Here is a 109,565-nt window from a genome sequence, read left to right on the forward strand (position 1 = left end):
TCTTTACACTCATGGATCAGTACCCTGTTGTATGGATAGTTTAACTCATTTAAGCAGGATCACCTGGAGCATGTGATATCAAATAAGAAAAAGCTAACAACTGGAGGTTGTCTCTACATCACTGTGAGCCAGGCTGCATCCTTGTAAGCGAGATGTGTTCGCACAGCCCAGTTCTTTCCAGCGGTGTAGCTACCAGATCGCTGTGGCATTTTCAATCCATTAGGAACATCAATGATTTCACCTCCAGGGGTAGCTCCGTTACTGTAATAGCCCTGCTGTTAGTTTGTGCTCTGAACTTTTTCTCCCAGCCTCCACCTGCTTTCCCAAGCTGGTTTGCACTAAACCTCCTTCACTCTCTCTACAGGTAGGACCCGGATGTTACCTTTACCTAGCAGCCACCACGTATGTTGTGGAAGTCAGCCTCGCTGCTGAGCAAAACGATCGTTTTGTTCTATTCCTGCTTTCCTCCTATTTGCTATTTTTCATCTGGCCCCAGGCAGCAGTCTTTGGTCTGCTCACTGTTTGAAAGGGCACACTTGAGACAGAGACAATGAGGTGTGCTCAGGGAGATTGAAGGCAATGTCCAAGTGGGATCACAGCAGAGCTATCAAAGGCTTAAAACTAAATCTATGAGATGGCACTGAAACAGAGCAAAGGACAGAAGTTAGCCATTCAACAGAGTTCAGCCATACCTGGAGGGATGCAGGAGGATTTTGGTATTAAATGCTAATAAACATGTGCATTTGCATTGAGTTGATGGTTGATTCACAGGATTGACTCACACTAGTCTGATTAACACACCACAGAGAAAGATACGGATCAGCCCACCCCATTCCTTTTGCCTACCAGCCTTCTCTTATTAAAAAGTTAATCCTGCCAGAACCACCATCAAATAGTCTGTTCAGCATTTTTATAATTTCCTTTGTTATGGAAGCCATCATTACCACATGAACTGATATATACCTGAGGTTTATTCTTATTCCCAGAGCTGACTAATGTCATGTGAGGCAAATGCAAGGCCCTATTTTCAAGCCCTGTTCTGCCTCTGAGCTATTGGCAGTAACACTGTCCATGCCTCATCAGTAACACTGAAGAGCTTGCACTCTATCAAGACCTTTTCTGTATAACACACATCTGTTGAGACTGGCCCTTTGTGCTGATGCAAGCAATGGCTTTGAGATTTTCATTGATATAACATGCCATTGTAGAACTGGTTCTGATAGGGAAAGACCTCATGGCTGCTTGTGCTTATAACAGACTTGAAAATGAAACAAATCCTTATCTCAATATGTGGCATGTTTATGTAGCTTCCTTTACATGCTCAACTTTTCTAGCACATTAATCTGGAATGCAGTAACAAGTTGATTAGCAGACTGGTCAACTTTGCACAGCAGCTAGCATGTCAGCTGCTCTCCTTACAATCTCTCTTTCTCCTTCTTTCCATTTTAAGCCGAAATGTCCGATCACTGTGTTTTAAAATGGCAACCCATTTTGAACTGACAGGCAGCTTCCAGCAACAGTGGGATCATCTTGTAGGCTACCCTCCCATGTTCATGTAAGTTAGTCCTACACTCTGGGATCCCACAAAACACACCCTGTTACAGATGTGAATTTAAAGACAACTAAGTCTTCTGCAGTAAAATTATGAAGGACATGTAATATTCTTACTGTAAAAACAAATTTGCTTGAATCTCCAGTTTGTTGGAAGTGCCAGCAATTGTGACATATTTCTCTGTTAGTACCAGTTCTGAAGAAGTGTTGTATATCCAAGAAAATCTCAGAGCTCCCATTTTCCATCAGTGCAAATGCAGAAATCAACAGTAGCCTTTCTGCTAGACATGAGTCTAGCTAGAGTAAAAGTAAAAGCTGCTCTGTGCTATTTGCAAGGTGCCGAAGTCACTTGCTGCGCAGCCATATCTTACAGCTTTTATGTCACGGTAAACTTTCAAAGTGTCTGAGATATGACTAGAAATGTTATCTACAGAAGGGTGCTCTGCCATCTCCCTCATACCCAAACACATTGCTTTCCCTTTCTAGCTGTATGTGATATCAGGAAGTGACATCCTACAAGGGACAAAGCAGGTATTCTCTTATTCATTACTCTTTGCAGGTGCAAATTGTGGTTATGAATTTCAGTGTTATGATTGCTCAAAGAAGCAGCTAAGTGATCATTGTTCTCATCACTCATCACTCCCCACCACATTCGCCATAAATATTTGAACAAGTGAATATTTGAGTGCCGCTGCTCAACTTCTGCCAGAAGAATCTGAAAAAGTTCTGAGCAAGGGAGCCTCGGTTGAGGCACTGAATTATAATTTGACCTCCTGCACAAGATAAATCTTGTCTAGCTCTGTGAGGAGTGTGTGAACATCATTTGAAACTGCAGTCATGTATGCGGGTGCTCTGTCACAGTCAGCTGTCAGGTGGCCACTACCAGAAGGAGTGCCTATGGAAGGTTTCTTTGAATGTATTTCTAAAGTACAATGAGGAAAGATTGGGAAAAATGTGGGTACAGTTCTGTGGCATAAAATTTCTTACAAAATATTTCTATTCTATATTTTCACAATTATTCCAAATCTTTTGACAAAGCTCTCCTGGAAAAGCCTGCAGATCTCTTCTTGATAGAGTAATAGAAAGTCAAAATTATGCTTTATAGAATCCTGATTATACTGAATATGCTATTCCTGTAGGCATTGCATAGCCTAGAAAGTGAATTATTATAAGTAAAGTTATGCTAAGTGTCTTGGCTTTATCTGAATTAGGTAGCCCAGAGGCATGGCTAGATACATGAAAGAAAAAGGTTAAATCTATCTTGATAGTGTCTGGAAGTACTTATTTTTGCTCTTGTTCTGGGGGAAAAAAAATAAATTAGGAAACTTCTATTTTCTTCTACAGGAAAACAAATCTCTCCTACAAATATTAGATCCTAAAACACACACACAGAAGGAGGCTTGGATGAGAAATGGCTCCCATCATGTTGAACACTGCTCCATAGCTTTGAAAGAAGCCTAGTGGTTCATCAAGGAGGTGTAATTTGCTTGCCACATTTCCATAGACACTTCCTATGCTGAAAGAACCAATATATTAATAAATTTGTATAATCTAAGCAATCTCCTCCATAGATAATAAATAATTTATGAAGACAGTGACAATATCAGTTAACTGGCCAATAACCACAGGACAGATGAGGTTGGAAGGGACCTCTGGGGGTTGTCCGGTCCAACTCCCCTTCTCAAGCAGGGCCACCTGCAGCCAGCTAGCGTGGACCATGTCCAAACAGCTTCTAGTCTCCAGCAATGGAGACTCTACAGTCTCCATTGGGCAGCCTGCGCCAGTGCTCAGTCACCTTCACAGTGAAAAAGGTTTCCTGATGTTCAAAGGGAACCTCTTGTGTTTCAGTTTTTGCCCTTTGCCCCTGGTCCTACCACAGGGCATCACTGAAAAGAGCCTGGCTTTGTCCTCTTTAGACCTTCCCTTCAGGTATTTATATATAATGATGAGATTATCAATGTATGATAAAATGAGATCAGATTATCAATTATGAGATTATGAATATAATATTTAGTTCAGTAACAATACTTATCTCCAGAGTTTTCCAGACTGGCAAAAGTCTAGGAGAATGGTCCATCAAAAGGATGAAAACGTAATTGTAAATTCTTATTACTGTGGAAGCTAAATAAATGATTGACTGTTACTACTCTCATTTTGCAGGATCTCCCAAATTGCATAGTTAATTTGGAGACATGTTTTTCAAAGGGCTACACAAGCTGCCAGTTCCCCACAACTTGGGAGAACCCTAATCAGGGAGGCAGAAGGGGCTGCCTAGCTGAAAGGTGAGAATCAGACAACAGTTCAGAATGAAGCAGGTGATAGCAGTGCTGGGAGTTGATTGTTTTTTTAATAAGAATAAGCAAACTTAGACTGATGAGGGCAGTGTTGTTGGACAAGCTTTATCTGCTGATGGACCCTGGCTAATACCAGTAGCACACTCTAAGGGAAAACATGCTGGATCCAACAGCTGAACCCACTCACAAAAGATCTGCATCTCATGGAAAAATTATGATAGTAGGACTGGTGCAAGTTGTGACAGGATGTGAAGTCTGACAGGTCCCTAAAAGCATGCCTATTCCAGGTGGAGCTGGATGTGGGTAGTACAGATAAGAGTGTTACTGGCCAAAGGCAAAGAGGAGAACGACACCAAAAGGCTTGTAATCAAAAGATAGACAGCACTTGTCAGCTGCTTCAAGATACGATCATTATTGTCTCCAGCTGTACCTCCAAGATACGAAAAGTCCAAGGCAGATACATTAGTGGAATCAACATCATGGTAGTCAGGTCGAACACAAGCCACCACTCATGGTATTGTCATACTGCACTCTCTTTCGCTGTTTGATCCTTATTTTAGTGGATAAGATAGTTCATTTTATAAAGCAGGCTTTTCATGCTAACATTACTTGCATATTTCCAATTCCTCATCCTTCCACACTTGTGTACTATTCAAGATAAATCCCAAGTTTGGGCAACAGAATAGATGGGGCAATTTATTGTGGTGAGGTTACCTACACGTGTACAAAGTGGGGACATCTAGAGGCCAAAGCAGTGTCTGGAAGTACAACCAGTACAAATACATCCGCTGGTTGTGGAGTATTAGAGCATTTTTCAAAAGCAGCTTAGATAATAAGTACATTGCATGACCTCTAGTGGTATTAAGCCCAAGGCACTGTCAAAGTCGCTCATACCGGTCTGATATGACTGGGGAAATGCCAAGGTTAAAGAGGAAACACCACACACATGCTAGTTCTATGCTGGCTGTACCCTACCTTACTGCCAGCATTACTGCAGCCCAAATTTTGTCCCACTGCCAGGATAAGATTGACAAAAGTTTTTAATTCAGTAGAAATACCGAAGAGGAGAGCAAATGTGTTGCAGTGATGATTTCATTGATAATTGATCACACATGGTCATTAATCTTTCCTGCTATCTTGGTTTAATTCATCATAAAAGTGGTAAAAGTGGGTAAAAATGAGAAAACTCATGTGCTGAGATAAAGACAGTTTAAAAGGTAAAGCAAAAGCCCTGCACACATGCAAGGCATAACAAGAAATTCATTCACTGATCCTCACGGGCAGGCAGGTGTTTAGTTGTCCCCAGGAAACCAGGGGACTTCATCACATGTGCTACTTAGGAAGACAAACACCATCATTCCAAATGTCCCCCCTTCCTTCTTCTTCTTCCAGTTATATGTGTTGAGCATCCTGTCATGGTATACCCCTTGGGTCAGTTGGGGTCAGCTGTCCCAGTTGTGCCTCCTCTCAAATCCTTGTGCACCCTCAGCCTACTCGCTGGTGGAGTGAGGAGCAGAAAGGGACTTGACTCTGTGTAAGAGGTGCTCAGCAGTAATGGAATCATCCCTGTGTCCTCAACACTGTTTTCAGTGAAAATCCAAAATATAGCCCTATGCCACAAAGGAAATGAACACTACCCCAGCCAAAAAAAGCACACCTGCTATTGTCTTCATGCAGACAAATAAAAAACCCAGCAACACCAGTGCAAGAAGTGACATAGTGAGAACTGGGACATAAAATCGTTGGTCTCCTCCGAAGTGACTTAGAAAGTCAAAGAGGAGTTAACATTTTCTTTTAGTATCAGCAAAAGAATAATATTCTCTTTCCCTGGGTTTGTGAGTCCTATTTTCTTGAAGAGGTGAAGCTGTCATTGATGACAATCCTCTTAGAGGGTCCAAGGTCTCAACAGCAGGAGAAGGAGGCTAGGAATGACCTGCTGCCTGGGATACTAACTCTGATAGCAGGGAGATGTAGGACCAGGGCTTCCAGAAAGAAGTTACTGGCAGAGATGATGTGGAAATGGCAACAGGACAACAGAAAGCATTGAGCATGACTTTATGATTAGGAAACCAATCTTTCCCACAGGACTGGTAGGAGATGACCAGTGTTCTCACGGGGAGTTGCTGGTGCAGGCTCTTGGCAGGACAGCCAGCAGGTTGCAGGACATCCTGAGACAGACAAGTTTCACATCAGTGGAAAGTATTTCAGTTCCCTGCCACAACTGAGCAATATGCATAGACATTTTGATCAAGTGCAATTGCTTTTTATTATTTTTTAATTTTTTTTACATCTATTTGTATTATTTTTATGTAATTGCTCATTATGTAAAATATACTCATATTTTTGTTTTATCTGTTTGGTTTGGTTTCGCTCACAGTCTGGGGTTTGGGACCTTTCTTTAGTGCACTTCTTTTACATTCATGACACCTGGAAGTATTTTTGATGTTTCCTAATTATTTGATTGTCATTTTATCTTCTTTGTTCTTTAGTCCTTTGGTATATAAATAGCTGTGAAATAGAGAGAGGAATTTCAAAGCCAATTATTTTAAAGTGAAATAATTTTAAACAAGCAATATAAAAAATTGACCAAAATCCAGTTTAATCCATGAAATTAACATTGTGTTTGCCTTATCTTACAAATGTATTTAAATTGTTTTTGTATGCCTGAATAAGATTTGTAATGGATTTCTTTCAGGATATGATCCAGGGTCATTTACTCAGTATATTTATCTAGATAAGTACCTCACCTTCATAATTAACATGAATATAATTTAGCCAGTTGCTTGAAGCTGATTTGCTGTAGCAGGCACCGCTTTAATGTGTGTGAGGTGATTTGGTTTAGTTGCTTTCCAGATATAAGCCCTTTCTGGCATGGAGTATGGTTTCATTTATGCAAAGTACCTATAACATGAAGAGAACTGCTGGAAATAATGATAAACAGCTCTGCATGAAAAAGTGTGATTTACCTAAAACAGCTTTGGAAGGTCAGTTTTAAACATCTGAAGTTTTGATGTCTGTCTATTGTGTTCACCACTCTTTGTTGGCTTTATAGTTAACAAAGAAAAACAGTTGAGATAGGTTGGGCTAGCTACTATCCAAAAGTGCTTATCTGAGATGAATTGCCATCCCAAAGCTTTTTTTCCACTGCCTACAAAGAGATTGCTCTAGGTGACAAACTCAGAGTTACGTATCTAACTAGCAGACCTCCTATGCTAGGGTGAAGGAAACTTACCCTCAGATCTAGTTTGTTTGATAGCAGTAAACCCTAGTGACTGCTGTGAACTCAAAAAAACAAACAAAAAAAAAAAAGGTCTTTTTTGGCAGTTTTTGTGCACTGAAGACGTGCAGCCACTTACAAAAGTAGAGGAGAGAGAGATTTTTCCTTTTCTGATTAATAGACAATTAATAGACTGTTCTGCTGGGGGCACAGATTCTGCTGAATAGGTCTGAAGAGAGTAAAGCAAGAGTCCCAAAGTGAGCCATCATTATGCATTTTCGGTCCTTTTTATTTATTTGGCTTTGTCCTTATGCCTCTCTCACTGAAAAAATTTTAGAGAGGTTACTGCCGTTTTAATAACTCCTGACTTCCTGGAAAGAGAGGGAGTGAAATGTGTCAAAACAGCACAGAGTTGAATAAGAAGAGACTTCATTTGCCTTAACTCAAAGACATTTCCCGTTTTTACATTGCTCACCAGCCAGCACTGCTCCAGATTCTCATGACATGGCTGCGATTCCCTTCTTTTGACATATAAGTCAAGATTGATTTGCCTAAACTGTATGTAGGCTGTATGGACTGTATTTACCCCTGCACATGATCATGGAGTTCCTTTGGGATTTCACCTTACAGTATTAAAATCTGTATTTCTATCTGTCTGGGCTCAGAGGAAGGTTTTTCCATACGTCAGATTTGTCTAGTTCATACTTCTTTCTGGTGAATTGGTCTGTTTTGCAAGACAATATGTCTTTCATTCCACCCCAGTTCCTCTCTGTCTGACCATTTTAATTGACTTCTAACCTGAACATTTTTGCTCCTTCAGTGCAAATTGCATTATTTGAAAATCAGTCTTAGTGCAAGTATTCCTAACATGCAAGCAAGCTTTTGAGTTTAAACTCTCAAAAATAATAATTACTTCTTTATTATTTTCTTTCCATCTGCTGTCTCTGCAGAATCCCTTGCTATTTTATGTTATCAACAGTTTAACTAATTGATTCCTCAGAGTCTTACAGTGACAGCAGTATTTCCAAAACCAGTGTCTAGAATGTTTATTGCACATTCTGCTGAAAGACAGAAAGGGAAGAAAAGGCAAAACAAATGGAATCCTGTGTTTGTTCCCTTTAACAGCAAGAGGGTTTTACAGTTAACACTGAATATTTAAGTGAGTAGTTTAGACAGGATTCACTGTCTCATTAAGATGCTGATGAAGTTTGATAAAAATCTTGACCTGTGTGGGGATTGTTCTGTTACAATGTAATTGCCTGAAGATAATGTAGGCAAAATTCCATCACTGCTGCAGCCCTTGATTCCAACAAGGACCAGGTAGGTGCTGTCTCCTACATTTTTGTTGGAGATCCCGTTTTTCTCACTTTTTGCCAGTCTCCCTGGGAGCACCAGGAAGCTATTGTTCTCACCCACAAGGACAATGTGCATGGCAGGCTGGCACTATAGATAAAGCCACCCCACAAAATCAATGTTAAGAGCTTGAAATTGGAAGAGGACTGCCACAATGTAAAATAAGACTTCAGATGATAGACAAATTCTGATGAATTGTGCAATAGCAAATTAACATGTTGCTCCCTCCAACTACCTGTTTGTGATGGCCTGCTGCAGCTGAATGAAGAGGACAGTGTCTACCCCAGGCCTCAGCAGTTCCTCTCCCATGCCACAGCAGCAGCTCAAACAAATGGTTAGACACTAAACAAGGTAAAATAACAAACAAAACCTGTATCCTTCTACAGTCAAAAAGTTATCTAGGCTCTAAAACTGGTAAAGTAATGAGAGCAAACAAACTTTACTCAGCGAGTTTTTGTCTTTCCTTTTCCTTTTTCTGTGGCAGAGCAAAACTTTCTAAGAGTCCACCTTCAGAACAGTGCTCCACTGAGCACCCCAAGTGCTAGAGACCTGGATGTACTGGAAGCAAACACTGGCAGATTATCCTGTCAACTTTAAAGAGGATACAAAGGGAACTGGAGTGACTCTTTAGAAGAAAACAAGTCCTGAAAACTTCGAAAAGAAAGTAAGGGCTGCTGGGCTATGAGGCAGGAAGCCATTAAAGCTCATCTCAATTTTAATTACATGCCTAACTCTTTGCTCTTGCTTAAAGACCACTGAAATCTGTAGGGTTTAGCACGTGCATATATGCCTTGCTGAATCAGCACTGTGGCTTATTATCTGAATTGCTGCACTATTAAACATAAACTGCAAAAGATACACTCCTTAAACTTCATTGTCATTACATTGCATTTTCATTTAACATTAAACTGAAGAACCTGTCTGCCCCAGCTACAGGCTCAGGTGGAACACCAGCTTTTCTGGCAAGCTGGATGTTGGGCAATGCCTTGTTTGTGGCAGCTGTCTTCATATCATCAAATAGGATCTGGGATACAGACTCTTGTGTAAGATCTATGAACCTGTAATTGCTAAACAAGAATGTGCTTTATAGACAAAAACTTAATTGTGCTCCATTTGAGTAAGTGCACTCACTACACTAGTAGCCCTTAAGCAGACTGCGATCCTCTCAGGCACAGAATTTCTTCCACAGAGTTGGTTTGCGGCAAATTTCAGAATTAATCTGGAGTTTATATCATACATTATGCTGCCTATTATGCTAATAGTAGGATATATACTTTAATTATACAGGATAAAATATTTTATAACCTACTTTCAAATGATTCTTTCATTCATTTGGCCAAAAATATTTAATTTATGTCTTTTTAAAATTATTGAACTATTTAGATGTTCAGGAAAGAAAAAACCCTTTTGAAATGACTTTACAGTTCTGTGTAGTGTCTTTTAAGAATAATTTTAAATAGTGTGCTCTCAGTCTGTGTCTCATGTATTGCATAGAACTCTGCTCATCTTTGCCCCAAGCACCAGCAACAGAGAAAGGGATGTGTACTTGGTGTAATTTCTCACAGAGAAGTTGATTTATAGTGGGAATATGTGGAAGGTCATGTCTGAACAAAGCAAATGTGAACTATTCAGTTTTACTGTTTGTGCTTTTCCTTGTCATACCATGTAAATTCACGGTAACTTGGGACACAGGCACACTTATCCATTGTTCCCACTTAAATAATCCCAGCATTAAAGCTCTAGATCACAGTTGGACTCTATGCTGGGAAGAGCTACCAAAAAAAGCATTCCCTTGCTGACCAACAGTAGTGTGGTTCATCAAAGTTAGTGGTGATCAGGGCTAAGTTCTATATGCAAGGAGATGCTGGAAAGCCCTATATTGCTTGAAAAACAGGAGGACATTAGTCCAAAATCACCAACAGCAATGCAAAATAGATTCTAATACATTTTATCACAAAATTAGCCATATTATTTGTCCTACCTGGTCTCAATCTACAGCCTAGCTTATGTTGGTGTTCAGTCTGGCAAAACTCTTCAGCACTAGAGAATCTGCTAGAGACATCAAAAAAAGGTAAGCATGATCCCAGAGTGTGTAATGAGGGCTGTGTGAAAATGTTGTTCAATATATTTGTCATCTGCCTCTGCAAAAAAGTGTCTGTATGAGACTCAAATATGCAGATGTCTAATTGCAATGGTTGTTTTTTACATTCATAAGTTCCCCAATACATTTTACCTTGTCTGTACATTTATGCTGTGCCACTGCATAGGTGGCTGGAGATTTAAATAAGCAGCTGGAGACAAGTGATGCTTTCTGTAACAGTTCTGTCTTATCTGTGTATCAGAACATAGCCTCAGAGAGTGAACCCAGCAGCAAAGTATCCCTCTCTTCCTTTCTGTTGAATACTATGTAGGGAAGTATGCCCCAAGAAGCTATGAATGCCCCATCCTCAGTAGTGCTCAAGGCCAGGCTGGAGGAGGCTTTGAGCAGCCTGGTCTAGTGGAACTTGTTCCTGCCTGTGGTAGAGTTGTTGGAACTAGATAATCTCTGAGGTCCTTTCAACGCAAAACACTCTATGATCTGTGATCAGTCTATGAATGGCCACTGTCCAGTGTAATTTGTATCATCTGTAATTCACAATTTTGCATGATTATAGGTGAATCTAATCTTAACTAGGAAAACTTTTCAAAGCTTTATACCAGTTCTAGATAAGTTGCCAGGATCTCAAGTTCGGGATTTATAACCATTCCTGATACAAAACATTAAATGAGCTTTTAGAAAAGATTTACATTCTTTTGTCCTTTTGATTTTCATGTCTTAGAAGTGACATTTTCAAGACCTTCTCTGTAAAAAAAAAGGATTAAAAAACTGCTTTAAACAAGACACCCTTCAGGTTTTGTCACAAATATGCAATTTCAAGAGCTTTAAGAGACGTGCACAGAAAACAATGGATCTCATTAAGAAGAAGGTTGTGAAAGTCTGGTTTTGTGTGTTTTGGCAAGCATTCAACAGCAGAGCAAACCTGATTCTGCTCTGGTTTAGAAGTGCAGATGCACACACTGTGAGCTCTTGCTTCCTTACACTGGCACTTGAGCAGACTTCCAGGTACTGATGTTTACTGAGAACATCTCCCTCCCTATACCTTCGGGGGGATGCACAAGTGTGTCAAACAAGAGAAGGAGGAAAGGGATTTAGGACCTTCTTCCCTGAGGGGAAGGAGGTACTACAAAGCTGTGTGGGGATAAGAGCCAGCTCATACAGTGACACAGCTCATGCACATGCTCTGCCCAAATACCTGAGAGAGACTTTTCTCCTGCCGGAACAGAATCACTGCCCTCCTGGGAAGGACAACAGAAGTCTGAGCATACGCCCTTGTGAGCTGCATATGACCAGAAGGTATGGATACAGCAAGTCTCTTTCACCAAATCCTTTAGAATATAACCTTTACAATGAAAATGTTTTATTTTTCAGTTACCTAGAAACTATTGTCTGGGGATCACAAAGCTCTGTATTAGACCATAATTAGGTATGTTTCACAACATCCCCACAAGGTAAATCACTAATTACAGCAGTTTGTTGAAATTAAAGTAAGTGGTTCGTAGTGACTACCAAGCTTGTATTATTACACTTCAGGCTATGATTGTATCAAACCTCAGAAGCTGAGAGGGCTGGGTCTGGCTGTCAGAAAAATAGAGAATGAAAGAGTGAACTAGGCATTTGCAATTTTTTAAGAAGTCATGTGCTTACACATCTCAAGTCATGTTAATTTGGTCTGGAATAAACATCCTGGTGCTTTGGTGTCAGGAGAAACCCTGGAGCTTGAGAGGCTGTATTGTGACAGACAGATAGATCCTACAGTCTGTCCTAATCAGCTGTAGCCACATAAAAATCCTGTACTTTTATTGGACTGATTGTTTTGCAAGACAAGTATATTGGTCATGGCAGCATGGAAAAATACCAACTCAGAAATTTACATTTGCTTTGCATCTGAAATGTACAAATGTACAGAAATGTACAAATTATTTTATTTTCTTGCATTGAAATATGTTTATGATGCACTACTGACCAATTATGAGGTATTTTCATTGTAGAGCTGGCTGCATCTCAGCAGGGGAAGAAGTCCTTTTACACACATGGACTATGAAGTCTTCTGTTACTACAGATAATCCATTAATGTGAGGTAACAATGTTCTGATAGTTTTATGGTTTGCATAGATTAAATAACACATATGTTAGCTTTTGACAATAATGTATAAATCTTTTTTTTATTCCTTCTACCAACAAATAGTATATATTTTTAATGGGTGTGCAGAAAAAGAGCCTGGTTGCCAAAAGACTACATATATTAGATTAGCAACATTGCTAATCTAATATAATACTTAATTGTATAGATTACATAGTGGTCTGGAAGGACTGTTAGACTTAAATAACATGAGCTAGAAGAGGTGAGAGTGTGTCAGGCTCCCTGTAGTTGTAAACTGTCTCCAACTGGCCTAACTGAACACTCCATGGAAAGAGCTGGTGCACAGAGGACTCAGTAAAAGACTAGGATCCAGCCAGCCAATGCCCAAGAAATCCAGATGAGTGGCTCACAGGTTAAATCGACCTGGTAGCTGAGATGTAAAACTGTACTTTGTGTTGTCAGTGATAGCGCTGGCAGAGCTCTTGACTTGAACTATAGTATCAAAATCTCAGAGCAAAACCTGCCCAGGCGTGAAGTTTCACAGTGCAGCTGATGCCGTGAAGGGTGTCAGCCACCCCCTTACTTAGCAACCATTTCTGGCCAATTGGTCTTGCTTCCTCCTTTCTGCTGTCCCCAGGGCAAATCTTCCAGCCTGCTCAACCAGCAAGGCACTTCTCTACTTCTTTTCTGGGGCTTCCTCTCTCTTCTTCCTCTTCTGCTTCTACAGCAAGAGTGTCATCCTTAATCTTATGCAAGAGGCCTCCAAAGTCTTGCAAGTGGCTATGTGCGGAGACAGTGTTCTCACAGGAGAATGGATATTTGGTACATGAACTCTGAATAACTCTGAAAGATACATCAAGGCCATGAGAGGCCCGAGGAAGCTTAAGCAAGCAAGATAAGAAGAAGCTGGAATTCACTGAGTTATGAGAAACTGTGGGCTGTTGGCAAGCGTTCGAGGTCAAGTTCTCACACCTGTGCTTAACCAATTATATGTTAGTCACTAAGGGTCTTCAAGACAAGTATCCAATCATGATATGCCGAATTGCTGTAGGTGTGTGTAAGCAATAATATATAGGGAGTTAATGCTTTGCAATAGATGGCTTTTTGTCTGATCATATTGATCTCTGAGTCCATTCCGCAGCAGCTATGTACTGGGTGTAGGTGGCTATGTGCTGGGGGCTGCAGGTGTGGCCTCTGAGGAGAGGCCAGGGGTTGCCACACTGGACACAGCCACTTCCAGATAGCTCCAACAGACCCACCACAGGGCACAGCTGAGCCCCTCAGTGACACCAGTGGCACTCTCTACCAAAAGATGCTTAAGAAAGGGCAAAACCAGTACATAGCAGCGTGAGAGAGAGGAGTGGGGGATGAAAGTGAGGAACAACAGTGTGAACACCAAGGTGAGAGAAGAAATGGAGGGTGAAGGTTTTGGAGCAGAGGTTTCCCTGCAGCCATGGAGAGGACAACAGTGGAGCATATATCCACACTGCAGCCCATACAGAACCCTATGATGGAGCAGGTGGATATTTTCTGATGGAACAGCAGCCTCTGGAGAGCTCACACTGGAGTGCTTCTTGAAGGACTGCAGCCTATGGAAGGACCCATGCTGCAGCGAAGCATGAGGAGGAAGGAGCAGCAAAGAGGAGCAGGGACAGATTAATGCAATCCACATTCCCCAACTTCTCTGCACTGCTTGAGGTATGCTGGTGAGAGGTAGAGGAGTCGAAAATGCAGGGGTGAAGTTGACCCAGGGAAAGTATTGTTTTCATTTAGGCTTTGTTTCTCACCACCAAACTATTTTTAATTGGCAAACAATTTTCCCTAAGGCAGGTCTGTTTTGCCTGTGTCAGTAAATGGTAAATGATGTCCCTGTCTTTATTTCAACCCACAAGCTGTTTCATCATTTTTCCCCTGGTCCTGTTGAGGGGGCCAGTGACTGAGTAGATGGGTGGGCAGCTGGCCAAAGTCAACCCACTACTGGGTAACAGAGGCTCAGAGGCAGTGCTGAAGTCTTTTCCCTCTACCCCAGGAATTAAATCTGCAAAATCTTAGGGAAAATGTCTTTAAATGGCTGGACAGTCTGATAAAAACTGTGATTTTTTAAAAATGTATTTATTTAATTAATTAATTTAATGTGGAGAAAGAGTAACCCCAAACAACAACCCACGACCCACAAAGAAGGCCCAGCTGCTCGCAAAGAAAGGTGTAGAGCTGTAGGACACTGCGGGTTCTCATGCTGCCACTTGCTGCTGGTGCTCTGAGACACTCACAAGAAGCCAGGGAAGCTGAATCTTTTGGTGCAGGCCCCTTGGAAGCATGAACAAGGCAGCTATAACACATCCAGAGGGTGAGGCACCTGCCTACAGGATGGGTTGCTCTGGCAGAAGATGACTTGATGGGGTGGTTGGTTTGTATTTACATACTGCACCTGACATTTTGCTTCTGGTCGGAACTAGATGATCTTTAAGATCCCAAACCGTTCTACAGCTCTGTGACATCCACAGGGGAACCCGCGCACGGCCTCAGCTGGGACACGGGCTCTCACAAGGCGCAGCTGTTTCACCCCGTTAGGGCTGGTGGTTCATAAGCGGTTACCGACCCCTCCGACCCTGTGCCGGGGCAGGTCGGGGCCGCTCCCGCGGTACAGGATCACCCTCACCGCTGCGGGAGAGGGAGAAAGCAGTCCCTGAAGCCCCCTTTTCCGGCGGGCCCCTCAGCGCTGCGCTGCCCTCCCGCTGTCAGACACGGAGGGGGTGGAAGTGTTGCGGTCGCTACGGGAGACGGCGAGAAACCGGAAGCGAGCGGGGCGGGGCGGTGAGGAGCAGCGCTGGCGCGGGCTGCCCCGCTCCCAGCCCTTCCCCGCAGGCCGGCAGGGTGGCGGCGGTGCCGGTGCCGGTGCCGTCATGGGTTGCTGCTTCTCCCGCCGCCGCAAGCCGGGCCAGGATGGGCAGCAGCAGAAGCAGCAGCAAGAGGCGCCGGGGGGAGCCGGCCAAGACGAGGCGGCTGGAGAGGAAAAAGCGCCGCAGTACAGCTGGGACCAGCGAGCCAAGGTAGCGCCCCGGCTGTTGTCCCTGCGCTGGGCGGGGGTATTGGCTGCCGGGTTGTGGGGCAGCGCCTGGCTCCGTTCTGCCGGCTGGGATAGGGGAGGTGTGGGGCTGTAGCCGTGGCAGGGCCCCAGCGCCGGGCGGTGACCGCTGGACATAGGGCAGGAAAGGGGGGGCGGCGGTTAGCTAGTTCCCCTCCCTTGGTACCACTATTACGGCTCTGTCCGCGCAGTTAAGTGCGTTTGTTAAGCAATTGAGAAGTATTTAGCCTAAGGATTTTACCTCCGGTTGCGCAAGCGGAGAGGGCGGTGTGCTGGGTCCTGTGGCTCGCCTGTGCGCGCAGCGGTGCTGAGCTGACCGCGGCTGTGTCGGTGACTGCCGCCCCGGGGTGGGACACACACCATGGCGGTGTCCGTCAGCTGGAGCTGGGGCAGGCGCTGCGGGTGGTGGGCCTGTGTCTGTCGGGCAGGAGCGGACTTTGCCGGCCTGAGGTGAAGTCCCCGCTCCTGGTGCTTCAGTGGAGGTATAGAACTTGTGCCTTGGTTGTCAGTAATGTTTATTCTTCCCGCTTGGGTGGTTGGGATCTTTTTGTTTAGATTGTGGTTTTTTGAGCATTTTGGGGTGTGTGTTTGTTTTTGAAAGCGATTGGAACTAGAATTACCCTACCAGTCCCTGAAGTGACAGAAGAAGACAGATCCACCCCTGTGCTGTTTCCTGACCTGTTGAAGGCAGCAGGAAGATTCAAGTGCTGGATTTAATGTATCTTTTACCACCCCCATTTCAAGTTTCACTTCTTCATATGATGTTATAGCACTGCTCCCCTCCTCTCCACTTGCCTTTGGGGTGGCAGGAAGGGGAAAACAGCTGTAAACTCAATTGATGCGGTTTTAACAAACAAAATCCTCAAACCTTTAGGCCACGTTTTGCAAGTATAGAAAAGAAAATGCGTTAACTTATTTGAATGCTTAGCTTGTTTTTTTAAACATGGCTTTAGGGTGTCCCTGAAGTCTTCCAAGTAGATTAAGACAAACTGAGATTGAGAGAGCTCGAGAGCATGGCACGTGACCCTGGGGAATTGGTTCCTTGAGGATAAAGATGGCTGATCTGTGTTGGGCTTGTTGCTTTGACTTGCTAGTGGATATTTGTAGTGCAGCGCTGTTTAGAGAAGAGGAGCATGGCAACCTGTTACTTCTATGGAGGCTTCTCCCAAGGAGAGGGCTGTATTGAAACCCTGTCTTAGAGCAGAAGAAGAAATCTTAGTTCTGTGCAGAAATAATTTACTAAATGAGCATTTGAATTATTTATTTATTTATTTATTTTTAGAGCAAATTTGTCAGCTAAAGCTTCACAGATACGAGACTTGCAACCCAATCTGCTTAAATGGTGCTAACTTCTGAAACTAGGAGGAGGAAAGTCAGGACGTAGGACCACTTGATTTAGAGAACAGACAGCCTTGTTGCTAAGGAGATGTCCATTGCTGATGTGCTAGAAGTAGGTTCAAGCTAATGGACAAGGCTATTGAAGCACCAATAATCCATTTCTGTGGAGAAGCGGGAAAGCAAAGCAGGTAATATATTGCATGTACAACAACTCCCTCCTTTTCTGTAAAAGACTCTTAGAAACCGGAAGAATCTGTGAGCCTTGGCTGTGCTACTGAACTGGGGAAGCTGACAAATTAGCTGTTTGATTTTAGTACTATACAGCTTAGGAATGGCTGTTTTAAGCACATTTTCTTTTGTTCTTTTCAGCCTTATCTTGCACTGGGCTTTGGGGGGCTTATGCTTAGTACATTAAACCAGGAAAGCATTCTGATACACTTGGTCTTGGGTAAAGGAATGCTGAGCCCTTAGTGTGCTGAACATGTTGATCCCAGTTTGTATTAAGTGATACTATGTTAATGTGGTAACTTTAAGTATTGCCTCTGATACTTTTAATAATGTCTTGATACACCATTAGGGTTGGGAGTGGGTTTCTCATTTTAGTCACTCCTACCCAGTGATGCAGTTCTGGTTACATAGTGCAGTCCTTCAAACATGTCTGGCAACTGCCTGCTGTTCTTCTAAGCTATCCTCTGTACATTCTTACCAGTGGGTAAGTCTTCCTACTCAGACATTCCAGCTGTCTTCCTGTAAACTAGTGACCTGCTGACACTCTCACTGTAGTGAGACTGCTAGCTGACAGCTGTGCTGTAAAAAGCTCTGATCCTGAGTAGTTCCTCCAGTTCTGCTGGAGGAAGAAACTATTTCTTCTGCTTCTGAAGTAGCTTTGCTACTGTAGTCTATTTTAATTATGTTCAAATGACAAAAGTTTATTAGTATTGGTACTGTTTGCTAGTGTAGACCTAGCCAGAGTAACATGACGATATCCTAGTCATATTATCTATAATGTAATATATAGTCATATGTATGTATATATGACTATGTATCCATATATAGTCAGTCTCCAGAGAATGTTGCAACTTAGTGCTTAGGGGCACCAAACCCATGCGAGTATTACAAGAGATTGTCCAGAAGGACCTTGACACATAACTGCTGTATAATAGTCCCAAAAATGGACCATGTGGTAGAAAACTTTAAATACAAAATGTTATAAAGTGCTGATAGTTGAATTGAAATAAAGGCAAGTATATGAATTTGAATGGCCTTTTCAGATTACTACACGTCCTCATTTAAGTGAGGACAGAAGCCTCTGTTTTTAAAGTATACAAAAATTAGTCAAGTTTAGGTTGCAGTGCAAGTCTGTTGACATCTCTGTAATGCTTGCTGACCCCTGGGTTCCGAGAACTGAGTAAAGATTACTTGTGGTGCAGTAGAAGAATCAAAGGATCAGATGATCTCAAATAGAAGGGAAAAGGATGAATATTCAGTTTCTCTGGGATTCTTAGTCCAGGAGACTATGTACAGCACAGTTATTAGAGTTTGTTATTACTGCATTGCATTATGGGGACTTGTTACGTGTTGATGCCATTAGGCTGTTATGAGAGTCTTCTTCAGTCCAAGGGTGAGAGAGGAACTTGGTGGTGCTCAGCCTTCAGCTAGGTTTCCACCTGGAATGTAAGATTTTATTTCTGCTCCTGGACTCCCTTTTCTTTTCCTACCTGACTACCTTCTGTGTGACAAATGTTTACATGTGTGAGCAGAGTGATGACTACAGCACTAACTGAATATGGGTACATAGAGATGGGAACTGGGGGTTCATGTCTTGTTATGGCAGATATACCCACATGCTATGACCTTTTCTGTGTGAGAAGGAACACAGAAAGCTTCATGGTCTTTTTTGCTGTTGTCTCATGTTCAAAGAAATGGGATTAGGTTTGCAATGGCATTTAAAGCTTAGAGGGACTTTCCTTCCCAGATGATCCTTCCTTTCAGAAGGAACAAGTATGGTTTTGTTTTTTGTCATTGACTTGCAACTTGACTGCTTTGGTTGATAGGAAACACACAGCTATCATTGCTGCTTGTGATGGCTGTATTTAAGCAGTTTTAAAACCTCAGAGGTTCAACTTTCTATATAGACCATGGTCTTTTGTTATTAACCTTATGTTTGAGGACTGTGCTAAAATGGTCTGAGCTGATGTGGGCATTGTGAACTACCTAGATCTCATTTAGGTAGCTGCTTTATATCTTGTTATGGAATATAAATCAAATAACTTTTCTTTTTTCCCCTGTAACTAAACAAATATTTTGTCCTTAAATTCAAAGCATCTCCTTTATGCTTCACAGTGCACCAGAACCCCTGCTGTGTTTCTCAAAATGTAGACTATCAACTGAGAAAAGGTCAGCAGGTTCATATTAAACAATATTTCCCAGGAAGTCAGATATAGTCATGTGGTAGCTTCCTTTCTTCTTCCTCTTCTATTTGCTGTATTTGGCAATGGTTTGCTGCTCAGAAAAGTATGAGTATGACCAGTTTACACAATTACAGGTACTCTGGAAGAGAGGGATGATTACAAAGAGTAGAATGAAATGTGCATTCAGACTGTTGTATTGGCCACGTTTGAAGTCAGGTTGTGCAGGAGATGCTCCAAGATTAAAATCTGTATGCTAGTGACTGCAGCTTGCACATGCTGTCCCTCATTCCACCTTTTCTTGTTGCATAAGAATCTAGAAATCTGCCAGAGATGAGTAACTTCAACAGTCTCCAGAGAATGTTGCAACTCAGTGCTTAAGGGCACCAAACCCATGCGAGTATTGCAAGACATCATCCAGAGGAACCTTGACATGCTTGAGAGGTGGGCCAATCTAGGCCTCATGAAGTTCAACCAAGCCAAGTGCAAGGTCCTACACCTGGGTTGGGGTAATCCCAGGCACAGCTACAGATTGGATGGAGTAGAGATTCAGAGAAACCCTGCAGAGAAGGACTTGGGGGTGTTGGTCAATGAGAAACTTAATGTGAGCTGGCTTCAGTGTGTATTCGCAGCCCAGAAAGCCAACCGTATTCTGGGCTGCATCAAAGGAGCGTGACCAGCAGGTCAAAGGAGGTGATCTTGCCCCTCTACTCTGCTCTCATGAGACCTCACTTGGAGTATTTTGTGCAGTTCTGGTGTCCTCAACATAAAAAGGACATGGAGCTGTTGGAACAAGTCCAGAGGAAGCCACGAGGATGATCAGGGGACTGGAGCACCTTTCATATGAAGATAGGCTAAGAAAGTTGTGGCTGTTCAGCCTGGAGAAGAGAAGGCTGCGTAGAGACCTCATAGCAGTCTTCCAGTATCTGGAGGGGGCCTATAGGGATGCTGGGGAAGGACTCTTCATTAGGGACTGTAGGGACAGGAGAGGGGGTAATAGGTTAAAACAGGGGAAGTTTAGATTGGATATAAGGAATAAATTCTTTACTGTTAAAATGGTGAGGCCCTGGAATGAGTTGCCAAAGGAACTTGTGAATGCTCCATCCCTGGCAGTGTTCAAGGCCAGGCTGGACAGAGCCTTGGGCAACATGGTCTGTTTTGAGGCATCCCTGTCCACGTGTGTTCCTTTATGTTGGGGGAGGCAGGTTTACTTACTTCCTTCAAAACAGAGTGCAGGAACAGTTACTTAACAGTTACTTCTCTTCAGAAGGAGAAGTTCAGAGGTACCAGAACTTACAGATTTTTTTTTTTTTAAATTTGGCACTTAAGCATGTCCTTCTAAACTGCTCTGCTCTAAAACACCTCTGAAGCAGCAGTAGCTTGTCCTACACAGTGGCCTTTATAGAGATTTGTGAAACTTCCCTTCCACCTTGCAATTTTATTTAGGCCTAGGTGAAAAACACTGGTTAGTCAGCTAACCACAGCTTACAAGCAGTTTCAGATGAGAGTGCTTGAGAGAGTTGTAGTTGAGTTTGATGGTAAGAAAAATAAATCAGCTTGTTGTCAGAATCAGGAGCTCAATTTTATTGCCCTGACATGAGCTGCATCCTGCCCTGACACGACTCTTATATCTCAGTTTGTTCACCATGCTAAGGAGTTTACTGACTACAGGGAGATGATCGCTTCCCTAGTCCTGCTGGCTATGGTATTTCCAGTGCAAGCCAGGATGTCATCTGCCTTTTTGGTTCACGCTCACCATCTCTGAAGTCTGCACTGTCATCAGCAGGTTAATATTAAATCACTGTGTCCACCTTCCTTCCTCTGACAGTCAGCGCTAACTGTTTCTTAAGCTCTGTCTTTGCAGCGCAGCAAAAAAGCAGGCTAGAAAGACCAACACCAGCAGAAGAAAGTAACCTCTGCCGCCTCATATAACCACAGTCAGGGCTTTGTAGATCTCTCTGTCTGTTCATCTGGGCAACTAATACTATAAAATCATACGCATGTTGCAGGTCAGCAAAAATCTACTGTTTGATAACTTATCTATTTATCCTTTGCATTTGGATAAAGCTTCAAAGAACCTTCTCCAAATCTACCCATCCCACCCACACAATTGCTTTACTCTCCCACCCCTCAATACATTCCTATGTTTTTTCCTCAGGCTGGTATAAGTACAAATGATGACAGTGTTTATAGAGGCAACTTGCAATGCTTTCAGCTGAATTTAAAGAGTTTTTAGAGTAGATATGGGTCATGCAGTAATAAATATGGGCATAGTTCAAGAGTTGAAACCTGGTAACAGAAGTGCTATGTGCAGGTTCAAGAATTACTCCATAGAGGGACCTAAACTAATCTGATATGATGACGAAAAAGTAATCCCTGCTTGGACAATATTCCTTCCCCTCAACAGAGGTATTCAAGTCTCATCTTGGTTATCAGCAATGACACTGGTGATAAATTTGTTATGAAGGGCTGAAGGACATATTGTAAGGAGCAGGGATTTTAAAGAGCAAAAAGGGAGAGAAGTGAAGACAAACAAAAATTTGTCATTGCTGCTTTGAACTCTAGGAAGCTCTGCTGCAGCAAGGGCAAGGTGTATTAAGTAGCTTTCCTTCCTGTAAACACTTGTCTTGCAAGAAGGTCAGAGACCAGACATGAAGGCTGTAGATAACGTACATCTATTCAACCACCATTGTGCAGTTTACTGGCACTAAGACTAGGGAGCTCCCATTTGGAAGATGACTCTGAAGTACTAGACATTCAGTTTTCAAGTGGCAACTGTACTTAGAATGGCTGACGATCCCAACAGCTTCTTGAACTCTTTCTGGTATGGCTTCATATCTTAACAAGACTTTCACTGGGTCTGTCAGAAAAAGAGTTTCAGTCAGCAATGATATGCCACCACAAATCTGAGAAGTTACTGCTGTACTTAATGGATTATGGTTCTCCCCTAGTCATCTCAGTCTAGTTAGCTGAGCAAACAAGAATTTGCAGAGTCTTTCTAAACCGCTTACAGAAAGGTCTTCTCTTTTAAATACTGTTCTCAAAAAAGTAATTCCCTGTCTGTTTAATCACAATAGACGGTGTGGTTCAGGTCTGGACTTATATACAGCTGATGACATCCAAGAGTCAGATGCTGACCCAGTGACATTAAAAGCTGCAGCTACAGGATAGACACACAGACTTAAGAGGCTTTATGTGCTATTTTTGTCAGTAGGGGAATTAACAGAAAGAAAACAAGCAAGAAAAGTGCATTCCTAGGCTTAGACACTTCTGCATGTTCATACTTCATAGAATCATAAAACAGTTTGGGTTGGAAAAGACCTTTAAGCTCATCTAATTCCTAACCCCCTGCTATAAGCAGGAGCACCTTCCACTAGACCAGGTTGCTCAAAGCCATGTCCAATCTGGCCTTGAACACTGCCAGGGATGGGACAAAACTAATAGAAATATCTTATATATGGAACAAATGTAAAACATTTCATGAGACTTAAGACCTTAGAGGGTTTGAATCCTTCTACGTGGCTATTCTGCTACATGTCTATCCTACTATGTGTAGTATGTGGCTGTCTCCATGATGCGTACCTTATCATTTGAGCTTCCTAATTTTGCTTGAAATTCTTCCAACTGACTTTTCTGGATGTGTTCTAGTGGTATTAAATATGGTTGAGGGGAGATTTCCAGGAAGCCATCTTCATTGTCTCAATTTGCATTTTATTTGGAAGATTCATCAGCTGCAAACTTACTTTCCTGTCCAGAGATCTGATATGTTGTATATAAAGGAGTTGGTGGAGCTAGTATCTTAGCTTCCCGTAGCTGTTCTGGACTAAAGCTACACAGGCTGAGCTGGTTTAGTGGATGTCTGGCACTAGCCCATCCTGGTTTATGCCTTTTTTTTTGTCTCGAAATCTCATGCAAATGTTTGAAATACTGGGGAGGAGGAGTTTTTTACAAATTTGGCTATACAGAAACTTTTGTAATACATTAACACTGACTATCGTGCAGCAAAATTTAGGGCCCTCAGGCAGAAAATCAGAAGCAGGTTTGTGAATTGGTTTTGTATTAAAACTAGTTCAGGTACTTGTATACTTCTAAATGCTATTTTAATAAGCTTTCACAAGAGGGCAGAGTAGAATTTGCTCTGGGAATTGTAGTTGTCTTGAGATTTAGGTCTATCTAGAAATGAGCTAGCTCAGATTCCTTTGGTGTTAACTACAGCATGGGTTGTATTATTCATGCTGTCCACCTGTATTGCAGACCATCCTTGGCATCATGCGGCTCTTCAGTCCCTGCTCCTCAATAGAGAAAGCCACAGCCTTTCTCAAGTGTCTCTCCTTGGCAGTGGGATGCTGGGTCATGGAGGAGCAAATGTCAGTAAACGTGCCCCTGCACCACCACTGCCAATATTTGCCTGTTGGTTGTAGCTAAAACAATCACGCAGCTGTTGTTAGCCCAGGAATCTTGTAGCTGTTAGCATAAGATAATGCTGTGGCACAGATAAGTGAGGTCTTTGTAGTTTGCAAACATAATAAAGAAGATACTGCTTAAAAGCAGCAGGGTTTCCTTGCAACATCTTGAGATGTGGTAAAATATGACTGAGAAAGCTACTTGAAAAGGGAATACTGTGTATCTGTATGAATCTGCAAGTTTGTTGGCCATTTCATTTATTACCGTTATTATTTTAATACCTATATTGAAACAGTTTAGAGGCCACAGAGGAAAATAGCTGCCCCTGCCTCCTTTCTGTATTAGAGGACAAACTGAGTTAGTTGAGTTTCTTCCTGGAGCATCTCAGAAGTATAGTTTAAATTCTTCATTGTGCATTCCAGTAGTTTAGATAAAAAACTCTGCTTTTAATCTTTCATTGCTCTTCAAAGAGTTTTCTGGCAGGTTATCCTGTACAATTCAGTGCTACCTCAGTTAATACAAGTGAATTCACATTTAGCATTATAATAGTCTCTGTGTGGGGAAGCTTTCATGTTTTGTCTTTTTCTTCTTCCTTCTTCAGATTGACCCCAAAGATTACACATTTTCTGGACTTAAAGATGAAACTGTGGGCCGGCTGCCTGGCAAAGTAGCAGGGCAACAATTCATCATTCAGGACTGTGAGAACTGTAAGATCTACATATTTGACAATTCTGCTACAATCACTATTGATGACTGTATAAACTGCCAAATCTTTTTAGGACCAATAAAGGGCAGTGTGTTTTTCCGTGACTGCAAAGATTGTAAATGTATAGTGGCCTGTCAACAGTTTCGCACTCGGGACTGCAAAAAGCTGGAGGTATTTTTGTGCTGCGCCACCCAGCCCATTATCGAGTCCTCTACTGGTATGAAATTTGGATGTTTCCAGTACTATTATCCTGAGCTTGCTTTACAATTCAAAGATGCTGGACTGAGTATCTTCAACAACACATGGAGCAACATCCATGACTTTACCCCTGTGTCAGGAGAAAATAACTGGGGCCTTTTGCCTGAGAATGCTGTAGTCCAAGATTATGTTCCTCTGCCCAGCTCTGAGGAGCTGAAAGCTGTCAGAATTTCTACCGATGCTACAAGGAGCATAATACCAGTAACTCGAGGGCAGAGACAGAAAAACAGTGATGAATCGTGTTTGGCTGTGTTTTTCGCTGGTGACTACACAACTGCAAATGCCAGGAAGTTAATTGATGAGGTGAGCAACATTTGTCTTCATTCAGCTGTTTGAATTTCTAACTGAACTTGCCTCTAGACAGCCTCTGGTGCTCCCTGAAGGGAGAACATGGAGACCCTGCTTGTCTACTAACCATACAACTGCACTGTTTAAAATCTTAAAGCAAGGTAACAGACTGGATCTGATCTGTTGTTTTACATCGGACATTCTGGGACTAGCACGTCTATCCTGTAATAGTTCCAGTGTGCTTTTCTGTTACGGCGCACACCAAAGCTGTGTTCTGAAGAAAATGCTTAGTTGATGAACTTGGCCAAGTGTAGAGAGTGATAGGCAATGCCTGTGAAAGGCAAAGAGCCAATTAACTTGTTAGCTTGCTGCCCTGCAAGTCACAGCTAACAAAACAGCCTGGCCTGAAAGTTAAACCAGTACTAACAGGGACTTTAAAAAACCCCAACATGTTAAATTGTATTCCCCCTGCCACCCAGTACTGGAATTTTTCTCTGGAAGAGGCAGTGAGTGTTTGTCACAGCTGATCAGCTGTCTTCCATTACTTAAATTGCTGGTGCTGTCTCTTCCTTTTTTTTTTAACTTTGAGGCAGCAGCTCCAAGCTTGGCAAGATTTGGGGCTTTCCTGGGGCTAGAACCTGGGAGTGGCTGGCTGCTTTTAGCACCCTGGAGTGCCAGGGATGACAGAGCAGAACCAGTAACTATGAGCTACAGCTTCCGACAGAAGAGGTATCTGCAAAAGCTGCTGATCTCAGTGCTGTACGATCAACAAAACAACCGATGGAGTCCTTTCCCTTGTGTTTTAACCTCAGGGAAAGAAAGCTGTGGGGTGTTTCCATGCTCCTCCTTCACCCCACTGCTCATTTTTTTTTATGAAACTGAGCTACTAACAGCTACTTGAGTGAAGGGAGATAATGATACTTATGGGTATCTGGAGAAGGAGTAGCTGTAGTAAAGAGGATAATAGATGTGTTTTGTTAGTAGTTCTTTAGAAATTAGAGTTAAGACAACACTAAAAGCCTAGTTAGTGAAATTCTGTGGAAATCTTGCAGCCTGTAGGTTAATAGATGCTGTGGAAGTACAAATACAGTCGCCCCTTCTCCACATGCTTTTAGTTTTGCATCAGATTTGAAGTAAAAAAACTGTATGTGTTCCAAAGTTTGTAACTATTTTTCCAAAATGGAAAACTGTAGCAGTGGATAGATGAGAGTTTGAGCTAATGCTTGACTGAACTATCACAGACTAATGAGAACTAACTGCTTGACTCCAGATGCTGAATGCTTTTAACTTCCATTAGTTTCAATTTATAAGAGATTGTGAGGCAAAAAACACAACCCTGGGCCATCATATAAACCAAAACCATTTGCATTTACTCCTCTAGGTGCACTAGGCCAGAGGAGAAAATCTGGATTAATGGAATGAAAATAAACAGAAATCTAGAAAAAGCAATGGCTTTTGAAAAAAAAAATGAAAATGGGACCCTTTGCTCTGTGGCTTGATGTGTGTGTGTGAAAAATGGGTCTATTCCAGTGTAATCTGGATATTTGAGCTGAATTCTCTGCCTTAAAAGTATTTTTAACATGAATTCTTTCTCTGTTAACAGATGATTGGTAAAGGCTTTCAGCTGGTACAGACTAAAGAAGTTTCCATGAAGGCAGAGGATGCTCACAGAGTTTTCCAGCAGGTTGCATCAGAATTCATTCCACTCCTTGAAAAAGGTGAGAGTATGTTGTTTGCTTTCCCTTGATACAGGTATCTAGCTGTCACTAGAGAGTTCTGGAGAAGAAAGAGGAATGAAGGACAAATTTGTGTTTCAAGGGCATAATGTAAAGCCAATTGAGATGAGTTTTGGAAGCCTCAGTGAGGTCCTAAACTAGCCAAAACCCCTGAAGGCATCAGAAATGAGCTATTCCACGTGTAATTTGTGGCTCTGCCCCCCATCTAGTGGTGCAACCGTATAGCTCAGGAGCAGTGGCACAAGCAGATCTGTCAGGAGTGGTCAAAGTTCACCCTTTTAGACTATTTCTAACTTCTCACCATTGCTGCTCGATACCCAGATGTTCAGTTTTTCCGTATACATGTTCAAGCAAATAGGTATAGATATGTATAAAGCAGGCAAGTGTTAAATTCCTGGTTTAACTGGTGCACTGTCAGAGTATTTCAGAAGCATTTTTATTGATCTGACTGTAATTGTTTTTTGTCTCTTCCTGCAGAAGTACTGACATCTTGCCATCTGTTATACACTAAAGCTCAATATACGCTCCCAAACTTAGTAGCAACGTTCAGGTTTTTTCATAGTAACATAAGAGGCCGACAATGCTCGTTGCAAGAACAGGCCAAAAGTTACTGTACTTATCAGATGGCAGTCTAGTTTAAAGGCTATTTTGCACCCATGTGAGAAGAAATAACATGTTCAAAATGAAACCAGAGAAAGGGGATCTGCAAATAGTGGGTGAGAACAAGTCTAAAAATCAGGCAGTTTGCTATCTTGGGACTGAGGCAAAAATGCCTGAATGACTCAGTCCAACTCCAGATGTCAGTGAAATGGCTCACTACTTGAGCAGTATAATCTGACTCACTTCCATGATGCCCTGCACTCCTTAGTGGTTTTGTGCCATTGCTGCTGTTCAAGAAGTAAAACTGGAATTCTGCCAGAATCTCTGCAGAATGAGCATGGAATTGCAGATATTTTGTTCTCAGATGGCACTGTACTTTGAAGCTATGGTTAAGTGTTTTTAATTCTTTATTTTGCATTATGGCTGCTCAAGCAAAAACCATAAAATACCTCTTGCAGGCTTTACAATTCCCTGTGTGTTGAAAAATCTACTGTTTCAATGCCAAACTTAAAAGTAGTATTGATTCTAGATGAAACTATCTTCTAGGTCCAGTGGTTGCTTTGGAGTTTAATGGAGACGGTGCTGTGGAAGGATGTCAAAGCATTGTAAATGATGTTTTCAGTGGGACCAAGGTAAGCTGCTGTATTGCTTTATTAGCAAAAAATGTCACAGAATGTCTGGGGGAATTAATGGAAAAGCTATAGTGCTGTTATACTGCATGGTCTTTTTAGGTTTCTGAATAGTAAAACCTGGATATCCTATTTTCTGTTGGGTTTTCTGTTTTGGTTTTTTTTTTTTGTACTCCAAACTCAAGTTGATTGTCAGAGACAAGAAAAATTGCTCTTGAAAGAGAGTACTAAATCCCCATCATATCAATTGGAGAATAGAAGATTTCCACTTCAAACTGTTATTTCACATAATAGTGAAAACAAGTTCTATAAATATAGTAGGGAAAAGCTCTGCTCCAAGTCTTATGCTGAAGTCTACTTTGTGATGTTCTAGTCTATTAAATCCTGACAAAGATAATATGATGTGATTTCATCCTTTTTCAAGATTTACTTTTGCAGTGCAGGATATTGCAGAATGCTTTCCTTCAAAGACACCACACCTCCTCTTTGCTTGCTGTCCCCAGTTCTCTGAATGGCAATAGTTTTGAGAAAGTTTCTGGAAATTATTAGAGCACTCCTGGTAACAAGAAAGTGACAAACCCTATGCTTTCAAGCAGCTGCTCGAAGAAGACTAGAATGTCTGAGACATAATGTCCATACAGCAACTTCCTGTCTTTTGGTTCCTTTGAAAGAGTTACTAGGAACTAGACAGCCCAGTTTCTGGAAAAGGAACTATCTTATAATAAGTAATCTCAAATGCAGCTGATGTTTTTGCTTTTTTCGTGGTTGCTATTGCACGAGCAAAAACCTGATGTGTAGCAGGCCTTGATTTGGCTGTCAGTCTGGAGAATCCTAGAACTACATTCCAGGCAATTCTTCTGACCCAAAAGATATCACTACAGATTTTACCATAAGAATGGCCTCTCAAACAAGAGCTTACAGTGCTGGTTTGTTTGGTTTTTTTTTTTTTATGTCATGTTTTCTTTTTCCATACAGAACAAAGCTGATACTGGGTAGGTAACTCACTGGTTCTTCTTGACCTTTTTCTCTACTCAAAGACTGAAGTGATATTGATTACTAGAATAAATAAAGTTTCATATTTTCCTCATTGGAAATGACTGGTGTCTGTTCATAAGAACACTATGTCCTGATCTGAAAACCAGAAACCTCAGCATGTGTGCTTCATGCTGTGAAGTAAGCATTGTTCTTGGAGGTGATTGGTAGTGTTTGGGTTTGGTTTCAAGTATGAAATTACTTACTGCATCTGAATTTAAAACTTCTGTTTACAGCCTGGTTATGTAGTAAAATCTGCCTCACTTATAAAATACTTGCTGCATTGAATTAAGAAGCAGAACTTCAGTCTTCCTGAGAAATATATATCTTTCTTTAGATAAAATGTAACTCCAAAGCTTCTGATAAAACCTAGGTTTGTGCATGGATCCCTAGATAATGGGATATTATGAGTATACATTTCTTAAAAAATGCATTTCTTCCTTGGGGCACAATCTAGAAACAATTTAGGGATTAACAAACTTCAGACTTATTGCTACCAGAAGGCTCAGGAATGCTCTGTAAAATGGTTTCACTTCATTCTTGGCTGCCCTTATCATGTTTGAGAGTTGTTGTAGCACTCAGAATTATAGGAGTTGTTGTAGCACTCAGAATTATAGGTATCCTTGATCAAGAAACAACAACAAAAGCTCTTAGGAAGACATGTATCCTGTAAGACTTTGCAGGAGCTTAATCTGTTTTTAAGCAGGTGGCTGCATTTGCATTGAAAACCACTGTTAAAAATTATTGATTCATCTGTTAATAACCTTAATTTCACCAGGTTTTTGTTCCTCAAATAAATCTAACTTTAGGTACTCTAGTAAGGGTAGAAAAGTTCTTCAGCAATAGTACCACCACAGTTTTTTGAGCTGTTTGGTAGAAACAACATGTTGCAAGGAGAACTCTATGCTCTGCACTGAAGTAGACTTCCTATTTGTGTGGATTGGGAGTGTCTGCACTCTTTACCTCTGACATTCTTTCTGGTCTGACTTTTTTTGGCATGCTTTCTCATATTGTTCCTCCATCTCATCAATTATTCATAAAATACTCTGCAAAATGTAAATCACAATATCCTGGTATTGAGGGGTGCTGAAACAAGGTATTTAACTGTTATGACTATGGTACTGATTGCTGTCACACCAAACAACTGACAAATAATGAGTAGGTATTTTCAAGTCCCTTCAAATAGAAGTCTGCCATGCATTCAAGCACCAGTCTAGGAAACTACTTGCTTTGTGGTGGTATCTTTTTTTTTTGTTTGTTTGTTTGTTTCATTTATAAATTTACTGGGCAACAGGATAGTCATCTTAAAACACAATTTCAGTACAAACAAGTTCCAGTAATTGTCATCATTTACAGTCACATGGTGTTCTGAGCTAAAGCAGAAAAGTGATGACTGTTGTAGCAGAGTCATCTGGAATGACCCATTCCTGCAGTCCCAGATCACTTTGGAATAGCTCACTTGGCTGTGCCAACACTAGTGTGCTCAGAGAGTGATGATTTTCTCTTGAGGTATAGAAAATATAAGATATTAAGAGCTCCAGTTTTTGATTGAGGCTGTCACACAGATTGAGGAACAGCCACAACACTGTCTGTTACACTGAACTATTTGGGCATTGCCTAAGGCATTTGTAGTTGATACACTGAAAGCTTTCAAAGATGACTGTCATGGAGCTTGGACTTTCACATGTGTTGATCAATTTTGCGATAAGCAAATGTAACTGAAGTTATAAAAAAACAAGTAATCATCTGATAAAGAAGCAGCCGAGTTTTTGAGGGGAACAGAGTGCAAGGAAGGCTCTTACAGACTCTTTTTGTTAAAGGAAAGCTTAATGATAGTCTAAAGTTTTTATGTTTGTTTCCCCCTGCTCTCTCCAAGACAGAGTTTGACTTTACCTGGCAAAATACATTTAAATGGGCACTCTCTGAAGCTGTGGCCCCTGAATAGTCAAGCCCAAATTTTCTAATTCTCATCATTGGAAGGCTAGGGTTACAGCAGCTAGCATGCAAGTAGGAACAGGTGACGGTAACAGAGTGCATGGGGGCTGAGAGAATTCTAACACTATTCTATCACACAGTGGAACCCAGCCTCTCGAGAAATGCAAATAAAAAAATAACAATTACTGGCTCCAAATGAGCAAAGAGTACTTGAATGTGTTTATTAATGATGTGTAATTATTTCCTTGTTTAATAAAACAGGTTTTTGTATCAGAGAGCAAGGCATCAGCATCTCAAGATGTAGACAATTTCTACAACTTTGCTGACATGCAGATGGGAATGTGAAGTTTAACATGAAGGTGTTTGTTCACGTACGGTTTGTCTCAGCACTTGGATGTCACTTATCTTGAATGTTGCAGTAGTATCTGAGAAGTTTTGTCATTTGGTTTTGTATTTCTTATATATCCTTTTATAAAGCTATTGGTGGTTTTCATACCGCATTACCTGTACTGGAGTAAATGGCATAGCTTCCAATGTGTGTTGTGTTTGAAACTTACATTTCAACTCCAGAGACAATGGAGGTTTTCTACTAACTTTTTACAGTGATTTCTAAACTTCTGTTGACACTTGAATACTTCTTATCAACATCTAATGGTAATACACATTTGAAAAGTGCAGTGCTCATACAAATTTGATACAGTAGTAATTGTTACCTTTATTGCAGACGTGTTGTTTAGAAAGTGCATTTATGTGAAACTCACTGCTCAAAACTCCCACATGCAAATTTGTCTTCACTGGGGGCCAGAGAGGAAGCTGTAGTCATTGACTTTTTCTGAATGCCTAGTCTGAAATGAATTCTTCTTGTAGCATGCTTTCAGAAGCAGTGCGTGACTTATAAAATGTACATCTGGCTTATTCTGCTTCAGCATCTTTTTTGAGTAGTTTGCAGCAGTATTTATGCCGAGAGCTATCCTAACAGTGTTGTGATAAGTGAGCACTTGGCAGGCTCTTCTGCTTTGAGGTGAATTCTGAACATGAGTGCTCTACTGAAGATGCTCCAAGGTCCACTCAGGGTCTCTGGCTACACAACTTCCTCTGGTAATCCTAAGCTGTGTATGGAATATACACAAGGTTCCTTGGGACTTGGAGCATTAAGTTTCTGGTGCTGTTGTTTGCTGGAAGGGCTATATAGCAACCAGGAGTCAGAGAAGGGCTCTGATGGCATTAAAAGAACTCTTTCTTTCTAGACCCCCAGGGGAAGGGTGTTACACTCAGCAGTAGTACTGAAAATTTGGCTGCAAAGTACTACATACTGCTGTAGGGTTTATTTTGTGTTGATTCTTAAAACAGACCCGAGAAGTGCTAATAGCGTTCTGGGAAATACATTTGTTCTGTAAGGATGCTTATTGCTGTGTAGTACATATTAGAATGCAAATCTATATGAATATTAAATACATGATTGATTTATTTTTGTACATTACATCCTTACTGACTTTTCTATATGTACTTAAAACTTATGTCAAAGTTTACAAGCCCTCTGTAATACTTGAACAGTTTGCATGTGCAGACATACAAAACCAAATTTCTTAATTAAACCAGTAGCTTGCCAGTTTATGTAGCCATTACAATCCATTGAATGGACTGGAGCTGTGTTGAGGTGCTAAAGCAATAATTTCCTTCTTGTGGTCATCTGTCACAAGGGGAGATGTTGTGCATCTTAACTGAAAATGAGTTTTGACTCATCAGTTTGTGCTCAAGCTCCAGAAGTGCGTGGCTAAAAACACATCTCTCTACTTTTTCAGAATTAGCACATGAAAGAATGTGTTCTCCTGAAATCTGTGATTGTCATGCCCAGAAAATGTTCTGAGCTGTTGTTTTATTGCTATTAGGCAAATGCTTGCCATTAGTTTAAGCTATGTATCAAGAGTATGTCCTTGGGACCTCTTGTTCATGTTATCATAGATAAAATAAGGAAGACTGTCTCCTGAAGTTGACAAACCATTGGTGTACTGAAGATAAGAAATATGCTCACTTCTGGGAGATGCTTTTATTTGACAAAGCAAAATGAAATCAAACAGCCACCAGAATTTGACTGGTAGCAGAAATTACCACTTACTTGCCCTTAGCCAGCCAGGATTTAATTTTCTTTATATATGTGTGAGGAGAGGCTGTGAAAAGACCTAAAAGTCTTAGATCAGTCTCTAAAGTACTAGCACAACTCAACAAACACTTGCTGGAATTAATCTAGACACATACAGTAAATGTTGGGGTTTTTTTGTTTGGTTTTTTTTTTTTGTATGGACAGAACATTGTGTCATGTACTTCAGAACTATCATTGTGTAAGTTGTCTAAGAAGTGCTTATTGGACCATCTTGGTCTCTAAATTTGTACCTGTAATACTTCTAAATTTATATGCTGACACATGGTTATATGTATGTTCATAGTTTTATTTTTTATATCATCAACCTGCTCTGGAAACAAAATGCCGAATTGATCTTTGTGACTACTTTTGCTGGGGGACAGGATGATTAGTTAAAAATTAATCTAGGCTAGAATCAGTGGAAAAACTTCTTAAATGCTAGGAAAGAGCAGGGTATTGCTTTTTTTAACTTTTTTTACCTTCATAGCCTGCTTACCAATCTGAAGAGTTTTTAATAAAAAAAAACTAAATAATGAAGGACTTTCTTAATTCAGTTATTTATCTTTTGATTTCAGTTTCTTGCTAACAGGTGTTAAGAACACTTCTAGCTTAAGCATCAGGTATTTTATGCATTACAGAATGGTACGTGCTCCATGTAGTCTTTGTATGTTTGTTATATAGCTTTTTATGTAATTTGTATTGCACTGTGAATGTGATTCATAATAAACATTGTACATCTAAACTCTGGATTCTGGAAGACTTTTTAAAGTTATAAAGTATTGCAAACCACAAGTACATTATATTGAGTATAAAAACTGAAATCTGTGTTTAAGTGGGGACTTTAAATAGATACAGCTAATTGAAAATAAGCTTTAACTCTGCAGTCAGCCATCCTCCAAAAAAGGTGAATTCTTGACAGCAGGGATTTTCCCCCAAAGTCACTGAGGATGTGATTAACTTTGCACTGAAGTTTTTCCTAATACATGGAAGAAGGGATTCAGATAGCAAGCTGTAGAGAGTCAAGTAGAGAGATTCCTGGATGGAGACTGTTCAAGTGCTTCTCCCTGATCTGTGTGTGCATGGAGTGTTTCTTTTTGGTTTGTTTTTTAACTTGTAAAAGTCTTGTGCTTTTAACTGTGCTTACCTCTTCAGGTATTGCATGCATGCGAGTGATGTGCTCACAGCAAAAACAGATTGTGGTGGTTATACTGGTAGAACTATTAATTTAGAATGCAGTTTCTTTGTAAATTCCATTTAGCATCTGAAAACAGGTAAAAAGTCCTGAAAACAGGTAAGCACTAAATATGTTCCCAAACTCAGCTTTAAACTGGTCAGGAATGAGAATCTTTTGTCTAGAGGTGGTCTAGGGCAATTTTATTGTAGAACCATTAAGTGGTTTCGACTATAAGGGGCTTAAGATCATCCAGTTCTACCTCCTCTGTCAGGGGGAGGGACACCTTCCACTAGACCAGGTTGCTCAAAGCCCCATCTGGCCTGGCCTTGAACACTGCCAGGAGTGGGCAGCTGTGGGTTCTCTGGGCAACCTGTGCTAGTGCCTCACCACCCTACAGTAAAGAACCTTTTCCTTATAACCAATCTAAACTTCCCCTGTTTTAATCTGTTACTCCTTGTCCTATCACTACAGTTGCTGATGAAGAGTCCCTCCCCAACATCCCTATTGGCCCCCTTCACATACTGGAAGGCTGCTATGAGGTCTCCAGGCAGCCTTCTCTTCTCCAGGCTGAACAGCCCCAACTTTCTCAGCCTGTCTTCATATGGGACATGCTCCAGTCCCCTGATCATCCTCGTGGCCCTTCTCTGGACTTGTTCCAACAGTTCCATGTCCTTTTTATGTTGAGGACACCAGAACTGCACACAATACTCCAAGTGAGGTTTCATGAGAGCAGAGTAGAGGGGCAGGATCACCTCCTTTGACCTGCTGGTCATGCTTCTTTTGATGCAGCCCCAGGATATTATTGCTTTCTGGGCTGCAAGCACACACTGATGGCTCATGTTAAGCTTCTTGGCAACCAGAACCCCCAAGTCCTTCTCTGCAGAAGTTTATGTCATGAACTTGCATGAAGTGTAAATGTTTGCTAAGGGCATGAAGTACTGTGTCAATATAATTATTTTTTTAATATCTTGAGTTAAATTGTGAAGCTTTAAAGAATCAAAGCTTTTGGTTTAAACTTAACTGTTATTGTCCAATTTTACAGTTTAAAGATAATCTTATACCCCAGCTGGATTTGAGTTGCCTAATAATCGGGGTTTTTTACGTAGCATGTAAGTAACAGCAAAGCTGCCTGAAGTATTTTCACAATTTTTACCAATCACATCCTCAAATACTAAGATGCAGAAGCTTTATATCTGTGTCCCATTTGCTAGGAAGACACCCACTTTCTTGTATCGTACCTCATATTCATGCATAAAATGCATGGATTTAAAAGTAAGCCACATGCCAGGCTGCACTTACATAATTGGGACAGATATTTTTTTTCATTCCAAAAAGCAGCCGGAAACTTTTTATTACAACATATGTGCTTCCATCATTCTGACTAATTGGGGCAAAAAAAGAGTTTTACTGACTTAAGTGTGAGCAAGAACTCTGTTGCGCAATATTTTCTCTTAAATGTTGGCTTTTGAATGTTTAGGTTTTATTCATACAGCAGTCAGCTTTCTGTACATATTGAAATGAGCATTGCTGATAATACAGTCTAGAAGGTATCGATTCCCCAGGCTTTTTGTCTAAAGATTTTATAAAAGCTGCTGTGAAATAACTCTTTCAAGACCTAGCAGCAGCCCTGGTGCCTACATGAGTAGCTCCTAAACAGTAGGATTTTTGCTAGCAATTTCCTTGTTGATTGCTCGGGACCTTTGTGCCATTTCTTTTTTTAAGTAATGTGTAAGCCTTCTGAATTCATAAGGACGACAAAGGTCTTTGGAGGTTTGCAGGAACAGCTCTTCCAAGGCATGTTTAAACCTGACCTAAAACATGTACATCCTAGTCCACCAGTACTAAAAGCTGAGAGTGATGCTCATAAGTAGTGTCTCTAGCAGGGATGGATCTGAGTGGGATAATGCAAGCAGACTGTAGTGCTTCATTAAGTTGTGTGTTATAGGACTGCTTTCTTGCTGCAGTGTACACTGGAAGGAAGCTCTGCAGTGGTCCATCCCATTCCCTGGACCGGTGAAGCTTGCAGTATAAATTATAGCAATTTGCTGAGGATAGCAGTTTCTGGAAAATAACAACAACTTGCTGTATTATCAACCTGGAAAGCTTTTCTTAAAACTATCTAGTCTGAACTCTGTCTCTCAACACAACCACCTATGTGTTGGAAAACCTTACAAGCATCCAACTTGGTAAAAGCAGGATATACTGGAGGTGTTACTGTGTGGTTCGGAGTCACAGTGTCTCAACAGGCCAGATGTTAATGTCTTGGTGTCCAGTTTGATAGAAGAATGCTTCTTACAGCTTTTATCTCTCCAGAATGCCTGATGGCCATAAGGCTGTTGCTGTTAATATTTGTGGTCATGCAGTCTTCCTGGTGCATATGTAGTCATCGCTGGTTCTGACTAAGAGAGAAGAAAAGGAGGGGGAAGTGAGAGGAGCTTTTGAAAAAGCTCTGAAGTTTTCTGAGTATGCAAAGAAAAATGTGCAACTGCTCATTCCTTTACTTTTTCTGCAGCTAGTGATAATCCCCAGCTATGTGCAATGTCATGTTTAGAGTATCTGAGCACCATCCCAGAATGTGTTAAGCAATGTGACCAGCATCTGTCAAGTACGAGTCATCCTCTTTCCAGTTAGACAAAGCTTTAAACTTGCCAGTGTTGTCAGGGGTCGAAGAGGTCTTCCAAAGATGTGAATTTTCCTCGCATCCTTCTGTTAAATCCGCTATAAAAAGTTTGCGCTTAAAAGGATCAGGTAAAGTTGATAGGCAGGAAATGATGGTGAAGTTAAGAGGCTCTTGGACAGTGTTTCAGTGAGTTTCTGACATTCCCAAACTGCAAAGGCTAAAAGCAATGTGCTACTACAGGTTCTAACCACATGGTGAGGCTAAATTTAAGGCTAGGCACCCCTGCAGTACTGGGAGCTCAAAGGACCCTGTGTCTGCATGCCAATAATGTGTATCTTTTTATTTTAACAACTTCATTTTATCACAAGTATTGTGGTGATGAAGTCCCAGCTCATACAGTCACATGAGAATCTCCACTTTCATTTTAGGTGCCTTTTGTCCTGGTCATAGTGAAGAAAACTTACAAGCATTTTTTCACTATGAAGAAAAATTTCTGGCTGTTTGAGCCATTGAACTTGGGTGTCTCAAAATTAAAAAAACTGAAACTTTTGGAGGGGTGGGGAAGGGAGGAGCAGCCATTGACTTGTCATCTCTGAGCAGTGGAGAAGCAGCCTTACTTCCCCCTACTCACATGGATGCTGGGTGCTGTAGGTAGGATCTTCCCCCACACTGCAGGCGTGTCACCACAGAAGCAGCTAACTCTCCAGTTCTTTTAGGCAAGGTACAAAATTTGTTCCCTCGCTAATACAGGCATAAGATGCATTCTTTGATTCTTTTTTTTGTTAGGTACTTACCTGCATGAGTCTAAGGTACGGAGTCATAGTACCAATAGGGTTTGAAAGCTGCTGGCAGTGCTCTCCATTCTGTGTTACTACCTTAGAAGGAGAAAGATAAATCAAAGATCTCTCTAAGCACAAAACTTTGAACTTGTCAGATCCTGGGAAGTGAAGCTGGCACATTTTGCTCTATAGAAAGTAAATGCTTCACGATTGTGGAAGTACTGTTTTTTTGTCTGAATGTGCTGATCTTTCTATGAGGGGAGACCTTACCTCCCTCTCTCCCCCTTTCTCCCCCTCCCCCCCTCTTTCCTGAAGTTCCTCCATGAAAACTGCTTCAGGGGCTTCTTTTTTTTTTTTTTTTTGTAAGGGTTCTGGAGATTAAATGGAAGGGCTGTGCCTTGACCTGAGGACATCTTTTGATAGCTGCTCCAACAGGTGCTAAAGGATTGGATTCAAGTGTTAAAAGACCATCTTTTGAAGCTCTGAGCACTCTTTGCTTCTGTTTTGAATAGTACCGGAAACAGTTTTAATCATGAGAGAGTTTAAAGACAGCTAGCCATCCTTAGATGAGATTCTGCTTTGCATTTTTTTCCCCAGATGAATTAAGGTTACTCTGCAGTGATAATCAGCTCTCTCGTTTGCAGGTGGGGAGTTGTGCTTTATGGTAATACTTCAGTAGTTTTGCTCATTGTGGAAGGAAAAGAAGCTGTTGTGTCTCTGGCTGGTAGCTGCCAGTGCTTCTTCTGTGTTCAAGGACAGCGTATCAAGATTTCACCCATGGTTCCTGATCTACCGTTGAAGTGAGTTTTATGCAGTTCTGCAAGTTTCAAAAAGAGTCGGTGTATCAAGCGTTGGGATCTGTGTATTTTAAGAGAGTCATGGAAGCCTCTATGTGTGGTCTGGGTATGCTGCAAAGACTTGGAGGTAAGCAGTACGAGTTAATTCTCCCAGGCCTTTCCAATTCTTATTTCTTCTCCAGGATACCATGGCATGTTTGTTGTCTTTTTCTTCCTCAGCATCTGATCAAAGATAGCAGATTTAGTAAAAAAAATGCTTTTGTCCTGAAATTCACTGCAATACTTCTAGGTATTTCAATTAGAGATGCTTCTTCTGGGGCTCCAGTCCATGTTAAACTCTGTGTGACTCTGCTTCTCAGATGTTAAACATTACTTCATTGTAACTTTCTCAATGCACTAATATACTATGGGTAGCCTTTGCACAGCTGAATAATGACCTGGTTCAACTTGAGTATGGCATACATGTATGCATTATTTTATCTTCACCGTATCTCTTACAGTTTCCTGAGCATTCCTCCCTTGGAAAGACTTCATGTTTGCACTGTATTTTATCAACGTGTTAACATCTGCCTTTGTAAATTCTTTATATTCTCTAGGTGCGTAAGAGCATCTGTAGTTCATCCTTTCCCCAAAAAAATATAGAAACTGTGTTGCATATGTCTTCTAAAAGCACAACAGTGTACTATCTGCTTCCTATTTATTCATCTTGGTCCGTATTCCTTCCTATAGAAATGTATCTGAATGTAAATACACTTATGTGTAAGTTCTTATCAAGTGGTAAATAGTTTACTAGGAGTTACAGAGGATGAGATTAAAAAAAAATAAATAAACAATTTGCACATTAAAGCATTTGTTGAAATTAGAAGCCCTACAGTCTTTCTGCTGCGAGTTTTTCCTTGTCACCTATCTTTTAACGTTGAGCCCATCATGTACAGCTGTGGATTAGAAATAGGGATTTGGATGTCATCTTGTCATCTTCTCCTGACATATAACAGACAGTGCATGAGGAGGGGAGGAGTGGTGTGTGATTCCAGGCATGGGAAATGAAGACAGCTGTGCAACACCTTTTGTGGGCTGGGCTGCATCTGCTCCTGATAAAGTCATTCACGTATAAAGTAATCTGGTAGGAAACTTCTGATTGGAATGTTTCCTTCACTGATGGGAATGTACATTCGTCATTGGCCTTCAGAATGACAGATACTTTAAATGCTATAAATCTCCACTAAGCAGATTTCATGGACATACAAGAATAGAAAATACAAGTGAAGGCATTGGTACTTGAAAATAGTTTCTGTTTAAATCAATCAGGCTTCAAATTCCTTTTATTATTAGGAAACAGATCTTTTTCTATTGCACACAGACCTGGTTTTATCACTCTGAAGTCTCTTAATTCTGGATTTCATATCTCTTGTCTCATGGCTGTATTGCCTGCCCTGCTGCCTGGACCATCCAGTTTAATAGACAGGATTCCACAAATGGTGATGACTGGGGGAGTGCTCTTGGTGTTCTACTTCAGACTGTGGTTTTCAGAAGCTGCTCAGAGTGGTTTCCTGGCAAGTATAGATTAATGAACAGAAGGGTGATCACTGGTGCATGAAGGAAGTCATACATGTTGGCATCGCTGTTTGGTTGCAGTCTAACTGTATTTGTAGAAAGCTACACTACATGTTAGCCACAGAAATATTAACCAGATAGTCAACAGAAAAAAAGATTATTGGGTTGTTCAGGGTTGGTTTTGTTTTGCAGCAGCAGCAAAAAAAGGACTTCTGTGGAAGTCTTTGGATTAGCCAACTGTGATCTACTATCAGAAGCCTGCATGGTTTCAGTGAAAGCTGACTTGTATAGGTACTTGCAGAAGTGATCCTGTTTGGGGCTACTGAACAGATGTGCCACACATCCTGCTTGGGAATCTGAGTAAGAGCTATTGGAGGTTTGCAGAGTACATGAGGGAAGATTCTTATTGTGGATGCCTATTGGACCAGGAGGAAGTCGATGCAGGGGGGGTGTGGCTTTCTACAGCAGGTGGGAGGATGGTGAGCTAGGTGGAACACTTAGCTTGAACGTTTTGTGTTTCTCGTGATCCATTTCAGCTCATCCTTTGGCTAGCATCTGGGAACACCATAGAAGTGCAGCTCAGGCATGCCAAACCATCCCTTCCACACTTGCTGCTTGTCTCTTCATTCATAGAATGGTTTGGGTTGGAAAGGACCTTAAAGATCATCCGGTTCCAACCCCCTGTCATGGGCAGGTACACCTTCCACTAGACCAGGTTGCTCAAAGCCCAGTGCAGCCTGGCCTTGAACACTGCCAGGGATGGGGCAGCCACAGCTTCTGTGGGCAACCTGTGCCAGCGTCTCACCACCCTCACCGAATATCTAATGTTAATCTCCCTTCTGTCAGTTTAAAGCCATTCTCCCTTGTCCTGTCACTACATGCCCTTGTAAAAAGTCCCTCTCCAGATTTCTTGTAAGTCCTCTACAAGAATAATTTTTCTTTGTGCTCCTTGTTACTACATTTTTGTTTTTTCTCTGTGCCTGGCCTAGGCAGGAGGGCTGTATCCCATACTTGAGACCCCAGGTTTGATTTCCTTCTCTGCTGAGTTTCCGTAGTCTTTCCATGCCTCAGTTACTATGTGCACAGACCACAGGGCTGCAGCAGCTGAAGGGTGTTCTGCAGATACATCTCTTTGAGGCAGTCCTTCTGGTAAGGAAGGCAAAAGGGTTTTGCAGCGTGTTTGACGCAAGTGATACTTGGTAACAGCAGTTTGGGAACTATGTGTGGGTGTGGGGCCTAATAATGGAGGAGGTTTGCCAATTTTTTGCTGTTGCTTCCTTTATTCTAGCTGATGCCGCCTACTGTGCTCTCTATCAAATATTGTTTCGATGGGGAACTCTGTCATGGGCCAAACAATTAGCACTGATCACTGGTTAAAAGCTGCCCCAAGGCATACTTTGCGATCACCATTTTACAAGTCTTGCCACTCATATAGACTGTTCTCAATCTGGTGCAGGACCGGGCTGGGATGGGTGCGTGATGCCCTCAGAAGCTGTTGGAAGGCAGGTGAGATGTGCCGGGGTGCCTGGCCACCTCAGCCCCGCCAGCAGTCACCCTGCCCAAAGCTGAGTCTCGGCAGCGGCTGGCTCTGGGGCCACGGGCCAGGCACTGCCGCTTGCTGATCACCTGCGCTGGACGTCCCAAAGGGAGAAGCACCGCCTGAGTGCGGCGGGAGCCGAATCCCGCTCTCACCGGGCACGCCTTAATCCCCTCAGCCCTGCCGCCTGCCCGAGGAGCCGCTGCTGAGGTCTGCCGCACGAACCTTCCCCTCAGGCCCCTTCCCGCCCGCTCGCCGGGGCGGGGGCCGGCTCAGCCGGCGCAGCTGGCAGGAAGGCCCGGCAAGGGAGGGAAGGGAAGGGGAAGAGGCGGGGCCTGCAGCCCAGCAGTGTCAATAATACAATAGGGCTCTTGTGAAGCTGCTGCCGGAGGAGGAGCGGGTTCTGACTGCAGGCAGGCGGGCGAGCGAGTGAGCCGAGCAGCCGGCACGCAGGGCGGGAGCCGCCGCCGGCCACGGGCCCGGGCGGGTGGAGGCGATGCGCGCCGGCGCGGGACGGCGGCACCACCACCAGCACCACCACCAGCAGCAGGAGCAGCAGCGGCAGCCGCCGCGGGAGCACCAGCCCTGACGGCCGCGGCCGCCCACGCCGGCGAGCAGACGAGGAGCAGGAGCAGGCGGCGGCGGCGCGCCGGGCCGTGCCGCGCCGGCGGCGGGAGGTGAGCGCGGCCCGGGCTGCCCGCATGGAGGCGGGGCGGGGGGCGGGCGCCGGGCCGCCGGGGCCGCCGCGCCGGGCCTGTACGCGGGGGAGGCGCCGGGCCTGCGGCGGGCGGGAGGCGGTGGCGGCGTTTGGCGCCAAGGCCGGGCAGGAGAAGGGGGAGGAGGAAGCAGCGGCGACCGGGGGAGGCGGCAGGTCCTGCGGGTACGTGGGGCCGGGAGCGGTGGTGAGGGCCGTGCCGGGCGGGCTGCTCGCCCGTCCATCTGTCCGGCGTGGGCGCTGCGGCCCCGGCCGCGTCCGGAGGGAAAAGTTGTGGCTGTTCCGCCGGGCCGCCGCTCCGGCCCCGCGCTTGGCGGGGCCGTGCCCGCAACGGACGGCAGCGGCTGGGCGCCCCCGGCGGAGCGCCCTTTTGTTCGCCGCAGCCCGGAGAGGCGGCGACCCGGCGGTCCCCGAGCCGGCGTGGCCCTGCGGAGCGGAGCGGGGCTGGGCGTGGCGGGCAGGCGGGCCGACACAGGCGGGCGGTTGTCCGCTGCCGAGCAGCGCTCCGCCGGTATGTCGAGGAACTTGCTAGAACTGAGTTTGACAATGAAGAGGTAGCGCTGCCCGGCCCGCCGCTGCCAAGGTAAGTTTTGTGATGAGCTGCAAGCGCGGGTAGCGCCCAGGAGCATCGTGCACTTAGGGATAGGAACGGGAAGGGCCCCGGTTTCGGCTCTCCTAATACCACCTTCTGCCTCCCTCGCACGGTGTTTGCTGGGATGTTGCCTGTCTTTCTGCAAAGGACTCACAGCGACCAGTACGGTTAGCAGCAGGGGATGTAGGAAAAGTGGCACTTGAAAGTAATTCTGTAGTGATCGATGGGAAGAATGGGGAACAGGCACCTCAAAATACGTCTTGACAGGAAGAATAAATGCTGCTTTTTCCTGATTTATTTAACTACACTTTATAAAGTGCACTTATAGTTATTTGAAGAGTTCAGCTTTCATTCACAAATTGTTATAATGAGCAGCTATGTACTTTAAAATATCACTAAATTAGTGCAGTGCTTTAAAGAAGACAGGGCTGCTGAAGACAGCATCCAGTTGTGATTAGAAATCCCGTGATTAAAATACACTAGGAATAACTTGGAATCTATTGCGCTTCTCTGTTACTGTGAAAGAGCCTTTGCACTAAAACTGAAAGATCAAGAGGGTTGTATTTTGTCTTGGTGCACGTGGAATGTTTCATCTGCAGCCAACTCTTTACGTCATGTTGGTGCTTGTTGTGGGCTGTTCTGTAGAGCATCTCGAGCACACCTGCTTATCTCTGCAAAGCAAGGCCGTATCTTGGCCATGGCTAGAGCTAACCTAGAAGTGTGAGAGCTGGGTGGGTTTAGAGAGGAAAGGGCCCAGCTCTGGAGGAAGGCATGCTAGTGTAACTTTCAAGCCTGCCACAGAGTTCCTTAGCAGGGCATCAGAAGCTTTTACTTGCATATACTAAAGGGAAAAAATGCAATTTTAGTTAAGAAAGTGTGTTTTCAAATTAAAAGCAAGTTAATGCTCTTAGATTCCAAAATTATGTTGGGTTTTGTTCTTGGTTTTTGGTTTAGCTGTTTGAGTTTTTTTTTTAGCTGAACTTCTAACCTCTTTTGAGACTGGATATGACATGCCCTCTTCCTGGTGCCAAAGAGGAGCAGAAAAAAAAGCTCTCTTCTCCAAAAGTTGGGCTTGAGATGCAGTAGAAGTCATCAAAATAACAAAAGCTGTTTCTATTGCCTGTCCTTCATTTACTGTTTCCTCTTTCTAGGTTAATTTTGCAGAACAGGCCTCTCTCTGCGAGCAGTAAAATTTCCCGAGTTGGGTCGGTCAGTGCAACTGTGGGTTTGGGGTTTTTTTTTTATTTGCGTTATGTAGCAAAGATTTACTAGAGAGCTGATGCAGGAGCATCCGCAGTGGCATTTATTGGCAAGGATGTGTGTTAATTTGGGATCTCATTAAAATCCTGAAAATCCACTGTGAATGTAAAAGGCTCGGCTAGAGGATCTCAGTGTGTTAGAATGAACCCAGCTTTTACCTTCTCCACAGTTCTGTGGGCTTCCTCCCTGTGGCAGAAAATCAGGAAGTTTCCATGTGGAATTCATTGGGATACCTGAGGTTGTTGTAGACTTCTGGTTTTAAAAATACACATAGTTTCTGTAGAGCTGGGTGGCTTACTTAGGACAATTTCCAAAGGCTGCTCATTTACTTGTCCAGCTCTATGTGTACACCTCAGCAGGCACGCATGCATGTGGTTGCTGTAGTAGCTACCACGTGCTGAGTGCTATAGAGCATTTATCCCAAAGAGCTTGCTGTGGCTCACCTGTGGGATGTCTTGACTGGTGGCCTGAACTCTTGCCTGGCATGATATGATGGCAGGTGCCCAAAGCCATGGCAGAAATGGCTGGATTTGTTAGACCTGCTCGTGAGAAGTGAAGTTAAACCCAGTACAAGCTGCCTCGAGTTTGAGTTTGAAATTGATACCCCTGTGTTGCTCCCTGGGGGCTCTTTAGGTAGCTTATTTCAATCTTTGAAATTGTTTTCTGGCCGTTATGCCCCACAGGGTAAGGAGCATGGTTTGGTGTCTGTATATTTTTGTTTATCTCATCACAACATATCCAAACTAGGAGCATAGACCCATGTTTTTGTAGTGCACCTTTTGTGATCCATAGATTAAAATGTTATATAAACCTCTATTTCTGTGGTGCACTTTTCTCCTTTAGTCCCTAGAAGTCTCCTTTAGAATTGGTTTCAGGTTTTGAGGGCTCTTATCTGAATAGGTTTGATAGTGGAATGTTATGTACGCTTCAGAATATACAGAGCAATTTAGTAACAAAGAATTTGAAAGTTAATATTTTATTAAGTGCGGGGATCATTCTCCTGATATATTTTATAACCAAACCCTTTCTGTTCTGTCTAGGTCAGTGGTATCATTCCTTCTTGCATTATAACCAGAAATGGACTTGGCCAAAACTTGCAGTTTGATCATGCCAGCTTAATTTCTCACCACTCCCACAACTTTTGTGGGAGCTGCAGCTAAAGGCTCCCGGGAGCTTCTGAATTTCTGGAGAGGGGAACCCTTTCTCTGGAATCATGTGGTATTTCTCTGAAGATTTGAAAGTGGTTGTGACACTTGAGGCTTCATGTAATTTGAGACATAAGCGCAATTTTTACATACTTTACTTAAAATGGAAACTAACAAGTTAATAATAGCTCTTATCGGGGGATATTTATGTAATGGAAGCCAACAGATGCTATTTGCATCTTGAAGAGCTGATGTATAAAATGTTATGTCAGGGACCTGACAGGTTTTGTGCTGGCGGAGGCTGGGTCAGGTGGGAGTGGGAGATACTGGAGATCTGTAGTGCTTGATGGCACCTCTGAGAAGTGAGATAACTATATGAAATTCTGCATTTTAGCACACAGTTGATTTTAGCTTAATGCTGCTATTTAAAATAAAAAAAAAAGAGTGAGAGGTGATTTATATTTATCCATGTTAAATGATCAATTACACCGTCACTTTAAAATTACTTTTCTTTAAACTATCTTGTAGCTACAACTGCACATCTGATGTTCAGACCCCCTAAAAAGTGTGTTTATAGATACTTATTTTACTGATGCTTCAACTTCAGCTGTAAGATGGTATTTGGCAGAGAAGTATTAGAAGTGTGATGTGACAGCCTGGGTGTTGCCTTCTGTGGAGAGATGTGTGTGTAATTACTAACCACCTCCCTGTTTCCCTAGGCTGTTCTCTCTTTCGTATTTATTTACTTCCCAGTCACCCTTTTCTAGATGGCATCTGAACTTTTCGAGCATTTAAGATCTTGTTTCAGTGGGTGGGAGACAAGGAATTTTGGGATTAGAGCACTCTGGGACGTGTGATTTTAGGCCTAATGAAATCTCCTGCGTTTGCAGAGCTGTAATACAAGCTTTACTGGGATTTAAAGAGATGGAAGAGACCCTGAGCTGTGAGCGTGGCTGCGGAGGCCCCGCTGGCACTTGTTAAGTCACCCTGTTCAGAGGAGCAGGAGAAGGTGGGAGTATAAGCTTGTGACTGCAGCTATTTGTTGTAACTTTCTCCTGGATTAAACACTGGGATGCTTGCTTTAGCTTGTTAAAACTTTGCTCGAAAACTTTGGAGTGCTTTCCTTCTTTAACATACACCTGCTACCGCATTAGATTACAGAGCTGTGTTTCTTGCTTATTGAATTGAATGCTGAACATAACATATTGTGTCGTTAATACCTCCTTGTGTTTTAATTAGAGCTGTAGGGAGATGTTAAAAAACAGGTTTATACACATGCCTGACTGGTTGCTAAATTGAATATGCTTGTCATACGGTCTTGAGGGAATTATGTACTATTTTGCTAATCTGCTGTCCAGGGCTCTTCCCATCCGCTCCTTCTTTATCTTTTTTTTTCCCTTGTTATTCTGAAAAAAACCCAAAAAACCTCGAATGTTTTCTGACAGTGTCTCATAGCTGCTAAAAGCTCCTGACTATGTGGTTGGCTTTGCTGCGGCTCTTGTTCATGTGCTAGAGAGCAGTTTTGCACCTGTGCAAGTGGTTTGATGCACAGCAAGTCCAACAGCTTCCAAGGGTGAGTGCTGTGCAGCGGTAGAGTAGATGCTGGGATGCCAAAGGGAGGGGTGGCACCCTGCTTACCAGGCTGTGCAAAGCAAAACAACTGACCAGGAGCATATATTACACATAGTTAATTCTGTGTGACTGTGTTACAAAGTGTTTTCCAAGCTGTGTTTTAAATTTACAGGTAGTTCTTGTTTTGGAACATTCTGTTGGGTAGATAAGTTGGAGGAAAACTTCTGGACAGGATGTGTCTGCATGCTAAATAGCTTTTAACTGTGATAAATTGTTTATCTTGTAATACTGGATGACTGCAATTCTTTAAATGTGCAAATGACATCTTCTGCTACAAATGTTAGACTGAAGTCTTCTCCTAAAGTTATTTTGGTTGTTAGATGCAGTTTGGTTGTTAGGTTAATACACTACTAGGTTCATAACATTGGTGTTCACAGGCACTTGAAAAATCATAAGCAAACTGAGCTTTCATTCATACTACTTTAAAAAAGTGAGTATTGGTTTAACAGACTGGATGATTTTTAACTAACACTTGCTTTAAAGCGTGTAAGATTGAGGAAGTTACTGGTTTTATCCACAAATATTTAAATCTTCCCTGTGTATCAATTATAGGAGAATAAAATGGCAGTTGTTTTCCTTCTGCTGCTAGGTGGAAAATACAACATCTTGAACTGCTGGATACAAAAACATAAGGAAAAATGTGTGTCCTGTCAAGGGAAGGAAAGAGTGTCCCTAGTGGGATTACTTGCAGTTTTTAATTCTCTTTAATTCTCTTTGTTGTTCTACTTTTAACTGCTTGTATTTCTTTAATATTCCTCCAGTGTTAATTTGCAAGATTTGATATCAAAGTGGCTGTAGAGAACTCACTGTTGGAAATAGTGCCATATCTCACCCAGGTTTTGACTTTAATGAAAGAAGAAAAAACAACAAACAGCAAAAAATCCCTGAAACACTGCATGGAGCTGAAATATAGCGCACGTGAGTGTGTTAGGGATCCACATGAGAAAATGGTAGGCTCAGCAATTATCTGGTGAGGAGCTGCCTCAGTATAAGAGGTAGCAGAAATATCTCTCCCTCTTTTATTAGTACTTGCAAGGGAAGAGGAGTAACAAACTCATGCTTCTATTCCTGCTTTCATGCAAATAGATTCTTTTTCCAGCAGGTAACTGACTGAATTAGTGGTAACGGGTGATTACTCTGCAGTGCAAAGTAAACCTTGTTAAATGCTGTTTGATAGGAAGGAGAAGAAATGCTCATTTCAAGCACAGAAAATAATTTATTGTTTGTTTTTGGGTTTTTGTTGTTTTTTTTTTTTTTCAAGAACTGCTAACGGGTGGTCTGGCAAGGGAAAGGTTACCAGTCAGTCATCAGTGTTGCTGGGCTTTGCTAGCATTAACCTTGTTGGATGGAGTTTTAGCAACTCTTCGGCTTAATTCCAGAGCAGTTGCATTCTTTTGGAAAAATCAAACTGACTGTCATTTAAGCAACTGAAAGGCAGATACTTAAACCTGATAATGAAGTTGCAGTCTTCCTTATGTTAGCAACATAATCATTCCCAGTGTAGCATAAAATGAGCAAGCTTAAGAAGTAAGTGAAGCATTTTGTCTGACAAATTTGAACTTGCAGTTCTGCAACAGAATGTGCTAAGAGTGAGGGAGGAGCTACAAGCTTGGTCTTAATACAAGGTGCTTGTTAATGAGCTGCACTATTGGAATTTTGCTGTTGGCATACATAGGAAGTAAAGTTCATTCTTGCTTAATGGAATTGATTCTTATATGGAATTATTTTTTTTTTTGCAAAATAGTTTGTCTGTGTTACAGAAAGTGATCTTCTGCCCTGCCCTTCCTATGGTTTGTGCTTCTTCACTTTTGATGCCCAAGAGAAAAGGTGAAAAAAACTCTTGAGATGAAATAATTCCATATTTCTGTATGAACAAAACCAATGCAGGATGGTTTTGTGTGCTCTTTGGAACTGGTATCTATCAGTTTAGGTAGCTTTGTTTTGGGTTTTGTTACGTTGGTTGTTTTTTTTTTAATTTTTCTTTTTTAAAGCTGTCATACTATAGCTTCCCAGTGAAGTTTTGTGAAAATTTTGAAGTTTTTCTTTATTCGGGTATTTTTCAGGTGTTTAAATCTGTTGAAGCTGGTAGTACACATATTTTTGATCAAAATGAATTTTTTTACAGCTTAGCATACAAAGGGTTTACTTGCCCTGACAATTGGACATTTTGCCAGTGACTAGTAGGTTACATCCATGTATGCTCCTGCAATTTTGATGAAGATCTGACTTTGTGCAATCTGATCTATGTGCCTGTACAGAGGTGATATAGCTGTGGTACAACTGTTATCAAATATAAAGTCTCTGGTCTGAGCTCAGTGAAAGAGGAGGAGGTTAAAAATGACTTAATGTGTTGGTACTTAGTGTATTCTGTCTTTCCTCTATTACTTAACACTGAATATATATGTTTCTTTGCTAGGCATGTGGTGTTTTTGTTTTTCTTCCTCTATCAATGCCATAAAACTTAAGAAGGTGGGACATAAGTTATTAGAAAGCTTGTGCTCCTGACAATCGGCTCAGTATCAGTCAGAGCCCCATGACTCCCATTACGTGGATTAACCTGGCTTAAGTGCTTTCTTAGATCATTTGTTTGGCGTCTTCTGTGTACTTGTTCTAGATTTTTGGAAGCCTCTACATGTAACAGCAAACAGGGATAGGCATTAATTTACATTGCTGAAGTCGAATAGCTTTTGCAGGTGCCATTTCATTCTCTAAGATTATTGAAAAGTTTATTAAGATTATTCTGCTTGTTCACTTGTGTATGCTTGACTCCCCCATTTCAAACAGTCCACTTCTGAGGTACTGAGTGTGTTAAGAGCTGGAAAAAACATCTAAACTAAATTAAAAAAGGGGAAGAAAAAAAAACCCCCAAGTGCACACAACAGCTTGAATGTGATTTATAGTTCCTACTTATCTCTCCCAGCCATATCTTTGATGCCTTTGTAGTCTGCGTTTGGCTGTCCCCTCTTCTTTTTTCCTTGACTTCCCAGCTTTTTCCTTGTTATTGGAGAAAACTGTTTCTAGCGAGTGGGTCTCGGTCGTCTTGGGACCAAATAAATCAGCTAGGTCAAGCTCAAATTGTCTCCTGTACCAGACTCTGGCCACTATGGACTTCCAGATTATTTGCAGTTGGCCTGAAAAAATTTTAGCAGACCTTTGGGTTTGGTTTGATTGGTTTGGGGTTTTTGTTGCTGTTTTGTTCGTTGGGTGGTTGTTTTTAAATAAGATTTGTGTAGGTTTGCTAGGCCTGATAAAGAGATACTTTTCCCTTGTCAGGGTTTTTATGTGAGGTGTTACTTTCTGTGACTGGTACATATGTGTGGGTTTACATATGTATAAAAGCATCATCCACTGAAAAATCAAGTGGGTTTTTTTGATATTTGTATAAAATAAAGTATTCATGATATAACACTTCTCAGTGAATGGTTGTATCTATGTGATGAGTATTTTGCTTATGTATTTAACAAAAACTTCTGTCTTCTTTATGCCTGTACATATATAAGTTTTGCTTGGTTAAGCAATTTGAATCAGTGTGATTTAAAGTAAACACAATTGCTGATGTGTTTTATACTGATAATAAGTATGTTTCACAAACAAGTATACTTTTAGGTATCAAGAAGGAACTGCTGGATAAACAAGACAGTGGTAAAGCATTGGTTTAGTGGGGTAACCTCCGAAACACTAAAAGTAACCTGGATGCAGGTATCAAATCCTTTCTAATAATCTCTGATAGTTTTTTTTTCTGTCAGTGTGCTTTTCTTTTTTTACTTTCCTCCTTGAAATAATTTTAGGGAGTCTATATTAAGCTCATTCTATTGGGGAAACTAGTGTTTCTAGCAACTCTAAGGTGTTGCACTAGTGTAGCTGTGTTACAATCATCAGGCTGGTCGTACATATTTAATTCTGAATAAAAGGCATTAGTTCAGCCCTTGCACAAGGCGTATAGAAACTGAGCCTGCTTCGCTCCCATAACAGACTTTGGCCATAATGAAGCATCTTTAGATTTGTGACTTTAAGAGGTTTAATGCCACATTAAGGTATGCTGTACTACCTCTGTCTGTTCGTAGCCTCTTACGGGCTCTTAGAGATAAAATCATTAAGAATTGTGGGCTTAACTGCATGATGGCAATTCCCAAAGGAGAAAATTCTCAGCTCCTATGTTTACTTTCTCTGTTGAGCTTGCCAGGTCTGACAGGATTATAGCACGTTTATAGGTTTTGTGCTCCAGGTGAGCAGAAGCAATGCAAAACTCTCGAGGAGCAAACCTGTTAAAGCAAGTTGTCTTTTCTTTCTTTTTATTCATCCTCCCTCTGGAGGATTGTAATGGGGTTTGGCAAGTTCACAGGGGGCATTTGTGTTGTTTGCATGCCTGAAGTGCAGATATACCACTGTGCTGTGAGGGGCCTCAGAACTGGTGGAAACCTGTTTATGCAACCCATCCATACCAGTGCAAGTGGCAGTCTCTCTATGTCTAGTTTAGCCCCTTGCTAAGCAGTGTCAAAAGCTTGGCTTCTGCAAACATGATAACTTTATATAGCAGAAATCTTACCTTCCTAAACTACAAGAAATCATAAAGGTCTGTGTATTTATAGACAATTTTATTAAAGGTCACATATTTATTTTTGACAGTCAACTCTTCTGGCAGTGGGTGCTTTTAAATGAGTAGTTATCTTGCATTGCAACTCCATCTTGCAAACTCCCACCCTTCCCCAACATATTTGCATCAGGAATCTTTGAGAAGAAATAAACTCAAGTTTTGTTGCTTGGAAGTTCTGCTCACAGATTTATTAGGTAAATGCTTTGCTAATTCCTGGCTTTGTTTTGGCACTGTCCTTAATTCCTGTTGATTCCACCAAGGCCAAAATTTCCTTGCTCGTTTCTCAGAGCTTATGTGTTTTGTCTGACTGAGCAGGAATGGCTTTGGGAAAGGATTAGTAGTTGATACAGGTTTCTCTTTCATGGCAGTAAAAAAACACCAATTCTTTCTGACCATTTAGGATCATCTTCAAGGAAGGAGTCTTTTTTGGTTACTGCTGTGGAATTTGCAGCCACAAAGGATGAAGTTGATGAAGTCTTGTTTACTGTGTTTTCGTGTCTGCTGCTTCATTAATTGTCATTTGATTGTGCTCCAAGTCTTGTGTTTTTGTGGTCTGAGTGCAAAACTTGGGTACTTTATTTATTTATGGAGTTTCTTTGCAGGGGGAAGTGACAATCTGAGTGCTAGTGTGCTATTACTATAATCAGCTGTCTGACTGAGAAAGAACAGGGGGCCTTTCCTTGTGAAATTTCACAAATACCAATGTACCGAGTTTGATGAAGGATGTCAAAAGTACTCTAAATGATCATGATGAGCAAGTGAAGTTAACACTTATTTTTGTCCTGCCTTTCCTTTAGTTTGTCTGGAAACTGACTATCATTCAGTTGAATACTGACTAAATGTTTTGATAGGACGTGAGCTGTTTGAGGGCGACTTTTCTGTGGCCACTGAGACTGCCTTCAAGGCCAGGAATGCACAGTGTATTCACTATTTACTCAAATTCCTAGTAGCCACAGCAGTTAGAGGAACTTGAAAATGCCTGTTCTGTAGTTTGTATGAACCCCTCTGTTGTATGTTGGTGAGCACTATAACTTAATGTAGCCAGAAGAGGAGGCACAGTCTTTTCTTGACTGCTGTCAACTAACTGTGATCTAGCTTTCCTCCTGGAATCCAGATGTAAATTATTCTGAATCTTTTCTTTAAACTCACTGATGTCAACCAGTTGTGGGTGGGTTTGATTTTGGTGGGTTTTTTTTCCCCCTTACTTACATTGACCACAATAGGAACAGAGGCTCAGCAGGCTCATTTGGGTTATAAAAGCTGGTGGTGACTTCAGGCATGAGCTCCTGACCAGCAGCTTGTGGCCATCCTGCATGTAAGTGGTCAGAGCTCAATGGCACAACATGGCACAAAAGTTCCCCAGGCTGGGCTTCCATCAGAGCAGTGGGGAATGACTGCGGATACTTGCATGCTCCATTTAGCAACAGCAGAGTCCTGCGAGGGAAAGGGGCCTGGGGTCTGGTAGCTGGGCTTGGAAGGTAGGAGGCATTGAGGCTGAATCTCAGTGGACAGAGGAGGACTGAGAAGGCAAGGTGCGGAATGTGGGATGGCCTTTGCAGATGTGGCAATCATTGAAGCCTTATGCAACCCTGAATTGGATGTCTGAAGAGTGCATGTGAGGAGAGGAAAGGTCTAAGCACTGATCTGATTCCTGAAGGTATCTGTTTACAGAGCTGCAAGTCAGCAGTTTAATCTGCAAGAGGAGAGATCTCTGGCATCATTTCCTCTTGTGTGTGAGCTGACTGTCCTGAATATGCTAGTCCCACCCTAAAGACCTTTTCATTTGCTGCATGGGGAGTTTAAACATTACGAGGTTTGTTGTTTCTTGTTGTTTCAGAGATGTAACTTGAAGGCATTGAAATGCACAGTTTGATATTACTTCAGACTGAGGTCTGAATCTGGCCCTTCATCTTTTATGTTGTCAGTGTGTGGAGGATCCAGCAAGAAACAGTGATGTTGCTTTTAACATTTGTGACTCGTGTGTGTGGTGGGGTCATGGGACTTGCTGCAGGGTGTATGAGAATGGCAAGGCTGTGCCATCAGAAACATAACATGTTACCATACTTCAGAGGTTCTCACACTTGGTGAATAGTTTTATTTTTTAAGATCTCCACTAAAGATATCCATAACTGCACAAATATAGTTGCATTAAGTTATGGAAATTATCTGTGGGAAAAGATGCTTGTAGGTCATCTAGATCATTGCTTCTGAAAACGTTCCCTTAGACCTCCCTTCAGCGCACAACATGAAGTAGCTATCACTCAGCTCTAGAAAATGCACATAAGCGCATCTGTTTAGGACAGGATGTACAAGTCGAATGAAGTGGGTTGGCAGTTAAGATCTGGCTGGCCAAAATGTTACTGTCTAACAGTGAGACGTGTTTCCTTTGGTCAAGAACTGGCTTTATTTTTGTGGTTCCAGATCCTCCTAAATAGTCTGGTTTTGCTGGTCAGTGGCTCAAAACCCTGTTCTCTAGCTTCTGATGGTAGGTAGCACCAAACTACATTTGTTACTTCTGGATTCAAGAAGCATCCTGCCAGTCCCTGATACTTACATCCCAGTTCAGGTGTTCTACTGCAGGCTTCTGCCTTATGCGTTTGTGGTCACTTTCTGCTGCAGTTCTCTGCATTGCAATGTGACTTGCCATGGGAATACCCACTCCTCAGAGAGATGCATCCTGCAGCAGGCTTAAGTAATGCATCTCACCATTTCGACCTGAAAAAGAGGAGCACACACCTGACCTAGTGTGTGGACTGCAGCATTACTCATTCTATATCAAAGTATTATAGAATGGTTTGGATTGGAAGGGTCCTTAAAGATGAACTAGTTCCAGCCTCCTGCCGCAGGCAGGTACAACTTCCACTAGACCAGGTTGCTGAAAGTCCTTTTGAACCTGTCCGTGAACACTGCCAGGGGTGGGCAGCCACAGCTTCTCTGGGCAACCTGTTCCCGTGCTTCAGCATCCTCATAGTGAAGAATTTCCTCCTTCTTAATCTAAATCTACCTTCTTTCAGTTTGAAACCATTACCCTCTATATCCCTCAGTCTCTGATGCAGGGAAGAGAGACATAAGGGTGGAACAGCTACTTGGAATTGCTTTGCTCTCACCAGTGTGCAGCGATATGCACATGTGCTGTACAGTAGCTGATGCACAGTACTTGCTGCTCCACAGTAGCACGTTTGCATGGCTAGGTGCAGTCCTGGGTGTGGAAAGGCCAAAACAAACCACTTTGTGCAGTCCTTCTCTTTATACTTGGGTCCCATTTGTTGTTGTCTTGCCCTTGGGCTGGTTTGAGAAATGCTGAGCTGGAGCATGTTGTCTTGGCAGTGTAACTACCAGGACTCTTGTCCAATCTTTGTTTAAACGTCAAAAGCTGCAGCCTCCAATCTGTCCCCTGGGGATATGGACCAGCAGTTCTGACTGTCAGCATGTTTCCTTGATGTTAAGCCTAAAGTTTTGGGTTTCAGTGTGGTGGTTTTTTGTTTTGTTGTTTTGGTTGTTTTCTCCCCCCCCCTCCCCCCCCCCCTTTCTTCTCCTTAAATTTATCCCATTACCTCTGATCTTTTACAGACCCATCCCTAGCATGTTTCACTAATGTTAATATTCTACTGGACACATGAAGACTATAAACAACTTTGTGTGCACCTTAGGTTAGGTGGTTTAAGTTAAATCCTGTGTGTATGTGGGTCTCGGTAGTTTTTCCCTATAAGGGCAGTTGTTTCAACCCCTGACTTTTTTTTTTGCACACATATGTTAATTATATTGTGTAACAAGTAATTTCAAGGGAGTAATAAGTTTTGAGTATTCTGCAGAGTGGCTGGCACTACACATGCACTGAATAACTGCTGCGTTGGGTCACCACCCGGGTGCCTAGGGGCCCAGGACTTCAGAGCATTTCATAAAACAGCTTGGTGTTACTTGTTAGTTGCCGTACGAAACCTATCCTTCTAGACATCCTGCTGCACTGTTTGTCTTAAATGGGGTAAGCTGCTGTGGGAAGTTGTTTTCCCAGCAAATTTTGACTGGTTGCTGGAATTACTAAGTCACTCGCTATTATTAAGAAGAGGCTTGTTGCTGTGTAAAGGTGTAATGAAATACTTTTGTGACAGTGGAAGGAAGTGAACGTGCTAGAGAGTTGTAGGCTTTTCTAGCTGCTTTCTGCATCTCTAACCTGCTTTAGAATGAGATGGGCTGTCTTCAGAATCTTACAATAAGTTTGTGTATTTGTACTGAATTATAAGCAAAAATCCAACCCTGTTGGCTATGAATACTTAGTAAGGATTTTAGAAGACTATTCTTAAAGCTTAGTGACTTTTGCTTTTTTACTGCCTCTAGGATAAGTATTGCCTGGAAGTCTCTTCAGTCAAATAAGATGGCTTCTGTTTTGGTATTTGTATACTTGTTCCTGTTAGGATTTTTCTAGTACTATAAGGGGAAAGAATACCATTACCTTCTTGCTTCATACTATGATTTATTTATAATCTCAAACTACTGGCCTTATCTCGCATGCTGTCTTGGTAGTATTAAAATCTTCATGTGGATTTTGTGAGAGATCTGTGTATACTGTCAGTCCATGGGGAGCTGGATACATGTGTTATATAGCTGAGACAGTCTGTAAGAAAATTAGGTGATAAATAACGATAATTTTCTAATACTTTTCTCACATAAACTGTTGTTACATCTGTGGGATTATTTATCGTGATGTAGACATGAAGCATCACAAGGCCAGCTTTCTATAATTTAGTCATGAAAGTTCATTTGTGATGTAAGAATTGCACAGGAGATGATGCAAGTTATCAGACAATGAATGTTATCAGGATTAAGCTAAGGAAAAATGGATTAGGTGAAATGCTCACAGAAATGTTTGCAGTTGCGTAGAAAATGGAAGGGAAGTTGCTAAGCCACTGTCCATCATATTTGAAAAATCATGGCAGTCAGGTGAAGTTCCCAATGACTGGAAAAAGGGTAATATAACTCCTAATTTCAAGAAGGGGAAAATGGAAAACCCAGGGAACTACAGACCAGTCAGTCTCACCTCTGCCTGGCAAAATCTGGGAGCAGATTCTCTTGGAAGGCATGCTGAGGCACACAAAAAACAGCAAGGTGCCTGGTGACAGCCAACATGGCTGCATGGAGGGGAAGTCCTGCCTGACCAATTTGGTGGCCTTCTATGATTGGGCTACGGAACTGATGGACAGGGGTAGAGCAGTCATGTACCTGGGCTTGTGCAAAGCATTTGACACTGTCCCACATGATATCCTTGTCTCTGAATTGAAGAGACATCAATTTGATGGATAGCCCACTTGGTGGATAAAGAACTGGCTGGATGGCCACATGCAAAGAGTTGTGGTCAATGCCTCAGTGTCCAGCTGGAGACCAGTAATGAGTGGTGTCCCCCAGGGATCGGTGTTGGGACCAGTCTTGTTCAACATCTTTGCTGGTGACATGGACAGTGGGATTGAGTGCGCCCTCAGCAAGTTTGCCGATGACACCAAGCTGTGTGGTTCTGTTGATACGCTGGAAGGAAGTAATGCCATCCAGAGGGACCTTGACATGCTTGAAAGGTGGGCCAGTGCCAACCTCCTGAAGTTCATCATAGCAAAGTGCAAGTTCCTATACCTGGGTCGGAACAATCCCAGGCACAACTACAGGTTGGGCAGAGAAGAGACAGAGCAGCCCTGCAGAGAAGGACTTGGGGGTGCTGGTCCATGAGAAACTTAGCATGAGCCAGCAGTATGTGCTCACATAACAAAACCAACCGTATCCTGGGCCGCATCAAAAGGAGCGTGACCAGCAGGTCGAAGGAAATGATCCTGCCCCTCTACTCTGCTCTCGTGAGACCTCACTTGGAGTATTGTGTGCAGTTCTGGTGTCCTCAACATAAAAAGACATGGAGCTGTTGGAACAAGTCCAGAGGAGGGCCACGAGGATGATCAAGGGACTGGAGCACCTCCCATATGAAGACAGGCTGAGAAAGTTGGGGCTGTTCAGCCTGGAGAAGAGAAGGCTGTGTGGAGACCTCATAGAAGCCTTCCAGTATCTGAAGGGGGCCTACAGAGATGCTGGAGAGGGACTCTTCTTTATGGACTGTAGCAACAGGACAAAGGGGAATGGGTTAGGGAAAATTCAGGTTAGATATAAGGAAGAGGTTGTTTACTGTGAGGATAGTGAGGCACTGGAACAGGTTGCCCAGGGAAGTTGTGAATGCTCCATCCCTGGCAGTGTTCAAGGCCAGGCTGGATGGAGCCTTGGGTGACATGGTTTAGTGTGAGGTGTCCCTGCCCATGGCAGGGGGGTAGAACTAGATGATCTTAAGGTCCTTTCCAACCCTACCTATTCTATGATTCTATGGTAGTTGCTAGTTAGTTTAAAACAAAACAGGCGAATGTGGTGATGTTTAAGTGGTCTTTGCTAGCTCCAGTGTTAATTAATATTTGCCATTGATGATGTAGGTAAAGGAAAGAAGACTGCTTATTAAATACCCAGATGAAACTGAGTGGAGCTGTATGTCTATTTGAGAAGATGCTTTGAATGTATGGTTGTTTGACATATGGAGAAGGAGTCGAGAAGGGGTTGAAGAGGGCTGAGCAGGGGGCTGAGGGGTAGTTCTGTGATGGGAGAGTCTGGCTCTACACTAACAGGCTGGGAGCGATGGGCCCAATAGCAGTGATTGTTTATGGCCAGGACATGAGGTAGCCATTGTGTTGCAAAAGCAGCCACACTGGAGTTTGCACATAGTATTATTATATGTGACTCACAAGACGGTAAATAATGGTTTTCTGTAATAAGGAAATAGTGTTTTACGTCTAGGGAAGGGTTTACCTGGGGGACTTCATCCAGATTTGGTCATCACAACCTTGCAGTGGTTTTGTGCACCAGCATGAGAAAGGCGGTGGAGAGCAGCAACTAGAAGAATCAGAAATATTGATAACATGGCCTATGAGCAGAGGTTGAAAAATGGAGTTTTATGTAATCTGGAGAAAAGACTAGGGCATACTAACTGTTGAGTATATTGCTCAAGTGTGAAGTTAACTGTGTAAAGAGGAAAGGGATGATCTCTTCAGGGCCCAGTGCAAAGAGAGACTTGGTAAAGGGTTTGAGCTCCGTCAGGGGAGATGTGTGCTGTAAGTGCTGGGACATGCTTTCTGGCAGCGGAAGGGGCATGCCTGGAGAGGCTGTGGAGCCTCTGCTATGTACAGTCTGAGCTCTTGGTCCCATCTTGGTGCCCTTTTCCAGCACCCAGACATCTTTTCTCCTGCACCCATTTCTTACTGAAAATGGCAGTGCAGCATGCAGGATGGTTAAGGAGAGAAGCATGAAGCGCTGCTTCAACCAGCACGGTTGTTGTTTTGGAGGCTTGGCTGTTGGCAAGTACTATGGTAAATTACAGAGGGAATGATAGTATAACAGTAGTGATAACTGCAAAAATAGATCTTTGTTCCAAATGGCTTTCTGTTGTTAAAAGTTGTATTTTAAGAAATAAATCTTCCTGATGCTTTTTTTTCCCCTGGTGATGCTTAGTTTCCAGGCAGTATTTATGAAAAGCTACTGTGCATTTCCAGGGTCTTTTTTTTTCCCTTTTTTTCTTTTTTTTCCCCTGTGTCTGCATTGTCCTTTAGTTTCCCTAAATATTTTTTCTCTTTTCTGTTTCTCTGCACCAGTTTCTAGTGCTGCCTTGATGCTTTTTCAAATGCACACCAGGAGTAGAAATTTGGGGTCTGTTGGCACAGTGCGTGCAGAGAGGAGGGCAAGTGTCTCCTGTGCATTCCTTACCCTGCTCCTGAACTTGCTCTTGATGGAGAGGTCTGGGGTGTTGGCACCCTTCTAGGCTGCAGAGCACTCTTCTGTTTGCTCTTTTCACCTGCTAGGGAAGAGTCCCCTCCTTGTTAACTTGGGGTGATTTAGTTTAGTGTTTCAGAATCAATATGTTAAGTCTGGTTTTCAAAAAAATAAAAGGAAAAAAAGGGGGAATGGTAATTTGTGATGTCAGCTTTATCTTTCATGCTATCTTGTATATTTATATATGGTTGTGAAATAAATCAAGTTGGGACTGAAGATTGTGACTGTGTAGTATAAGGGTTAGAGAAAGAAAAGATTTTTAGTTGAACCTTTTGGTATTTCAGAGTTCATCTTGGCATTTAACTGAGCAAACAAATGTGTTTTTAATGAAGAGTTCAAAAATATATTAGTTTTGTGGTTCAGCAGGGAGGCAAAAGCTGTGGTTTTGTTCACACTTAAAAGTTGTAGGCTGTGTTGCATTTTAATGATGTCATTTGGGCTGCCAGGACCAGGGCTTTGCTTGTGTTTTATGGATAACTTACATTAAAGGGCTTCAGTCGGGACTCTAAAGAATTAGCCCTTAATGAAGCATCTCATAAGCAGAATTTGTTCGAAGTCATGCTTGAAATTTTGATCCAGCCACTTACTCATACTTTACTTTGTATCTTCTGTTGCTCTCCCCCAGTGCATTTTGTGGGTGAGGTTCTCAGCATTTCTTAGCTAGAGGGTAGAAGCTGCATTAGTACCAGGGTTTTGTGGCAGAGCAGCAGTGGGCTTTTAACACAAGCCCCTCCGGTCACCACCTCTCACTGTGTTGCGTGTCAGCTCAGCAAACCATGTTTCTGCTGCACACGAGCCGAGTCCTTCTGGATAGAGACTGGAGGCTCCCATCTATGCCAAGTGCATTTTGTCTCCTGCTCACGGACCCTGTGATTGCTTCAAGCCATGTGTGTGGTGGTGGCAGCAGTGGCATGTATCTGCTTATCTCCAGTTAAAAATTCGACCCACATAGTGTGATTCATGTTTTGGCAGCCTTGGCTGTGGTACTGCTTTGATCTACAGATCTTCTAGCATTGCTCAAAATTAATTGCTTAATGTGGGGTATAGCCAGAGACTGTCAAGGAGATGGAAAGAGGAAACTGGGTTGATATATAAAAAAAATGCTCAAAGATAAAAAAGCTAAAGACAAAGAACTTTGCCAAAACCTTACAATTTTGTAAGGTCAGCATACAGGATCTATAATATATTGTGTATTTCCCTCCCCCTGCAATTGTAAGGAAATGTTTTCCTTTGATGCCACAGCCGAAGTTGAGCAACAATAGTTGTACTAAGTAATAGAATCTGTGCCACTCCTCAGTGGATGGGTGGTGGTATCCTTTTCTTGTGCTGCAGATGGGTGGAGAAGCAGAAATGTTACAGCATGGTGCTGACACTTGGGCCAGAAACTGCCTCATTTCAGTTATAAAGACATTGCCATCCCCTCCTCCCCCTTTCATTCTTCTTCTGGCAGGGTTTGCAGTTATCAGTTCCTTGGTTTTTACTTGAATTTCTGCTCTCTAATACTTTGTTCCCCAGCTCATAGCAGTCCTGTTTTTGTTAGCTTTTTACTCTAAGGCATGGGGTGGACTGCCTGCCAGGACAGACCCTGGTCTAACTGCTGACATCTCTGAGGAGTGCTGCAGCTAAGCTGTTGGGTGTAACAACTTTAATGCTTTTGCCATGTCCATTACAATAGGACACAAACCATACATGTGCATGATGCTGCAGGAGGGGAATGTGGGCAGTTGGTGGAGAGAAAAATTCCTTCTATTCCCATATTTGCTATTGCTCAAGGCTGAGAACTAGATTAAAAAGGGCAAGTAAGCAGAATCCCTGCCAGGGAAGCTGAGCTATCCAGGATTGTCAAGGAGAGGTTTGAAGGAATGTCTTGAGGAATTAAAGCAGGAGCCACAGGGAGCTCTCTCTCTATACTTATTTTTTGTGTGTCATCCCCCCCCCCCATGAATTTATAAGCATGCTCAGTTCATAGAAGGCCCTCTAGAAGGAAGAAAACATGGGTGTATTTGGAGACAGCAGCTCCTTAAGTCAGCTGAATAAGCATGCTGCAGCATCTACTTGAACTTTTTGTGTTATTCCCCAAACAGGATAGAGAAAATGCTAATTAAAGTTCTGTTTTGTTGGTAAAGTTGGTTCCCATTCATGTTAAGAGGAAGGCAAAACCGACTTTAAGATTATTGCTATGAATTTACTTGTAGTATGTGTATATATAGTTGATGTATTTCATTTTTTCACATATTAAGTGAGAATTACAGGATTTAAGGCATTAGATTACGGGTATATCATTTGCTTGAAAAAATTGCAGTAAAAATACACCCTTCACTTACTTGCCAAAAATTAAGCTGTAGCTCAAACATGAAATGCCTGATGTCACTCCTGCTACCTAAATAGCACTCCTTTCATTTTTTTAGGAGCTTGTGATGTCATCAGCTGAAGCGAAAACATCTACCTCATGACCTGGCATGTAAGTGAAGGAGGAACTGATACTTAAAAAAACCCTAAATACATGCATGTTGGTGTTTACAATGTGTAAATTGAACCTGTATACCTTCAACATTCAGATACTGCCTTTTAAATGAAAGCTTTGTGGATTTTAAAGGAGAATAAAGTCTTTTAAAGGAAAGGAAGTCATAAAAGAAGCTGTTAACAATGAGGTTCCAGCCTGCAGAGCTCCTTGTAATAATTTCAGTTAAAATCTATCTTTATGTATCCCATCATGCTTGGAAGGCTGGTAGGCATAGACAGAATAATTTTATCTTACCACAATATTTACATGTGCTGCTTCTACTCCTTTTCATTCTGTGCTGCTTTTCTGGATATAAATTTTGATAGTTGTGATGAATACATCCTGTGCATAGTGATACCCTTTCTAAAATTAAAAACCGGTTGTGCCCAAGGTTTAGATGCTTTTACGTGCTCAGATGCTTCACAGTAAACTTCTTGCAGCTTTGTGGCACTTCTATATTCTTTGTTTTTTCCCTTAAGTAAGCAAAAATATTTCAATCCTCTGCAGAGGCATTTTCAGAGACTTTTTTGTCCCACCGCTTTCTGCTTTTCTTTTCTATGGCTTAAAGGATTAAAGTGCAGTCATGGCTTTGAGGGGCTGATGTCAGCAGTGAGCCGGGTATTCCTAATTAGTGCTAACACCTGTACCTCATTATGAAGCCTCGTTCAAGCTGTCCAGTGAACCGAGGTAGCCGGTCTCTGTTGCACGTCTCTAATGTGATTATAAAGCCCTCTCCTGATGCAAGTTTTATTACTTATTCAACTTTGGGATTGATGTGGAAAGTGAAGCTAAGCTGAGCCATTTGGCTGGCTACCAAAGATCATAAGGAATGGCAAAGAGAAGAGATGCAGTCATCTCAGTTTCAAGACTTGTAGTTCAAAGCTTGCTTCTGCTTTGACTGGTTGAATTAAAAAAAAAAAAAAAAGAAAAAGGGGGGGAGGGGGAAGTGTTTTTTTCTAATTTTCAGTGTCAGATACTACTCTGAATTTAGAGACCAGATCTACAGATTCCAGCTGAGCTCTGAACATCTGAGTGCAGTTGCTATTGTGCATAACCTATTGGTTTTCTGCAAATAGAGCTTTGGCCTTGACTACTCTTGCACCATCACTTTGTCTTCGAGGGGTCAGTGTTTAGAGATCCCTTTCTACACCAAACCAGCATTGGCCTCTCCTCCCACCTAATTCAGTGCTGTTAGCAGGGCTGTAATACAATGTATTGTGCCATTGCAGTTGGAAAGTATGACCTCAGACAGATTTGACTAATAAAATTAAAGGCTCAGGTGAAACGGATCACTCTCATGTTTGGGCTTTACAGGCAAAAGTTTAAGCATGGTTACTTTTTTTAGGTAGTTTTAAGTAGATTTTTAAAAGAAAATCTCACAGAATTCAGGCACACACTAACACAGTGCTGGGTGCAGCTTTGGGGTTATTTCCCTGTGAGGGAGGAGAGAAACTTCAGATGTGTGTCTTGGAAAGGTTTTGGGTAATAAACCTGTAAGAATTCACATGAGAACGTTGTTCTAGTTATCCTGATTTGGAAAAATGGACAAAAATGGCAGTTTAGTGAAGTCTTAAACTTTAGGCATGGAAAGTCTAGTTATTAAAGGGATTGAAGCCTTGCAGAGTAGAAGAGAACCCAAAAGAAAAGCCTGAATGGGTAGTGCCCTAAGGTGCATGTAGGCTGTATTTGCACAGCATGTTTATTAATTTCTCTTTAAGAAAAGAAAAAAAGGCAGCAACTCCAACACACTGAGAGCGAGCTAATCTTATATTTAATCATTATGACCAAAATAGCTCTCTACAGTGAACAGCGATTAACAAATTCTTCAGGGCAACAGCATGTCAACTGTTGGAACCCCTGGTGGTTGTGCTCATCATAATCAGAATCTTGTCTGATAAACACACTTGTTTCAGCATTTACCATGTTCTTATGGACCATCTGTCTGACCTGTAGTCTGGAGAGGTCAGGTTGGGAACTGGTAGATTAAGAAAACAAAATCTATGCACAGAGGTGAATTGTTATGGGCAAGTCTGGTTTTGGATGAGCTCCTTTACTGAATTAGGCCAATTACTGTCTCTGATAATGGTCAATAGAGGACACCTAGGGAAAGAAAGCATTAGAAGGCTCATATAGATGCTGTTTTTTGTAAAATTTTGACTTTGGGATTTCCAGCAGATTGACATGACATACTGTGTTTAATAGCCCTTGTCCTCCATTTGCCTAATTCTCTTCAATCTGTTTACTTTTAAACCTCTGCAGCATCCCATAGCATTGAGTTTCTCCAAGTAATTTTGTACTAAATGACTTTTTTCTTTTAGCGACTCTCTTTCAAAGTTTGTTCCATAACTGTGTATCCCTTGTTTTCTGCACCATGAGCAGCAGTGAGTGTCTCCATCCTGTTTGCTGTTTCTTACCATTTAGGGCAGATCTCTCCTATTCTGCATCTTCCTTCCTCAGCTGGGAAGTCTCAGATTAATTTCTTGCCCTAAGGCTGTTGCATGCTTCTCTTGCAGCTGTAGTTGGAGGTTCATGTTCTGCAAATACTTTTTCTCCAGTGGTGCCCCTCCAGAAGGTACTTCCTTGACCTTAGCCCAAATGAGTGATCTACTTCTGTTGCTCATCCGTAAAGCTTTCTCTATGTGGCTCAGCAGCTGCAGCAAGTGAAATCAGATGGGCTTGTATCAATGCTTGTTGCTGCTGCTCTTGCACCTCTCTTGTATAGGTGCACAGCTCTCTGTGCTGTTAGTTTCTGCTACAGCTCATCTTGGAATACCCAAGGACCCAGTTTTTAAAGGCATTCTATGAATGTGTTTGTTTTCACCACCTTAAGGCCTTTCAGAAGTATCCCACAGGTACTGTGGCATGGCTGTGCGTGTGTTAACTGGGAGCCATAATTGGTGTTGGAGTAGGCAGCTCAGTGTCCCTGGCAAGGATGTCCAAAGGAGTGGGTGGACTATGCCTGGGCTGCTCCTGGGTCACAGCTTCAGTGTGAACAACTGGTCACTTTTTCTGTTGAAGAGCTGAGGTGGATGAGAAGTCTCAGGTGGCTTTATTCTGCCCAAGCACAGGTTAAGACATGCATTCTCTCAGTTACAGACCCCTGATAACAAATACAGCTCCAGCCTGCCCTGTGCCCTGCAGCTGCGCAGGGTAAGAGCCTGCAGAGAAGGAGACTTCTTTACAGGTTCATAAAACCTCACTGACCAACTGGAGTTGCGTATACAAAACATATTGACTGTGCAGGTTTTGCATTGTGTTGTGGAGTTTTAAGAATGACTCTGCTGTAAAGGTGATTTTGTTTTGTTCAATTTTATAATTGCACTTTTAATTGTAACCTCTCCCTCATTCTCAGCAGAGACTTTATTACTGCTCTTGATAGCATGTGATTCAATTGCAGCATGTTGTGGGCTCTCACCTATGAATAAAGATGTGGTAAAACACCTCCCTGCTTTCATGGTTTGTAGGCATTTCCATTCTTTCCAGTGCAGAGGTGGAGAGTGGATGAAGTGACCTGCTTTGGAGTCAGATTCATTATCTCACGCCCCTGCAGCTTTGGAAGGTCAATTGTGATAGTTCCTTATCCTCATAGGATGGAAAGTGTAGTATTTTCCTGTACTTTCTCACTCCACCTATTCAAGTACAAATACAAGCTGCAGTTTGTGATCCACCCTATGGGTTGGCACCTTTTTTCCTGTGCCAAAAAAAGCCACCTCCATCCACTTGCTTGGCTTTAGCACAGTTCAAGTAAAGACATGCTTTCCACAGGAGAAGGGTGGGGGTCTAGTCTTACTCATTTTAATCTTGTTTATTTAGTCAAGGGGGTGGGAAAGGAGGGAAGAATTTGGGGTAGTGTTAATGGTCAGTTCTGATCTGTGTGTCCCCTCATCAAAAAAACAGAAAAGTACTTCAGCTTGGCTCTTTGGTAGGAAATTGAACTTTATGTGGTCTTTAGGATGCATCATTTGACTGCTTTCTCAAACAAGATGTGGCAATTTAGAAACCTTGGGCAAATACAATCATTCTTTAGTTCCCCTTTCCAGGGCGGTGTCAACCCCAGTAAGCAAGTTTGCTGTCTATTTTGTCATTGCTGCATTTTGTGTTACGATCGGGGTGGGGGGGTGGGGTGGGGGGTGGAAGAGTAATTCTTTTTGCCTCTGTTCTGTACATAAAAATGGACAAACACTGGTTGGTCACAGTATCTTTTTCATAATGTCTTCTCCCACTTCAGTTGGGTGATTTGGAGAAACCTGGAATCTTACTTTTTTATAAATCTACTTTAAATCTGTTGGACTAAAAGAGTCCTAAACATTGTTGGTGTGTTGTAGTATTACAGATTGTAGCACATAACATGAAATTAATTGATCTTCCATTAAAATTAATTTAAATTCATTAGTTATTAAGGCAGGTTTTGTCTCTCTAGAAAGTTTTTAAAACTAAAAAGTGCTTTAACAAGTCTAGTAAATCTTTGTTCATGTTGTGATGTTTTGACAAAGATAATTAAATGCTGCAGTCTCATATGTGTCGTGTGAAATGTGGGAAAATGTAGTAGCATGTTAGTATTCAACCAATGATTTGAAATATTCCAAGTATTATTTTGAGTTCTGGCTGTGAGAGTACTTCCCCTTTAATTGTTCCTGTCCAGTGATCCCCTCGGTGCCCTTTTTCTTACTTGAGGAAAACTTCAGCATCCAGATTGTTTATTTTCAACTTGTAAATGAAAACCATTTCTTGTCTGATAAGGAAAGAAATCATCAATTTCATGTTTCCTATAGGAAAATGTTTGTGTTCTTACTTTCTGTTATCCTTTGAGTAGAATGTAAAGATGCAGCTTGCTGGTTTTTGCAATCCTTCAGGCTTTGTTAGTGATACAAAACTTTGCAGTGAAGTTGTTAGCCTCTTCAAAGAATCAAGAAAATAAATGAGTCAAAACAGGTAATGTATTTAATGCACTCTACCGTTGTTGATTCTTTTATTGTTTGAGACTTAGGAGAAAACAAAGAGAACGGTGAAAGCTACTTACTTTATTTGCAAGTACCAAAAAAAACCCGATTATTTTAAGCAAGTATCTGGTAGGAGATGAGAACTTCTGCCTATGCTATTAGTAGAAAATTTGGGGTTTGGAATCCCAGTAGTGCATCCATTTCTAGATCTTTCCTTCTCTGATAATATTTCCTGCCTGTGTTCCTAGCTGTGATTCTAGTTTCTTACCTGTGTTTTGTCATAAAAGCATGCATTAATACAGCTGGAGAGCAGAGGAACAGATACAAGTGGAACACTGCTGGCAGCATCAGGCAGATAAAGCAAAGTGACATCTTCACTTGAACTAGTGTAATACTGGTTATTGCCTAATTTTCAATTAACCAGTGACTCTTTTGTTGGTTTCTTTCATTCTCCCCTCCGGCTGTGGAGCAATTTCATCACAGTACAACAGCAGGACAATACTTGGTGACTTAGTGCATCACAGGGATTTTTATTCTGTTTGTCTCCACGTGTGCATTAGCAGGAAGGGCAGTGAGCGGTGAGGTTGTGGGATAAGCATTTGGGAGACCTGTATGCAGCTGCCTGCTTTGCCAGAGGCTCCCTGCGTGATGTATGGCTGCTCTGTGCTGCAGCTCTGAAATGTCAGAGCTTTCAGAGCTTGCTTAACATGAGCCTATCGTGAGGGTGGATATGGTAAAGACTGCAAAACACTTAGAGCCAAGGTAATGTGAATCATACCAGTTCTTAAAATAGAAAGCCCAGCTAACCGCTCTCTGAGGCTTTTCTGCTCAGTGATACTGGAGAGGCGTGTGCATGCTGCTCCTGTTTCTCGCCAGCGCTTGACGCGCCCATGACTGCAATCTCCTTGCAGATACAGTGCATGAGGCTGCCTTTGGGTGTTGAATCCCCTCAGGGAGCCCCTGGGCAGCCATCTGCTTGTTTACCTGGCTTAGCACTGGGTGCAGTAACCTGCACCAGTCAAAAACTGTCTGGTACTGGTCAGTTTTTAGTAGCAGTATGTCCACACCAGTCTTACAGGACAGACCATCTTTGCTTAGTAAGTACATATGGGCTTGTGGGGTTTTCTTTTTTCTTTTGCCCTTTTATTATTAGATGCTGCCTCAGTGTTAATGTCAGGTACGAGTTTTCTTCTGAGGGAGCCCTGTAAAACAGACAACAAACGATTAGTAACTGCATCTTCCCTGCTGAGGGCTCTTGGGAGCAGATTAAGTCCTCCACGTGTGTGTACCCGAGATCGGCACTTTTCTGCGGCATATGGTGCATGCGTGTAGTTAAAGGTCTGTATGTGAGCTAGCCCCTGCCTCCTGGGGGATTCCTTCAGGGATGAATTAGCTGCCCTGGAGTTTCCAGCAGCCTGACAGGAGGTGGTTTGTTAGTGTGAGGCTGGCCTGAGGAAGCAGGAACTGTGATGGCTTCCCTCTGGCAGCATGGCACTCCTCCCTCCCTTGTGGGCCTGCCCTGCCTGCCTGCCACCTGGGCCTCAGGCACTGACCTGCTGTGTGGCAGCTGAGATGGTGCCTGCTGGGAACTTGTTCCTTGTTTCTTTGCATTGGGAGCTTTGTCACTCCCTTGGCCATGAGGTGGGCCCAGCTGGGTCAGGCAGAAAGAAAGGACACCAGCAGGGTGTTGGTATCCTGCTGAGGACGGTGGGTCCCTTTTCCTGAGGGCTGTGCCCTCATTTTAGCTTTTTTCCGAGTGGGAGCAATGCTGGGAGGTGTTTCAGGAGCTGGGAGAGGTGGGTGAGGAGTGTTCACTGGGCTGCAGCCAGGCAGACACATCTCTGGTGCGGCGATCATAGAAATGCCAGGCAGTGCCCGACTGGTTGTGGTGTCAGGGGAGGAAGTGCCGCCTTCTGATTGTTTATTTTAGAAGCAGGCTTTCATTTAAACTCAGTGCGGTATTTTGAGGGAAATAATTTTGTGTGTGTGTCTTAATCTCTACTGCTCTTTTAGGAAAATAGTAGCTCTGTTAATAAACAGCTGGTATGAAAACAGCGTTGTGTTCAGGAGCAGAAAGTAATTATGAGGACTGAAGCAGAGAGGAGCAGAACCACATACGCATCAGTGTATTTGCTCGCATTAATGGCAGTCTGATGTTGTTTGTTTTTTTTTTAAATTGATTTTGCGCAGGTCTGTACCATCTTCAGGATGCAGTGTTTAATGGGAAGAAATACTTCCATGTCAGCCTGGCCCACCTGGCTGCTCTGTGCACAGGCCAACACATGCAGCTTGCTTCAAAGACAAAAATAAAGCTGCTCTGTCACTGCCAGGTGTCAGGGAAGCAAAGGGAGGAGAATATCATTTAATCTTTCAGGCCTCTTGGGGAGTTGCTCTCGAGGTAGTGGTGGTGCTGTGTGTGGTGCTGTGTGTGTTGCTGGTGACTTGGTCTTCTGAGAATGACTTTGATTTTTACCAGCCTTCTTGGTGTGAGGTGATTTAGCTGAAGGCCTCTGGTGGAAAACTGCCCCCACTTGCCCTCACGGTGTGTCTTCGCATGGATGTGGCACTGGGAATTAAAAGCTGCTCTTCTGTTTTCAAGGTAGGAAAGGCAGTTGTATTCTGGGTGTGCTGTATTTTATTGTATCTTCAAAGCATGTTATAAACGTGAAATAGCATCACTTACCCTCTTTTTTATACTCACAAAGCAAAATGAAGGGCATTAAGTGCTTTGCAGTAGACCAAACGATGAATCTTCTTTGTAGAAGGGCATGTGAAATGATGTCAGGGTTCCCTTTTGGCCTGTAATCCACCAGTGAATGGGAAAAGGGGTGGGGGGGAATTATACTTGGGATTTCTTCATCATGGTTTTATGATCTATCAATGACTTCAGAATTTAACTATTTCAGGTGATAAATTGTGCTGGAAGATGATACTTTGGGTTCCTCTTGCTAGGTTTTAAATGCACAGTATCCTTGTGGCAGGTGCTAAATTGCCTTATGTAAAAAGGTAGTGTAGAAGGAAAAGAGAGCTGGAGACTAAGTAGTTGCTATTGCACTTCATACGGGCCCATGCTGTTATCCAGATTCCTGTAACGTGTACTTCCTTGCCTACTAACATTATTTTTTTAATTAATGACAAAGGAATTGACTGTTACTGGTAGTGCTGTTTCTAAAAACAATCACATTCCTCCTTTGATTATTGTGTTAACCAAGGCTTAGTATGAAATAGTAGCAAGAAAAGTTTTATTTTGTGGTAGGCCAAGTGCAGTCTTCAGAGAATAAATCAAGCTTTCCTTTTGGGGTGAGAGGAGAGTAGGATAGATGTGGTCACTTTATTAGGGTTCGTTAGTAGGGGGGGGTATTACTAATCTTAAAATTTTAATTCTCTTTAGAATGAAATAAAGAAACAATGTATTTTTTTCCCCTGAACTTTTCCTGTGAATTGTTTAAGCTTTCAAAACCTTTCAGTGTGGCACCTACTGCCAACTCAAGTTCCGAGTAGGTGTTTTTTTCCAGTTTATATAGTTCTTTTGTGAGATTGGATAGGATATTAAAAAATAATAATAATAAACCCAAACATGACTGATCTCTCTTCCTCTAGTTATTTGAAAGGTTGTATTAACTCTACTCATATTTCATAATTTCTCTGGCAGTTGACTATGAAATTTGACCTATTTAAATGGTCTTACTGTACTACATTTCCTGGAGACCTTTCAAGATAATTTGCTTCCTAATCTAAATTTAACAGTTACATAAACCACATTTTGGAGACTTGGAAATTTCTGCCTACTGCCTCTGCCATTTTTTTGTATTTTTTTGTATTTTTTAATTTTTTTTTTAATGTAGACAAGCCATATTGGAAAGCTGTAAGTACAGATTTTTTAATCAGAGATTTGCATGTAGCTTGTCAGTTGGTTTGCATACATAGATGCTGTTTTTCTTTTTAATAAGATAAAGAAAGTAGGTTATTTCTTTGTCACACTTGAAAGTTTCCTTAGTGCAGCGGCCAACTCCATTTCTGTCAGTCTATTTTAAAACATGAAGAAATAAAATCTCACAGGTCTAGGTTATATTTGCCTTACAGCTTCTTGAATTTCTTTGTTGCCTTTTCCTTCTGTATAGGTCTTAACAGGTACTGAGCAGTGTATGGATATATTTAACCTTTCTCTGCAACAAACTGAAGCCAGGACTGCTACTCCTTGGAGATACTGTTTTGTTCTGAAAGCTGGGCTGGATTTAAGGATTCATTTTGTACGCTTGTCACTGGTGTCTTGCCTAATATGCTGCGTGAATTCAGACTGTGAGATACCTCATCCTTCTTTGTGCTAACTCTGTTACATTCTTCAGCATATAGTGCATCAGTATCAGAACAAGAGGATAAGCTTAATGGCTTATTTGGTAAATTTAGTTGTTTACTCCGACACAAACTAAAAAGGAAAAATATGTGTTGCTGTTGTTTTTGCAGGTATTTGAGTTTTTATTTTGAATAAGTCTATGAAATTTTGTTAACTGCTGTTTACATATGCTGCTTGACTGATTTTTTTTTGAGTAATGCATGCTAACTGGCCCTTCAGAAAGGGGAAGTGCCATAAGTCAGTGCAACTCAAGTTTTCCCTAGGGAGAGGAGAATGGTGGTAGAGGCAAGTGTTCTTGTTCGCTTCAGCAGTGACTGCATTGTAAAGCAAAAAGGAGCAAACATAATTTAGAAATCGTTAATTACAAAACGTAACCCTTGGGATTCTGTGATCTCCCCCAGATTTTTGGTACAGAGTGTTTCATTTTTTTGTCAGATTCTTGCATGTGCTGGCTGATCTGTTGATTACTGTTAAATTGGGATCCATGTTCTGTTTCAGCCAGGTGAGTGCAAGGCAAGATAGTGTTTTCCTGGCTTTCAACGAAAGTGCAGTGATATGTTGGATCCAGTACCGATTTTGGCTCCAGGGCAAAATTCCCAGTATGGGCATCAGCCTTCCTTAAGCCAGGGAGATGGTGGCAGCATAATGTTGCTGCTTGTGGCTGAGGAGAGTGTGTTTCCTGGAGTTATTCTTAGTTGAACACCTGAACAGTTCAGGGCATTTTGACCTGCGTTTGGGTATTTAGGTGACAGCAGGGAATGAGGCTGATTTTTCCTCTTTAAGTTGTGGGTTTTATCTTTAGTAGCTGTGAACACATCAGGGGTATGGCCATGGCTTTTGACAAGTCAGAAACGGGACAGGTGTGGAATATGGTTCAAGTTTAAGAACTGCTTTGGTAATTGATATTAAAAATGACAGCAGAAAATGTTCCACTGCAGTAATTGCCTGGAGGATTGAATATCTTTTTGCTTGTGACATGGTGATTTTGTAATGTCACTTCTGCATTTTAATTTTCATTTAAAAGGTCCCTCAAGGTGAGCATCTTTAGAACTTGGATATGTTGTCATACAAATGAGAGATCAGCTGTTAGTCCCTCTGTGGATTTAAGAAGTGGAGAGGTGGGGGGAGAAGCTTAGATCAAGTCATGTTATGTTCTTAATGATTGTTTTTAAGTTAATCTGTGCCTGACTATAATGCTTGAGCACATTTCAAATCCTCAGCCACAGCACCTCTGCTTAAGTTTTAAGGTAGTGGAATCATTACTCAGTGCCTGGGAAATGAGGCTTTTCTTGGGGCTTTTTTGGGGGGTTGGAGCCACTTACAGTTTTTGCTCTGCAGCGTTTCTTTGTTAAGTTGCTTTATGCTCCTTATTTATCTTAGCTTGTACATTGGAACTACTGTAGAGTTTAAATGCTAAAACTAATTTCTCAAAATTCAGATAAAAAGTTCAACATGCACATTTGCAAAATATCTGTATGAAGAAAGCTGAAATGGAAGGTGGCTGATGATTTTAGTTGTTTGTGGTCCAGCATTTCCATCAGACTGCTAATGATAGTTCATCTTATCTTTTTTTTTTTTCCTTTATAAACAGCATCTATTTGAGGCTGGTTTTTAAATTTATACTTTAACAATTCTGTGGAAAAAATATTTTTAATCTGTTCTAAAAGTTCACTAAATATTTCATTTTGTGTGTAAAACTAAGACTGTTTTTGACTCTCTTGGTTTGCCATTCCTACTCTGAAGTAGGAAAAGGGCAATTGTAATCTCGTTAGTTTATTTATTACCTTTCTATTAAACTTGATGCATATGTTGAAAAAACATTGATTGTGCTCCTTTATTCTAGACTTCATTTCACCATAGTTTGCATGGGTGAAGTTAGAAAAGGGGCAGAGCTAGGACATCTGAGGGATTCTACCTACTTGTGTGGGATTTTTGGTTCTGCTTGTTTGGGCTTTTGGTATGTGTGGATTGCCCTTTCTTTCTACATTTAACCCTTTCAGGGATACTTGTATGTGTGTGTTTATTTTATTTTTGTTTAAGCTCTTCACAGTGTGTTGCAAGTGATAACACTAAATGTGATGGAAGACATAGGAACTTTGGCACAGGGTTGCCTGCAGCCTTGCTCTGGATAGTATCATCATCTGAAGCTGAGGGACAAAACTGGAAGGTGCTGGACTTCTTTGCGGGGAATTGGGCTGAAGCTGGGAGAGGCTGATATAAGTTTCCATGCTGTGGAGTCTGGCTTTGCATCTCCTGTCTTTCTGAACAGAGCAGCTGCTGATTCTCCTGCATTCTGCAAAGGCAGCTGAAGGAGTGAGGTGGCATTTTTACCACAAAATGGGTGTTACTTTGGGACCCTTCAGTGATGGCTGGGGAAGTGGTATCATTGTTAGTGAGCCTTTTTGATGAGCAGTCACTGTGCTTTGGGGTGGAAGTAAGCTGGAACTTGTGTGCCAATCATAGTGTATGCAAAGGTATGGCAAAGGAGTCTCCTACCTACTAAAACCAGAAGTGAAGTCACCTGCAGAGGTGGTCCTGTTGAATGATGCTGAGTCTGTTGTTACTCCTGCATCATGTGGGGGTATATGGCTAGTGTTGGTAGCTTTAAATAATCTCTCTTAGTGCATGCAGCACACACCTGTGATTTGTTGTAGTTCTGTAGCTCTTATTGACTGTTGTGGTTAATACTGCTGAAAAAAATCGGGCAGGACTCCAGCGTTACTACTATTTGGGGCTTTTACCCTGAGTGCCTGCTTTCACTGTTTCTGTCTATGACAGAGGTGTAAATCTCTTGCCTCAGCTCCTGCAAATCCAATTCTGCAATACAGCTTTTTAATTTTGTTTAATTGGTTTGGTTTGGGTTTGTTTTTCCTCCTAGAAAGTTGTTTGCAGAGGTGTGCTTTCTGTTCCAAAGTTTTTGTTACACTTGCCATTTCTGTGTAAGTTGTCTTTGAAGTAGCCCTCACCTCTCAGCTTCTCCTAGTTGCCCAGGCAAAAATCCAGGCTTCTTCCGTGTTTTTTCCTGCAGTTGTCTGTCTCAGCCTCGTGTTTGACCCTACTTTAGTTGAATGCACATGTTGTGTGCTCTGCAGATAGCTGTCTTTAGTACAGAGTGAAAAGGTTTTATTGCTGCATGTTTATATAGACTGTAAGAGATGAGAATCGCCTGCCATAAGCTTTCAGCACCTTTTAACAACTGCTCAAAAATTCATCCGAACATAAAACCAAAGCAAGCAGCAAGCACTTGAATTTCTTGCTAAGAAATGGAAGTGAGGAATACTGCTTGGCACACATAGATGTGTCTTTTCATCGACTCCCAAGGTCTTGTAACATGCCCGATGGTCTGTAAGCCAGGGCACTTCGAACTGAAAGACTGCCAACAGAGGTGTTGCACAGGCAGAATCTGCTGCATTTTAGGGAGTCTTGTATGCTCCAGGGGGCTGGGTTTGGCTGCTTTAGCACAAGCTCTCAAATAGGCAATGCCATTTTATTTGCTCTTGATTGAAGTCGGTGCCTTTAAACTTCATGACTTGGCAAGATGACAGTGTCCTTCTAGCCCTCACCTCACTAACCAGAAGATAACTCCAAGTCTGCTGCCCCCAAAACATGCACAAAGACAAGCTTTTCTGGCTCAAGCACCTTTTACCTGTCAAACAGCTTTTGCTAAGAGATTCATGGAAGTTTCTTCATCTGGCTGGTGCTTGCAGAAGCCACCTGACCCTGCTAGCTAGAAGTTAAGACCTGTGTTGTTTTGTGTGCTTTGGTTTTGATGCTTCTCTTCTGTTGGACGCTGGGCTTTGTATGCAGGATGGCTGCCTTGCCTCCCCCAGGCTGTTTTGAGCTGGGAGAAGGTGAATTAATGTGAAATAAATTGTTATGCAAAGGCAGTTTATAGCTTAAGTGATATAAATGACACCTTTTGATGTCCTGCCCTGTTGATCACTGTGTCCATCTGTCCTCCACCTAGGTTGAATACCTGACTCAGAAGTTCTGTATCTGACTGCTTGCAAACTGCACATGTTGCTTCCTTTTTTGACTCCCAGGAGTGTGGGGCAATGTCTTTATATAACAGATAGCTCAAAAGGATTGTTTTAAACTTTTAGTGATTGATTACTGCGTTTAGATTCAATAAACTCCCTTAAATAGGAGTGAAAATTTCCACCAAATTAAACACACCTGCTGCAGACAACTCAATTGCAAATCAAAGTCTTGGAACAGGCTTCTCTTACCTGGAAATTTTGTTTAACCCGTGTTCTTTGGATAATCTCAAGACCTATTGTACAGTAACTACCATGGAGGGTTTATCAAATGGGGGCACTTAGCTGTGTTGCTGTTTTTAAATGCATGTGGTTTTGTTTAAGAAATGAAGCTGCTTATGTTTCAGGTGTGGGCAAGCCTGCATTCTAATAGTGCAGGCATTTCAGGTTCAGCTGTCTGTAACCTACTTGTGCCTAGCTTCTGCTTTGTTCTTTTTGCAGAATCATTTTTTACTTCTTTAATGATTTCCTCATTCAGTCCATTACAAAGATCAGAGCAATTTCCATTTACTGTTATTAACTGTAAACTGTTACTGGCTCTTATTTAAGAAATGTAGCATTGGATGTTATAGAACAGCAAAGTCTGGTAAGAATGCTTATGGATTTCTATTGGCACTTGTTTAGAGCCTGTAACTGATCACTGTTTTGACCTTTATTAAGTAGAGGCCCAGAGTTTTTTTCTTACATGTACTCTGTATGTGTTACATGTTGAAAAATCAGTTTCAAAAAGCTTAATACCTTTTTTAATGGGACCATGGAAAGGATACCCTCCACCACTTCTCAAACTTCTGAAAACCGCATTTCATGTGAACTAAGTGGTAGCCAGATGATTTAAACGGCATCAGTCACTATCTTCTGTGATTGTCCTTATTTAAAATGTGCCTTTTGTTTTTCATGGATGCCTTTGTTTTTTTGCTGGCTTGTGTTTGTGTTGGGTTATTTTTAAGGTGAGCTGTATTTCTAAATCGTTGCCTTGCTGTGTGCATCCACCTTATTTCCTGGCCTCCACCCATCTCTCAGCTAGCGACTGCCACCATGGCAACTCTTCCTCTGGCTGAACAGATGGGACATTGAGTCTTCTCCAGGAGCGGAGCACTGCTCACACCCTGCTGGGAATCATGCGGGTTGCAATTCTTGCTGCAGAATTCAGAGCAAGCTCTGGCCAGCAGAGGCGTGCTGGTTTTGAGGGTGCTTGGTTTCACAAATCATACTGTGGTTGAAGAATTGCTTGTAGAAATAAAACATAGTGCCTTACTATATCTGTGCCTGAAAGCTCTTCAGAGGAGCTTTGTCTTTAGTGAGAGGAGCTTGGCCTCAGCCAGCACCTGGTGATTTTTCTAGTAGAATGGTTGCCATCAACTTTTCTTTTCTCTTTAGGATGCGTCAGGATGAAACGCCACAGGCATCTAAGCACCAGTGACAGTTCAGACAATGAGAGTAAGTAATACCTACTAGTTTTTCTTTGGTCTGTCACCCCCTTGTGGTTTCCTTCCGTGGTTTGAGGGCAAACTGTTTCACCCCTTAAAATTAGGAAAAAAAAAGCTTCTTGATTTCTTTTTTGCATTCTGTGGTTTTTGATGTTCTGATTGCTGTTCCAGGAGGAAAATGAGGTGAATGATCCTGTAAACCTAGGGGAAGTTTTGAGTCTACTTAGAATGTGAAGAGAAACTTGCGTGTCTTTACTTTTCAATGTTGGCGAAATGAAATCTGTTGTTCAAGAGAAAAATTTATTGTCTGGGGTCCTATTTTATAATTACTGTTTTTTAAAAGGAGTTCTGTTGTCTCTTGTTATGCAGGAGCCTCAACTTTAAAATGACTGGGGGTGGCAAGCTATTTGAGCATTGGTACATTAGAGTATATTTAAGACACAGACTTACAATAAGTATATTGATAGTTATCTTCCATTACGCTGGTCCTTGATCTATTCCACTTCGGTCTGTTGTACAACTTAGGATAGTTAAATTTTAAATGTTCCGTGGCACACATTAGCCTGAGGTTGCTGAGGAAGGTGGGGACACCTTCCACTAGAGCAGGTTGCCTTCCCCACCCCCAACCTCTCCCCCTGCCTTTTGTTTTCCAGGACTTGCAAACTCTGTCCTCAGTTTTACTCCTTCTTCCACTTTGTTAGAAAGAAAGCAAAGGAAAGTGGTCTGCCTTGCCTGTTTCTGTTTACTCCTGCTTGCATCAGGCAGATCAGTATGTACCCATAAACTGTGTGCTATGGCTTTACAAAGGAGTGGAACAGGAGGAGCTGTAATTAAGCCTACAGACTGCCTAAGAGTTTTTTTGCCCACGTCTTGTCAAAAATTTGTGATAATTCAGGAGATTGGAGCGCCTTGTGTCTTACTGAAAAATTAAATGAATTGAAATGAGCTATAATGGTCCTTTATTTTTTTTCCTTTTTCTTTTTAACAGGTCCTTCCACTTCCTTTTCATCTTGTTCTAAATACAGGAGCAAGTCAAAAACACCAGCAAATGAACAAAAGAAACCTGCTGAGGTAAGAACCAGTGTTAAAGATTGGTTGCTGGTAATTTTTTGTCATGTAGTTTTAATGTTTCTAAGCCTTGAAATTGTGAGCTTTGAACTAGTGCCAGTGAGTCCTTTTGTCACCTGTCAAATTCTTTCTGAAACTCTGTTTTCCCCACTGTGTATTATGGAAGCTCTGGAGTTTGATGTCCCAGAATGACTTTGGGCATTTGCCGACAGTATCATGTAATTCTTTCTTCCCCTGAAATGTAGTCTTATTTTTAAATTGGAAAAACTGGGATGGTTTTAGGACTTGAGAGCATGCCATAGAAAAGTGGTTTGTGTGTATGGGAAGGATACTTTCTTTCTGCTTTAGGATAAAGCAGTGGGCCACTTAAGTGGGCAGGATATGTATAAGGAGTGCTTACTCATCTTCTGTTACTTCCTCACTTTTGGCTTTTTACCTTCAACAAAGCTTTCCTTTTTTTTTTTTTTTTCATTCTGCTGTCCCCACAATTAGGACCTCTACACCTACTGCCATTGTCACTAGATCTGTATCCACCAATTGAATAAACTGGCCTATATGCACAGTCCAGTGCTCAAATCCATCCTGTCAGCCATTCCACCAGTAGCCCTTGTGCGGGAGGATTTGTAGGCTGCCTTCTCCAGATTTGATGCTTGCTTTCTTAAGGGATGAAGTCAGATAACTGCTGCAAATGGGAGAAATGTTTTTCTTTCCCTTGCTGTCGTATTCCCTCCAGCTGAGTCCTTCAGCATTTTAGTATGAACTGAACTACAAAACCCACTTTGCACCTCAACAACTTGAAGCTAAGATTTATTTTCCAGAAGTAATTTTCTGTACTATACCAGTAGCTTTTTACCTGCTTGGATACTACTGTGAGAGATTGCACGAACTAGAATGGATTGTGCTCATACAGCAGAGCTGTTTGGCAGACATACTTCATGCTTCTCTTTTAAATGCTGCTAACCAGATGAATTTGGTTTGGTTAAGAGCAAGGTAAATGTTGCAGGACATGTTTTTTCTTTAGAAGCTTAATTTTTATCACAAGTTAATTGAATAAAACTCGCAGATTCTTTTCTAGAAGAGAATCTTTTAGGAAGGTTTCCATAAAAGGAAAATTTGCCATAACTAGCTACATAGTGTCTTATTTACAGCCATCAAGAAGGTTAAGAAGAGTTTACTATACTTTTAACCTCTAAAATGTTGGTCTGAGGGTAATGGTTCTGTGAAAATTTTAATCTTAAAACAGCTCATGGCTACTGAGGTCTTGTAGTTATTGCTGATGTCTGCCTTGGCAATAGATTTGTCACTAGCTGAGCTAGTAACTAGTCGCTAGTAACTAGGACAAATGGGAACTGAAACACACATACCCTGCCAGGCTTGTTGTGTCAAATACACCTCAGTACCTAATCCCTTACCAGTCCCTTGTTTCTTTGCAGCCATCCAGCTTTACTTTTGTGTCTCTTCTTGGTGATTGTCCTGTTAAAGTTTTCTTTGCATTTGTTCCATGCTGTCATTATGGTGTGTGTGTACATTATAAGTAATTACGAAGATTTAGTCCATGTGTATAGCATACAAGTATTCTGTTTGTGTAACTTCTAGGAATTAAAATGAGCAGTATTTTCAGTTCCTCCTCTTGAGATATTCTTTACCGCTTTCTACCAATTTCAACACAGAACCTTGAACCCTTTACTGCTTGAAAATATGAAACTTTGAACAACAAAATCTGGAATATACAGTTTGAATTAAAAAGTGTATTTTGTAACACAATCTTTCCAGTAATACTGACATCTTTTTATCTTCTGTCATTTAAGATCCCACTCCTGGGAATAAAAGAAGGAAAAAAAAAAAAGGAGAGAAATCTGAACCCTTAGAATATGTTCTCTTTTGAAGGAGTGTCTCAAGTATAGCATTTAAAAGAATGCTGTATTTCTGGGGTGGGGGAAGGAAACCAAGTCCCCTGGGAAAAGGGAATGAAAGGGAAAGTGGCAGTAATAATCTCTACTGTTTGTGCATAAACTCTTGACTGTCCTTCCAGTTTTCCTTTCCTTTTGCTTCCTTCTGCTGGAAGCAAGCACTTCTTGCAAATCCTTGAAAAGCACACGCTGGGAGAGTGTATTACATGAAGTGCTGTTGTCTGCAAAGCCTTGAAATTGATTATTTATGCACCAAGTGGTGACAAGGGTGTAAAGCAAAGACTGAAAAGAGACCCCACCACCCACCCTTCCAGAAATCATGTTGTAATCCCACAAGTTTTTTGTAGCAATAGCTGTCTAATAACTATCAGATAGAAATTTAAAATTTCAGGCTGACAGGATCCCTTTAGCAAGGGCTCTCTTTAACAAGTTGGCATTCCTCTGGTTTTGTTCACCTCTGCTTGCCAGGCAGCAGGCTGTTTCTTGAGTTAGTGATGCAGAAAATCTAGAAGGTCAAAGCTATAAATAGCTGTTTGGGAATATTTTTGCTCATGGTCTTCATATATTGATTTTTCTTTCATGCCAGTAAGCCTGGCTTTCTCAATTAGATTGCATGTGAATACATAGGATTTTTTTCCACTTCTTTGACTGTCTTCAGCCCAGCCCAAGTACCTGGGTTCTCTTTCCAAATAGAAGCTTGGTTTGGGCCCTGTGACCAACAAGCAAGTTAGTGTATCTGTAGTTTGCTTCACAGGACTTGCCTGTTCATGCCATGGTCCTCTGTGGTCACCTCTAAAAAAAGATGAATAGCTGCAGTTGAGGAGAGCTCTGCCTTGAACTGCCTCCCAGTTGATTCAGTGTTGAGGTTGGTGCAGGATGGCCTCAGTGGAGCCATGGAGAGATTGTCTGGTGTTTCTTCAGGGCAGAAGGGCTCAGTGTCAGAATGCACACATCAGAGTTCATTCCCAGAGCCTGACCCCCAGGGGTTTGCATCAGTGCAAAAGGGATGTTACTGGGTCAGGCCTGGGTCTGCTTACTCCATGTTTCTCCTTGGAGGAGAAGGTGAGAACAAGGCAAGCCTGTGACAACACTTTTTCAGACCCCAGTGTTTTCTCTATGTAATTTCAAGAGTAGGACTGTGACTTTTTCTCTATGCTCCCCTTCTGGATTATTACAATCTATCACAAACTACTGAAATGGTGACTTAAAAGTTCTGCTGTCTGATTGGCTTTAGCATTTACTTTGAATAAATAAATTCTGTTAAGGCTACAGGTACTTCAGTAGTGTAAGTCATAGCAGTTTTTCAGACTTTTATGATGGTGTTGGCTATATGCCATTTGTGGTGTTGGGCCTCAGGGATTTAAACATAGGAGGGGTTTGCAGGCCGGAGCAGTAGGCTGTGTGGGAGTAACAGGGTAGCAGGCATTTGGGTGTCTGGCTCAGCATGAAGCCTGTACTTTGCAGCTTCCTGTCTCTGTGGAAGCTGCAGAAAAAAATGATGGCATTTTTGCAGGGAAAACCTATTAGTTACACTGTCTGTAATGAATGTGGCCATTTATTTTCCCTTAGGCTACTGGGGTCACAAAAGAGCCTAAGAGATGTTTATGACACTTGCCACTCAAGCTTCTACATGCATAAAAATATATGTATATATATTTTAGCCCCTTCTCTTTTTGAAACTGTAAAGGAGTTAAGTTAGCATTGTGCTTTTTTTTTAACCTTCCCATAAAAGATGGCAGTATTTTACCTTTTTTTACGAATAGGCTTTTGAATCTCTCAGCAATAGTAGTTTTTAATCCCTCATTGCTGATAGCGACAGCTGTGTTATCATGTGAAATATGGCTTGTCTTCTACAAGTAAATGGTCTGCTTTCATTACTTGGGTATGTGAAACTTTCTTTAGTGGCATTTAACTGCCACATAAATCGTAGGTCTTGATCCTGAAGAGCACCCTGTAAGACTAGAGGCTTGGCAGAAAATGGATTCTTCTTGCAGTTTGAAAGTGGTTGGTTTTGTTCTATGTATGAATAGACAATGTGGTTAAATTATATTGCTCTGCATGCACCATGCATAATAGAAGAGGGGGCTGTTACCTTTATGCTCATGCTACCTCAGAAAATTCTGAATTAACTTGGACATCTGCGCAGGCTTCTCAAGACCTCTGGCAAACATGACTTATGCATTTCAATGAGTGGCTTTTTAGCCTGCTTAGGATTTAAAAAAAATAAAAATATACATATTTACAATACTTCTGCGTATGTCAGAGGTGCAACCTCACTGGTTATTTTTATGCTTTCAGATATTCTCAGGCTATTTGGTCTCTTTAGCAAGAGGTGACCCGAATACATAAGTGCATGGAAGAGCTTGCTTATGAAAAGGCTGGCCTATTTTACCTTTGGAAGTGCATGAGCAGGTGTAAGAGTAAAGCGTGAATGGTCTGGAAACCGCAGAGCTAGAGCTTCAGTCATGCCTGTCCTTGTGGTGGAAGAACTGTGGAGAAAAGCTGGGAGGGGGTGGGGGGTGGTGAATGAGGCCAAAAGTTAGGAAATCTGTAGCAATTAAAAGGATATGCTTTTCCATGCATCATGTAATTAGACTGTGGAGCTCATCTGCTACAGGAAGTTGTTGAGACTGAGAATTAAACAAGATTAAAAAAGAAATGGGGCAGATGATAATGAGCACAGATTTTTCTAAATATCTGTATAAATTAATACCACTTAAAACAAATTGATTATTCGGATTAATCCCAAAATCTGAAGCTTATGTCTGATGAGCAACCAGAAGGAAACTTGACGTGTTCTTGCACATTCTTCTGGCTCATGAGATACTGTCAGAGACATGATGTTAGGTAGGGTTGATTTAGTATCCAATTTCCTGGCTTTTCCTATACATGCTTGTAAAACAGCCTGGGAAGATTCATGGCTACTTAACAGACAAGTACAGCATTTCGTTTGTTTGCGTCCTGGATAATCCATAAAAATGGTTTTAGGGAGTAGGGGTTCCACATTAGGATTTACTGCAGTGTGTGTCCAAAGTGTGTGGCTGTTTTGAGAACTACAGATTTTATGCTACTCCTGTCTGTCTCAGCTTTTTTTAACATTGACTTTTTCAGTTCAGTCAGTATACATGCCTGGAACTGTACCTTCACTTCCATGTTAATATTATGTTGTTTGTTTTGCCTACTACCAAAAAACTACTAACCGAACAAGAAAGATCTTGTTTCAGATCTTCAGGCTCCTCTGTGGTAAGCTATCTTTATTCAGAAACTTCATGCCCAGATTGCAATGTATTAATGAGAAAAATTCTGCTTCTCCATGATGATTCTATCAAATTTTGTCCTTAAAACTTCCTCCTCTATAAATGGGCAGTCTTTTGCACATGCTCTGAAACATCTATACAAATCTTAAACTATGTTCAGATACTATGTGTCTGTTTACATTTGTAATGGTTCATATTACAATTTGGCTTTTGTTTCATTATTTATGAGGTAATTTTAGGTGTAAATTGTTTTATAAGTATAATAAATTCTGTTGAGGGTGTTGTACTTGAGAGCTACAATAGGAAAGGAAGCTGTAATACTTATGGGAATAAAAAAGTTACTAGATCCTTTCAAAGTTGAGTAAAAAAAGCTTATTTGACCCCAAAGATGATGAAAAAATGTGTAATTTACCACTGTTTGGCACCTGGCATTTCCAAATTGGCCTTTGCAATAGGTTGTAAAGGAGACCAGAAATAAAAAAAAAAATAACTAGCTGTTTCAGCTATCTCTGGTTAGAGAGGATGTTCCATGTGGTTTTCCATAAAAGATTCCTGAGGGTATGCTCTTGTCGGGGGTGCAGGATGAGACATAGTAGTTCTCTCTTGCCTTTTAAAAATCTTGGTTCTGTTTCTGGAGCAGTCTTCTGACTGCCTAAGCAGTGGGCACAAGGAACAGAAGCTAGGTGCCGCTGTCATGCTTGGGGCTTTGTTGGGTACAGGGAAAGCCTTAGGGCTGAAGAAATTAGATGCAATCCAGCAGAAACCCCACTTGGATTGTAACAACAGAGCAGTTAACCCATAATGTACTTAACACTGAGGTGCTGTTCCCATTCATGGACCTGTGACAAGCAGCTTACCCTTGGGGGTTTGTAAGTACCCAAAAGCTCAGCGTGTCAAAAGAAGAAACACCAGTTTTATTCTTTTTTATTATTATTTTCCCCCCATTTATTTTCCCTTATACATGCATTTGGGCAAGATAAGGTGAGCAATGGCATCACTCGGCTTCAGTGGTAACTTGCAGAGGGGTCTTGGAAAAGGTATTTAACTTGTTTGTTTGTTTGTTCTTTGGTTTTTCACTTCAGTTTTAGGTTTGCAATGGTCATGAACAATGGTGCCTGACAGTCTGTGCAGATCTGATGTTTGAATTGTTCAGTGAAGATGGGGCACATAGAAGGCTATTGTAGTGTGGAGATCCACCCTGTCTGTGGTGCTAATATTTTCCTGTAATCCTCTATAGCATTACTTGTATCCTACTATGTCTTTAGTGGATAAGGATACTTCACACAGAATAGTGTTCTTTGTTTCACAGGTTTAATTTATTCACAGAGTGAGCACAGGAAGGTCCTGTGAGGAAGATTGCATTCTGAATAGTCATAGAGTGCTTCCAGAAGGAGTTTGGATTGAAGTTATAGACAGCTTTTGGTGAAGCATTTATAAATTGATTCCAAGAAGTTAATTTTCCTTGGACATAATATTCTAACATAATTTCCAAATAGGACTCAGAAGTCTGAAAAACAAATAGAACATATGAACCATATCTTTTCTTCCACAGCTCCATTATATCTCTGTTGCTTGGTGTGTTACTGCTGTGGGGGAGCAAAGCATCCTTATTTCTTGAGAATTTTTGTAGAATTTAGGTTTTAAAGGCTTTAGAGACAGCAGTACGTCTCTGCAGAGGTGACTAAGACATTCTCATTGCCTCAGCAAATCGAGGCAGACTTCTACTGCAGAGCAAAAAGCTGATCTTCACCAAAGAACAAGATCTCCTCTTCTAGATTTAAGCCCCAGCTATAAAGCATTAATTAATTGCTGGGAGTTTATCCACAAAATGATGATGATGATGTAAGTAAACACTTTTTTCACTAACATCATTCACTCAAAGCACTGCACCATTTTCAGCTGAAACTTAAAATTCCTGGCAGCAAAATGAAATTGCAAGGTCAGACTGAACAGCCTTGCATGGTAAGCAGGGCTAAACTTCATCTCTTCTTCCATGCTTTCAGTTGCTAAAAGTACGTTTTAAAACCCCCCAGTCAGACTGTAATCTCTGTGAGCACTTGGCAGTGGTGGGGAGTACCTCATCTCTGTGTGTACATACAGACCCGGCTCTGCTGGCTTCAGGTGGTTGTCGCTCACCTCTGCAAAACCCTTCTCTGTTGTGGTAAAGATGTGCAGCACTGGCTGAGCCTACTCTTGGGGAGTGATATGTATGTCTGTATAGGAGTGCTTTACTAGCCTAGACCTGGCATACTCATTTTTCAGGTTTTTTCAATATGGATTATATTGAAATGAAGGGTTGTGTTTTATGTGTGGTAAGAAATAGAACTGCTGTTGGGTGACTGAAAGATGGCAGCCACACTTTGCGGGCTAACTGTGGAAGTGATGGTGGTCCTTGCCAAGAGAAGCGCGTGTGCTGTGGACTAGCTGTTGCTTAATGGGTAGAGTTAGTAAAAGAACTTCAGTGTTTTTCAAATAAGTGTCCAAAAAGGAACAGCCACAAGGAAAAGCTGGCTGCCTAAATCCTGAAGGTGTGTGTCTGCTCTTCATTAAGTTGGCTTAGTTCATAGCCTTAAGGCTGACTGCTGAAATAAGATATACTTAATTTGTCAGAAAACTCTCTTTGAGTCTCCTGGGTGTTTTGGTTTACTTCCACAAGAAAGGAAATACAGAGTGAGTGTTCTCATACATTGTCCTCAGAGTATTTTACTGTTGGAAGACCCAGCTTGGCCACACGTGAAGCAGTGAACAATGATGAGAGCTAGATGTTGTAATGATTCTAAGCGTTTGCAGGAAATACTCAATTGCACTCATCACAAGTATGAATAGGCAATTCTTAGGAAGTCTTGGTCAAGTTTTGGTGTGCCTTAAGGTTTCATCAGTTGTGTTTAATCTTCGACCTTCAGTGGTCAAAATTTTAGAAAATTGAAGCAGAGAACTTAATATTGTGGTGTGGTGATGGTGTGGTCAGTACTGTACAAGAGTCAAAAAAGCAACAAAAAAGTCCATGTTCCAGCAGATTTGTACTCTAAAAATAGAGGTGACACAGTTCACATACATAATGGATGATCAGAAGATGAATTTGCTGCTAAGCAATGTAGTTAGAATACTGATGCCTTTAATAGCATTTTTCATCTAGTATTTAAAAAAGTGGGCTTGATATGAAGCAGTCTACTTCTGTATTCTGTTAGTAGCTTAAAAGGTAGTTTATAAAGCACTTACCTCAGATGAGGTCTGAGAAATACCTTTTCTGATAATTAAACTAGTCATTGCACTTCTCATTTATTGGATTATTTTTTCCATCTGGAGTTCTTTTGGAATTGTCCCATGTTAGTGTTTCTCATAATCCTGGTTCTGTACCTGTAACACAGAAAATGAAAATGCCTTTTAAAAGGCATAAATAATTTTATATTTTATTTTTGGTATGTGCATCTACTGCTTGGAACAAATGGATACTCGCAGCCTCATTGCTTTCTCTTCTGTCATTCAGATTTTAATACAGCCCTGTTAGGTACCTGAGAATCTGGGGTTTTACACAGAAGACAACAGTTAATAGTCTGGACTGAACCAAAGCAGATTGCACATCGGGATCAAATAAGAGGGCTTTGTAGTCTGTGGTTTTGAATTCCATTGGTCAGTTTGCTCTCCCAGCAGTCCATGTGAGATGTGCTTGTAGGACATTATGAAGTAACACCGATGTTCTAAGTCATTGGCAGCCTATTTCAATACCTGTTTTTTAGCATAGAGCATTTTTTAATAATGTTTTCTTGATGATTTCCAAGAACAGCTGAGAATTTTTGCAGTATGCATAACCGGTCTGGTGCTGTCAAATTGAAAAGGGTACACAAAGATACTTGGCTCTCAGATATTTTATTACTCTTCTAACTATAAAACTGAATTAATAAGAAGAGAGTTCAACCTGCCACAGCTTATTGCAGGGATATTTTCTGTCTTGTTTTATTGCCCTTGGAGGATTTGATTTCTCATTATGATAATACTGCTAATTAGTCGTGATGTCTCTCTAATACTAAGCCACAGTCACTGTTTTGCTGGTGCAGTGTAGCAGTAGAGGAAAAAAAAGAAAAAAAACCCACAAAGGATGCATATGCCCTTTATTTAAATTGTATGCACCTGTATTTGACAGACACTGCCATTAAGTAAACTTTGAGATGACTGATAATAGTGTTTGTATGCTTGTAAAAACTTAATCCTCTTGAGCCAAGAGTTGAATGTTATGGCTGAGGTTTGTCACTGATGGGTTTGCTTTGTTTCGTGGTAGCGTGTTTCATCATCTAGGTTTGCAAAGGATGCTGAGGTTGTGTTGCTGTGCCTGCACTGCTGGGGTTCAGGCACAGAGCAGCAAAGGTCTTGTGTTTTAGCAAAAGCAACTGTTCATCTTTGATCACGGAATTCCTGACCAGTAAATCTTCAAGTGGTTTTAAGAAATGAACAAGTGCCTATGCATCAATTTTGCCATGGCAACCGTTCATAGCCCATGATGAATATGACAGTTTAGAGTAGCTAAACTGGGTGAAAGAGAAGGATATGCTACCTTGTATCTAAGTTGGGGTAAAGCCTACAGACTGGCAAGTAAAGTAAGCTGTTTGAAAGTGATATGGTGAGGAATATTAAATCAGAAGCAGGCCTCCTGTCCCCTCTCCCTGGTCACCTCTAACAGCCTTCTTCCATCTGATTAGCCTTTAGGCAGCAGTGTGGTTTTGAATTAGCATAAACTTCTTGACATACTGCACGTGATGCACTGAACTGCTAATTTAGGTAATTTCAACCTTGTTTGTGTCTTGGTACTCTTTTAAAAAATTGTCAAGGTATATACATTGTTTCAGTGTAGATTAAGAAAAATACCTACTGCTTCTTTTAGTGCAGTGCTCTTTCTCAAGCCACTCCTTTCCCTGGTGTTTCTTGCAGGTGTTCCGCAAGGATCTCATTAGTGCCATGAAACTACCAGATTCTCACCATGTTAACCCTGATGAATACTATATCTTTGCGGACACGTGGAAGCAAGAATGGGAGAAAGGGGTTCAAGTTCCAGCCAGTCCAGAAACTATTCCACAGCCTTCTCTCAGGTAATGACAATCAGACGCAGATCATGTACACAAAACAGCAACTTAGAGAAGATGCTCTCTCAAAAATAGGTTGCCTAAATGCAGTCAGCTTTTCTGTGTTGTTATATTTAAACCTCCAATGCAGCATCCTTCAGGCATGTTCTTAAACCAAGCAAGTACCAATTTGGAAAACATTTCTGTGGCACTTCAGATCTGGTTCTGTCTGTACACTGTTATAGCATCTACATTGTGAATTTAAAAAGGGGATTTTTCTTTTCCTCCTGTGTAACACAGTGTTATGGATTAAAAAGTTTCTCATTTGAGTGTGGCAAGTTTAATAAATTAAAAATAAACCCAAATCTTACATGTGTTATTTGAAAGGCTTCCATGTAAAGCATGATGATACAGAGCAGGAGGCATGCAGTAGTTACTGATACCCTGTAAAGTTACTCATTCATATAGTTTTAGTTATTATTGCCAAAGCCTTAATCCTTCTGCCATCCCTTGCCAAAAAATTGCTGCTTAACATTACAAAAAATCAGTGATCTTGGTAGATAAATAACCTTAGACTAGGAAAACATAACACTGGTCCTGCAACTCTTCCTGGCGGAAACAGTGTGTTTCAACACATGAATGTTGTTGCCAGCATGGTCTTTGAGACAAGTGAATTATCCAGTGAAAGCGCTGATGCCAGCATAATTTAATTTCTACTGGGGCTATTGTTAGTACCAAGTTATTAAAAATAAATATATTGCATCTCATACCAGCAGTATTACATTATAAGAAAAAAATTGCTATAGATTTGGCTGGACCAGAGAAAAGAAAAGCTCACAAGGGAATGAGATGAAAAAATGAGCAAGGTGAAGGGGGAGGAAGAATGGCAGAACACTGTTTGTACTAACATTGACAGCCCTCATTGTCCAGTAAGAACTATGTAGGATACTGTTTGACTGCTGCCTGCTCTCCCTTTACTCCCCTTGCCTTATTTCCCACAGCTTTTTCTTTTTTCCTTATTCTGTGGTAGGTTAGCTCTAGAAAGCATGCAGAGTTGCTCATGCATGGCACTGTTCCAGTCAGTATCTCCCTGGCTTCCTTTCACATGCAAGTCCTCTTGCCCTGAAGTCAGGGAAAGATTGACCTTATCTAGGTAAGGTCAGTTTTTCCGTTTCTATTGGTTAGTTTACTGATCAAATGCTGAGTGTTATCTCTTAAATAATTGAAAGATTGAAAACAGCAATATTTTTCTCCCTTGCTTCCTGGATGATTTTTAGCTGTTTTTTCCCCCTTTACATTTTTGCTTGACATCAGGATGGTTCTTACATAACAAAAATAATGCATTTGTAATGTGGATAAAGTAATTTACAAAATAAGGGTAGACTGTTTATCCCAAATGAAGAGCAAACATTTCTCCACGCACGCTGCAGTATAATAAATTAAGCTTTTGTGAAAAAGCTGTTATTTTCAAGAAATTAGTTGGCAAGACTTCCTTCTATCATTTAAGAATATAGAAAAAAGATTGTAGCAGGATTTTATGCATTATACTTTCTGTGGGTTTCAAAAAGACTTGCATCATCGCAGTAGTAGCATTTGCTAAATTCAAAATCATATGCACAGGCTTACATTTTAAGAAGGATTCTGTGTACGTAGCAAACGTTAACACATTTTGTGTGAAGAAATGACATTTACAGACTCTCATCTCCATAGCCTGTCTATGTTTACTGGCTAGTTTAAAATCTGTGAAACACAAGGTTTCTTTGCACTTCTAGCAAATACTTCATGTCTTTCAAGGATAGGTCTTAAAAAGCTATAACCCTCTATTTCTGGTGTTTTTGTTTTTTTTACTTTCACTCTAGGGTTGTAGCTGAAAAGGTGAAAGAAGTACTGTATACACGACCCAGGAAATACATCCACTGTTCCAGCCAAGAACCCACAGAACCAGGTTACATCAACATTTTAGAACTGGCAGAATCTGTCTGTCGCTATGACTTGGATGACATGGACATCTTCTGGCTTCAGGAGCTAAATGAAGAGCTTACAGAAATGGGTAATTTTACAACATGTTCTAATTTTAAAAGCAGAAGTTAATTTCTGGTGTTTGAGTTGTAGTTGGATGTGTGAGATTTCTTAAAGATTGCCGAATAAGAGTTGAATGGAAAGGCTAAGAAAAACAGGAGGAAGAAATGCAGCAAGTAATTACTTGCTTCATCTGTTAATGCTTTATATTTTACCTGTTATGCCGAAAAACTTCATCACATCCAAAATCATGTGCAGCCTCTGCAGGCTGAGGCAGGAGAGGATTATCCTACACCAGATGGAGTTGATTTTAGGACTTCAAAAGTTAAAAAACTTAACGTAGGAAAAGCAGATGTTTCCGTTTCTTAAACTTGAACATATTACTGTTACAAATTCAGAGTTCTGAGGAGCTTGCATGCTGGGCTCTTAACAGAGTAATTAAGTTTCACATGTTAGCTCATTTAAAATCAGCTAAGTAAACTTTCCTTTTTTCCATGCAAGTGGTGGGTATAGAAGGCTATGAGGGCGAGTGAGCTACAGAAAATAATCTTGGAATTATTTCCGGAATAACGGACTTGTTTGAATAGCATGTGTGACTGACATTCTTCCATGGGTGATTACAGGTCCTTTAGGAAGGACAGGTGGACAAAACAGGGAGGTATTTGGCATGTTCTGGGTTTCCTGTTCACAAACAAGGAAGAACCTGTAGGGATGTGCTGATCGATGGCAGTGTTGGCTGTAGTAGCTGTGAAATTGTGGTGAGATCCCCAGGAAAGTGAAGAGAGGAAGTAGCCTTATGATCCTGGATCTTCTCCTTATTTGGTTAACTGGTAGGTGGGATCTGGGAGGAAGCTCTGAAGTTGGAACTGTTGAAGAGAGCTAGCAGGACTTCAAGGACAGTCTCCTCCAAGCACGGGAGAGATCCATCCACACTGAGGAGAGAAAGTAGATATGTCAGGAGGCCATCTTGTTGAAGAAGGGAACTCATGACTGAGCTCCAGTGCCAAAGGATGTATGCAGAGGCAGAAGCAAGAACAAGCTTCCCAGGCATACAGCAATGCTGTTAGCAAAAACTTTTCTGGAGGCCAGATCTCCATCCATGGAGATTTTTCAAGATCTGGATGAAACATCTTTTGAGCAACATCCTTGTCTAGATTCACCATTGACTTCTTGGAGCCAGGGACTAGGCTGGAGCCCTCTGAAGGTCCCTTCCATCTGAACACTTCTGCAGTTCTTTTTGTTCAGGGATTGAAAAAATAGCCAAGCGTTGGAGAGAACAGTTTAATAGCAGAAGATACTTTTTATCAGCAGTCATTTATCTTTTCCATCTGTCTGTTTGTGATGAATTAAAATTAGTAACCCTATTCTTGTGTGTGGTCCAGCAGTTAAAATGTTAGCCTCTGACAGCAATGTCACATGAATATCCCAGCCTTTGAAAGTCTGAGTAAATAGTGAACTATGGGCAGCAGCATCATTTTTGAGTGAGGATTTTGGTATTTTGAGAGGATGCAGTTTGGAGTTTTCTTGTAGCTGTGAACATTGTAGAGTTTTGTATTAAGTATATGTCCTGAAGCTGCAAGCTGAGGCCTAGTCTCATAGCAAATCCTTTCTATGTCATTCTGTTTACACTATGTTAATTAGTGGTAAGTGTATATAGCATACTTAGTGGTCAAGTGAACAGAGGTAGTATGGATTACCAGTAGTATATTTATCTGCTATTTTATTAACAAAAAAACCAAAACAAAACAACCCAACAACAAAACCCCCAAAACAGCAACAAAAAAAAATATTGGTGTTTCTTAGTGATGGAGGTGAAGGAAGGATTGTATGGGAGCAGTTAGCAGTTACAGCAGCTGCTGTCTGTCTCTCATGCTGTTGTGCCTTCTTTAAGGTGCCAGTCTTGTGCTATATATGCAACTTAAATTTTTACTCAGGCAGTAGTTCTTAGCTTATTTATAAAATAAATCTGCAGTTAGCCAGTAAGTGGAAAAGTTTTTCTAATTTTATTTATTTTTTAGTTTTAGTAAGAGTGATGGGAGAGGATGCTGTGTCTACTGCTGTAGTTGCTAGATGTTCTCCTTCTCTCTTCCTGCATCTCAGACTCTCTCAGAGGCACCTGACTGTCCTTTAATTCCACTTCCCTATCCTGTGTTGTAGGATGCGGGCCCCTGGATGAAAACACAATGGAAAAGACAATTGAAGTGTTGGAACGGCATTGTCATGAGAACATGAATCACGCTATTGAGACTGAGGAAGGATTGGGTATTGAATATGATGAAGATGTCATCTGTGATGTGTGCCGGTCCCCTGACAGTGAAGATGGGAATGATATGGTGTTTTGTGACAAGTGTAATATCTGTGTCCATCAGGTTAGTGCCTGTAGAAATGTTGACAGTGTCCTGGGATCTTATTTGATGTTAGCAAAGGTGGAATTTGAACTGGTATTAGATGTTCTTGGGACTTGCAAGTATTCTGTGACCATAAACAATTTTCCCCTTATAATTAAACCTGCTTTTGAAGGTAAACAGGGCAGGAAATGCTAGCTTGCCTATTTGTGAAGAATCTAAAGATTGTTTGTTTCAGAGCTGGGGTTTTTCCTCCTCGACTGACTAGTTAATTTGTTAGATGGGGGGTATCCACATCTAGCTGTCTGAAACCACATGTACATGTGGGCACTTTAACAGACTGAATTTTTTTAGAAGGCGTAAGCACCTGCAATAACTGTGCTCTCAGTCTGAATGTTGCTCATGTTTATAATGTTTCAGATGTAGCCAAGACTTTACACTGACTGAGCTCAGTATAGTGAGGCAGAGATATCATTGTAATCAAAAAAGGAATATGAATCCTGTAGTTTCTGTTCATCCTGTTCTGGAAGGGGCTTTTGCTATAAATTGAGAAGGGGCTAAGAAGTTTTTTTACTATATTTTTGTACCAAATGCAAGTAATACCCAGAAAATACACCTGGCTGAAAAAGGAGCTGTCATCTTCCTGCTTGCAGTGAGCTGGCTTCCAGCCCAGCTGCTTTCCTGATCTGATTCACTGTATGTAGCTGCCATATGAGCCTGAGTGCCAGTAATGTGGCCAGTGACAGGAATAGGCTGGCAGCTGGGCTGCCTGCTTTAGCCTCTGCTGGTGCCTGTTCAAAAGTAATGATGAATTTGCAGTAGGAGGCTTGTGGTTGCCTGCTGGCAGCTGAGCTTGATCTGGTGGCCTGCTGCCTCCAAGCTCCTGATCTGTGCTGGATCTGACTGAAACTAACTGGGGAGCATGTCTGGGCTAAGGCTAATCCTACCCACAACAACAAAATAATTTGATTTTTAATCTGGATTGGCTCTGGTTCACCAAACAACCTCAGGTCTGTTTGTCATTGCACAGTTAGGAGGGAGGGGGGAGTGTGAGAAATTTCCTGCTTCGTGGTACCCTTTCTTGCTGGCTCAAACACATTGTGAAATGACTGCTTTAGTAGTCTAGGCCTTCTGCTTATTAGTTGGATTAAATCAGAAAATAGTTTCAGTCCATTTCCAACCACCTAAATGCAATCTTAGGTGTAATGTCACTTCTGCTTTAGTAACAGAAAGGATGCTGGTAGGAAAGTGCTGCATAAGGGAGAAAAAAAAATTACTTGTAAAATTTAGATTACAGCTCCCCCTGTTGGGTTTTACAGCAGTCGCCACATCAAAATAGCTTTTAGCCTAGTGAGTCTTGCAGAATTTAATTGAGAAAAGTCCCCCTCTCTATAAGCCTGACATAATATGCAATGTTTTATGGTATCACCTCATATTAAATCCTTAGCTCGTATAATCAGAAGGCTGGGAAGTCAAGTGTGGGAATTTTATACTAGATTTGAATCTGAAGGACTAGTTGCAGTTAATAATCCTGTTCTACGGAGTGTTTCAATGTTACTGCTCTCAGAGACAGTGTTAGGAATGCTGGGATTTCTTTTGAAAGCCACCCTTTTGACAGGGTTTATATTTGGAGTAGTTGAGTGGAATTATGCCTTAGTGGCGCACCCATGGTTTTAGATCTACTCAGCTTGATATGCATGTATGTATGTAGAGTAGGATATGTCTAGGTACACATGTAGTTAGCCATCAAGAATCACTGGGAATTTGAATTAGAAAGCAGGTTTGTTTATTCTGTTTTTTCCTTTTTGGTTTGAATTCTCAATCCTAGGAAAATGTAACCCTTTGGAAAATGAGAAATGTCTTAAGTGCAGTACTTGGGAAACAGTCATAAACCACAGCACCTCATAATTTCAGTATATGCTATAATTTTTTGTTGTGATACTATATAAGTATTTAAAGTAACAAACAATTTGCAGAACTGTAACCACAAAGGTAAGTTAAGGTTGCAGGAAATGGTCTTCAGTCAAGACACTCATATCCCATCACATCTAAATAGAATTTTATGTTACCGTGTAAAGTTAATAGCAGTAGCAAATTGTGATTTTAAATAATTAGTTGATGTAGAGCCTAATTGAAAAAGATGGCTACAGGTTTTGTTTCAGAAATTTAAATCTCTAAAAGCAAAGATGAAGGTTCTTAAAGCTAGTGGTGTTGTGCAGTCACAATGGGGATGTTTTACACCATAAACAAATATTGCAAGCACACTTAAAAAGAAACCAGCATAAAAAGTCTTTGCTTTATAGGCTGCTTGCTGATCTCTTTGATCACTTGGCTCATTTTAAGGTAAAGAAGCTAGAGAAGGATTAAGTAAAGGCCAGACGGTGCCTTTACTATATGAAAGCTTCTCTCTGTGTGAATATTCATGCTCAGTGTGAAATCATTTCAGCACAATGATCTCAATATTTTGTTTTCAGTATTCATATTATCTCAATATTTATGTTTTCCTCCAAGGCATGCTATGGAATCTTAAAAGTACCTGAAGGGAGCTGGCTGTGCCGCACCTGTGTCCTGGGAATACATCCTCAGTGCCTCCTGTGTCCCAAAAGAGGAGGTGCCATGAAAGCTACCAGGACAGGGACCAAGTGGGCACATGTGAGCTGTGCTCTCTGGATTCCAGAGGTAAACACTTAATTTCTGCCTCTTCCTTTTGTGTTGTAGACACCTCTCTGTCCTCCTCCTTCTTGTTCCTTCCTCTGCCCTTTTATGTTGTCATGATTTAAGGTATCTGTCTGGCTTAATACTGGGATTTATTCTGATGAGCCTGCCCAGTCTGAAGACTGGGAGAGAGTCCAGCTTATGTTCCCATTAATTAATCACTTTGTCCCCTCCATTTACTCAGCAGTCACTTCTTGGTGTCATCATGGTATCGGAGCAACCTGCTAGAAGGAGTTACTAATGTAAGCTAGTGTTAACCACACAAATGCAGCTTAGTTGTGTTTTCTCTTCTGAATTTGTGTGTTCAGTAAGATGTATGGTTTACATGAATACATCCTTTCTGGTTTGTTTTGATTTTTTTTTTGTTTGATTTTTGGTTTTTGGTTTTTCATTTTGTTTTTTTTTTTAAAGAACCACCTCATTGCATTATCTGTGTAGGATATATTCAAAGATTCATAGTTAGGGGGCTTTTTGTTTGTTTGGGTTGGTTTTTTTTTTTAATCTAGATTTGGTGGGGAGATAAGTCTCTTTATCTTCTATGTCATATTTTATAAGAAAAGGCTTTTTAAATATATCCGTATGTAAATATGTGTTAGAGTTTCATAATGAAACTTTAAACTTCTTCCTCCATTTTGATTCAAGTTTAGCGTAACAGTATTGTTTTGTAAATCAAATGTTCGTTCCTGTATAGTTGGGGTTTGTTTAATTTTGTACTTGGAGTATTTCTGTTTTCTCTCTGGTAAGATCTACAAATCCATTAAGGGGTGGTTTAATATGAGGCATTAGCCAGGTCTGTTGGCACCATGACATCAGCAGGATGGATGCCTTCTTTTCTGAACCTTCTGCTCCCAAGAGCAGCCAGGCCTTCTTGTTTGCAGAATTGTGAAGGAGATGTTAAGATTCTAGGGGGTTTTCTGTTGTTTTTTTTTTTTCCTTTTTTCTAGCATAGCAACCAGATGCAGTGTGTAGTTGTTCCTAGCTCTGTCTCGGGCACATATCTGCTTTTCAAGGAGGTTATCTTTGCAGTTGCACTTTCCCTTTCAGGCCTGCTTCAGTTTCTGGCACTTCTTCAACCTCTAAGAGTGGAGTTGAAGAAAAAAAAAAACAAAACCAAAAGGTTTATTTCAGAGTTAATAAAATATATAAGTAAAGCAACCTTCTGACTTCTCCTCCTGTACTTCAGTGTCTTGACTGGAGGCTCTCTTGGATTTGAGCAGGCTTTTTCCCAGGAGGTCCTTCCTGCATTTGATTGCCTTGATGCTCTCATCAGCAGAGGCGTAGCTGGCAGGTTTGGGAAGCAGGTGATGGCAGGGCAGGAGCCTGTGCTGCCTGCTCACCTGCCCTCTAGCTGAGGGAGAGAAGCTGCTTGGGGAGACCTCGAATCCAGCTGCTCCCACAGCCTTTTCACTGGCTCTAGGCTTGACCACCTCCTCTCCTCCACACCAGTGCCTGGTGTGTCAGGCATAGCAAGGAAATGACACCTGGCAGTAGGGGTAGGAAATGCCTCTTGGATCCATTCTCTCTCTTGGTGTTCTGTTTTGCCACTTATAAAACAATTCAGTCAAAGGAGAAGCCAGAAAGACCTTTGGGAATCTGCTAAAATGGCAGATCAGTTCCTTCTGCAGAGTTGTGGCCTCACATGCTACAAGGGGACAAGAAAACCCAGAATTTGAAGACCTGGGGATAGATACTTTAGGGGGAGAATGTGTATTCTTGTATGCCTGTTTTTCTTCTGCCAAAGACAGTAGCACACTGAAACTCCCTCAAAAGAAACAGATGAATTCTGAAATCACTGCCATTTCCTCCTGTGGCCCTAACAAAATAGAGTAAGGCAGAATGCAGAGAGGAATAGGTCATAAACATGTCTGTGCCTTCTGGTAAAAGTTTTAAAGAGGGACTTACTGAGTCACCAGGTACAGACTAGCATTGTTGCAGGCAATTGCATGAAGTATTTTCCTTCATTAGCTCATTCAGTGCTGTCTTAAAATGTTTTTCCCTCCCTTCCTCGTGAGCTAATGCTGTTGAAAGATTTTCTTGACCCTCACTTGACTGATGGGAAAGTTGGAAGGTTTTTACTTTCCAAAGTGTACTCATTGCTGGTTTAAAGGGGCCTACAAGAAATCTCGAGAGATGTTTTACAAGGGCATGTAGTGACAGGACAAGGGGGAATTGCTTTAAGCTGAAAGAGGGTAGATTTAGATGTTAAGAAGTTCTACACTATGAAGGTGGTGAGACACTGGCACAGGTTGCCCAGAGAAGCTGTGGCTGCCCTATCCCTGGCAGTGTGCAAGGCCAGGCTGGACGTGGCTTGGAGCAACCTGGTCTAGTGGAAGGGGACCCTGTCCATGGCAGGGGTTGGAACCAGGTGGTCTTTAAGGTCCCTTCCAGCCCAAACTATTCTATGATTTTATGATACTCTGCTGCCTTTTGGTGTAAATGTGTAGTCTAATTAATGTTTTCTTAAAAAAGCATTCTTTTTACAAAATGGGAACACTGAGACCAGAAAACTATGATGAGAGTTTTGAAATTCAAGGTCCTTTTCTGCCGTAGGCCACCCACCCATTACAGTTACATCCTCCCTCAAATCAGTGTGGTGTCAGCTGAAGCAGAAAGTTATTTTTCCTTGCTACAACTGGATATGTATCAAATTGACTATCCTTAGCTGCTGCTTGAGTGGCTGCGCTCCAGCCACCAGTGCAGATCATTGTGCACTTGTGCAGCTGCTGGTGGTCGGTTAGCAGGTGAGCAGAGGATAGGATGATGGCCATTGAGATGGCAGTGGGTCTGTGTAGCAGTCACAGAGAAGAGACTTCAATAGCCCCTTGTCATCACCCTATCCCACTCTTAACACTTCTCAGAGTACAGCAGTCAAATGTAACAACTGATACAATGTACAGAAGTAACAGGAAACAGCTACATATTACAGCAGATGGATCATTTCTGCCTTGGGATAGGAGGTATTGGAAAACGAAAATGTTGGCCTCTCTGCTCTGTGGATCCCTTGTGAGCAGCAAAGTTAAAACAGACTTTGCCTTGACTCTTCTCTTTGAACATCAGAAGCATGCAGACAGCATGAGGCCAGTATAAATAAATCACACCTGACTCTGTAAGCTCCTCTTTGTGCTTTTACAGAGTGGGGTAATATAAACAGGCAGCACTACAAGCTGAATGGGCAGTATTTCCAACATAAATGTTTCCTGACCTTGAGTCCCCTCTGGGGAAGGAGCTGGGAGAGCATTAAAAGGACAGAGAGAGACAAGAAGGTCTGTGTCAATTCCCAGATCTTGCTGGGAAGCATGATGGAAAGTTGGTATTACTCAGTCTCCATTAAAAAAAAAATCACTGAAGAATCTGTTTTGGTTTTGAAAGGAATATAGACAACCTGACAAGATGATAAAATCCTTTAATTCCCAAAGTCTTGCATCCTAGTGTACTGGTAACCAGGAGGAGAATTCTAGTCAATCTTTGTATAACATTTCAGAAATACCTGTGCAACTTGTAACCAGCTCTGGTTCAAGAAAGGTCAAATTAGGTTGATGAAGTTAGGCTCACTTTGGAAGTGAAAAAGCTACATTTTATGATGTTTGGGAATGCTAGGCATAATATTGTGGAACCATTCAAGCATTCCGGAGACAGCTTTGTCACTTACCCACCAATTTATAGGAAGGCCACAACAGATTGTCATCTTTATCTCATGGGGGCATCATGTATGGCCTGCTTATTCTCCTTATCTGGTAAAACCTGGACCCTCTCTGAAGCATCTGTCTTCCTGATAAAGACTTCTGGAAATGAATGCAGCAGGTTGACCTCAATATATTACAGAAGATGTGGCTTCAGCTGGGGGATCAGAGGATGAAGTACTATAATAAAACCAATGAGAAATCCTATTTGAGTCAGTATATGTTATTAGTTCATGAACTGCTGATCAACTTTTAAAAATGTTGAAATAAACCAAGTAACCTCTTGCAAACCTGCCTTTCCCACCTGTTTTAAGTGATCCTTAGAGCAGTGCCATGCTGCAAAGAGAGTAACAGAATTACTCAGCTTGAGCATAGCAACTGTGACGCTCGGACTTGATGAACTTAGCACTGCTATCTTTGGATAGTTCAGCCTCACCAAGGAGGTCTGCTGAAACAAATCCTTCCCTTTTCAGAGATTAAGCAGGTTTTAAAATTAATACATGCCTCAAGTGATTGCTGATGTATCTTCAGAGAGGAGTTAGGAAATTCAGCTTAGTCTGCTGGCTCTTGTGAAATCAACTAATTATCACATGTTAAATCAATTCATATAACCTGGATTTCCCTAGGGGAGTCGTATTGTGGAGTTAATCTATTAAAATTATTGCAGCATAATGCTCAAGTTTTCTAGAAGAAGAAAAAAAAAATTGGTGTTCAGATCTCAGCCTTAACTGTTCTCTTAAGGAATTAGCGTTATACTGGCCTCATAGTGTCGTGGGATATGACCTAGGAACCTCTCTTCTTTGAATTCTTAGATATGACCCCTTTGAGAATAGGCCCCTCTCCCACCATTGGAAATACGTGTCTGCTGTATTCAGGTGAATTATTCATAAAAAAAACGTGGAGATCTTCCCAACTAGAATCTGCATTTTCTTTTCTGCTTCAGGCAGGTAGCTCTCTAAAGCATGCAACTGCTACATTCAAAAGTGCAGTGTAAGCATCAAAATCCAAGCTTTTGGAGACTGGAATTCTTGGGACAGATGAGTTCCCTCACTGAAATCTGCTGTGTGCCATTCTCAGACTGATCCAGTTCTGCATGTCAGTCATTCAGAGCTGGCCAGCTCTTTGTTTCTGCTCTTAGATAAACTCTTGTCAGGAGTGGCTCAGAGATGCCCACACAGCTAATTTATGTCTGTTTTGGTGTCCACTTTATGGAGGACAGTCCTTATTTCCCAGTATGGACACCAAGCAGCTGAGAAATTTCTATCACAAAGGATATACAGATGTCAGTGTAACAAAGAATAGGGAAAGGTACCCTGTGCTTATCTGTAAGATTTTTTCTTTTAGTATTAATATCCATAATCTGGTCTATCAGAGACAAATGGATCATCCAGACTAAGTATGTGAAAACTTGAACAAGAGAATATACTATGTTTGCAGTAAGAGAAGTTTGTTGTATTCTTTCTCAAATAATACTTGATACAACCTGTAGTGAGGAAAGTGTAGAATCGTTCTTGCACTGGGTGTGCTCAGAGTAGCAGCAGAACTGGGAAGCGAAGCCTTCCCTGACTGCTGACTGATAGATTTGGTTCTACCCTAAACTGTGGGCTGACAGGAGTAGCTACTGTAGCAGATCTGTGGATCATAAAAAAGGAACTTTTGGGGTAAGTATGAGTAAGTGTTCCTATTTTGTTCTGATAAGCTTGCGTTTTGATATTTTTAAGTTAGACCTGTAAAAGTAGCACAGGGGAAATAAGTGTCACTTACTGCAGTCTGTCAACTGATTCATAACAGAACATGCTATAGGTGCCTCAGATGTTTTGAAGAACTACAACTTTTAGCCACCAGGTTAAACTAGTAGGATTCCACAGTACTGTTTTCATGTGGGATCTTTCAGAGAAAAGTATGAGCACATAGCAATCTCTCAGTGAGATAAATGTGTGGTCATATTTCTTCATCTGGTATTAATTGAGGCCTTGTTTCTACTGCCTTGATAACTGCTTTCTATGCTGTTTTGGTGTTGTTTTTTTGTTTTCTTTACAGGTTAGTATTGCTTGCCCAGAAAGAATGGAGCCAATCACAAAGGTGTCTCACATTCCACCAAGTCGATGGGCTCTAGTGTGTAGTTTATGCAAACTGAAAACTGGTGCTTGCATACAGGTATGTGCTTGTCCTGTGGTGACTCTGTGTGGTGTGTCATCTGTGTGAGAAGGGCAATTTCGGTTTTACATTTTGTTCTTTGTGTGTTCAGAGATGCTTTATAATGCAGATGACTGTGGATAGTATGCCTACTTCTTCATAGCTGTTTGCTATCAAATCAGTTCACTAGCACAGAGATTTAGGAGTGAGTCTGAGTTGCCTTCTTTTAAATACAACTGAGATGGATAAGGACTGCTACAATGTGGGTCAGAGATGGATAGAAGAGTTCCTCTGTTGAACATTATTCACAAACAAGAAGATACTAAATTGGGTGATACCAGCTTCAAAGAGGCCAACAGATCATTTTTAGAAGTGCTTAGGAAATAAGGTTTGTAGGGATGGACTTTAGTTAAGAGAATTCTGTCCCTTTTTACTGGTTTGTTGCTACTGTTAGTGATGGAGGTTTTTGTTTTATTTTGTCTGTAGTGCTCCGTGAAAAGCTGCATCACTGCCTTTCATGTCACCTGTGCCTTTGAGCATAGCTTAGAGATGAAAACTATCCTGGATGATGGCGATGAGGTCAAGTTTAAGTCGTACTGTTTAAAGCACAGCAAGAACAAACAGAATTCACTACCTGACATTGATGAGCACCCTAAAAGCATGTCGGACCAGAAGCAAATAGAGAGTGAGAAAACCAGTTTGCGAGCCCAAAAACTCCGAGAGCTGGAAGAAGAGTTTTACTCACTAGTTAAAGTGGAGGATGTTGCAGCAGAACTGGGCCTTCCTAAAATTGCTGTAGACTTCATCTACAATTACTGGAAATTAAAGCGAAAAAGTAACTTTAACAAACCATTGTTTCCTCCCAAGGAGGATGAAGAAAATGGCTTGGTGCAGCCAAAAGAAGATAGCATTCATACTCGCATGAGGATGTTCATGCATTTGAGGCAGGACCTAGAGAGGGTAAGAAATTAACTGGTACATTTGTGATAAACCTGTTTGCAGGTGAGCGAGGTCTTTGTTCATAGACTGAAGTGGGAATGGAGGGAAGCACAGGAAGATGATTTCAAAAATTATAATAAAGAAAATGAAGCTTTTAACTCAAATCTTTCAGTATGCTGCACTGCCTGCTGCAGAGACTGTCAGGAGTGGTCCCTTCTCAGTTCAGTGACACATGCAGTTTTCAGGTGCTTAGAGAGATAGTGAATATAAAAAGGGTAACAAATAAGGTAGATGTGCTAACTGTGATTCAGAGATGTTGGAGAGGAGAAAGGAAGAAAAATCACTAGAGAGAAAATAGTGTTATAAGAAAAGGGAAAACTATACTGGGGAGAGAAGAACATGAAAATCCAGGACGATAAATGTTAGAGCCAAGATTCGCCCTTGTTGGTGTAACTGTTGTCTTGAATCTAGTCATAATCAATCTCAATCTCCTTTTCCAGGACTACTTTAGCTATGGATCTTTATTTAAAAAAAAAAATTTAAAACCCCATAACATGCTCCAAATGGAGGGTTGGGATTTTGGGGTGTTTTTCTTCCAAGAGGCCATTTCAGACTTTTTCCTCTTGTTTTGGCAAGTGGTTTGTTTGCATGAAGTTTTGTTGAAATTGATATACCTACTCTGAGTGGAGGTAATTCACAGTTGGAAGCATCTGTCTCAGTTTCTGAACTTCTCATGCCACAAGACTGGACTCAGTTACATTGTGGGATGAATATGAATTTGGGAATCTTGGAATATCCTTTCTGGGGAGAGAGGTTCCAGTTCGGAACAGATGAAGTTGAGTGCTGGGAGAGGTATGCTTAGAAAACATCTTTCAACCAGCTCTTAAACTGTTTCTTTGTTCTGAAAGTTTTTTTAATTGTGTATCAAGAACTTTCAGTGTCTCTTCTTGTTGTTACATTAGGTGGAAATGCTGCTATTAACTCAAACAAATAGCTAAAGCAGAATTATGTGGAAAAGAATTACACAATGGTTTGGACTGGAAGTAACCTTTAAAGATCATCTAGTCTGACCACCTGTCCACAGCAAGGGACACCTTCCACTAGGCCAAGTTGCTCAAAGCCCTGTCCAACCTGGCCTTGAACACTGCCAGGGATGGGGCAGCCACAGCTGGGCAACCTGTGCCAGTGCCTCACCACCCTCATAGTGAAGAATTTCTTCCTTGTATCTAATCTACATCTCCCTTTGTCCTGTCACTACATGCCCTGGTCTTTCTTTTTCTTATAATTCCCTTTCAAATAACAAAAGGCTTCCTTATTGTCCCAGGGAGACAGCAAGGTCTCTGTGGAGCCTTCTCTTCTCCAGACTTAGTAACCCAAACTCTCAGTCTTTCTTCAGGGTTCCAGCACTGACCTTTCATGTGGCCCTCCTGGGTTCACTCCAACATGAGTGTCTCCATGTCTGTCTTGTGCTGGGGGCCCAAAGCTGAAAGCAGTACTGCAGGTGGGGTCTCACCAGAGTGGAGTAGAGGGGGAGAATCACCTCCCTCAGCCTGTTGGTCACTCTCTTCTCTTGATGCAGCCCAGACTACAGTTGGCTTTCTGGGCTCCATGCACACATTGCCAGGTCATGACCTGTTTTTCAGCCACCAGAATCCTCACGTCCTTCTCATCCAGACCTCTCCAATTGCTTCATGTGCCAGCCAGTACTCATCCCGGGTATTGCCCTGACCCAGGTGCAGGACCTGGCACTTGACCTTGTTGGGCTTTGTGAGCCTGCAATGAAGTCAAAAACTAAATTGCTAAATGAGTCATCCAGAATGTGTGTGTCGCACAAGAAGCCAGAGTATTCTTTTAATTTTAGGAGAAAAAACATAGTTTAGCTGTTAAAAATCATTCTATGAAACACTTTGCAGGAAATTCTGGGAGAATCCGGTATTGCCAGCAGTAACATCCGCAGCACTGTACACAGTGGAAACAGCTTGCAGACAAGCAGATCTTAGAAATTTCTTACTTTTCTTTTGGCTAGAACTCTACTCGCTGCTATTATACATGAAAATGCCTTCTACTGTCTTGCTGAATACATTCAAGGTATTCATTAAATTGGCAATGAAAAAGAAAAAATCCAGGATATTTTTTTTATTCTTAGTTACATATGCTCGGTAATATATACAAGAACTTTGCCAAGGGATTTACACATAATGTTGTTTAAATTCTGTTGTTGATGTTGATGCACTTTCTATAACTATGTTGGGATTTATTTTTGTATTGCCTAGTAAGTCTCCTGTTATTCCTCTGTAGGTAAGAAATCTCTGCTACATGGTAAGCAGGAGAGAGAAACTGAAGTTGTCTCACAGTAAAGTACATGAACAGGTCTTCAATTTGCAAGTCCAGCTCATTAATCAGGAAATCGCTGCAGGTAATCATACAAATATAAAATATTTACACATTCTGTCTGTATTTAAACTAAAAAACGTGTTTTCTTTATGTTCCTGCTTAGTGTTTTTAACACTGTAAATCTGCCTTTAAAAACTTTGTTCAAGTATACAGTCAGTGAAAGTAGCAACACGCACAAGACTAATTTCTTAAAATACGTACTTCGACATTTCTTGATTTATGGCTGTTTGTGGTATATTCCTATTACTTACCAATCACTATGGCATCCAGACGGCAGAGACAGCCTGGTGATGATCTCTAGGTGTTAGCTTTCTTTGGCCTCTGGTTTATGGTTATTTCCCCACAGCAAGCTCTGCACTGCTCTTTGGTCCTCCAGCTGAGGTGGTTTTTTGCTTGCAGTCATATTTGCTTCAAGTACTCTATTTTTTAAGAGCGAACAGTAACTGGTTAGGAATGCTGATGTACCAAACCCCACTCTGCACTTTGCTCTTATACTGACCCTTTTGAAATAAGGAGCACAACATTTGGAAAGCGGAAGAATATACATTACATTGCAATTACTTTTTTAAAATTCTGTCAGGGTACATATTATGCTTTTAATGACTTTAAGAGTGAAGTCTTTGAGGTTTTTTTGTTTGGGCTTTTTTTCTCTATCTGAAACACAGATAGGTTTCATTAGTACTGACAAGATGGGGTTTTTAAACTGTTTTAGATCAGACTGGGACTTTGTGAAGCACCAGTATTATAAAACACTTTGGTTTTCTGTAGCTGCATTTACAGTGCTGGGCCTGGAGAACAGAAGGCTCCAGGCAGACCTTAGAACAGTCTTCCGATACCTAAAAGGGATCTACAAGAAATCTGGAGAGGGACTTTTTACAAAGGCATGCAGTGACAGGACAAGGGGAAATGGCTTTAAACTGAATGAGTGGAGATTTAGATTGGGTACAAGGAAGAAGTTCTTCACTATGAGACTGGTGAGACACTGACACAGGTTGCCCAGAGCAGCTGTGGCTTCCCCATCCCTGGCAGTGTGCAAGGCCAGGCTGGACGGGGCTTTGAGTAACCTGGTCTAGTGAAAGGTGTTCCTGCCAGTGGCAGGGGATTGGAACTAGATAATCTCTAAAGTCCTTTCCAACCCAAACCATTCTGTGATTCTGTAATTTCATTAGAAATGTCTGCTAAATTTATTTTATGACTTTGCAAATACAAGTGCTTTTGTAATGCTTATTGGAAAAGCTTGATAGCTGCTTTGCAATGGGTGCTGTATGCATATAATATCATAAAGACTAATATATTGGGGCAAAAAGACTTTTAAAGTGTAAAGAATTGTATCATACAAAGCAGAGAGTTGAACCAAATCCAAACCAGAACTCAGTTTGAAGCATTGTTTTTTCTCCATCCAAAACTAAATATGAACTTTTTTTATAGCTTTGTTGGAACTACTTCAGTCATATCTCAAAACTGGTTCGATTCACTGGCTTAAAGCCCTTTAAAAAGGGCATGCTGTTGTTCTTAACGGGAATGCTAAAATGCTCACCTAAATTCTGAAATGGTGAATAATTTGGAACAATTTTCATTATCCCAGCTTCTCTTTAATGTCCTAAAATAATTTCATACTAATTGCTTGTAAATGCTTCTTATTGTTGAAATGACCTTCTAATGGACTGTGAGACTTGTTACAGATAACAAAACAATTACTCTCTTCTAAAAAAAGCTTTTTTTCTTCTCTCCTTTTGTCTTTCTGCTGTAGGCCATACCCTGACAAGTGCACTAGAGAACACACTGTTCTACCCACCTCCCAGGATCACGCTGAAGTTAAAAATGCCCAAGTCAGCACTAGGAGACTGCAAAAATAACTCGCTGAAGCCTGGCAACAGACCACTTTCTCCTGACAACAACAGCACTGTTTATGGCAAGCGGAGCGTGCCGATGTCAAAGGAATCATTTGAGATAAAAGCAAAATCTTATGCCAGGTATCAGCATGAGAGCAGAAGTAATGGGTTGCTGGCAGGGATTGGAAAGCCTCGGGGTGAGGCAAAGGATTCTGGCCCCACACAGATGCTGGAGTTTCACCGGGGCCAGCCATCCGGGAAGCCCTTAGCGCTCCAGGCTGCTTTGCATGGACAGAGTTCCATTGGGAATGGGAGGGTACAGCAAGATAACTCGAGGCTGGCAACAAAGTCCAATGGCCTGATGGGTAGGGCTGGAGATGTGAGCCAGAGAGACAGCTCCAGCCAGACGACCTATGAACAAGAGTCCGTGCTCACGGCTCACTTGGCCAGCCAGAGCAGTTTCAGAAAGTCCACCATAGAACATTTTAGTCGGTCCTTCAAAGAGGCTACCAACAGCCTCGTGAGGACCACAGAAGATCTCCGGTGCTGTGACAAGCCAACAAGAAGACTTGCAACAAAAGACCGCTTGTGGAACAAGCAGACGCTGGAAGGTGCTCCATACCAGGACAACGATGGGTACTGTCCTGACTTAGAGCTGAGTGACTCTGAAGCAGAAAGTGATGAAAACAAAGAGCAAGTGAGGTTAAGACGAGGTAGCTCAGAGAGAGAAAGCCCAAGTAAGGACTTTGGAAGAGATTGTCACAATAGAAATAAAAAGAACATGATTTCTCACAGTTCGGTACAAAGGTGATTAGAAGCCCCCACGGGGTAACTCAGCCTTGACGTATTCCAGTGTACCAGTGCAAAGCTCAGCATCAAAAGGTTCCAGAAAATAGTCCAGGACCTACATTAAGAAGAGTTGCGATAGGGGATAGGGGAAGGAGAGAGAAATCAGTAGTTCTGTTCAACTGTGAATTGGCTTGCAGTCTCCGCAAGGTTAACTCTGTTATTGCAAAGTCATGTGGAAATGGATGTGTTCTAATTAGACGGTAACATCTGGGAGAGCACAAAGCAGTTACTCTTTGTGTAAATTCAGGGAACTGCTTCCCCCTTGCCGGTTTATGTGCCAGACAATGTGCTCGTTATGTCCATCTCATTGTAGTGGACAGGTATTAAAGAAGTCCTTGCATTGCTCTAATGTGTTGCAAAAGAGTGCAGATGGAGACACTGAAACTGCATTCATGTGGCACGTTCAGTAGGGTTTTGATCCAGCAATGCACATGCAGATGCGTTTGGAAGTTAAGCATGTGAAAAGTCCTGCTGGTTTCCCCCTGGGAACATTTGTACTCTGGTCTCTTGAGTGCGTGCCAGTGTGCTCTGCTGGATCAGGCCCAAAGTGACTACTAAGTGATGATCCTGTTCTGCAGGAGGCTTTGAGCTGCAGTGGTGTGTGCAGGCTCCTTGCGGAGGGTGGAAGCAGGCATTGCTTGTGCTGCCAAACTCGCTGACCTCTAGCCGTGCCCCTGTTCCCTGCTCTTGCTGAAGGTTGTGTTTCTCTTCACAATAATTTGCTTACTTTGTAAATATATAACTTCTAATACTTCAATTTTTTTTAATCTCTGTACATAGTTGCTTGTTGTGGGATGCACTTGTAAATATTTTACCCAGCTAACAAGTACAGATGGCTAATTTTGTGGATAGTGTTTACAAAAGTAGATGTACTACTTCAAAGAAATTCTATTTGACACTTACACTTAGGCAATCACCGGTGATGCCAGGTTCCTCTTGAAACCCAGATTTCATGTCCAGAGGTGTTTGTACCTGGTACTTTTTTTGCAGGCTCAAATTTTCAACCCTGGTTGCCTGAATGCAGGCATAGGAGCCTTACTTCTGGCATCGAGGTCTGTAAAATTTTAGCCAGTCATCATTTGGAGTAGCCTTTTTTTTTTTGTTCTGAAAATCTATCCTGTTATTAAACTGCTTTTCAACCTCTGGATCAGTTGCTGTTTCCCAAACTAACACTGTTTTGTCTGTCCCTTAAAATTAGCAATTGTTAAGTAGTGTTTAGATTTCAGCCAAGACTGGAGAAGCGAGAAGGGAAGGGAATCTTTTTCCATTTGTTTCAATGTCAGGGAATTTTTGTTCAAATGCATTCAACCTTCTTGCTTTCCAGATGGTGTCCTGTCAATCAGCAAAGTAACTGCACTGTTTTTCTCTGAAATGCTGTACATTTCATAGATATGCCACATCCTCTGTCCCCACACTGCTGGCTGAAACGGGCCGTAGGTTGTATGAGGCACGTCACCCACCTCCTTTCTATTGAGGGTTTTATTTTGGGTAGAAATAAACGGTGTTTCCCACCCAGCTGAAGATGACTATGCAGAATCCAAACCACAACCTGGTTTTCTTCATCATCTTAATTTATTATTTTAGCTTGGGAAATGGCAACGACACTCTCAGATTTGTTTTAGACTTTGAAATCTCCCTAGTTGCAATAGAACTAGCAGGTCAGGGGCTGCAGGACTTCTCAGTTGTGAAATAATAATTAAGAAGAAAGAAAAGCATACTTGGCAATTCTGCTCTGTTTGCTTCAAGCATCTTAATTTTTATAATTTCTTTTCCACTTCTTGATTTTATGTATATTTGTGTAATTGGTCTTTCTAGAGCTGTACTTTCAAAACAATTTCTTTTGGTGTAAATATGCAGTAGCATTTTAGGTTTCCACATATTTTATTTTAATGGGAAATGCTTTGTGTTCTAAGCCATGGGTCATTCAGAATAAGTAAACAAATGTTGCTCATTTGTATTCCAGTTCTGATTCTCTTAGTTCTCCTTCGATATTTATTAGTATTCCTTTCTCACTGGTCATGAAATTTTATGGAGCTTGTATTGGGAACACTGATCTAGGAGGTCAGCAAAGTGTTCCTCTTATTTTGTGGCTGGCAGCATATGACAGAGGGGAGGGAAAATGGTGCTTCAGCAAAACTCAGCATTTTGCTCTTCTGGGGTAATTAATTCAGTTGTTTCCAGTCTGGGCAATGGTTTTGCTAATTTTACATGTTTTTAATAGATATATGAAGGAGCCCTTGGTTATGTAGTTCTCAAGTATTGTTCCCAAAGTGCATTTGCTAGTTTTTATTGTGTGTTCGGTGGCTAACTGTTTGAAGTATTACCTCTTAACCTTATTTGTCATTTTTTTTTGTGTTTTTGCATTTTGTTTTATATATATAAATATATATATATATTCAATTTTCCAAGATGGACTCGGTCTTTTTCAGATGTCCCCTTTTTACAAGTACTTTTTCATTAAATTATGAAACTGCTAACAGTATTTTCATTTGTTGTGATTTATTTAGGGCTTTACCCCCTGTGTCTGGCAGGTTGTTAAACTCATCAGTCCAAGAGCAGTTCTGTGTCCAGCAGGAGTAAAGTATTTCTGCAGAGCTGGCAATACTTGTAACAAGTTAAGTATCGAAGAAAACCTTTCCCCTTCAGCCTCCCAGAAAAAGAGTCACTGAACCACTAATTTGCTGTGGATAGCAAATAGCCCAAGCCTGGCATT

General features: G+C 41.5%; 2 protein-coding genes across 4 annotated transcripts; both read left to right on the forward strand.

The window, feature by feature from the left end:
* Positions 1–15,469: 15,469 nt before the first annotated feature.
* Positions 15,470–33,897, forward strand: RP2 (RP2 activator of ARL3 GTPase). Its single transcript, XM_005151401.3, has 5 exons — positions 15,470–15,646; positions 24,433–25,098; positions 26,687–26,801; positions 27,966–28,051; positions 31,277–33,897. Exons 1-5 carry the CDS (start codon positions 15,500–15,502, stop codon positions 31,358–31,360), a joined length of 1,098 nt encoding a protein of 365 aa, XP_005151458.2. The 5' UTR covers positions 15,470–15,499; the 3' UTR covers positions 31,361–33,897.
* An 8,307-nt stretch (positions 33,898–42,204) lies between these two features.
* JADE3 (jade family PHD finger 3) lies at positions 42,205–109,326 on the forward strand. 3 transcript variants are annotated; one of them, XM_034074571.1, is made up of 11 exons: positions 42,205–42,293; positions 76,605–76,664; positions 77,643–77,725; positions 87,813–87,970; positions 89,803–89,993; positions 92,120–92,331; positions 94,819–94,986; positions 100,743–100,859; positions 101,325–101,798; positions 104,076–104,193; positions 105,922–109,326. In XM_034074571.1, the coding sequence occupies exons 2-11, from the start codon at positions 76,616–76,618 to the stop codon at positions 106,812–106,814; spliced, it is 2,463 nt and encodes an 820-aa protein (XP_033930462.1). In that variant the 5' UTR covers positions 42,205–42,293; positions 76,605–76,615; the 3' UTR covers positions 106,815–109,326. The 3 variants fall into 3 exon arrangements, with proteins under 3 accessions (XP_033930462.1, XP_030906936.1, XP_005151598.1); XM_031051076.2 differs by lacking the exon at positions 42,205–42,293 and adding an exon at positions 42,884–42,914; XM_005151541.3 differs by lacking the exon at positions 42,205–42,293 and adding an exon at positions 61,809–61,854.
* Positions 109,327–109,565: the final 239 nt, after the last annotated feature.

This window comes from Melopsittacus undulatus, chromosome 2 (assembly GCF_012275295.1).
Source record: "Melopsittacus undulatus isolate bMelUnd1 chromosome 2, bMelUnd1.mat.Z, whole genome shotgun sequence".
NCBI lineage: Eukaryota > Metazoa > Chordata > Aves > Psittaciformes > Psittaculidae > Melopsittacus > Melopsittacus undulatus.

Coding starts and splice junctions, on each gene's coding strand:
- JADE3 (XM_034074571.1), top strand. CDS start 76,616: ATGAAACGCCACAGGCATCTAAGCACCAGTGACAGTTCAGACAATGAG. Junction 77,726..87,812: donor AACAAAAGAAACCTGCTGAG/GTAAGAACCAGT, acceptor TGTTTCTTGCAG/GTGTTCCGCAAGGATCTCAT. Junction 101,799..104,075: donor TGAGGCAGGACCTAGAGAGG/GTAAGAAATTAA, acceptor ATTCCTCTGTAG/GTAAGAAATCTCTGCTACAT.
- RP2 (XM_005151401.3), top strand. CDS start 15,500: ATGGGTTGCTGCTTCTCCCGCCGCCGCAAGCCGGGCCAGGATGGGCAG. Junction 25,099..26,686: donor CCAGGAAGTTAATTGATGAG/GTGAGCAACATT, acceptor CTCTGTTAACAG/ATGATTGGTAAAGGCTTTCA. Junction 26,802..27,965: donor CATTCCACTCCTTGAAAAAG/GTGAGAGTATGT, acceptor ACTATCTTCTAG/GTCCAGTGGTTGCTTTGGAG.